Source organism: Ostrea edulis, chromosome 5, assembly GCF_947568905.1.
Source record: "Ostrea edulis chromosome 5, xbOstEdul1.1, whole genome shotgun sequence".
In the NCBI taxonomy this organism is placed as follows: domain Eukaryota; kingdom Metazoa; phylum Mollusca; class Bivalvia; order Ostreida; family Ostreidae; genus Ostrea; species Ostrea edulis.
In genome coordinates, this window is record NC_079168.1 from 58,057,019 (window position 1) to 58,198,156 (window position 141,138).

Sequence of the window (141,138 nt, forward strand, 5' to 3'; positions counted from 1 at the left end):
TTTAATTGAATAGTTGCTCTCTTTAAAATAATTCATGCGCGCATTGATTCCTAATACAAACCATTGCAAATAATTAAAGATATCTTCAATTGAATTGAAAAGATTATCAAATCATTTATGCCAAGCTCCAAATCATATTTTGCGACGACTCCAACACATCGATGCGCGCATCAATCGAATTGATGAGAGCAATAACTGAATTGATGCACGTATCAAATCAAGTATTGCTCTCATCAAATGGATTTCATCAATTGAATTGATGCGCGCATTAATTCAGTTGATGAAAGCAATAATTGAATTGATGCGCGCATCAATTCGATTATATGAAAATTTGAAATTGTCCGAAAATTATGAAATTGAGTAGGGGAATATGAAAAACGAGCTTAATGAATGCCACTGAATGTTCTCTGAACCCTTGCAAACTTTTTTCGAACCTTCTGATGACTAGTACCTATAATTATCAATTTGCCGAATTTTCTAAGAATGCTTACGAATGCTCTTGCAAATGGTTACAGACATGTAAGTTTTCACTTCATCATTCATCATACTGAAAGCTCTTTTCTCTTGACAACCAATCCCTTACCAAATATCTCTACTCGTGACAGCCCGTCCCTTACCAAATATCTCTACTCGTGACAGCCCGTCCCTCACCCAATATCTCTACTCGTGACAGCCCGTCCCTCACCCAATATCTCTACTCGTGACAGCCCATCTTTCACTCAATATCTCTACTCGTGACAGCCTATCTTTCACTCAATATCTCTACTCGTGACAACCCATCTCTCACCCAATATCTCTACTCGTGACAGCCCGTCCCTCACCCAATATCTCTACTCGTGACAGCAAGTCCCTTACCTAATATCTCTACTCGGGTCAGCCCATCTCTCACCTAATATCTCCACTCGTGACAACCCATCTTTCACCCAATATCTCTACTCGTGAGAAACCATCCTTTACCAAATATATCTACTCGTGACAACCCGTACCCGCGTCCCTTACCTATTATCTCTACTCGGGTCAGCCCATCTCTCACCTAATATCTCTACTCGTGACAACCTATCTCTCACCCAATATCTCTACTCGTGACAACCTATCTCTCACCCAATATCTCTACTTGTGACAACCTGTACCTCACCCAATAACTCTACTCGTGACAGCCCTTCTCTTACCAAATATCTCTCCTCGTGACAGACAGTCTCTCACCTAACTTCTCTCCACGTAACAGTCTTTCACCCAACATGACGTTTGCCTTATTTTCCCTCGTTCTTGCTGCTAATCAACTACAGCATGGTGTGTGACAACAACATGCTGAAAAACTAGCACGGTCAGTGTTGCCACTCACTGCTTCGGGTACAGCTGAACTAGAAAAACGTATATAGAACAGGAGGGGGTGTTTTATATCTCTTTAGCTATCTTTGCCTCAGCAACTGGAGCAGATGTTTAACATTTTCATTGAAATCGCTAGGAATTGTCTTATATATCATTCTTAAGCATTTACAAGTATTCACAAAACTGTTCGAATAAATGTAAACCAAAAAGGTCAATCGTATTAACCCATTTGTTATATTTGTAATGGATTCGCAACGTTTTGTTTGCATTCGCATGGTGTTCTTTTAAGAAGAGGGTGAAGACAAATGCCAGCAAATCCCCCCCCCCCCCCCCTCCAAATGTCTTACAATCGCTTCATCTGTCTTGTCACCAATAAGAATGTCTTATCATCCTTATGAAAATGTTGCAAACACGATAAGAATATGTTTTCCTTGTGAATTTTAGGGGCATGTTCCTAAAATTCGCAACACCCCATGAACGACAGCCAATCATTACGAATACCAAATATACGAATCTTATAATCATTGTAACGTGGTTGCGAATTGTGCGAATTGCATTCTTAAGCCCATTTGCCACTGTGTGAAAGTAGCACTACTAAGTCATCTATATATTCCCAGAGACATAATTGCATTAAGAATTATATCTCTGCTACCCCCCAAAAAAAACGACCAGACAATTTTGCCCCACTAATGAAGACTTATCAAAATAGCTCTTCCTCGAAATTAATGTATATTCAATCACATAACCTCAGGTATAACATCTAAAGATGGAAAGATGGAACGACGAACAAGGCAAACATTTGCTACATTAGTCATGCATATAGCGAGGCTAAATTTTAAAAATAAAATACGTTTTAATTATAAGAATTCCGGATTATAACTAAATCCTGTTATTATGATTCGGGATCGACATACCACACAATCTACATTGTCATAGCGCTCACACTCTTCCTTGTCTTCCGATACCGGGTCCTCGGAGCACTCCATTCCCCTACATTCCATCGGCTGGACAAATCTTGTACGTGTTCTACTGGACAATCCGCATGTAGTGTTACATTCTGACCACATGCTCCACTCCCCGAGTTGACAATCCACGGGACAACAACCGGCGATACACTCCTCTTCTTCTTCACGAGCAGGACACGGATCTGCCCCGCAGCTTGGTGTTTGTTTGATTAACTTTGTTCTTTTTTGGACTCCTTTCTGTTCACATGGTCCTTCACACACACTCCAAAATGACCACATGCCTAGCACACATTCTCTGTGACATTTCAAATGACCACATTTAATGTCATCTAGACTGTCCATTCTACAGGATTCCCCTCCACAAGCGCTTTCCACCACTATGGCTCTGCTTCTTCGGAAAACATACCTTTCACCTCCTTCGGAGCAGTTAAAAGAAAAGTAAAGAAACTTCCACTTAGTCCAGTCGCTGTATATACAGTCTTGTGGACAGCATTTTCTGTTGCACTCCTTTGTTTCCGTGGTGTTGAGGTCACATTTGCCTCCGCAATAGGCCTGTTGCAATGTTAACCTTTGTCTTGACTTAATCCCTGAGTCGCCACAGGTTTTCGAGCAATCTGACCAAACAGACCACTCATTTACTATACAGTCTTGAGGCTCACATAGCTGACCATGTGTTGATATAATGACATCCATTACAACGAGGACGAAAGCAGTATTACGTAACATGATGACACTCGTATATTTATAATTTGACCATTCTTATCTATAAAACAATAGATTGCGTACCAAAAAGATGAAAATGTTAAACTATCAAAACCAGTATGATTATGATTTGCAAAGAAAAGTGTTATCTGTGAAATTAAGTTTACGAGTCATATGTCGTATCATAGTCCCATTGATTTACTATGTAAACGAAGGGGAACGTCCAATCCCTACGAACTGCAGGGAACAGATGTCATTTTTATGTTTATACAAATCATAATCAGCTTAACTCATCTCGTTTTGAAGTATTACCATTACAGAACATCTTTTATCATTCCAGTGTTTTCTATACTGATATTTATGGGCAATGTTACGAGAAAGGGGATTACAATGTCTTTTCAAGTCTTAAAAGTGGCCGCATCCCTTGAAAACCTTGTGCATCGTTTCATCTGAAGTTTTATAAAATAATGATATATATATTCTTGCGCTATGACAGCGCACTGTGTATGTAGTAAAAACTATCTGCAAAAGAATATATATATATATATATATATATATATATATATATATATATATATATATATATATATACTTTTATATAATATATATATATATATCAATCATATTATAGTTATATATTATATGTATATTATATATATATATTATATATAATATATATATATATATATATATATATATATATATATATATATATATATATATATATATATATATATAAGCATTTATACAGTAGATTTATAGATGTATATGTACACATTTATACAGTATACTTATATATGTATATGTACACATTTATACAGTAGACTTATATATGTATATATGTACACATTTATACAGTATACTTTTATATGTATATGTACACATTTATACAGTATACTTATATATGTATATGTACACATTTATACAGTAGACTTATATATGTATATGTACACATTTATACAGTAGACTTATATATGTACACATTTATACAGTACACTTATATATGTATATATGTACACATTTATACAGTAGACTTATATATGTATATGTACACATTTATACAGTACACTTTTATATGTATATATGTACACATTTATACAGTACACTTTTATATGTACACATTTATACAGTAGACTTATATATGTATATGTACACATTTATACAGTAGACTTTTATATGTATATGTACACATTTATACAGTATACTTATATATGTACACATTTATACAGTATAGTTATATATGTATATGTACACATTTATACAGTAGACTTATATAAAAGGTATGTACACATTTATACAGTAGACTTATATATGCATGTATATATTAATTTCTTTACGTTTTACATTTCGTCATTTTCCGTAAATACATTTCGCAGGTTTCTGAGGTCATGCACGAGTGCTTTTAGCGAGGTAGTATAAGTTCCCTCTTATACTGTCCGCTACAATGCAACGAAATACACGCCACGTTTCCCTCTCTCTACGTGACTGGTTCAACAACAAGCAACGTCTGGAAGTACGTCTTTATCCAGGGTGTTGGATAAAGCTGTAAATTCTCTGTATGGTGATATTGCTAATGCGTATGAGATTCTATATCCTTTGTTGTTTTGTCATGTTAAGAGTCTTTAAAACAGTGCAAATAAAAATCTAGATAAATGAATTGAATTACATTTTTAGTTTGGTCTGATAGAAATATCTTTTATATGAAAAGGTACATATCTGATTTATTTAATGGACTTCATAATGATGGATTTTCAAAGTGACTGTTATAGTCTTAAATTTGGCTCAATTGTCAATAATGTCATTAGGAGTTAAAATACTTCACAAATAAGAGTTTAAAAAGACAAAGGGGAATGGCCTAAGTTGCCGTTCATAAAATTTCATAGAGAAAAGTACAGGTCACTGTGTGTTTTGTATACGAATGTTTCTCATGTTTAAATACGGGATATAACTCTTACAAGAACGTTCAATAACACTGAGATGGATGTAACGTTTCTATACACAATATCCACGATTTACAAGATAGTGAAACTAAATTATGTACGGTAGTTTGGTCTCATTGTATTCTCTTTAAAAATTGCTGATTTTAATGGTAGCATGGGTTGAATACCTAAAAATCAATGTTATGAAAATAAGACCTTTTGTGTAATCTGCAATATGTAGCTTACATGTAGATGATGAGCGGATCAAGGAATACCTCTCTCTCTCTCTCTCTCTCTCTCTCTCTCTCTCTCTCTCTCTCTCTCTCTCTCTCTCTCTCTCTCTCTCTCTCTCTCTCTCTCAAATCTGTCTGTCTACATAGTACATAATATAAAGTGAAATCAATAAAAGTCACTGTAAAAATATCTTTACATTTGTTACACAGTAAAACGAAACCACACCAGAGTATGTATACCATCATTACTACTAGGTCTATCTTGCTTTATAGACTAGACACTTATATCTGCGTATCTCATGATGCAACCGTTTTGATTTATTCCACTTTCTGCTTTTAGAGGTTATCCGAAGTATAAAACTAAAGTATGCGTAGAAGCTATCCGAAGTATAAAACTAAAGTATACTTAAAGGCTATCCGAAGTATAAAACTAAAGTATACTTAAAGGCTATCCGAAGTATAAAACTAAAGTATACTTAGAGGCTATCCGAAGTATAAAACTAAAGTATACTTAGAGGCTATCCGAAGTATAAAACTATAGTATACTTAGAGGCTATCCGAAGTATAAAACTATAGTGTGCTTAGAGGCTTTTCGAAGTATAAAACTATAGTATACATGGTACGTACTGCATGGACATTTTATTACGGCCCAACCAGACAAAGGTAATGTTTTATATGTATGTAATTTAAATGAAAGAAATAAGTGTCACGTTATTAAGTTTTAGTTTACGAAGTGGCATAAATTATGATGCTTTACATAACAGAGGATTTATCAAATTACTGAATTTAAAAAACAAATTTCATTTGTGTTTGAAAATGATCCCTTTTCTTTCTATCTCATGTGTACTATAGTATTCCAACAAATATGATGATTTATGAATATATGTCGTTAACTAAACAACACTGATCGTACGAAACTCGTACGACCCGCACTCTAATTTCTTATGTTGATTGCTACAATGATGATAGATCTATATGAAGTTCTAATTTCAGTCTTGGTTGCCATTAATGGTCTGTGTTGCAAAAAGATACGAAACCGTGAAGATTCCATCCAACTGGTGTGCAAAAACATTATCCCATTGTCTGCAATGTCTAAGGATAGATTTCATTCATAACTTCATTCACAAGTAATTAAATGTACAACAAACGACTTCAATTTGCTTTAGCAATTAAGTAAGCCATTACTAAGAGATTGCATCACCGACCATTCAAATCTTACACGCAAGACATTTCATTAGTGTTCTCATAAATCCATGATGTTTCCGAGATTTACAATTCCGTTTGCTCAACTATTGACAACGATTTCCGGCATCTTGCTAAAGTGCAGTTCACCCATTATACATGTAAATTAAACAGAATAAACGATATCAAACTAACACTTATCTTATTAAGCATTCATTTTCAAAATTCAAATCTCCCATAAGCTATACAAATTATCACGTAAAAATAACTTACTTTGCAAATACTTCCATTGATAGGAGTGTGTATTTCGTAGTACGCAGAATTTGAAAACAATATCATTTCACCTTTCTGCTATGTTAAGGACAATATATACTTGTATACGGATAAATGGCCTCTTTTACATTCAAAATCAGCTGTATCAACAGAAGCGCACTTCAGAATTCTGTTAAGATTAATTATTTTCCTTGATATTTGATTAATTCTTTCATATAAAATGACGCAAGTTGTTTTCGTTTCCTTAAGTTAATACTGGTAGATATCAATAGCAAACGAAATTGCTTCTCTCTAAACATGGTAACTGTAATAATGAAAAGGCGAAGATAACAAACAGTGATCAATCTCATAACTCCTATAAAGAATACAAAATTAAGAATAGGACAAACACGAATCCCTGGAGGTGGGATCAGGTGCCTAGGAGGAGTAGGCATCCCCTGTCGACCAGTCACACCCACCGTGAGCCCTATATCTTGATCAGAGTGATATGTAGTCAAAATCAGTATGTCAAAAAAATAGCCGGCCTCAATTAGTATGAAACACGTCAAACAGCATTTTACCCAATGCCAGGTTGTATTGATGAACTAGATCGTTATTAGCGACCATGAAATTGCGAAGGCTAACTGTAAAGGAGACTGTTGGAACCCCTGTAACATCAACTTATTTGTCGGTAACCTGTCTCGACTTAAAAACTGAGCATACTCAGAACAAGCTCTTGTGTATCGAACCAGCAGAGATACTAAAACATCATATGTAGGGGATAACGAAGTATTGCTACATAAATATGAGAAGTTGACGATGGAGAAGCTGAAATCATCTTATTTGTCATATAGTTGAGTTGTTGGTTTGCCGTTAACATCTATGTTCAATAAAATATCTAAGTATGAAGCACATGTGGAAGGCTCTGTGGTGTCTTTTATTTGAGTTCACTGGGATATATCGAAGCGACATATGAATGAAAAGGATTATTGATAATAGATAGAATTTCGTTGATATTATCTAAATGTCCAGTTTAAGGTCACAGCAAAAGATTTTTCTTCTCTTACTACATTTAGATTTAAAAAGGTTTCTCAGAGCATCTTCCTGTACTTAACCAAAGGAGAGTGGTATTTTGTATGCCTTTGTTTTTCTCAAGAATACCTAGATTGAAGGATTTTTGTTAAGAACTAATTGGCAATTTGTTTTATGTTCGAAGAGGACTTCACAATAATTATTTTTTTCTTATTTGTATTAGGAAGACATTCGGCGATAAAGAGTCCCCTTGTCTGCATCCTCTTTGAATATCAAAAACTTTAGATAAGTTGCCACCTTGGTTAACTGTAAATGTAATGTTTGTATTAAAAAGCCTTACCAATTTCTTAATTGAAGGACCAAAATTAAAGAAATTCAATATTTTTGTATGAAATTCCATGATACAGTATCAAAGGCCTTCTCAAAATCAATAAGTACATGTAATAGAAGACCAGGGATCTTTTCAAAATCAATAAGTACATGTAATATAAGACCAGGGATATTTTCTTCTTCAGTATAATGCATAATGTCGTAAATTAACCTAGCGTTTTCTCCAATATATCTCTTGGATAAGAATCCTGTTTGGTCGGGATCAATAATCTTATCTACCCGGTAAATACCCGGGGTACTGTAGTAGGTCCAGATGCAATTTTACACACCGTATTTAGGTAGTCAGTTTTTAAGATAGTGTTTTGGTTAATCTCCTTTGGGTAACAATGTACATGTAGTTACATCATGTCTTTGTGTAATGGACATGTACAGCCTGTTGTTCCTGTATCCATGATTAATTGACCTTACTACAAAATATCCAATATATTTCCAGAAAACTTTAAGGACCTCTGTACAAAAACCGTCAGATCCTGGAGATTTATTTGATTTCATGTTACGAAGCGTTCTTGAAGCTTCACTTATGGTGATTTCTACTTCTAAATTTTCCGATTCAGTCTTAGAAAGTTTAGGAATATCATCATATGCTAAATCTTTATTAGATCCACATTAATATTTTCTAAATTATTCTTATATAATTTTCTATAAAATTTGCTTTAAAAAGAATCAGAAAAAAAGTAATTATTAATGAATATGAAGATAGGGGTTTCAAATCTCCAATCCCTCATGATTTCTTTAAAACGTTTTTGGGGGATAGGTCGTTTTCTGTTCACAAACAAATCATATATTAGAAGGAGCAGATATCCTTTTACCAAAATGTATATCATAATCCCAGGGGTAGGAGATGTTAATTACAAGATTTGGTATATAAATCACAAGATACCGTATATATATCACAAGATATAGATTGGGATCCGGGTTAGAATAGGTCCTCAGTACCCCTTGCTTGTCGAAGAGGGCGACTAAATGGGGCGGTCTATAGGATGAGATCGCAAAAACCGAGGTCCCGTGTCACAGCAGGTGTGGCACAATAAAGATCCCTCGCTGCTCAAAGGCCATAAGCGCCGAGCATAGACCTAAATTTTGCAGCCCTTCATCGGAGGTGGTGACGTCTCCACATGAGTGAAATATTCTCGAGAGGGACGTTAAACAATATTTAATCAATCAATCAGACAAATTGATCAGAATATAACACACGATATATGATATAAATTACAAGATATAGAAAAGAATAACAAGATATATATTTATAGGATGTTAATTACAAGTGTCGTATGGGTGAGAAAAATGGAATGATATAGATATCATAGGTACATGCTACAAAAACTTACATTATAATATGATTATTTGCGCAGAAGCTCAATGACACCACTTTTTAAATGGGGGAATGTTTGGGGAACATCTGTTACGGTCCCCGTTACAATTAGAACTAGTTTGTTATGAAATATCACATGAGGATATACATGTATGTTTCTGAAATGCTGGATTGTTCATGAAAAATGTGGAGGTTAATATGTACAAAAAGTATGTATATATTATATATATATATATCCTGCTGGTATGTATATGTACTTTATGTAATACCCGAGGGGAAATAAATCGTGTCAACCAGCGACACTAGTTAAGACTGGGAAATCCGATAGTTGATAGTATCTTTCAATTAATTGATAATCACGAATGTCATGCAACATACAATTCAATGCTGATAACATAAAAGGGGAATTCTGTGTAGCCCCCGGAGGACGTGTATTTCCGCCTCTCAGAGAGAAACATCAACGTAGGTCTGAAATTTCCACTCCTCCGTTTTCTTTGTCAAGATCAGCAAAATAAGCTGAATCTAATGATGACGGAACTTATTCGATCACCTTCAATTAATTATAGATGCACTGTACATGCTTTTTAGAAATCGATTATTATGATCTAGATCCTGGCTCTGATAAGATACTGCAAATATAAAACCATTGGTGGCCGCTCATCGGATGTCCAATACCGGAAGTGCAGATCTCTAGTGGTTGAAATCGGTATCAAGTTTGAATAAAGTCAAGTGAGACTGTTTACAGAGTATGCAAAACTTCCCGAAGTATAAAGGTACAAAACATTTGCAATTCACCAAAGCTTTGTAATCAGTGATAAAGAAATATGTCAAAATAGTCAAAAACTACAGAGATCGAGTTTGTTTGGATGTGAATTATGAATTTTCAACAATTGATGCCAATATCATTGTTGTTCACTGTTCGGAATCTTCACCTTTCATTAACAAATATAAGTCTAGAAAAAAGTATCAGTTGACACGACAAGGTTCCCAGCCATCAGATTACTTCATAGTCCAACACGTAGTGTAACAGAGGTACTGTGTGGATAACAGCCAACGGTTACACAGAAATGGAAATATTATTGTTGACAATTTAAAGATATTAGTTTTAGTGATAAGACCTTTTGGTCACGGCATTCTAGTGACACATTAACATTTGATTAGGTTTGAGGGAAAATATCGTGAAAATGCCACTAAATCTTTGCATCTAATAACAATAGAAAAACTTTCTTGATTGAAGTTTAAACATTTGGGTGAATATATGTGAAATAATTGAATATTTATAATTGCTAGTGCAGTAAAATGTCAAATTCACAAATATTATTAAACTTAACAGGAAATATCAAATCAAATTGCATCTTGTTTTTGCTCCAAGATATTGTTTTCGGTTTCCTATTATTTCCATTGTTTATAACATATTTTGCAGATGACATCCACATATACATCTGAAAATACCGGAAGCTACAAAGAAAGAACTGAATAAATCAAAACAAAAATGCTGCTGTAAAGGCATGAAATCGGTCTATCAAACGAAGTAAAGAAAATTTCATCGATGAAGAGCTCGGGCATGGTCACGTGACCGACAGCTAGGAAACATGAAACAGCGAATGATGACGGATGATCGACGAAAATGTCGTAAAATTTTCGTGCAGGGCTCCCAACTCTTTGTTAATGATGCATGTGACAAAAATGATCTAGTTCCTATCCCGTTATCCAATGATCATTGAACACACCGTACTTCCGGTTGTTCTGTATCGATCATGATAAAACAGACGTATATCACAAGTCTGCCCCATGATGTTATACAACTGAAACATCAACCACTTTACAGATGCATGTAAAAGTTATCAAAACAATTAAATGATATCGGACATTCATATTGGTATAATGAAACAAAATTTGACCTTTGAAATGACCTTCACAGTTAGTGGTGAGACATTAAGTTTGTTTAGGATAACTCATTCATTTATAGTATTTGTAAGATCCGAACTAAATAGAGAGCCAATATTACTTACACCGATGTTACAATAAAGACTAAGGATTCATGCACGGTCTATGACACCTGAGCAGATTCGAGTAGGATTTTTAATTGATATTTTATTAAGAGTTTTCACATATTTCGTATACAAGACACCCCAATGTCACAAACAAGACTGCAACATACAAATGATTTGCATGATAAACATAGGTTGTGCTACCATTAAGTGATTTTTTCCGGCAGTCAATAGCCAAGAAACCCATATAAGCTAGCAGCTACTAACCAGAACCAACAAGTCAAAAATACAAGCTAGATATTAACCAGAACCAACAAGTCAACACAAGCTAGCTATTAACCAGAACCAACAAGTCAATATTAGCTAGCTACTGACTAGAACCAACAAGTCAATACAAGCTAGCTATTAACCAGAACCAATAACTCAATATAAGCTAGCAGCCGCTAACCAAAACCAACAAGTCAATACAAGCTAGCAGCTACTAATCAGAACCAACAAGTCAATACAAGTGAGCCGCTAACCAGAACTAACAAGTCAATACAAGTTAGCAGCTACCAACCAGAACCAACAAGTCAATACAAGCTAGCTATTAACCAGAACCATCAAGTCAATACAAGCTAGCCGCTAACCAGAACCAACAAGTCAATACAAGCTAGCAGCTACCAACCAGAACCAACAGGTTAATACAAGCTAGCTATTAACCAGAACCAACAAGTCAACATAAGCTAGCTATTAACTAGAACCAACAAGTCAATACAAGCTAGCTATTAACCAGAACCAACAAGTCAACATAAGCTAGCTATTAACCAGAACCAACAAGTCAACATAAGCTAGCTATTAACTAGAACCAACAAGTCAATACAAGCTAGCTATTAACCAGAACCAACAAGTCAATACAAGCTAGCTATTAACTAGAACCAACAAGTCAATACAAGCTAGCAGCTACTAATCAGAACCAACAAGTCAATACAAGTTAACCGCTAATCAGAAGCAACAAGTCAATATAAGGTAGCTATTAACCAGAACCAAAAGTCAATATAAGCTAGCTACTAACCAGAACCAACAAACTCGTAAAAGTTAATAATCACAAACCATGAGCTCGTTAGTGCCTGCCGCAATGTATGCTTGTAGAAACTAGCTTCTACTATCCATTAGCCAATAAGCTAGTAGAAGCTAGCAGCCACTAGCCAGCCGCTAATAATTCCATAGTGTAAGCTTAAAGCCAATAATAACTAATTAGCAGCTTATTTACCCATAGAAGCAAGCAGCCGATTATCAATAATTAACAAGCCTCAACATGCTAACATTAACTAACCAGCAAATGACAAGCTTGTAGAATCTAGCAGTGCTAATCAACAATTAACAAGCCTGTAGAATCTAGCAGCATTAATCAACAATTAACAAGCTTGTAGAATCTAGCAGCAGTAATCAACAATTAACAAGCTTGTAGAATCTAGCAACAGTAATCAACAATTAACAAGCTTGTATAATCTTGTAGCATTAATCAACAATTACAATGTAACAAGCTTGTAGAATCTATCAGCAGTAATCAACAATTAACAAGCTTGTAGAATCTAGCAGCAGTAATCAACAATTAACAAGCTTGTAGAATCTAGCAGCAGTAATCAACAATTAACAAGCCTGGAGAATCTAGCAGCATTAATCAACAATTAACAAGCTTGTAGAATTTAACAGCATTAATCAACAATTAACAAGCTTGTACAAGCTAACAACAACTAATCAGCGGGTAACAAGCTTGTAGAATCTTGCAGCACTAATCAATAGTGAACAAACCTAGGAACCACCAATAAGCCCGTGGCGTAATCTAGCAGTCATTAACGACTAACCTTCAGCTAATGTGAAGTTGGAGATGCTAACCTCAACTAACCTGCAGCCATTAAGCTCGTAGAAGCTAGCATCACCAAACTAGCAGACAATAACCCTGTAGAGGCTAGCACCACCAAACTTGCAGACAACAAGCTTGCAGAAGCTAGCACCACCAAACTAGCAGTCATTAAGCTCGTAGAAGCTAGCACCACCAAACTAGCAGTCATTAAGCTCGTAGAAGCTAGCACCACCAAACTAGCAGACAACAAGCCTGTAAAAGCTAGCACCGCCAAACTAGCAGACAACAAGCCTGCAGAAGCTAGCACCACCAAACTAGCAGACAACAAGCCTGTAGAAGCTAGCAACCCATTAAGGAAAATCATCAAAGTACTGAGAGTACTCTGTAGCACATCCTCGGAAACTCATGGTTGATTACGCTTCGTTCCTCTCTCCATCGGAGAGAGGAACGAAGCGTAATCAACCGTGGGTTTCTGGCGATGTCTGTAGCATAATAATTGATTTTGGAGTACTTTTTATACTTCTACTGGCTTGTTGGTTGCTAATCAGTTGCTGCTAACTTCTGCTTGATATTGAAGCTATATAAATAACGGTGGAATCATCATTTCAGACAGTGGCCCAATTTTCAAAAAATTATAAGGTCACCAGATTACCAAACCACAATGAAATGTATTGTGACCATAACAATACTTAATTACGTAATTGGATGATGTATAACTTCAAAGTCCCCATGAAACGCAGAAAATGACTTCATTCCAAAGTTACAAACATACCGATCAATTACTCGAAACGAACTTAAATGTCAGTGACTGTAAAAATTGTTTTCAGAGCAAAATCAAAACCTATAACTGAAATTGAGAGCGTTGATGGATTTCTTTAAACAAATCTGGCCTTTGGACCATGATTGGAATCTACGGTACTTCCTAAAATGTTTTAATGCAATAAACAAAACTAATAATACTGATTTTCTTATTATTATATAAAACCATTTATTTGCTCTGCATAGTCAGATAGATAAGAGAGAGAGAGAGAGAGAGAGAGAGAGAGAGAGAGAGAGAGAGAGAGAGTATGCACGATTCAAGTTTTATATTAGGAAATACTGTATGATTGTACATGAGTATTCTATCAATTAAGAGCTTATTCCCGTATTTGTCATGGAGTTCAAATACATTTTAGTTGTAAACCTTATTGAACGTAGATATAAACTTTTTGATAATGGTCGCTGGAAGATTTTACATTTACAAATATTTTCCTCGGGGTAGCTGTTTAAACAGTGCTTTGTTAGCGAAGTAGCTGTGTGAACAGTACTTTGATTCCATGTATAGTCCAACGACAACGGATGTTGGTATTTCAGACTATGGTTTAAAAAATATCTGAAAATACACTTTGTAAAGGTCTGTCGACATCCAGCTGTAGCCTTGAAAGAGGACGTGGTCCTTCATTCAAATGGACATAGAAGTATTTGCCAACGGATGTATATATTTGTATAATGGTTGGAATTCACCAGATGATCCGAGGCAAGACAGTAGATTAATACCAAAAGCGTCTGTAGCAGGTGCGTATGTCTCAGAAAAATAAAACAACTTAATATGAACAACAATGTAGCTTTGTTATAGCTTTAACCGCAATGATCGTGCGGGGGAAAATACCCCATGAAACCCATCATTTTTTGAAACTTAAAATATCTAGACTGACGACATAATATAAACACACCGAATAACACCTTTCTTTAGCCTTGATCTTAATGATTGCATGTGTACCTGGTATTTTTTGCTAATAATGTTTTCAACCAATCACTTTATCGATCTGTAATTTCTCCTGTATATCTTTCATAGATAACTTTAGTCATGAAGAGGACAATATCTCATCAAAGGCACTGGCCGAAGTTGTGAAATTGTTCCATGTGTCCATCAAATTGTTACAGAGTAAGAAATTCCAGTAAGGGAATACCATACAATCTATTTTGTTAGTCTAATATTTTAGGGTTTCAGAATTAATTTTTTCTTTTTCTTTATTGTGTGATACACTTCGCGGAGGAGTTGAATACACCCCTCCCCTAATTTTTTTTTTATTTAACAGCTACATGTATTCTTTGATTGCCCAGGGTTTTTAGCTTTGAATTTTATCAATGTCTTGTTTTGAAGATTTTAGGTTGTCATGGCGGTTTGTAATACGTGTATTTATATCAAACACTTTTGCGTGCCAGAGAGGTTGTGATCGTTGAGATGGGGCACCATTTTACGTCCCATTAATTGTGTCAGGTTTTACACTAATAAATACATTGCCTATATATGTTCTGAACTTTAATGATATATTCTCTATGATTATTGTATCATATACATACATGCCACACGAGAGAGAGAGAGAGAGAGAGAGAGAGAGAGAGAGAGAGAGAGAGAGAGAGAGAGAGAGATTATAATATGATAGCCATGTAATTCCCAATTATGAAACCATAAGCTGTTACATATACCGATGATGGTTGCTTGAAGCTTTTACATGTGTTCATAGTTCGAAGAGAATACATTTCAAAAGAACATCGAAGAGAATGAATTGCAAAAGAAGATATTTTGGAAAATTATGCATGTAGCCCTTTCCGACCATAAGAATTGGACGCTTTGTCCGCACGTATGTGTAGCCTTGAAAGCGGACGAATGAACTTGAAATTCTTTGTTAGGTGTAGACAGCATGCTCTATATGGCGCGGGCATTCTGGTGTAGATATTATATTTTCGTGTCAGACAGAACTGGGTTCATGTCTTTTATCCCTGTATTGTTACATTGCCGCCTAAAAGTCTTAGCATTAATAAAAAAAAATCTAAATATTTTCTCCACTACACCTGCAAGAAATACCTTCATTCAAAAACTCACGTCTTCAATAAAGTTCACTTGTGTACATAACCATGTTAGTGGCTGCTAATTTCAACATACTTGTTAGACTGCCGATTAATTCGAGGAAGAGTGTCGTTTTTCTTCGAAAAATACTTGCTATTTCGATATTGCCGCCTGTCATAAAATGTAGGTAAGTAGGACCAGAATAGTACATCGTAATTAAATTATGAGGCAATAATAATAGTACCCCCCCCCACCCCCCAGTCTTCCAGTGCATTCTTTTGAATCTAGAAAAGTTCTCATATTCTAAATTTATACATACATGCATTCATGTGCATTGTTCTGTATCATCCGTTTTCAATTATAGCTATATCAGATGCATTTGTTTTTATCTGTATTCACTGCTATGATAATTTACATATCTCTTTTAAACATAACGACCGTGACGTCATTGCCTAACAACCATAGAATAGTGTGCCTCGGTTCTGCAAGATAAAGGGGAAAATGGCTCAACAAGATAAACAGTAAACAGGGCGCAATGCGAAAATAGATCACTTCTAATAAAAATAAAAAGAGAAGAAAAATTTACAAAATCAATTGCGGTTGATATCCGGTTGCCATGGAAAATAACCATAATTCATCAGAATAAATGAGATCGTATTTATCCCATGTCCCATTATCTATATAAGTAAATGGTACCTGACAAAATACGAGATGCTTCATTATGAAATAAAAGTATAAAATGGCGATTAAAGAAATATCATTGATTCCTTCGGGCTCAGTTTATTATGTAAATTACTGCGGTTTTCCGGATGTTATCGTCCGTGTCGTCATGGTGTGCGGATCAATCCATGGGAATACTAGTTCTCCAGAATTATTCTAACAACTTTTGATTACATTATGATGTAAGGTTTTTAAAAAACCTTTTTTTCCCTCCAAATTAAATGTGTTGATAAAAAGGCAAAGAGTAATGTGAGTACGTTGCACTTAAGGTTTAACACATCATGGACCAATATTTTGAACCAATTCACTTCTGAATGACGCTATAAAATAAGCCATATTTTTCTTAGAAGTTATGCAGTGCAGATAAAATAATACAAAAACACAATAAGCAGTCATCTAAAATTCGATACGAAAACTAATAACAGGTTTATCTTCAACAAAGGCGCATATGCAATTTATAAATAAAACGGATGGAAATTATTTTGGGTATGACAAATCACAAGTAAACTGAAGATAACCGACCTAATTTCATTCATCATTCTCAATCTCAAGAAACATATTCATTGGTTAGTTGCAAAATGCGATGGTTTATCAAATATTACGTACATGCTCCTAACAGCAAATGTTTCGAAACTATCAAAGAATTCAATCCTTGAATGTCCAGTTTTTATCGGATAGAAATGTTTAGCGCCAATTACAAAGTTGAGTATTCTTAAAAGATTACAAACAACAATCATTTTCCGTTCGGAGGTCTTCCTAGACAGTGTTTCTAAACTAACGTCTATTCAGCGAGATCTGAGAAGTCGTTAGTACATACAATTCTTTTATTCCGGAATATTCACATTCTCTAATGTTTTAGCTGTTTCAATGTATTATATTTCTCAATAAAACCTGTCAACTTGACATAAAAACTTACAAATATAAGGAAGAAACGTCCCATTTATTTGTCTTGCCGGTGATACAAATTACATGATGTTTCCATTGTTTCGGGTAACTTCTATGTTGTATATGTACATGTTTGTAGAAATAGCCTATACTAGACATATCATCTTCAAATAAGTCACTATTACCAACAAGAAATACGCGCATAATCTTATCACATAATGTTGAAGATAATTTAAATTCATGCATTTTTTTCTGTGCATTTGTTTTAATAGTCTCTTTATAACGAAAGAACATACTAACGATGTTCTCGTCTGGCATTTAAGACCAGACTAATAAATGTAGGGAATGTTTGAATAACCGCCTGGCATTTATAACTATGTCATAAAGTTCCTATCAATGATAATAACTATTTTCTAGCATAGTGTAAATATACAATTTTCCATTTCCTATATTAGTTACAAAACAATAATTCCATATCGGTGTGCTATTTTAAAACTTTTATTAGCCATGATCAGCGATCACCAGCTTCTTGATAATCGGAGAAATATCACTGGGATGCATCTATTTATTGGCACAAATAACTCACTGCGGTCTCAGAGCATACATGTACAACATTTTTCTATAATTCTTTCAAAAGGGGGATTGATATTTTTTTTTTTTAAAAATCACCTTCATGTTTGGTCATTTTTCTTTTCAGAATTTTGAATTCAAAGATGAAACACTAAGCTAAGCGTAGAAGTGCTTCGTAAGACAAAATGATACAAACATCACTATCTTTTCATTCAGAACTGACATTTTGGATATCATTTCAAATAATGCAATGAAATCTAATAGTAGAAAATACATTCAATAGTCGTTTCGACAACATTTGAAATATCAAAATATACAAGATCTGTTATTCCAAATTGACCCCAAGATGCCATTCTCGTAACAATCGGCTTTACAACTCCCTTAAATATCACATTGAAGGCAGATAGTAAATCAATTGTTATCTTTTATTAAATAAAACCAAATATTAAATATCTGACAATATTGTCCTCTGGCAAATGTCAATATTTGTTACATACACAATTCCTCTATGATGACGTGCTTTCATTTAATTTTACAGTTTTTAAATACATCTAATTGGTTTAAAATGCTTTTATTTGCGCGAATGCAAAACATTTTTCTCTAATGAGACTAAAAGTCTAAGGCTTCAGACGATGTATTGTGTTAAGAAGGACATGTCAATAAAAAATACACGTTAGAGTTAGCCGATGTAGCACCTGTCCTCTCACTGAAGAAGAAGCTAAGTGGTGTCAGGAAGTAAAAAAAACCCTCATCGCTTCGTATCCTGCTTAATTAATAACTGTCTGATGTTGCATATGGGATGTTGGATAAGAAAAATATCTGCTCCAGCAGTTCACCTAAGTGTAGTAAACACCAAATTCCAACTGCTTCCATGGGGGTACTCACGTACATGTGGATCTACACATGAAACATGATTAATCGTAGAAGTGATACTTCTAACAGACAAACCTTGAATAAGTAACCATGATGTGCTCACATTATTCCGCAGGCGACACAAAAGGAACCTAGCAGGACCTTAAAGGGACTGATTCATGGTTTTCCCCAAATTTTTTTTTATACTTCTAAAGATCAAAATCTAGTCTAATGTGTTTAAAAGGTTTCTCAATCAAAGGCCTGAAGAGCCTGATAGTCGACTCGCACTTCATTGTCAACTGGAATAGGTAATCTTCAAGGAGCAAGATAGTAGTAATCAAGGATGAAGAACAGCGTGTGTATGTGTTTATGTTTGTGTGTGTGTGCACGCTTCTTTAGCAGGATTTATACTTTAATGCATCATGCCTTTGTAACGTGACTAACGCTGACGAAGTCATGGCCACTGCCAAAATTTGAATTACATATCCAACATGGATGAAAAAAGTCATTGCTTATTCATGATTGTGCTAAACAATCCATGATGTACAAATGCTAAGAATTGGAGGAAAATCATTATGTAGTCATATAGTACTTTATATCACAATAGAACAATCTCAAATAAGCACCACAGTGATTGTAAGAAGACACTATCCAACAAAAAAGTATAACAAATCAATACATTGAGCTTAAACTTTAGTCAATGTTACAATGACTATGCAGTTGACATCAGTAAAAACATCGCCTTTTTTTTTACTGTACTGACTCTTAATATATATTTTTAGAATTTATTCCGCAACTAGTCGTAAAATGCTACTTTCAAAACAAGGAAGAAATGTATGTCAAACATATATCCCCACGTGGTGCAAAATTTAAAAGGTTTATACACATGCATTATTTAATTCACCCCTTTCTTTGAGGAGGTTGTACGGGATCCATGTTGACATATGCCTCAAATGGGCCAGGTTTGGGCGGTTAAAACCGCCCCCGGTTTTAACCAGCGGTTTTAACCGTCCCGGTCAATACTCCCTAAGTGGTCAATACTGGTCAATTGAGATTTAAACTGTCTTCAGAACTATAAAAGAGGGTCACATATAGCATAACTAGACAATAGGAGACAGACCTGCTTATACATGTATCTGGACAGATTAAGAATAACAGGTAGCTGGACATTAAATAAACACAGTGATTTAATATGAATTGGGTGACAGGTACTCTAGATAAACAATGTGTTGCAATGTACAGAGCAGGAGGATGTACCTGAGTACAGGAAACAGAGTTGACAGGTGTTAATTAGCATACTCTGGGACCAGAGAGGACCAGTGTACATGCTATTGTTATGAAAACATCACCAACACATACCCTCAAATGTTTATTTAACAGTTAAATGAAGATTTGAAACAATAGGTAGTTCTTGATAAACTAAAGAATTTGAACAGAAATAGAAAACACTTCCCCCATCATACTATCTATGGCTTCAACAAAAGATAGTTTAGGAAATACCACAATTTTCCTCTCACATTCACTTCTTGACCTGCTAAGAGACACAATCATGAAGCCTAGAGATCCTATTTGGCATTTCTATGATATTGTTGAGGACAACAACAAGACCACAGCAAGATGTAAAGACTGCAATGCTGTTGTCAGTGCCAAAGTAATATGGCTACGTAATCACTGAGAGAAATGCCCAGGCCCACCAAATAGACCAGCCGAGAAGAGACCAGAGATGCAAGAGACCCAGCCCAAGCCTACCATTCAAGCCACAACAGAACCACCCCTTGAGCCTGTAGAAAAGTCCCCTGCGTCTGCAGCAAAGCGACCAAGGCTACATCAACCTAGCATGAACCATTACAGCTTTTCAACTGATCAGACCATGAGCAAACGGTTAGATGAGCAACTGGCCAAACTGTTTTATGCCTCCAACCTTCCTTTCAACATTGCTGACCACCCTGTCTGGAAAGAAACAATACAAGTGTTACGTCCCGGTTATCAATCACTCAGCCGTAAGGGTATTGGAGGGCGTCTCTTAGACCAGGTCTATGACAATATAACTGATAAGTGAAGTCCGAGTTAAAAGGGAAAGAGGCAGTACTGATTCAAGATGGCTGGAGTGATATCCACAACACACCCGTAATTGCATCAAGTCTACAGTGTGAGCGTAAAGCCTACTTCATGTCTGCTATAGATGCTGGGACCAACAAAAAGACAGCTGCCTTCTGCACCTCTGTTGCCCTGGATGCCACCAAAGAAGCCTCCGAGCAGTACCAATGTACAGTTACTGGTGTTGTGACTGACAATGAGAAGAAGATGGTTGCCATGAAGCATAACCTAAAAGAATCAACCCCTGATCTAACAGTCTACGGCTGCTCTGCCCACTGGTTGAAACTTCTGGGACAAGACATAACTCCATCACAGATCATCAGCCAAGTAGTAGAAATTAATAAGTACTTACGAAATCATCATGTACCAGGTGCCCTTTTGTCTGAGATTCCTGAGTCGGTTAAACCACAATTACCAGCAGAGACGAGATGGAATAGTCAGTTCACCTGTATTGAGACATACTCCAGAAATAGAGCATTCATGTTAATGATCATCGCCAAAAATGAAGACCTCATTGATTCCAGAATTCGAAACTTAATCCACAATGTTGGCCTGTATAATGAAGTAAGGAATCTACAGAAGCAGCTTGAGCCCATTTCCAAAACCCTCAACAAATTACAGTCAGACTCATCAACTATTGCTGATGCCTGTGAAGTGTGGTTAGATCTACTTCAACAACGATCTCCAGCAATACAATGACAAAGTCCTCACCAGATTTAGCCAGGCAATGACTCCAGTACACTATCTAGCCAACTCACTTCATCCAGTGTACAGAGGGAAGAAACTTCAACCTTACCACATAACAAGTACCCAGGATTTACTTCTGAGTACCAATCCAGACTTGTTACCCGACCTCCTGAATTTCACATCTGATTCTCCTCCACTGCCACAGACACTTCTACATGACACAGTCATCACAAGAACCAGTCCAACAGTGTGGTGGTCATGTGTTAATAGATCCAATACCATAAATCCAGACTTGTGTACTCTTGCCAAGAAAATACTGAAGATGCCATCAAGTTCAGCCTCAATTAAAAGAGTGTTCTCCAATTTCGGTTTAATTCAGAGCAAGTTCCGTAATAGGCTGGGATTACAGAAAGCATCAAAGTTGGTATTTTGTTACCGCTGTCTGAGAGGGAAAGAAGAAGTTGATTGGTGAACTTGAAGATTCTTTTTTTAACTGAACTCTGTGTTGTGAGGAACTTTACTTTACTTTGCACATCATGTATATATTGTATTTAATTTAGATGTTTATGTTCTATATATATTTAAAAAAAAATACAAACAGAAAAAACAAACAAACAAAAATAACAACAAACAAACCAAAAAAAAAAAAAAAAAAAAAAAAAAACAACAACAAAAACAAACAAACAAAAAACTGTAGTGGTAGCCATTTAGCCACCTGATGAGTACCCTTGACAGGGACGAAACAGTTTTTAATTTTTTACAATAAACTTTTACATCTTCCCCAATTTAACAGAGTCATTTACATTATTTATTTAATATTATGACTTGCAAGTATATTATAAACTGATAGTACATGTTATGAATTACAGCATTTACCATAATGGCCACTGAAACATTTAAAATAACCAACAACACAGACTATAATGACCAAACAATTTTCAATCAACCAGTATTGACCACTATTGACCGGTTTTAACCAGTATTGACCACCGGCCCGGTCAATACTTTTTTGCCAACCCTGTTATATCTCGTAAAGTGTGGACTGAACACATCGTCAAACACTCGTACAATTGCGGTAAATATGGTATGAAAGCCTTCAGGTAGGCTCCCATCTGGGCCGATCGAGACAGACGTGGAAAATGGTGTCACGGTATTAGGAGACTGCGAGTACTGTTTGACAGAATGGTTATCCTCATTAGATTCCCCTTCCTCTGTTAGAGTGAATACTGTGCACACTTGGCAGAAGTGATCATTTTTCTTAACAAAGGTGGCATCACTAGTGAGATTCGGAACACAAATAGATTTTGACATGCTGTGTAGTAATGTAGGTTGTGGCCAATGTTGGCGTAAATGTGGATTTTGGTTGCCAATATGTGGCTCAACTGCTATAGTAGTGTCTTGGAAATTTGAATCTTCAGGAAGCTGCAACTCGATGAATTCACCTGGCCATATGGTGGTGGACACTGAAGCACGAAGGACATGTACACCATGCATGGAGAGTTTTCTAACAGATGACGGAGAGGCATATTAATACACGGCGCTTAGATAGTCTGATGGAGATGTCATTAATTTCATAAACGGTATACCAGCGAGCACCTCTACATCCAGGTTTTCAACATATAGTCCCTCAAAGTGAAAGGAGAGATTGTCCCTGGTGAATTGAAAGCGAGTTTCACCGATAACAAGAGACGAGGTGTGCAGACTGGGAAGAAGTATATATTATGTCATTGATCCTTTTAGCTGTAGAAGCCCGAATCATGATACCTGTGGCTCCTGAATCAATGGTAAACTAATATGGTGGTGATTATAGAATGTGTCTAAGCATGGAGACTGACGGACAGATACTCGATTGGTATGAATATCCAGATATATTGGGGTCTCATCTACCTACCGTCATCCAATATGCGGGCGATCTGTCTAGCTTTGATCACATACTTTCTATCTTGTTCTGGGAGGAAGGTGCACTTACTTAGTTAGTGTGTGTCCTTTCGGCCAGCCTGTTTGCATAAAGGACATAACTGTTGACGTGGCTGACGTTGGGTAAGGTTTACGGACCTGGACTGTCGGGAAGGTGTGAATGCTGTAGCTGTGGACCTCATAGCGTTCACTTCCTCACTGGAATATATTTCATCTAAGAGCGAGGGTAATGTTTGGGATACTTAAGGTTGGATGGAATCCAGGGTACGATTGCGTTCCATAGCGTTGACGAACTCGCCGGGGTAACTCACTATGCACCAGACGTAGCCATGTCAATATTATGAAATTCTCCAAGGATAATCTACTGCTTCACCGTGATGTATGATGCTGGCATTTCTCTTGAAGAGGTTGTCCTCCATGAATGCTTGGAGTCTTTGGAAGAGGTCCGCTGGTTTTTCATTGGGCTTAAGTGAAATGTTGTCAAAGTCAATAAAATGAGATCCTGTAAATTGAAAGTCGTAATGCAGACGAATTGTTTGTCATATATCTTCTATTGAAGTGGAGTTCTCTACTATGGTGTTACGCGATATGATAGGGCAGAAATTAGCAAATTAGCAAATTGTCCTAGTATGAGGTTTAACATGTGGTTTTTCTAGGCCTTGATGCGTCGTTGGGCTTCAGGTACCTCATCTCCGTCATCCATGAAACTCTGGTATTGGTTACTCTGACATTTTAACCCACTGAAAATCACTTACAAGGAAGAGCGCAAAGATTGTACCATTTTTATATTGTACAGAACTATTGTACATAGCACAGTTTATTGAGGAACTCAAAAACCACGAGATACAAACAGAATATATCGGAGGTCGAACCCGACCCATTCTGAACCCGATCATTCTTATAACACGCAAATACAATACAATGGCGCCGCCCCTAAGGTCCCAGGTGCCATGACATTTAATCATTTATGTCCCCCTTGTCCCAAAGATGCTTCATACCAAATCTGAAAACAAATGGAAATGATATTTATCAAGAAAAAGTTAAAAATGTTAAATTGTTAATGCACGACGACGGACACAGAGTATACTTAGGTGACCTAATGATTGAATATATCTTCAATCATTTGAAGATATCATCAATTCAATTACTACGCTTAATAATCGAATTGATGCGCGCATCAAATAATTTATTGCTCTCATCAATTCAATTCATTCGCACATCAATTCAATTATTGCATGCAATACCTCTTAACTAGCATTTATTATTACCATTACGCTTTTACAAAAAAAAAAAAAAAAAAAAAAAGGAGACACCCCCCACAACAAAACATGAATCAGGGTCAGATAACTCAACCTGCTGAACTCAACTTATTTTATATCCTGTGTTCAGTCCGTATCGGATAGAAAAATGTGGAGACAATACTCAGAAATAACGAAATTTGGCACATTTTTGAAAAATAAAATTCTCTGATTATTGAATAATGCGTAATCCATTTCTAAGTCACAAATTGCTATACCATTTAGATCATTGCATGGCATTAACTATTGCGGGTTTCATTTTCCATTGGACTGGTAGTGTCTTTGTTTTTCATTCTTTAATTTAACCCTGTTATGGGTTAGAATAAGTTCAACAGAAATTAAAGACAATTATTTACAGATAAATATAGCAATGAAAAAAGATCAACTTACGGTAGGTTTAACTAAATATCACAAGAACAGTGTCCGATGTTGGCTCCAAGCTGAATCGCACGCGCGAATATTCCGTGGGGATTCCGGCTAGAATAAGTCCTCAGTACCCCTTGCTTGTTATAAGAGGCGACTAAATGGGGGCGGTCCTTTGGATGAAACCGCAAAAACCGAGGCCCCGTGTCACAACAGGTGTGGTACGATAGAGATTCATCCCTGCATGCTCAAAGGCCGTAAGCGCCGAGCATAGGCCTAAATTTTGCAGCCCTTCACCAACAATGGTAACATCTCCATATGGGTGAAAAGTTCTCGAACGTGACCTTAAACAATATACAAAAAACTGTGAGACTGGGTACTTGATGAAAGGGAGGACTGAATTACTCTTGATCAACAGTACTACTAGTTTGAGATTTTGCCAAAAAGTTCATATGAGATAAAGTGTAAGAATATGAAATAACTGCCGCTTCCTCACGAGTTCTCACGTTCTAATCTAAATGTGTTCTTAGATCTCCATGAACAATCTACTAGGAGGAGTTGACGAAGGTTTTTGAAATGTTCGTGAATTCTATTATTCCCAACCTTGATCAAATAAATCTTTTTCTCTTGCAAATTCAACGGATGTTTTAATTATTTTTGTACTCTCTGAACTTTTGTCTACGCTTCGGGTACTAATTCATAAGTTTTTAAGCTCGCGGCCTTGACCTTATCATAGTCTGAACTCAGCGCCGAGTATGCATCAGCCACTTTGCCAATCAATACACTTTGTAACATGTCGTGGCAATTCCATATTTTCACAAATCAGTGTCCGATGTCCGTTTACCGCCGAACTGAATTCACACACGAGCGTATAAACTGTCACAAATCGGCCGTGAAGTCCAACCAATCCCCAGTCCAAATGTAATTACGCAGAGTGCGTATAGAATGCTTAATGAATGTCTATTGCCACAAAATTTACAGTATATTTATACTAACATAAAGATTCCAGACATTTCCTTTGTACGACTCAAATAAACAGAGTTACATCATTTTTATATTGAAATGAAAAATATAATTCTAAAATTAGAGCGTCTAGAATCTTGTCTAGGTCACAGGTGTCAATCAAGTACAAATGTACTTCACATCAATCCAAATTTTTGCAAGATAATTGAGATTTGAAAATGTGATTTTACCATGTTTGTGGAAAGAAAATTACTTGGTTGAGATAATAAAATGTGTTGTAATTAGGTATTTCATCTCGTTAAATCTAATTCATGCAATATAATTCCCTTAATGGACTACTTCTCAATCGATGTATAAACTGAATGATAGATACCACAATTCTGAATTAGTAGATAACAATATATATATGACGTGTATGACATTCTATGGATAAAGACGGAGACACCCGTCCATTCAAACCCACGTTAACATTTGGCATAATATGCTGTTGTTTCTTGTACATGTAAATATAGATACTCGCTCAACAAAACCAGGGCACACAAAAGCAACCCATCGCCATAAAATTTGTTCTACGAATTTTTTGAGTGTCTTGTAGAGGAGGTACACAGACTATTATAAACCGAGCGAGGATTTTCTTCCGTTACATTGGTTGAAATGTAAATTCTTTTCTGATCAACGAAAGGAGAAAGGAATGTCAAATGATTATAAAAACGAAGAAACACGCATAGTATATCTTTAATTCACAAGACTGTCATATTCTTTCGAGAGTATCTTTAATATTCATTTATTGCGTAATTGGTACATATATGAAATTTCTTCAACAAAACCTTAAATAGATGCAACATTAGTATTGAAATCCCTTCGACAACAAACTCCATCAGTGCGATGTGCGGAATGTCTATCGATGCACACATTTTGTGAGTCTGTTGGGCTTCTATTTTATAGCGGATTTACTGATTGTGAATCGTCTTCCTTTCTCCTTTTGTATGACACATTCTTTAACAATTATGTAACAAATAATTGAATTCCTCCGGTGATTATAATTAGATTTTGCACAAATTTCCTCGCCCAATAGAAAGGTTGTAAAACATTCTCTATCAAATAATGATTAAGTGCTGAAAAGTTAAATACCTTATTCTAGGCACAAAATTGGTACGATAAACGGTATCACCAACTTTAATCAAGGTTTCATCTTGTACTTTTATATTTTGTCAACACACTTCGGTTACTTTAAGATTGAAATCTTAATCATGTCACGTTTCGAAAAAAGCTCAATAGAGTTAATTATTCTGTACTAATGGAGGAAAAAATCGAAGAGTACTATGTCCTTAGGTGCCAAGCACGGACTTCCTTGATGACATTGCTTACATGTTCGGTATTTTGTTGGGTTTTTTCTTGTTTGTATGTTGTTTTGAATTCCATTTGAGAAACTTTTTCTCGTGTAAAGACGTCACTAGTGTTAGCTTTTAGAGATTGATTGTTTTTAGCTCACATGAGCTTTCGGCTCAAGTGAGCTTTTCTGATCACCAGTTGTCCGTCGTCCGTCTATCTGTGTGTCTGTCCGTCTGTCTGTAAACTTTTTACATTTTCGAATTCTTCTTCAGAACCACTGAGCCAATTCCAACCAAACTTGGCAAAGAGCATCCTTGGGTGAAGGGCTTTCCAGTATTTTATATGAAGGGTCATGCACTCTTGAAAGCGGATATAGCAACAACAAAAAATTGCAAAAACAGGGTAAGGTAATTTAAAAATCTCTCAAGAATCACTGGACCAAAAGAACTGAAATTTACTTGAAATCTTCTTGACAAAGTGCAGATTCAAGTTTGAAAAAACATGACCCCAGGGGGAAGGTTAGGGCCACAATATGGGATCAAAGTTTTACATGCAAATATATAGGGGAAATCTTTAAAAATCTTTTTCTCAAGAACCACTGAACTAGAAAAGTTTACACTTACATGAAAGCTTCCTGACGTAGTACAGATTCAAGTTTTTCAAATCATATCCCCCGGGGGTAGGGTGGGACCACAATAGGGGATCAAAGTTTCACATGCGAAAATAAAGGGGGGAATCTTTAAAAATCTTCCTCTCAAGAACCACTTGGCCAGAAAAGTTTACATTTACATGAAAGCTTCCTGACATAGTGCCGATTCAAATTTGTTAAATTATGGCCCCGGGGGTAGGTTGGGGCCAGAATAGGGATCAAAGTTTTATATGCGAATATATATAGGGAAAATATTTAAATATGTGCCAAGGTGACTCAGGTAAGCGATGTGGCCCATGGGCCTCTTGTTGCTTTATATCATACAAAACATCGTCTTGCAGTTCAAATATATTTTTTCACATCCCACAGAAGAGGTAGAGAATCTTAGTTTTGAAATATACACGGCAACACCCGTGTTATTCATTGAATGTTGTGTCAGATTAATTTACTAATTAACCTCATTTAAACAGAAGCAAACGATACAGGACTACAGACCAAACACAAGGAGAACCGAACGATGTGTTGATCAATGAGTCTGGGTATTCACGGTGTGGAATCAGACAGCTGTTATTCAAAGTTTATCCATTAAACAAGGGTTGACTTGAGTTTAAAATATCTATCCTCCGGGGTTCAAAACGACGTTATGTGTTGGTACATTTCAAATTCATGACCTTGGTTTATATTATTCTACCAATTCATCGTCCTTCGACTTGTCGTTCGGGACATTAGTTATCCATGCCAAACAAGATTCTTACCATTATTAAGTGAATCAATAAGTTTACGTTTCAATTTGATAATTTGATCTGAAAGTCACTTCCTTTCTGACCATAAATGGCAGATAACTATTCTTCATTTTTTTATTAAGTCAAATACGAGTCGTTATCAGGGTGGAATTTGGTTTCTAGACTAACACCTTGAGACGGACGTCCATAATCTATTGCTTGTTTATGGAGTTCGTGACACTGGTTTATTAGTCAGACGAGGTTTCCAATAAGTCGAGGACTGAGTGACAGTTCCATCCTTTTCAAGGCGAGTTGGTTTACAGATTTCCAGGTAGACGACCTCAACCGTTTTCATTTAAAGTGGTCCATAAATTTCTATACTATTTCAAACGATAAAACTTCTATGAAATTCAATGAAATATATTATATTATACCACCTACATCAAAGTATCATACACCATATATATCGTATACATTTTGAATATATTAAAACTGCAGAGCCCGTCTCATACATAAGACAACTGTTCAAACATGTATTACGTGCTTTAGGTGGCAATCATTTTGTTCAAGAACGACGTTTAGTCTCTTGCTAACGTTTGTCATCACATTTGTACATATTCCTTGAGTAATTCTCCGGTAAACTTGAAATCCCCAAGTGGATTTGGGTCATACATGTACATATCGTCTTTGAAATACCCAGCTGAAAAAAGTCAAATGGGCATCAAGGAAGGGAGTATGGTAGCCAGATACAGTCCGCTCTAAAAGAAACCAAGTTGTCTCCAAACGTTTCATGAAGCCAATTGTGGCGAGGAACGCCATTTCATTGTATTGTATAGAATCATAACCTTGAATCATTGGCTAATTATGTAAAATGTATATACAATGTAGCTTATTTCCTAATTAATATTTCAGTGATTTCTACTCGCAAGATCTATTATTGTAAATTTCGTAAATTTAGATGATTTGTGAAAGTCAAGTAAAGTAAAGTGGCATTTTCTTATAAACTATGGATGTGTAAAAACCCTTTCATTAAGTACAAAAAAATCTAAGTTATATAGTGAAGTTTAAGGCCGAGCATAGATTGATGACGGTTCGTGTGATTGCTATGTTGTTGACCTCTGAGAAGTCTATAATATGACAATATTGCAACTGTGTGAGAGGGATTTCTCTATACATACTGGACTTGTGAAGCAGTGATATTAAGGCTGAAGAAGGGTCAGTGACATTGATTAAGAGCTAGGAGTGTTGGTATCTCCTTGGTACAGTTGCAGTACGAGTGTGAAGGGGTGTTGGTATTGTACCTAGTGTCTGCGAGAGGTGTTGGTATCCTCTGCATAGATAAAGGCTCTTTAAACCTGGTGAACCTTAGATCTCAGTAAGATCATAATTGATGCGAAACCCAAGGATCTGCAACAAAGTTTAATGAAAGAAGAGTTTGACCATTTGACCATTCCACTCCTATGCGCCAGACTACTACAAAGCAGTCGTCCCTATATGATTCAGGAATGGAGACCAGACGCTCATCCATGTTTCCAAGACAAAGTCTTTCCATCACAAGTCCCAAGTTCATATCCAATGTCCCAAGGCTGTATGCTTAGTAGCAGAGGTGTCACACTTAAAGAAAATATGTTTAAAAGACACAGTTCAACGTATATTGATGATGACGGCGATTTGATGTCAGGAGTTACGACACGGAAACCATCAAGAGTGAAGTTCTCTTCTCCCAAATGAGGAAATCTTGACAGACAGAGAAATGATGGGCTGCCCAAAGCAAATGTTGTACAGATAAGACCAGCCACTTATGATGGAACCATTGCTTGGCATGACTATCACAGTCACTTTGAAGTGTGTACCGATTTGAATGGTAGAGAAAAGTAAAAGCACATATCTAGCAGTGTCATTGGTAATTTGCCAAGAGGAAAGACACTTAAATATTAGGAACTTGTAAAATTACTAGAGGAGAGGTTTGCACCCCCCGGTCAGACAGAACTCTATAGGGTACATATGAAAGAGCGACGGCAGAAACTAGGGGAGACGCTCCCAGAGCTTGGACAGGCCATCCGGAGGCTTGCAAAACTGGCATACCCTACAGCCAGCTCAGATATTGGCGAGACACTGTCAAAAGACCAGTTTGTGGATCCCTTTATTGATTCCAAGTTGCGAATCCATATAAAGCAATCAAGACCTATCAATCTCAACGATGCGATCAAGTTGGCCGTTGAGTTAGAGGCTTACAATAGAGATGAGCGTAAGAGTCATCTTAGAGCTACTCTAGCTGAACCAGTTGACAATAGAAACAGAAACAGCTTAGTAAAGCTGACAGAGAAGTTTGACAAAGTAAAAAAAAAAAATACTTCGTCATCATCTCTCATGTTCAACAGCGATTCATATGTCAGTGAGCACAACAAAAAGAAAGGAAATGTTTCTACTGCCATAAGGCTGGTCATGTACGCAGAGACTGTCTGCTATTCAAGAAAGCCAATAGCAGTAAAACAGACAAACCAAACGAAAAGCATCGAGTCAAAGAGTCCTTAGAGAAACAAGAACCTACACCTGGTTCTGTGGGTACCAATAGTATAGGGATAGAAGCTGGAATATTTCTGAGAGCTACTTTCCAAAGCATTGATATTCGATTACTTGTAGGTAATGGGGCAACTCTAACTCTTGTATCAACTACAATGGTTGAGAGAATAGCGGAAAAGTATATGCCTATCCTCGATCCAATGCTAGAGAATGTTTATGGTGCAGGCGGAACTCAATGTGTCTGGTAAAGGGTATTCGTACTTAAGGTTGGTAGCTTCGCTTGCGCAGTAAAAGCAGCTGTGGCAGATCTAACGGTAGACGGTGTCATAGGTGTGAACTTTTTGACAAAGTACAACTGTGTTGTAGACATGTAAAAGCAAGAAATTATTATTGGGGGCCATAACAAATTCCAGATGGTAAAGAAAGGTTCATTTTGGATGTTTCAGAGTAGTGACCCTGAACACTCCCGATATCTGCGAACCAAGAAGCCATAGTTCCAGGAAAAGGCTGAAGGTGAATAGCTCTATTGCTGTGAGAGCATCATAGAGCCTGTAGAGAGGAGCACCAATGACGTATCTGCTGTGGCTGGTAGATCGTTAGTTTCTAGTACTGGTGTGGTACCAGTACGCATGCTAAAATCACAGATGATCCATGCATAATTCGAAAGGGGATTCACTTAGCTCAGATTTCGTCTGTATGTTCTGTGAACAGTGTGCAGAGTGAAAGCTTATCTAAGGCAAAACATTTGAATGAACAATTAGAGGATCTTCTTACTTACAGCAGTGACGAGTTGTCGGACAACAGCGAGACGTTGTGCAAACTCTACTGAAAAGCTATAACAATCTGTTTGCAAAGGATAACTCTGACATTCGGTCTATTAACGTAGTTGAGCATGAATTAAATGTTGGAAATGCCATACCAATTAAGGAGCCATTGCGCTGTCTGCCATTTCATGCGACGGAGACCGTCGACAAACACGTTGAAGATATGCTCAGAGATGGAATGATCGAACCATCTACACGCCCATGGGGAGCAGAAATAGTGCTTGTGCGTAAGAAGGATGGGTCAACACGCTTTTGTGTTGATTGTAGGAAACTAAATATGTTGACCATCCAGGATGATTATCCACTACCTTGCACTGACGAGTCGTTGGGTAACTTGTTTGGCAATAAAAGGTTCTCAACCCTAGATCTTTTCTCTGGGTACTGGCAGGTATCGGTTAAACCAGAGGAACGATCGAAAACGGCACTTGTTACCAGAAAAGGGTTCTATCAATTCAAGAATATGCACTTTGTTCTGAGTTGTGCAATCCAACGTTCCAACGACTTAGGGAAAAGTCATGACAGGTCTCCAAAGGGACATATGCCTCATTTACTTAGACGATGTAATAATTGTCGGCAAAACGTTCAAGGATATGATAAGAAACCATAGAGCGGTATTCAACCGATTTTTTAAGGCAGGTCTAAAGCTTAAGGCAAAGAAATGTACTCTCTTTGTAAAGAAAGTGTTGTATTTAGGTCATGTCATATCATATAAAGGGATTTCAACAGATCCTGCAAAGGTGAAAGTGGCCTTGAACCATGCAATGTCAGTGAAGTCCGATCGTTCCTTGGTCTCAGTGGTTATTACAGGCACTTCATTCCTGGTTTTCCTGAAAGAGCAAGATGGACACCTTGATCTCAAGAAGAGGTTATGTAAAGCTCCAGTGCTAGCTATGCCAGATTTTAAGGAGTTTATTCTGGACACGGATGCCAGCAATTTGTCGATTGGCGCTGTTTTATCTCAGAAGATAAACGACGAGGAACGACCAGTAGCATATACCAGTCAAACCTTGACCAAAGCAGAGCGCCAGTATTGTGTGACCAGAAAAGAACTTTTAGTGGTGGTGTATTTTGCCAAGTACTCCAAACACTACCTGTATGGCAAACAGTTCACTGTCCGTACTAATCACAGTTCCTCATGCTGATTGCTCAGTTTCAAGAACCCAGAGGGACAACTTGCCCGTTGGCTTTAGACACTTAGCATATATGAAATGAGAATAAAGCACCGCCCAGGCAAGCATCATACAAACGCTGATGCATTCAGCAAAAAGTCATGTAAGGAATGTAACTGTAAGAAAGACTTCGTCAGTAGTTTCACAGATCAAAGATGTAGAACCTGGAGAAATTTCCTTGAAAAGTCTTCAAGAGAAGAACAGACCATTACAGCTAGTTAAAACATGGGTAACAGAAGGAAAGAAACCTATTTATTCAGCTATCAGCATCGAATGGCGAGTTTTCAAGTCCTTATGGTCCCAGTTTGAGTTATTAAAAGTGAACAGGGGCATCTTGTACCGAAAATGGGTTAACGATAGAGAAACAAAGCTTCAGGCAGTGGTACCATCTAAGGAGAGGCGTACGGTCTTAGCCCAGTACCATGACAATCGATCATCTGCACACCTCGGTGTGACTAAAACTGTGTCTAAGATCCACCAAGGTTATTTCTGATCAGGGCTTCAGGCAGATGTCCGCACATACATATCTGGATGTGAGAAATGTAGCAGGAAAAATGGGTTCCAACGAAGTAAATGCGCCCCTATGCAGTTAGTTTAATATGGTGCTCCGATGTAACGCATATCCATGAATATACTTGGAGAACTGCCCATGGGAGATGCTACCGGGTAGTAAAGGGAACAGATACATCTTAGTTGTATCAGACTACTACCCCAAGTGGACTGCAAGCTTTCCCATAAAAACATGGAAGCAGAGACAATGGCAAAGATCATTATTGAAGACGTCCTGACTAGATTAGGCGTGACCAAAGCACACAATTTGAGAGTCGCCTGTTTAGTGAAATTTGTAAGCTCTTTGGAATCAAGAAAACCCACACAACGCCGTACCATCGTAAGTCAGAAGACATGGTAGAACGTTTTGATAAAACATTAGCAACAATGCTCAGCGCTTACGTCATCAAAGAGCATGTGATGTTCACTTGCCGTACGTTATGATGGCCTACCGGTCAGCAGAACACGAAACTACAAGCTGTCGAACTAGATGTTATGCACGAAATGCCGCCTAGCCTAATGTAAACGATATTCCTCAGCATAAGTGGGTACGGGAGCTGAAAATACTCTTGGAAGAAGCTCACATTGCAGTAAGATATCATACAGGCCAAGACATGCGCAGGCAAAAACAATACCATGATGCCAAGATAAACTAGCAGATATTCATGAAAGATGACAAGGTGTATGTTTTCTTTCCGCAGAGGAAAGCAGGTCATTCTCCTAAATTTACAAGCTACGGGAGGGGTCCAAACACTATAGTCCTTCCAAATCATGCCGCCAGTTTCCTAAGCTCAAATTTACAAACAAAGGAATAGATGCCGTCAACACAAGCAACATTCTTCGTCGTGAAATAGTTCAGTCGTGTATTCCAACTTATTTCTAGTTTAAGTCTACACCCAGTATTTCCTACAAATATACTTCTACTATTGCATCCAAACTTTTTAATTATAAACAAACTTTGCAGTGCTTAGATACAGACCATCTTATACTTAACCCACTTACGTATTCTTGTTCTTCATCTTCTTCCACATGTCATTACTGGTTATGTTGATATAGTTGAAAATTAGGACCTCAAATCACTTATTCTAAAAGGTCCTAAATACAGAGAACCTCGATCTTTAAATTGGCGACAGAAATTCATCTCTATCATAAATTCTGTCGAAGATTATGCCAGACGATGGGCTAAATATGAAAAAGAAGAACTTGATACGTTGTCAGAATGGATTAAAAGTATAAGAAGAATATCAAAATCCCGCATTAGACATATTAAAACAAAAGTATGTACCATCTATCCTTCTGTGTTTAGTAAACAAGAAGTGATAAAAGAATTAGATAGGTTACATCAAGAATATGTTTTGGTTCCCACTGACAAAGCTTGTAACAACATTGTCTTTGTTTGTAAGGCTCATTATTACAACAGTATTTTAAACGAACTTAGCATTAATTCCACTTTTGGTAATCGTACTTATACTTTATCTGCCCTTTCAAAAGATGAAATTCTTCAAAACCATGCTTCATTTTTAGACACATTTAATATCCCAGTCAATGGGTCGAATCAATATGAGTTACCGTACCTATACTGGATTCTTAAACTACATAAAAACCTTTACAAACAAAGATACATTGCGGGATCCAGTAAGTTATCTACCAAGCCCCTATCTTTGCTCCTCACGAAAATATTAACAGCTGTGAAGGAGAAACTTTAAACTTACTGTGCGACTACATATGCCAGAAGTGGTGTAAATCAAATGTGGATTCTACAAAATTCTAAACAAAACTTTAAGTAAACTTGAAATCACAAAACTTTTCTCAAATCAACAACATACACGACCATTCCTCACGATCAATTAAAGACTAGACTTTCTGACATCATAGACAGTTGCTTCTTCAACAAAAATGGAAAACGGAAACATTCATATCTATTGATCAGTCATCCAAAAAATTATTTTGTTAAACACCACTCTGATTCCACGCACAAGTACTTTGAAGTTGAAATAAAAAATATGCTAGAGTTCCTCATTGACAATATCTTCGTGGTTTTTGGTGATCAGGTCTTCCAACAGTCTGTTGGAATTCCCGTGGGCACAAATTGTGCTCTTTGTTAGCTGACATGTTTTTATATTCATATGAAGCAGAATTTATTCAAAAACTTCTACGTGAGAAGAAAAAATATCTTGCTGTGGCCTTCAATTCGACATTTAGATATCTCGACGACGTTTTGTCTATTAACAATGATAACTTTCATTAATATGTCGATTCGATATTTCCCTGTGAAGTTGATGGTACAGGGGATTCAACGGTCTCGTTTAAAGTCAGCATTTTGCAAATTCTATGGACGTTATAACGATCTAGTTTGCCAATACAACCTCTCATTGGGTCAAATACTGCCTGACGTGTTTCATACCGATTGTTAGACCGTTCTTGACACACTGATTTTGACTACAGATAACTCCGTTTACCTGATCAAGATATAGGGCTCACGGCGGGTGTGACCGGTCGACAGAGGATGCTAACTCCTCTTAGGCACCTGACCCCACCTCTGACGTGTCCAGGAATCCCTTTTTGCCCAATAATCTATTTTGTATTACTTATAGGAGTTATGAGATTGATCACTGTTCGTTATCTTCACCTTTCAGTAAGAAGTCAGATCTTCTATACGAAATAGACTGTGAGCCTCGTGGTAAGACCCAAGTAATCCACGCGGATCGCATACGACTCAAAAAACCTCAACTTTTGCAGACGAAGTTGACGATTGTGGAGTTAACGACAGGGACAATGATATTACACTCCAGTCTAATGTCAGTGACTCAGATCAAGAAGAGTGTGAACACGAGAGTCTGCTAAGAACCAAGCGAACACGTCAACCCCCAGTCTGGCTGCCGGATTGTGTAAAGTGCTAAGTAGCATACACCAGGAGAAGAAAACTGGATAGGTAGATTTTATGCGAGGGCGCATAAACTTAGGGAGGGAGTACTGTGGCGAGGAATGCCATTTCATTGTATTGGATAGAATATCCCCTTGAATCATTGGCTAATTATGTAAAATGTATATAGCTTATATCCTAATTAATATTTCATTGATTTCACCTCGCAATATTTATTATTGTAAATTTAAGTGATTCGTGAAAGTAAAGCGAAGGGTGGTATTTTTTTAATATTAACTATGGATGTGTAAAAACCTTTTCATTAAGTACAAAAAAATCTAAGTTATATAGTGAAGCATAGAATGATGACGGCTGGTGTGATCGCTATATTGTGGACCTCTGAGAAGTCGATAATATGACAATATCGCTATATTGTGGACCTCTGAGAAGTCGATGATATGACAATATCGCTATATTGTGGACCTCTGAGAAGTCAATAATATGACAATATCGCTATATTGTGGACCTCTGAGAAGTCGATAATATGACAATATCGCTATATTGTGGACCTCTGAGAAGTCGATAATATGACAATATCGCTATATTGTGGACCTCTGAGAAGTCGATAATATGACAATATTGCACTGTGTGAGAGGGATTCCTCTCTACATACGACTAAAGCTGGATAAGTGTTAAGTGTGTACCAGTGTCATTGAGACTGAAGTTAAACCTGGTGAGCCTTAGGTCTCAGTAAGATCTAATGACAAGAAAGAAGGCAAGTAAACAGTTACATCCAAAGTGAAAGTCAGGTAGACCATTTGCATATTTTAAAGCGCGCCAAGTTTTCCCGAAGGTCAGTCAACTATTGTAAATACGTTGCGCACATCTGTATATTTTTAAGTGCACCAAGCTCTGTGAGGTCTACTACTACACAGACGCGGTCCCATGATATAAGACAGACAGATAGTCTGACACCCTACACGTTAAACCAATAAAAAAGAAATAACCCCAAGGTGTTTGGGAGTACCCTGTCTTGTTGAAACCATACAACAACAGTACTAATATCTCGTGCATGCAATGTAAGGATAATAATGCTTCAGCCAACTCATACACCAAGTACTTTTGAGGCCATTTTGAAATTATTTTTTGGATATCAATAATGTATTCAGTGCTTTAGCTTGTCAGGGGCAGTTCGGTGTTTTAACTGCAATTGCCCTTTACTGAAGCAGTCCGTTGAAACCGCTTAACTAATCTACTGTATAGCAAGTGTAGCTTGGTTAGCGTCCGACAGGTATCTTTTTGCATTGGAATAACTATTATTAATGGTTAACAAGTCCCAAAATACATTTCTGCAACCCCCGATATGGTGTATTCATATACTATATAAAGGTTATGTGACGTCATAACATCAGAACGAGGCCAATGTTGTTCTGTATTTCCTTGTATATTATGAATGGTAAGTAAAACAGATTAATGATGTACCAAAACTGCGTCATGTTCCATGAAAATATCAAGTTTTAAATGGCATAAGATACACTGGATCACCCTGTATGTGGCATAAACACCGAATTCCGTCAAGATGTGGCGTCGTCTGCGTAACCTGTATGATATCTGATGAAGATCTGCAACAGTCAGAAGACATCGTATAGTACACGATTAGTGCATTGTTTGGGAAAGATGACGATCCTTACAAAATCACTGACAGTTACGGCCAGTATGTCTTATCTGGTTTTTCAAGTCCACGTATCCAGAAAACTGCTGCACCCGGGGGGGGGGGGTGTCGTTGGTGACCGGTATTGATGGAGACAAATCTCGATCTATTCCCTTTCCTCATTGCGGGTCATTAGAGGTTAACAGAGACGCTTTGCTTCAGTTTTAAATGGCGCAGTTTTCATTATCCCAATGTCTCTTTCACAACCCGATCTGGTCCATTCGATTTTGAGTCTTAAGGTCGGCCCTCTGGTAGATTTTGAATCTAGATTCAGCACTAAATTAACCATTCAGGGAGCTTGGGCCGGAGGAGGGCGGCACAGGGGAGGATTACATTTGGTTGTAGGTCTGGTGGTTTAATTCGCTCTCGATGTAGAATCCTTTGAATTGAGCTCGGTGGGATGTTCGGGTTCGGAATATCTTATTTTCGTGACAATTATATTCCATCATGTACATATACATACACACATACATACAACATATATATATATATATATATATATATATATATATAAGAATGCCATATATATATATATATAAGAATGCCATATATATTCAGTTTCATGATACCGTGTTGTGTTTTGTTCAGTTTCATGATACCGTGATGTTTTGTTCAGTTTCTCATAATTCCAAATCATCTCTTAAACTATGCCTTTCCTTTAAAATAAAATCAACCATCTTCTGTATCAAAGAACTTGAAATAATGATACGCCATGTGAGCTGGAAAGCCTATCCTTCTTAAAACAACACGCCGCTGATAAAATGGAATTATTGCTTTCCTTGGTTTTATAGATTCTTCATTCATGAACACGTTATATCTTTGATTTTAATTAAATTTTCTTATTACCTGTGTTACAAGGAGCGATCGTTCTACGACAAAAACAGAACAAGGCACCATTGTAACCGGCAGCAGTTTTAATAAAATTTATTCAGACTTACGAATGCACACCCATGATTACAGATTTACATCGGTTACGAACAGATATCACAGTTTTCCAAGAATTTCCACCAGAATCACATTCCTTTAAATATTCAAAAGGTGAGCAATAATATAAAAAATATTAGACATTTGACATGTGCATAGAATCAAATCTATACATGCAGTCTGTTCTTAAAAGGTTCATGTCAACTGAATTTAAAAAACACGTTTAAAAAACACTTCTCCAAGGGCTATATCAAAATAAATTATTGTCGACTCCAGATTTTGTTTACTCTTGTATATCCCAACTTTTTGGATACAGCCCATTTAGAGTAAAAGTTAAATATGAATAGGAAATTCTAAAAGAAAACAAAATGTTGCTACCTCAAATCCCAGACTTCTAATAATCGGCAAGGACATACATGTATGGATATTTTTAAAGGCAGTATTATCAAATTAACTAATACTGCTGATGCATTGATTGTCCAATAGGAATAAACGCAGTGTTTTGGGGATTACTTTCAACAGAATATTCAATCATAACGATGGAGAATTGAAAATAATATCTGTTTACTACGGAAACGGCATGATGTTTAGTCAGAAACTTCAATATTTCAAAATAAATCTGATAGGTCCAGGCCTGTATGCCTCGCGACAAAACATTTATCGTCATTAATTCTGTTTATTTCTCTTCAAGTACAGCCTTCTTCCGACCGGAACAGCTTACTGGAATCGCGATCAGTTCATTCTAGGAGTGTTTCAAATGAGCAAAGAAACATACATCACACTAGTGATATCACTAATAATTATGAAACATCGATCGCTCAAAGGAAATCGGAGATTTGAAAAATATTTTACAAAGAACACACAATTTATATTGACTTGTTTATTGCCAGATTCATGCTCTTCATTTATTCTTCCAATACTTGTCTTTTGTCAATGGTAAATTCCCATCGGGTTGACAGCTCAGTGGCATACATAGAACTTCTGATCTCTCTCAACTTTTTTTTTTGTCAACCTTACTTTTATGAAATCGGAGAAATCGGTATTTTTCTTGAAAACAAAAGCTCTCACCACTTGAAAAATGCAAGTCTTGTAAGGTTTCACTTTTTAAAGAGACGACTGAGATCATCTAAGCGTGTTTGTGATCAATCTCGCAAAGGCTCTACAACCTTAATTTCTGGCAATATTGGAGTTTCCAATGCATTACAAAAAAGCAGAGGCAATTAGTAGATAGGTATAACTTTACGAACTGCTAAATCACCTTCTCGACCAGATTCTGCCATATTAATAGTTCGAAATTTGAGTTTAGCCTTTCAACCTTGAGGTGTGTATCTGTCCTTTTAATCTTGACTTTCATCTAAGTCGAACAATCGGACAGCGGATTTGATTAACGTTAATTACGTATTGTCAAAACGCTTAATGACGGGGCATAATACCTTGATGTCGCAAAGAGAAAGTCCTCAGTTGACGGTAGTCGCTACCCGCTGATGGCAATTATTTTCCGATAACCGTCAGAGTGTGGGAGGGAAACGAACCCTACTCTGATAAATTCATTGACTGTCTTGTTGAACAAACTTTCTTGTAATCAAGAAGCATGTGAATTTGGATATACTGTTTGTATTGTGTGGAATATATTCTTTTTCACGGGAGGTAAGGTGATATTGGAATGTTATGATTAATCAGTAAGAACGTATGTGACGCATGTACAGTGTACCTAATATAATTAATCGAAACTAATTATCTGGAATCGAAGTAAAATAAATAAATGTTCAGATTATTTGCCCTTTCCCGATTCGACATGAAATGCTTAGGGTAGGCAGGTAGATAGGTAGGTAGGTAAGCATTTTCCACTAGAACTTCCAGTTTATAGCTAACCTTTGTTCGAAATGGAATCCAATGAGTTAAAATGAAATCATGATAAAAAAAAAAAAAAAAGAAAGAAAGAAAAGAAAGCGTCATAAAATATTTTGCACTTGAATTTCTTTCAGTCTATCGGTTGAGAGCAAACAAATTTCGGAATTAGGTATACATTTTACACGTTATTCTAGCTTCTCCATTTTTTATTCCCATTCTTGTTATATAAATTAAAATTTTGAACTTGATGAATTCTATTGCAAAGCAATCAGTTAATGTAATGGATAAACTCCGTAGGTACAAACATGCACAGAGAGATAGACAAAATACAGAAATCAGTTGTCCCTAGGGTTTAGAATATTTTTAATGGTAACCAGCGAATACCATTTAATCCATTGCTTTTTTTCCCCCTGGCTTAGGAGTCCATCTGATACAAAGGTGTCAGTGGTGTTGTTTGTTGAATCCACCCGATGCAGAAACATGTGTCAGAGTTAGACTTAAATATCTTTTTAATCAAATACAGTAATTAGTTGCTTTGATCATGATATCACTGGAATGCGTTTAGCAACAGTATAATTCACCCTCCATATTGATTGCTATGGAATCAAGTATCCTGCAGTTAAGCAATCATTAAATACTACCTACAAATGATGTTGATGTACTAAGACTTGTTATTAATTAGACCTCCATGATTTGAGCTCATACAATGTTGAAATTGGATTCTGTAGAAAAGCCTACGATATTGAAGCTTATAGATAATTCATGCACATCATGAAAGCAATTCTTTAACAAGCAATTATAGAGCTGAACATTTCAATACTGGCATATTCAAACATATAACCACTTTGTAATTTACATGAAAAAGTCATATATTTACCCATAACATTCTATTTCCTCTGGCTTATAATCATTTATCATGGCATTGCCCATTATACATCAATATAATTAATAAACTATTTATTTTACTGTGTTCGCGTTAACACAAATATTGTTATTTTCAAAACTTACTATATGTCAGAAGTTGTTAAAAGAAATGAAAATTAGCAATCAGCTTTATTTTTTTTTAATATAGTTGTACGTATGACTGATAAGGTTATATCACGGAAAATATGACTGCGATCTCTAAACAAAATTATGATCGATGATCATAACAAAATTCTAGCAATACGTATCCCGAGAGAGCGGAAATTTGCAAGGCTCCTTATCGCCAAAGTTAGCTCGTTTTGGATGACGTGATTCCTGTCCTCGTTTTGCTACAGATTTACTGAAAAACTGTATTCTTTTATTGAAGTGGTTAGGCTGACATTTTTCACGCGTAACCTAATTAGGTGGATGCAGTTTCACGCATAACTTGGTCTGTAATCGCTGCCATAAATATGTCATCAAATTAAGTCAACAGTCCTCTACGCTTTTCTAGGTTGCTTGAATCCTCAGTAAAAATGTAGGGCAATCTAATCTTTAAAAAAAATCCCCAAAGGTAATCTTAATTGACCACAATGATGACGTCATCGCGATCTGACTGGAGATGAATTCACTCCACTGTCGTCGTTTGTGTTTTTCCCTGTGAATCGTACAATTGATACAATATAGTGTGATAAAATGTACACACATATTTATCTTTTTTGTAAACAACATTTTATTGTACTAATGGTTGTTTATTTTACGTCCCGTCGAGAATTTTTCACTCATATTGAGACCTCACCAGCTGAAGGTAAAGTACCACACATTTAGACCTATGCTTAGCGCTCAGGGCCGAAGCATTGAGGTTTCACATGTCGACGCCTGCCGCGATACGGGACCTCCGTTTTTAAGGTCATATCCGAAAGACCCATGATTCTCACTTCTTACCTGATCCCACCTCTGGTATGTCCAGGGGTCCGTGTTTGCCCAACTCTTAATTTTGTATTACTTGTGGGAGATTGGTCACTGTTCTTTATCTTCAACTTTTCTAAATGCTAAACATTTGTCAAAATCACTACCTATATTTACTTACGTCTTAGGTGTGATGCGGTCATGCCACGAGCACTCACGACCTCCCGGTTACGAAGCGAACGCTCTACCGCTGATCTACCGCGACCGGTTATTGTACTCAAACTGGAAAAAAAATTATATAGATATTCCGCTCGGTACAGGTGATCCTCAATAAACTTCATTCCATCTCAATCATATCAGCAATTACAAGTACAAATGTACTTATGTAGTCTATTTTCTGGTCTTTCAATTCTTTTCGTTATTTCCCCATTCTATGTATACCAGACTATACAATGTATACCAGACTATACAGGGATCAGAATTGGTATGAAGATGCTGTCTGTGGAAAATCACTCAGAGGTTGGCACATCGATGATCTCAGATCGGCAATTTTGTAAATTATATTAGAATTATAAACTTAAAAAATCTGTTAACACTAGTAAGTTGGCTGTGACATCCCATGAGATTCACAATATATTGTAAAGAGCAAGTAACTCTTAGTATTGTAATGAAATTTGTAAGAATATCTAGGGGAAATTCTGCTCTGTTTTACATTCAGAGTGATGTTGATTAGCACGGTAAATAAGCAAACATCGGGAAACAAATGTACCACTTACAGAACAGGCAGTACATGATTTTCAACGGGCAGTCTCTTAACGTTCCGCCAAAGGTCACCTTATCTAGTCGTTCTCAATCTATGTTCCAGCCCTGTTTCCAACCCTCTGTAATATCTGGGTTGTTTGTTTCAAATGTTATACATGAAACTCTTTGTCTTCATTTCATGAACACAACAACAGCAATTAATTGCAACTAACTCGACTCCAATGCTTTGGCTTCTAATCAATGAAAATAATCTGACACAATGTTCAAATTTCCTAAGAAACGAAAGGATTTAAGGCACAAATGATACTTAATATATTTTCTTTAGACTTTAAGACTGTTGTTTTTGTGCTCAAAAAATGAAAACATACATCTTTATCTATAACATATGATACTCCTGATATTTCAGACAGTTGGAATCTGTGCTAGAACATATTAAAGAAAGCAAGGCAGTTTGAGTTAGACAGACCAAACTAAGAATAAGACGCTTTTGCCATAACAATGTGAAATCGCTAGGAATACATAGTATCTTTTAAATCAAAATCGTTCACCAAGATTTGTGTGTGAAAACCTTTACATTAAGATAAAGGATGCAGTGATCTATTCTTTAAAAAATGATGCAACATGATCTCTATTACCCCTTCCCCACCCGTCACATACCGTCACAGAATGTTTAACACGCATACCGTCACAGAATGTTTAACACGCATACCGTCACAGAATGTTTAACACGCATACCGTCACAGAATGTTTTTAACACGCATACCGTCACAGAATGTTTAACACGCATACCGTCACAGAATGTTTAACACGCATACCGTCACAGAATGTTTTTAACACGCATACCGTCACAGAATGTTTAACACGCATATCATCACCGAATGTTTAACACGCATATCGTCACAGAATGTTTAACACGAATACCATCACAGAATGTTTAACATGCATACCGTTACAGAATGTTTTTAACACGCATACTGTCACAGAATGTTTAACACTCATACCATCACAGAATCTTTAACACGCATACCGTCACAGAATGTTTAACACACATACCGTCACAGAATGTTTAACACGCATACCGTCACAGAATGTTTAATACGCATACCGTCACATAATGTTTAACACGCATACCGTCACAGAATGTTTAACACGCATACCGTCACAGAATGTTTAATACGCAAACCATCACAGAATGTTTTATACGCATACCGTCACAGAATGTTTAACACGCATACCGTTACAGAATGTTTTAATACGCATACCGTCACAGAATGTTTAACACGCATACCGTCACAGAATGTTTAACACGCATATCGTCACAGAATGTTTTAATACGCATACCGTCACAGAATGTTTAACACGCATACCGTCACAGAATGTTTAACACCCATATCGTCACAGAATGTTTTAATACGCATACCGTCACAGAATGTTTAACACTCATACCGTCACAGAATGTTTAACACTCATACCATCACAGACTGTTTAACACTCATACCATCACAGAATGTTTTAATACGCATACCGTCACAGAATGTTTAACACGCATACCGTCACAGAATGTTTAACACGCATATCGTCACAGAATGTTTTAATACGCATACCGTCACAGAATGTTTAACACGCATACCGTCACAGAATGTTTAACACCCATATCGTCACAGAATGTTTTAATATGCATACCGTCACAGAATGTTTAACACTCATACCGTCACAGAATGTTTAACACTCATACCATCACAGAATGTTTAACACTCATACCATCACAGAATGTTTTAATACGCATACCGTCACAGAATGTTTTATACGCATATCGTCACAGAATGTTTAACACGCATACCGTCACAGAATGTTTAACACGCATACCGTCACAGAATGTTTAACACGCATATCGTCACAGAATGTTTTAATACGCATACCGTCACAGAATGTTTAACACTCATACCGTCACAGAATATTTTATACGCATACTGTCACAGAATGTTTAACACGCATACCATCACAGAATGTTTAACACTCATATCGTCACAGAATGTTTTAATACGCATACCGTCACAGAATGTTTTATACGCATATCGTCACAGAATGTTTAACACGCATACCGTCACAGAATGTTTAACACGCATATTGTTTAACACTCATACCATCACAGAATCTTTAACACGCATACCATCACAGAATGTTTAACACGCATACCGTCACAGAATCTTTAACACGCTGGTGGCCTTGACTGCTGCAAAAGGCCAACATTGCCACCAACGTTTTATCAATTGACATTTTACCTAAATCAGGATCCATATTATTACATGTACCAACTGGTAACACCTTTATTTGAGAAGATTATTTATACATTGTTCTTGAGCAACTCAGGGTTTTCTTTTCCATTACAGTTTTTAACTAAAACGAGGCAATTTATAGCACCTTTGAAGGAATACGATGATTGAAAGCTTTTAAACCGTTAAATTCCCAGTTTTGTTTAGAGTAAAATCCAGCGCCATGTCTTAGATATGTTGTTAAATTGAAATTCAGCCATTTCTCTTTTGTATTGAAATGCATTCAAAATAGAATTTAAAAAAAAAAAAACACCACGTGAATACATGCTAGGAGTAGTCACTCCGTGGCGGATCCAGCACAGGCGTACCCCTCCCACTTCTTTCACAAATATATTTTTAAAAAAAGAAAAAGATAAATTCTAGTATGTATAAAAATTCTAAAATATATACGTCTTATTTGTCAGAACTTAGTAGTTTCAGGGAGCTTCGTGCTCTGGACCGAATCAGGGATTTTTCCTGGACCCGCTGGGGCTTCTAGACAGGCCCCAAAAACCCCAGCCTGTCACTGCGCCCCCTCAGAAAATTGTGGATTACCGCTGCATATCAATAAACTCCAGAAATTCACATCTTTATTTTGCATGTCAACTCATGGTATTATTACAACAATGTGTTTCTTTTATATTACATTGACCACGTGTTCAATATTATCGGCAAGTATTGGGTGATCAAATCAACTGATTTTAAGCAGACACGCCCAGAGGTAAATGGATCTGCTGTTATTGCTTTTTTACACCAACTTTTCGAAATAGAATATGATCGTCACTGACAAAACTTTTAGAAAGGTCACATATGATATTATACAAATTACTGTGTGCTTCTTACAGAAACTTAATGTTGAAATAAAAATGAGTTTTAAAACAGATTTTTTTTAAAAAAAATCTTGAAACATGCAAAAATTTCATATTACTAGAGCTGTACTGATCGGAAAAGGTAAAAACTTGGATCGTAACCCCTCTCCCCTTTCGAAATTATCTGGACCCGCCATTCAATGATATAATATTGATGCTCACATACATTTTCATTTCAAAAGCTCAGTGCAACTTCACAAATGATGTCCCGTGGGGATCCGGGTTAGAATAGGTCCTCAGTACCCCTTGCTTGTCGTAGAAGGCGACTAAATGAGGCGGTCCTTCGGATGAGACCGAAAAAACCGAGGTCCCGTGTCACAGCAGGTGTGGCACGATAAAGATCCCTCCCTGCTTAAAGGCCATAGGCGTCGAGCATAGGCCTAAATTTTGCAGCCCTTCACCGGCAGGGGTGACGTAATATGAGTGAAATATTCTCGAGAGAGACGTTAAGCAATATTTAATCAATCAATCAATCACAAATGATGTCCATTTTAAGATACGAACAACAAAATATTGCTTCCTTTGTTGTGCGTTGCTGAGGTGAATATGTCGTCATGTAACCAAGCAAAATTGAATACATTAGACTCTATAACATCTATAGTTTTTATAAAAAAGAACACTAAAAACTGTTTTTCACAAAACATACAGAACATTTTTTATAAGAAAATATTGATGTAACATGCGCAAGATGACCCCCCCCCCTCCCTCCATGTGTACGGTCATGTGCTACACTGTTAGATCGTATTTATGAATAAAGGTCGCGACATCAAGCTCCGATGCAATCGGAACATCGTTCGGCTTTTTCGTCAAGTCTAAAGTTTTTTCTCGACTTGACGGGAAAGGTCGAGCGATGTTCCAATTGGCTCCGGTGAAAACGTACACTTGTGCATGCGCAAGCCGACTTTTCCACATAACATCCGGTTTAACCTTGCTTATTTATTTTCTGTGTGGAGCAAGTAAGGTGTCCGTATAGAAGTTGAGCTTCTCCGTTAAAATTAACAGTGTAAGAGAATAAGTGTATTTATTGTCTGTACTCAGCACCACTAACATAGTTGAAGATGGTTGATTCAAAGCAATTTGAACCAAACACGCTACTTTTTAGAGTAACCCTAGCTTACATCGTCGGAGTAGATCGTACAAAGTTGCATTCACATGCGATATTAGCGCCCTTTATGGGGTTTGGTATTGCTACTTAAAGAGAACACCTTCTAGTTCTTCTAGCTTTTTGATCAACTAAACGCACGAGTTGTTGAAGGTCGTCTTTTTTCTTAGATATCCAATGCTTAACTGAATTCGGAAGACAGCATACATGTAAAATGATATAATTATGCTACCCATTTTTCTCCTTACACATACATGTAAACTCAAATACTGGTTCCGCCAAAATCATGATTGTGTTATTCACATGATATATTATGATTGAATATAATTCCGAGCTTTCTGATTGGCTGAGATTCAACCAACCAGAGAACGTTATGATCACCTCCATGTACCTTCAAGGTGAATATAACATTTGATTTGCCAACATTGAACCAAAATGAATTGAGAATTTACAAATTTATACGATTGCTTCTTACGTTTTAGTCATCCAATTAAACTCGCGTCTTTTGGCACTCTTGCACTTTAGCCGTAAACAAAGATGGCCGATCAGGTGTCGTTTGGTAAGCTTTAGTAACCGATTTTGAATTCCTCATGCCTCAGGGAATATCGAACTTTTCAGGTACATGTAGCTAAAGAATTATACTGACTTAGAAAATGTCATTAATGGTATATTATTATGCATGTGTATGGAAGTCAGCACTTTTAATTGTTCACTTAAAGGAGAAGCTTGAAATAAATCCTTCTTTAACAAAAGAAAAAGTTATCCAATATCGTCCTATCGTAGACAGTTACTCGAATTAAGAAGAAAGTACAGAATTTCAGAGATCCTAATGTACCGACTTGTCAAATACACCGTGTTCTAAAAATCTTAACTGCATTACATCTCCCATTGAGACGAATATGGAAGCAAATATCTAAAACGATTCCTTAATGTTTCTCTATTCTCCATTAACTTCACAATTTCAATTTTGAAACTGAAATTGACGATACTACCGAGGTAATATATCTGAGTTTATCGAAGCGAATAGAGAATTCTGATCGTGTCTGTCGCCAATAAATTGGAGCGACTATTGGAAGATTGGCGAACTATAAGCCAATCCCGTGGTTGTAATCTCTGCTGATCAATCTATTCTTTGTGTTAATTGGACAGGCAGAATCAGAGCTAATTGCGACAAAATTCCTACAATGCCTTAAAATTGAATGATGTGTTTTGCCTAAAAGTAATCACGTTGACTATAATCGGAGAATATAGTTCTCCTAGGCTGTGGCAATGTCTCTCCTCCTATTTACGCATTTGTGGTTTTCTTCGGGGAATGTCTGGTTACACAAAATGAACAACCTGCGTCAAGACGAACTATAGAATATTTTTCAAAGACCGTGTAAAGAGTAGACATGTGGTATTTTGTATTAATACACGCGTATTTACCGTTTTGTTACTTTATTGGCGTGATTTCTTATTTTACTTTTCTCTATAGAACTAGAAAATACCATACGGAGATAGAATAACTTTCAGTGATCAGGTTTCCTTTAAGGCGGATCCGTGTAACACTTCACTATTCACCAAGATACAACTTTTAGTTTGAAGTATTGCGATTTTGAGATATTGTGTTAAAATATTTTGAATTCCCAAAGCTGTTTGAAACCACGAGGATTTGATATTTTGAATGAAAAAATCTTGAATCAAACGTTGACTTTTAAACATCTTTTATGATATAATCTATTTCAATCAAATATCTAAAACCTTGTTTAAACAAAATATAATACTTACCAATAAAACATCCTGAACACAGTTTCGTTTTTAATACTTTAGATTTTACGTTAACTTCAAAGTATTGAAACATCAAATCATTTTAGACTTATAGAGATGTAGAATACATGGAATTACTTTTACATATTGTTGGTGTTTTTTTTACTTTTACTTCAAATATCCAAAATATCAAACTTCCAAAAATGGTTAAAAGTTTTCGCTTTTATCTGTAACTGAGTACAATTAAAGATGTCAATGAGGGAGGTAACAGAATTTAAGTTTCCCGAAGGAAATAGTCCTGGTTAAGGGGATCTGAAGTACTGCTATCTCTTCAAAAGACATTGCATTCCAGACATTAATGTGTATATCGTGTCCATCCTCTCACATTTAACGCTGAGTCATTTATGATCACATATACTTTGAATCACCAGATCTGTGAATAAAGTTGCAACAAATTGAACCTTGGACATAATTTGGTAAAAAAAAACATTTAATCTGGAATTCGAATGGTTTTGCAAAATGAGGCTGAACTGTGATTTGATTATATATATATATATATATATATATATATATATATATATATATATATATATATATATACTCGGTCACAACGACTTCCCTGTGGACTTACGCACTGGTTTGACAATCTTGCTAGGCGGTGGGTGCCGTACGTCGCTGGTTCGACCCCGGGCTGGGGCGAAAATTTTCAGTACCTAGTTGTGATTATTTAGTGCTTTATATATTAATCAATTGATTTTCACATGTATCGTTTAGATCCTAGGGGTAAACGTAAGGTTGGGTGTTATAATTGTTTGTCTGTGCTTTAATATATATATATATATATATATATATATATATATGAACACACAAAACATTCTCTTTTATCGGAGTAAATTTAGATAAATAAACCAAAAACAACAACGTTCTAAACACTTTCTTGAAATATTTCGGCTGTGTTACCGGTCTCCTTCAAATCAAAACTTGTTTATTTAAACAAATTTAATATTAAAAATAAATTACTGATTAATTGATAAATCATTTATATAACTTGTTCATTAGAACTTGTTAGTCCCCTACCGACGAAGTCGAAGGGGACTTTAGGTTTGCGCTCCGTCCGTCTGTCCGTCAGTCCAGTTTTCCACACTTTTTTCTCTGTTCTTGCAGATATTTGTTTTATATTTGATATGTTGCTTTGCCATAACAAGTTACAGATCAAGTTTGAATGTGGTCCCGGTCCGTTGATTTTTCACTTAGTTATGGCTCTTGGACTTTGAAAAATAGCACGAATTATCAGTTTTCTAGACTTTTTTGGCGGTTGTGCTTGCAGATATTCACTTGATATTTGGTACATTGCGTTGCCATAACAAGTTACAGATGAAGTTTGAATTTGGTCCCGGTCCGTTGATTTTTCACTTAGTTATGTCCCTTGGACTTAGAAAAATAACATGAATAATCAGTTTTCCGGACTTTTTTGGTTGTGTTTGCAGATATTCATTTATATATATTCAAGTTATCATGTTTGTACACATCATCAGATCTATCTTCAAATGAACATAAGTAGTAATACGTATTTACTCTATTTTCATAATGTAACAAATTGGCTGGATTTACCGTGTCCTACACATTTAATATCATTATATGTATATATGTTTCGGAAAGACATTTATGATTTCCCCAGAGCGTTGGGGGATACCGGTATATTGAAAAAATGAATCGCGGAAGAAGAAAATTCCGCTGGTTTCCATTTTTAGTCAACGCCCACTAATCCCAGAGGGGTGCTCCACTAGGTGATGATATCAGACCATTTACTACATTCTGGTTATTGGTGATATCATGATATAATTCTAGAACAAACAAAATAAAGGGTTCCACAAAGCGGGGTATTCCCTCACATCGTGGGCATTTAGGAATGTGCACTCCAGAGACTTTTGCCTTTAGATTGAAAATTGATAGGAACCAAAATCATTATTTGTACAAGTTTATTGATAACTGAATAAGAAAAAAAAGCTTAACCAAATCTTCAACACACAAGGGTATAATTATATTTTAATATCCTAGAAGTGATGTCCTTTGACGATGGGCCATTGTATCGCTTGGGTTAGAATTTACTATTAAAGAATTCTTTAATTGTATTTGAACCAAGCGATACAATTGCCTGTGCCTTTGACCTGCAAGTTTGAAAATCATTGGAATGTATATCTGAGCGTAAATACCTGTAGCTTCCCCGTAATTTTCATTGAAATCGGATAATTAAAATCTTTCCTTTGGAACTTAAAATAACATTGCTGCTTTGATCAGTTACGGATACTATTGCTTGATTGTATTTTGCTTAACGTCTCTCTCGAGAATTTTTCACTCATATGGAGACTCACCAAGACCGATCAAGTGCCTTTGCTCGACGCTTACAGCCATTGATTAAGCAGTGAGGGTTCTTTAGCGTGCCATACCTACTGTGACACGGGACATCCGTGATATTCACACCTGATGCCGAGCGTTTGGCGATGTAATATAACGATTAAGGTGTGTCGCGGCCGGGATTCCAACCTCGGCCTTCCGCATGCGGGTCGAACGCTCTAACCTCTAGGCCACCGCGGCGATGTTACAGATACGAGTTAATTTGCTAATCTTACCACAGGCACTCGACGTTTTAAATATCTAATTGTCTTCCTTTAAACATAATATTTATGTTTATTTAAAATGTCGAGTGCCTGTGAATCCTACCACCTCATAAAAGCATTGCCATAATTGTGGGCATCCTATACGATATCCTATATAGTGATAATTAATTGTTGACATCCTATATGATATCCTATATAGTGATAATTAATTGTGGGCATCCTATATGATATCCTATATAGTGATAATTAATTGTGGGCATCCTATATGATATCCTATATAGTGATAATTAATTGTTGACATCCTATATGATATCCTATATAGTGATAATTAATTGTTGACATCCTATATGATATCCTATATAGTGATAATTAATTGTGGGCATCCTATATGATATCCTATATAGTGATAATTAATTGTGGGCATCCTATATGATATCCTATATAGTGATAATTAATTGTTGACATCCTATATGATATCCTATATAGTGATAATTAATTGTTGACATCCTATATGATATCCTATATAGTGATAATTAATTGTGGGCATCCTATATGATATCCTATATAGTGATAATTAATTGTTGACATCCTATATGATATCCTATATAGTGATAATTAATTGTTGACATCCTATATGATATCCTATATAGTGATAATTAATTGTGGGCATCCTATATGATATCCTATATAGTGATAATTAATTGTGGGCATCCTATATGATATCCTATATAGTGATAATTAATTGTTGACATCCTATATGATATCCTATATAGTGATAATTAATTGTTGACATCCTATATGATATCCTATATAGTGATAATTAATTGTGGGCATCCTATATGATATCCTATATAGTGATAATTAATTGTTGACCTCCTATATGATATCCTATATAGCGATAATTAATTGTGGGCATCCTATATGATATCCTATATAGTGATAATTAATTGTTGACCTCCTATATGATATCCTATATAGTGATAATTAATTGTGGGCATCCTATATGATATCCTATATAGTGATAATTAATTGTGGGCATCCTATATGATATCCTATATAGTGATAATTAATTGTGGACATCCTATACGATATCCTATATAGTGATAATTAGTTGTGGACATCCTATACGATATCCTATATAGTGATGATTAGTTGTTGACATCCTATACGATATCCTATGTAGTGATAATTAATTGTGGGCATCATATATAACCTATATAGTGGTAATTAATTATCTTGAATACCAATAATTCCTTTCGGTAACTGTTTTACATTTGTTTTAAGGTAGGTAAATAGTATTAGAAATTTCTGTCAATCAAATTTTTTTCTTCATTTAAATAACTTTAACAACTCAAAAACTAACTAAAAAAACCATATTAGACATACCTTTGTGGGCTTATTTTTATACTATGTGCTACAGAGCACATATATCCCCAAATGCAAAAGCCAAATTTTAACACAAGGATGCATGATCTCATGTTTTATTAATTTATGCACCAAAGCACATCATATTAAGTTATAATTTATAAAAACCAATAGATATTCATTTACTGAGAGAATTTTTAAAGATATTCAATTGAAAACATACACAATTGCAATTTTATCTGCTCACATCCTTCAGAAAAAAATCACAAAATATCGCAATTTGAAAAATTCTCAAAATTTAAATTGTTTACATGCCAGTTTTTCTTTAAAAATATTTAGAATTATCATATGATTGAATAATTCCTAGCTCTCTAATTGGCTGAGATCCAACAATGTAGAAATCATACTACGTTATGTTTACCTGCACGTGACCTTCCAGGTGAACATAAGCAATTATTTTTTCCACATAGGACCAAAAATAGGTCGGGGACTTCCAATTTGACGCGATCGATTATACTTATTTTTGCCGTCCAATGAAATTCCGCGTTTCTCACTTGGTTCGGCTAAGATTTCAGCAGACGTATATAAACACTAGAAAAATGGCGAGGTTTGTTTTTCAATCATTTAATCATATAATAAAACAATTATTGCTGTTTTTGAGGTCAATACGATGATTTAGCCACCTTCGAATATTATACTCCTCAGGTGTCTAAATCATCGTATTGACCTCAAAAACAGCAATTATATCTAAGGTTTTAAAAAAAAACCACATTTTACCATAGTTGACCAGAGATATTTTGCACAATGGTCTCTTAAATACGTAAACCCCCATTTTGGTAATTTCAAGTTTTACAATTATTCTTTGCTCACTTTGAAAATAGTAAAATGTAACAGCAAATACAGTCTTATAATGAAGATTAACAGAATATAACTATATATATATATATATATAACATACTGAAAATTTTGTCCTACTAGACAATTAGAACACAAGGAGTGGGGTGGGGGGGATGTCACCTCCACCCCGTCCTTTTTCTCACATTTTATCCAGGAGTACGTATGACGGAGGTAGAATCGTTCTCCAGACATGGATCATCATTTTCAACATTTAAAATTTACACATTAAATGATTGATTTTTTTTGTTACATACGCCAACACAGCGCAGGAACCTCACACAATAATTGTTTTATTTTTCATGACATGAAATTACACTTACCGTGTTTACTTTTCGAATCTCTGGCTTTCCTTGCTTTCTCTAGTCCCTCGAGTCTGCGGAGGGTCGACGCTTTCACAAAGGTGCCTTATTTGAACGGGGCATTCCTGTATTGTTAATATAAATAGAGGGCGAAACCCTCCTTCTAAACCTATTAGAGCGGAGCTCTCCCTATAGGTAACACGCATATACATGTTTAAAAGGAAAATATAGAAAACTAATGAAAAATTAAACCATACCTATGGAACTTGAAAAGTTCGGTCCCAATGGCGTCGATTCGAATACTATCGTGTAGACATGTATTTCTCCATTTTGAATCTCGTGTACCCAAGTTTACGTCGTTCTGAGATGTTACATAAAAAGCATGTAACTCTTATTTTCTTAATCATAATCACTACTCGATTAACGCGAATTGTACGTTTTCTATGTTTGTGAATTTGCTAAACACTGACGCTGAATATGACGTCACAATGCACTGTTTACATCAGTTGCATAGCGTTTCCCGCGTTCAATAAATAGGCGGATCAAATATGTCTAACGTTAGAATATTTTGATTGAGCTCTGTCCTCACACGTTAGGTGCCAATATTTCGGGATGTGTTTTGTCCTGTTATGGATCTAGATACTATGCCAATATTTTTTGCTTCGCCCTCAAACACGGTCACACTCCGTAAGACATATTACGTATATATATACATGTTTAAAAGGAAAATATAGAAAACTAATGAAAAATTAAACCATACCTATGGAACTTGAAAATTTCGGTCCCAAATGGCGTCGATTCGAATATTAGCGCGTGGACATGTATTTCTCCATTTTGAATTTCGTCTACTCTAGTTCACGTCGCTCTGAGATGTTACATAAAATCCGTAAAAGCATGTAAATCTTATTTTCTTAATCATATATAATCATTCCTCGATTAACACGATTGTGCCATGTCTCCTATGTTTGTTTATACCGACGCCGAATATGACGTCACAATGCACTGTTTGCATCAATTGCGTTATATTTCCCGCGTTCAAGATATAAGCGGATCAAATGTCCAAAATTAGGATGCTATGATAAAGCTCTGTCCTCGTGTTGTTGTTTTTTGTCCTGTCTAATGCCAATACTTTTTCCTTTGCCTTCAAACACGGTCACGCTGTAAGACATATTAACTATATGATACGTTACAGAATGTTTCGAAAGTCGAAGTTATAACCGGAACTTCTTAGTCGATGTTTAAAATTTAAAACCGGATACGTAAATTACGGCTTTTCCTTCATATCAACGATCATTTAGCTTAGCTTGTTCGATATTGTGGAATGGTAAAAAATACCAACGAGAGATCAATGCTGTTGATTGTATTTGTCTATTAATTGTACGGATTATATCAGTCTTAATGTGCAAAGCTGAACCCCCACTCTTGTCTTGAACTGTTTGAATTTTATATTAACGATACTGCTGAGACGACACATCAAATACAGAGGAAACGGAGAGAGAGTATATGAAAACTCGTCATGCAAGGTATGAGATCTGCAGCAGACTAGAGAGTTAATGGATCACTTACAGTTACTGGACTGTCATTTATGTCAGAATATCTATCATGGACAATAATCAAATAAACAATACCGAGTCTTCTGTTGAACAGAGATGAAAATCCCGGGTTTTCACTAGGCGACACCGGTGTCACTCCGCGACATCTATTGATTGGCTATATCAGTTGTTGGGTCCAGGATAATTGTTGATAAAAATCCGCGGGGACTGTGCAGGGTGTGCATGTTCCATTAAGATAATCATATAATGCCATATATCCCCAAGGAGAGCTTATGTATAATGCCGACTGTGTTTGGGATTTTTAAAAGGCTTTTGTATAAAGGGAAAGTACTAACAACCTCTGTGACATGGTTATAACAAAGGTTTATCATATGATAGTAAAATCGATACACTTCATTCAATATTTCTTCTGCTGGTCCCTATAAAACAATGTGATAGGTCAGACCATATTTCAAAATTTCAAATGATTTCTGTTGTGAATCAAATATTTTATGAACCCACTATTAAATTCTAAAAGTCATAATTATTCATATGGAGATTAATTATTTTCACTTCACGAGAGAGTGGTTCAGGTACCTATCGTATCAGGTACTCAACATTTTCTTCCTTGTTATCTGATGTTTGTTTAACGAAGTACGGTTTCTTGATAAATAGAAATTGAGTCTCAGAGAGAGTAGAATAATTCATTTATTAGTATCCTACCGACGGAGTCGAAGGGGACTTTAGGTTTGCACTCCGTCTGTCTGTCTGTCTGTTCGTCAGTCTTCCGAACATTTTTTCTCGGTTCTTGCAAATATTTATTTAATATTTTGTACATTGCTTTACCATAAGAAGTTACACATGAAGTTCGAATTTAGTTTTGGTCCGTTGATTTTTCACTTAGTTAATTATGGCATTTGGACTTAGAAAAATAACGTGAATTATCAGTTTTCATGACTTTTTTTGTGCTTGCAGATATTCATTTGATATTTGAAACATTGCTTTGCCATGACAAGTTACAGATCCAGTTCCAATTTGGTTTCGGTCCGTTGATTTTTCACTAAGTTATGGTCCTTGAACTTAGAAAAATAGCATATGAATTGTCAGTTTTCCTAACTTTTTTGGTTGTGCTTACAGATATTCATTTGATATTTAGTACATGTACATCATGATGATTGCTTTGCCATAACAAGTTACAAATCAATTTTGAAATTTTACTGGTCTAGTCATTGTACCTGAATAGCAGTTTCCAAATTTCCCCCTTTACACTGTACCATAACCTTAGTCTCATAATGAACTTCGAATATTGTTGCGGTTCAATAATTTTTGCCTCCGGTAGGGGGACTATGTATTGTTATGTAATCCTCTCAGAATGCTTGTTTTTCGTGGATTGAGAATAAAATAGCCTGTTTGGGGGTATTTGATCCTTTGTCTGTTCCCTTCTGTATGGTGGGTTTGAAATGGTAAGTGCATGTGAAAACAACAACACTTTCTACTACGAAAAACAGTTATTCTTTGATATCCTTTAATTTCTGTGGTTGCAGAAAAAAATTGTCTGCGGTCATGATGTCGTTTTTGAGAAGTTGTCATTCTTTCTCGGCTGGAAACATGGTGTTTTTTGTTGTTGTTTTTTTTGTTTTTTTTATACTTCATATTGACCTTGACTTAAGCAGCAATTGGTGGTTATTGAACGGGCCTTCACCTAACGGGAAATCTCTGTTCGCTGCAAAGCTGCATACTTCAGTTTGAGATGCATTTTATGAAATACCTACGCTTTCATTTACATCTGTATAAACGTTCTGTTTTAGAATTCATGAAAAATATTACCATCATATTCTGGTACGATCTTCTGTTTTTGACTATTCTGAAATTGAAAGTTGAAGAGATATTTATATTGGCTACGACAAAGATACACTTTTAGATTCCTGGTATCATTTTAAGTGGTGTACGTTTGAATTGGTAAATATATTTTTTTTTAATTTTCAACAACATTGAAGACGTACTTCTTTTAAGCTCTGTATCATAGGAGGCTTTGATAGTATTGGATTTAGAATTAACGGGTGTGCTCCGGAACGCTTGAACTTAGAAATTCCTTAAAGAGTGAAACGTTCTGAAGATATTGATATTCGGCTTGCTACGTTCAATATGGTCCTTTGTATTCTGACCGTATTCATGTGCAAGCATGACTCCTAGAACGAGAGTATTGAAAACAAAATCTTTGAAAAATCATATAAAGGAGAAATGTAACAGCCTAAATATAATTGTGTTTGTTATACCTAATATTGTCACTTTGAAAGCTTTTTGCGAGTTGACGTTTTAAAGCTGTTCATCTCTAAATAAGCGTAGGTATTGGGTTTGTTTGAAAGAACTATCTGTTATTTGCGACGTCAATGGATCAACATTTCTGTATGAATGACCCGCTATTTAAAATATAATCATTTATTCGAACGACTTTCTCTTTTGATATGAAGTTCTGGTTGAACAAAGTTACGTACATGTGTCGTGTTCTGATCTGACACAGTGTCATATTTCCTATTATACAGCTCTTCATGGTTGTGCTATACATCCATTACCGGCACGTTTGTTATCCTGTTTTTTTTTTAATTCAAATTAAGTAGTACAACCCTGTAAGTGTTAATAAAGTGAAATATTCCTGCTCTGAGATACGTCATCTCAGACAGACATACAACAACATCGTATTACATCAATCAATCATAATTCTAATATTTATATGATTTATGCATATTTCTTGAAAGCCTTTTATATCTTTTATTGGAAGATAATATTATCAGACTTTGAGTTGCTTTTTGGCTATAAAATGGTCATGATTCACGCAATGTGATATTGATAGATCAGCACCACTTCTTGTGTTAATATCAGACCATCTGTGCTGTCCATTAGGGGATGAACTCAAATGAGAGAAACAAAGTTTCGCATTTGCTAAAATTTGTTTATCTATACTTATAAATGAATAAATTTTACCATTAAATTCTGAAATGCTTGCTCCAGAGTTACTGCTTGCACCTTTAATATTGTTTCATGATATTCATTCAAATCTAATATAGTAGTAAATGTAATTCAACATACGACTTATCTTATCGGGCTCGATCACGATGGGTGTGACCGGTCGGAAGGGGATGCTTACTCCTCCTAGGTACCTGATCCCACCTCTGGTGTTTCCAGTGGTCCTTGTTTGCCCAACTCTCTATTTTGTATTGGATCGCTGTTCGTTGTCTTTGCCTTTCATGAGATGAAGTCCGTAAGATATATAATTGATTTTTACTTGATTAACAATTATCTATATCATAATTCATATTGAAAATTAGATAATATAGATTTTTTTTCATGGGACTTGCATTTCTTTCTTTATAACATAGAATTCCTAACATGTGAGTTTCGTATTAGCTAGTTTTATTGTAAACTTCAATAATTACTCACTTGAATTACAGACATCATAAATTCCAATAAATATTTTAAAATCGTGAAGGAAATTATTGAATGGGCGTTGTAATTGAAAATAACTACTTTTTCAAATAAAAGACATATTATGAATTGTTTAAGAATATTTTAGTCATAATTCAATTAATAATTTTTCTTAGAAAGTCCCCGTGGGGATCCGGGTTAGAATAGGTCCTTAGTACCCCTTGCTTGTCGTAAGAGGCGACTAAATGGGGTGGTCCTTCGGATGAGACCGTACAAACCGAGGTCCCGTGTCACAGCAGGTGTGGCACGATAGAGATCCCTCCTTGCTCAAAGGCCATAAGCGCCGAGCATAAGCCTAAATTTTGTAGCCTTTCACCGGCAATGGTGACGACTCTATATGAGTGAAAAATTCTTGAGAGGGACGTTAAACAATATACAATCAATCGATCAATCTTAGAAATAAGGGGAGGGGGTAAATGAATTAGTTAAAGAAAGCAACAACCAAAATTATACACAGTAGTTGAAACTAAAATATGTACATTCGGGGAAAGTAATGTTCTCTTGAAAATAAATGTGCAATAATATTTTTGTTTAAAAATATCGCACTGGCTTGGATACCCTGAAGCGTGTCCAACACTTAGTTTATCGAAAACAAAAGTAGGTGTTTAATTAATTTCACGATGATTCATGTTATAAGGAACAAAATTAGGAGGTCCAGGTGACTTCCTAATAATAAAATTTATTTACTGTTTGATATCAATAACATAATGATTTATATGATAGTCAGCGCAATCTTCCAAATGAAGAGCCAAATAAAAATCTGTTTACAGACATAAAGATACAAGAACATGAAATTACAAATATTATTTCAACAACTCCTGTCAATAAAGCAGCAGTTCCTGACTGCATTAGTCATAAAATGTTAAAGTTTTGTAAAGATACCATTTCAAAACCACTTTAGATATTATTCAATAAATCGCAATCATTGTAAGCATTTCCTCAGATTATTGGAAATTTAGCAAATGATCTTCCATTATTTAACAAGAGATGTTTGTAAAACACATATGTCCCCCATGGTGCAAAATTGAAAAGGGTTATACACACACATCATTTAATTGTTTAATTGAGAGTAGTATCATCAATTCAAAATATTGAACTGACAATATCTTCCTATGTCAAGAGTGGATTGACCATGTGACCTAAAATCAATAGGGGTCATCAACTCCTGAAGATGTAACAGTGTACTAAGTTTGATGTCTGTCAAGCAAAGGGTTCTCAAGATATTGAACGGACAGTATATTCCTATGTCCAGTTTGACCCTCTTCTTTGAAGGGGGGCATAAAAAGGAGGACTCATCTGTCACCTCAAACTACTGACCAGTGTCACTATTGAGTTTGTATGTGTAAAATATAAGAATTATTTTTAAACATACCTACAACCACCTATATTCACACATTTCATAAATACCAAGCAGGATTTTACCAGGACATTGTACAGTGTATCAACATATCACTCTATTGTGAAAAGTATTCACAACGGCAAATACTGTTGTATGGTTTTCTGTGACTTCTCTACGGCCCTCGACAGGTTCTGACATAAAACTCTAATATATAAACTTAAAATGTATGGAATGAATGGACCTATGTTAGAATGGTTTGAGAGTTATTTTCAAAAACTACCAGATCACAGCAAGTTATGTACAGGAAGCAGGTACAGTTTCTACATTCATCTGGCCCAGAAAATGGAGGATTTCAGTAGGAGTCCCAAAATCTGGCATTCAAATAAAGAATGTATAAGCAAACCCAAAACACGTTTAATTTGATTCAAAATTTCTTTGTGTTATACGACAGGAAGTGTGAAATTGGCATAAAATTGCAAAAATGCAAAAATCAATGAAAAAATTCATAAATTCAGGGGATTTTCCTTTCAGAAAATATACAGTCCATGCGTCGAGCAAATTCATATTCAAATACATTTTTCATCATTTATTAATACACAATTTATATATTAATTTCATTTTGCCCGACAGATGGGCACACCTTTTCCTATGCAATAATCTGGATGAAATTTAACAGTCATCAAGCTCTTTTTGAAAAGAAAAAAAAGGCAGAAAAAATCTTATTCATAACATAATAATGTTATAAATTAAGCCATAACTTTAATTTAAGTCGATATAGTATACTTGGCATATATTTAACTAACTTAAAACAACAGTTCAAGACATATTTAAAACAGAGAATTTTTGGGGACTTTTTTATGTACACAATCATATCTTGTTTTTTTCTGTGGGATTGGTTAGAGCTGGCATACCTCAAGGATCAGTTCTTAGACTACTTTTGTTTTTGCTGTTTGTGAATGATGTTGCTGAAAACATGATATCAGATTGTAGATTATATGCAGACGATAACTCGTTACAACAAGGTTCATATGATATCAGCTTTATTGATCACAAACTAAAAAATATTAGATGAATGGTTAAAGAAATGGTTACTAAAATTTAACTCATAAAAAACCAAAGCTGTTTTATTTCATCTAAACAAAAACTTACAACAACTTCCTAATTTATTTTTCATAATCGTCAATTAGACTATGTCTCATAACACAAAAATTCAGGGATCCTGTTGTCTTCAAAACTAGGGTGGTATAACTACATTGATAACATTGTGAAGAAAGCACACACAAAAACTGGATTACTTAAAAAATTCAAATTTTCTGTCTCAATGGATATTCTATCCCAAATGTATATATCTTTTATTAGACCACAACTCAATACGCTGTTGAAGCATGGTCTGGATGTAAAAAAGTAGATACAGAAAGTTTAGGAAAACGAATAACGCTGCAAGAATATTTACAGGTCTTACAACAATTACCTTTAGAAATTGACTATGTTTAGAATTTGGAAGTTAGAAGAAATAGGGCTAAGCTCATAACAATGTCCAAAATACATAACAATACAGCACCTTTTTACCTCCAAAATACAGTACCTGAGATAAGAAGTAATGTTTCAGGATATTCTTCTCGAAATTCTTCAAATCATTTATTACCAAAATCATCACAACAGTGATCAATTCATAACTCTTACAAGGATTACAAAATAAAGAGTTGGGCAAACACAGACCGGATCAGGTGTCTAGAAGGAGTAAACATCCCCTGTCCACCGGTCACACCCGCCGTAAGGCCTATGTCTTGATCACAGGTAAACGGAGTAATCCGTAGTCTAAATCAGTGTGCCAAGAATCTAATATAATACAACTTCCTTGTATATAAGACAGACTTTCAATTATCAATTATTATTCAATCATTACTTGATATATTGTATGGCATGCAATATCACATATTGTTGAATTGGTAGAGGGCAATCTAAGTTTTTGAACTTGTGCCTAATCCTTTTGATGCTTCATGTTCAACTCAAAACAACAACATAACTACATTTGAATTATACAATTCATGTGCAATTTTTCAAATATTGTTCATTTGAATTTAATATGTCGTTTATTCAGCTTATGTGTGCAACAATTCAAACCTGCATTGCTTTTTTTTTTCAAAAGTCTTTCCTCTATGCAATATTATTTCCGTTATTTGTATATTATGATTTCCCACGCTTGTGTTCATCTACAGTCAGTTAAAATGTTTTCGAAGTACAAACTACATGATAGATAAGAGTACATAAACTTTTTTTTAAATTTTCAATTCAATGCATCAATACTATAGTGAACAAAAGCATTAAAACTAAATTCATTGTGAATTTAAAATCGCACCTGTGTAATTACATGTATATGAATTCTCGATTTTAAGCTATGTGTCTTGGCAATGGAAACGGTGATTTGAAAACATCCATTTTTGTTTAAGTTTCTCACCTCAAAATTAGAATTGTAAACTACATTCAAGAACAATTAACCATAATTTAGAATCGTAAACTATAGCTTAAAAGCCCTAAAGTATGCGAACCGTATTCCATAATAATGTGTCAAAGATAGTTTTGTATCTAATAAAGTTTGAACAAGATACCCAGCAGATAGCGAGCTAGACTTCTAACAATTCTAACCTCCAATTAGGTCTGAGTCATTATTTTCAGTTATAAACTATACTTAGCAATGAAAATCGTAGGCTTATAAAACGCAGATTAAAAATCATTTCTGATGAATACATTTTCGAGATTTACAAACTGTATTTACACAAAAATATCGAATATCTGTTTGTCAGGAAAACTGTAATTTGCATTTGTAAAGCAAAATTACACTACATACTATGTGTATATTGCTTCCAAAGAATCAGAGAGTGGATGTTTCTATTAATAACCATACGATAAATTTCGGAACGCACGGAAGACATTCTCTTATATTTGATTCGTCAAAGCCGAAACTTTAAAACTAATCAAAATTGTTCATCCTCACGGGTGTGCAATCAAGCTTCTATGTGACAACAAGCGAGGAAGGTTTATTACACAAAACAGAAATAAATTCAAAGAACTAATGGATACTTTCGATGCCAAGGCTTGATCTGTATTAGTAAGGTGTTAGGTTGCTTTTTTATTATATGTCTCTGGTATATGCATATTTGGAAAATTAGGAAGCGAAAAATAAAAATAAAAAATAAAGCAAATGCTGCTTTTGCTTTGGTACAAAGCATAGAGATCTACCCTGCATTTCCTGCTCGGTCGACATGCCTTTATCCAAGGTCGATACATGTACGTGTATATCTATGATTCAACCTCATTGGAAGGTACATACATGTTAACATATTTATCAAATGCCATAAACTGTTGTTATGTTTCTTCATGCTGCACAATCTCACCGCAGCTCGGTTTTTGCTGAGTAAGGATCAATTACATCAACACTAATGTAGAGATGAAAAATGTCATTTGTTGAAAATGATGAAAATATAAACCATAATAGGGGGTCAGACTAACAGCTAATCACACAATGCAAAAGTGAAAGAAATAATTCTAGAGGATATATACATGTATGCTAGAAGATATACACATGTATGCTAGAGGATATACACATGTATGCTACAGGATATACACATGTATGCTAGAGCATATACACATTTATGCTAGAGGATATATATATGTATGCTACAGGATATACACATGTATGCTACAGGATATACACATGTATTGTAGAGGATATACACATGTATGCTAGAGGATATACATGTATGCTAGAGGATATACACATGTATGCTACAGGATATACACATGTATGCTAGAGGATATACACATGTATGCTAGAGGATATACACATGTATGCTAGAGCATATACACATTTATGCTAGAGGATATATATATATGTATGCTACAGGATATACACATGTATGCTACAGGATATACACATGTATTGTAGAGGATATACACATGTATGCTACAGGATATACACATGTATGCTACAGGATATATACATATATGCTACAGGATATATACATGAATGCTAGAGGATATATACATGTATGCTACAGGATATACACATGTATGCTAGAGGATATACACATGTATGCTATAGGATATATACATGTATGCTACAGGATATACACATGTATGCTACAGGATATACACATGTATGCTACAGGATATACACATGTATGCTAGAGGATATATATATATGTATGCTACAGGATATACATATGTATGCTACAGGATATACACATGTATTCTAGAGGATATACACATGTATGCTACAGGATATACACATGTATGCTACAGGATATATACATATATGCTACAGGATATATACATGAATGCTACAGGATATATACATGTATGCTACAGGATATATACATGTATACTACAGGATATATACATGAATGCTAGAGGATATATACATGTATGCTACAGGATATACACATGTATGCTACAGGATATACACATGTATGCTACAGGATATACATATGTATGCTACAGGATATACACATGTATTCTAGAGGATATACACATGTATGCTACAGGATATACACATGTATGCTACAGGATATATACATATATGCTACAGGATATATACATGAATGCTACAGGATATATACATGTATGCTACAGGATATACACATGTATGCTAGAGGATATACACATGTATGCTACAGGATATATACATGTATGCTACAGGATATACACATGTATGCTACAGGATATATACATATATGCTACAGGATATATACATGTATACTACAGGATATACACATGTATGCTACAGGATATATACATGAATGCTACAGGATATATACATGTATGCTACAGGATATACACATGTATGCTAGAGGATATACACATGTATGCTACAGGATATATACATGTATGCTACAGGATATACACATGTATGCTACAGGATATATACATATATGCTACAGGATATACACATGTATGCTACAGAATATACACATGTATGCTACAGAATATACACATGTATGCTACAGGATATACACATGTATGCTACAGGATATACACATGAATGCTAGAGGATATATACATGTATGCTACAGGATATACACATGTATGCTACAGGATATACACATGAATGCTAGAGGATATATACATGTATGCTACAGGATATACACATGTATGCTACAGGATATACACATGAATGCTAGAGGATATATACATGTATGCTACAGGATATACACATGAATGCTAGAGGATATACACATGTATGCTAGAGGATATATACATGTATGCTACAGGATATATACATGTATGCTAGAGGATATACACATGTATGTTAGAGGATATACACATGTATGCTAGAGGATATATACATGTATGCTACAGGATATACACATGTATGCTAGAGGATATATACATGTATGTTAGAGGATATATACATGTATGCTACAGGATATAATATATGTATGCTAGAGGATATACACATGTATGCTAGAGGATATACACATGTATGTTAGAGGATATACACATGTATGCTAGAGGATATACACATGTATGCTAGAGGATATACACATGTATGTTAGAGGATATACACATGTATGCTAGAGGATATACACATGTATGTTAGAGGATATACACATGTATGCTAGAGGATATACACATGTATGCTAGAGGATATACACATGTATGCTAGAGGATATACACATGTATGCTAGAGGATATACACATGTATGCTACAGGATATAATATATGTATGCTAGAGGATATACACATGTATGCTAGAGGATATACACATGTATGCTAGAGGATATATACATGTATGCTACAGGATATACACATGTATGCTAGAGGATATACACATGTATGCTAGAGGATATATACATGTATGCTACAGGATATACACATGTATGCTAGAGGATATATACATGTATGCTACAGGATATACACATGTATGCTAGAGGATATACACATGAATGCTAGAGGATATAATATATGTATGTTAGAGGATATATACATGTATGTTAGAGCATATATACATGTATGCTAGATGGTATATACATGTATGCTACAGGATATACATATGTATGCTAGAGGATATATACATGTATGCTACAGGATATACACATGTATGCTAGAGGATATACACATGAATGCTAGAGGATATAATATATGAATGCTAGAGGATATATACATGTATGCTAGAGGATATATACATATATGCTAGAGGATATATACATGAATGCTAGAGGATATATACATGAATGCTAGAGGATATACACATGTATGCTACAGGATATACACATGTATGCTAGAGGATATACACATGTATGCTACAGGATATATACATGTATGCTAGAGGATATACACATGTATGCTAGAGCATATATACATGTATGCTACAGGATATACACATGTATGCTAGAGGATATACACATGTATGCTAGAGGATATACACATGTATGCTAGAGGATATATACATGTATGCTACAGGATATACACATGTATGCTAGAGGATATATACATGTATGCTACAGGATATACACATGTATGCTAGAGGATATACACATGAATGCTAGAGGATATAATATATGTATGTTAGAGGATATATACATGTATGTTAGAGCATATATACATGTATGCTAGATGGTATATACATGTATGCTACAGGATATACATATGTATGCTAGAGGATATATATATGTATGCTAGAGGATATACACATGTATGCTAGAGGATATACACATGAATGCTAGAGGATATAATATATGTATGCTAGAGGATATATACATGTATGTTAGAGGATATATACATGTATGCTAGAGCATATATACATGTATGCTAGATGGTATATACATGTATGCTACAGGATATACACATGTATGCTATAGGATATACACATGTATGCTAGAGGATATACACATGAATGCTAGAGGATATAATATATGTATGCTAGAGGATATAATATATGTATGCTAGAGGATATAATATATGTATGCTACAGGATATACACATGTATGCTACAGGATATACACATGTATGCTATAGGATATACACATGTATGCTATAGGATATACACATGTATGCTAGAGGATATACACATGAATGCTAGAGGATATAATATATGTATGCTAGAGGATATAATATATGTATGCTAGAGGATATAATATATGTATGCTACAGGATATACATATGTATGCTAGAGGATATATATATGTATGCTAGAGGATATACATGTATGCTAGAGGATATACACATGTATGCTAGAGGATATACACATGTATGCTACAGGATATACACATGAATGCTAGAGGATATAATTTATGTATGCTAGAGGATATATACATGTATGTTAGAGGGTATATACATGTATGCTAAAGGATATACACATGTATGCTAGAGCATATATACATGTATGCTAGAGGGTATATACATGTATGCTAAAGGATATACACATGTATGCTATAGGATATACACATGTATGCTACAGGATATACACATGTATGCTATAGGATATATACATGTATGCTACAGGATATACACATGTATGCTACAGGATATATACATGTACGCAATAGACCATACAAGCAGTACCAGCAACACCTGGCATGAACAAACCTGGATACACTGAAAACGCTATGATTGAGATACATGTACATATAGGATATATCCATATAAACAACATGAACGCAATAAGATTCCTCTGTAGATGGAGCCAGCAGGCAGCTGTTATCATTAAACAACTTAATATCTTCCTCTGTAGATGGAGCCAGCAGGCAGCTGTTATCATTAAACAACTTCATATCTTCTTTTAAAAAAAACACACAACTAGATATAAAGCAAATTTACAGCCGGCCTGCATTGCAAAAACCTGTTAACTACCTTAATGTAAGATCAACAGAGATACCATTCTAAAGTAAAGGGTTCTAAAACACACTGAAACTAAGCAGCAATTCCAGTGTACACTGACCTACTAATGAAACTAATAGCAGCAATTCCAATGTACACTGACCTACTAATGAAACTAATAGCAGCAATTCCAATGTACACTGACCTACTAATGAAACTAATAGCAGCAATTCCAATGTACACTGACCTACTAATGAAACTAATAGCAGCAATTCCAATGTACACTGACCTACTAATGAAACTAATAGCAGCAATTCCAATGTACACTGACCTACTAATGAAACTAATAGCTGCAATTCCAATGTACACTGACCTACTAATGAAACTAATAGCAGCAATTCCAGTATACACTGACCTACTAATGAAACTAATAGCAGCAATTCCAATGTACACTGACCTACTAATGAAACTAATAGCAGCAATTCCAGTGTACACTGACCTACTAATGAAACTAATAGCAGCAATTCCAATGTACACTGACCTACTAATGAAACTAATAGCAGCAATTCCAATGTACACTGACCTACTAATGAAACTAATAGCTGCAATTCCAGTGTACACTGACCTACTAATGAAACTAATAGCAGCAGAAACAACACAATAGTAGGATCGTTCTCGCTTGTAGATTTGAGAAAAATCTGCGCACGATTGAGCTGTATAGCTGTATTCTTGCATCGCCGACTCAAAAATTTGATATAAAAAATTTCCAACATATATTCCCACTACACTTTTGTTTAATCGCACCTTCAAACATATGTTATGATTTTTTTTTAATTAAATGTTTGAGGCGGCGATGCAAAAAAATACAGGCCCGACTGTGCGCAGATTTTTCTGCGCCGTAAATCGAAGGTTTTTATGAGGGGTGGACCCGTAGCTCTCTGGTCTGCCCCAATATTTTCCAAAGAGCAACAGATCCACAGTTAGTATATTTCCTGTAAAACTTTTATAAATTCATATACTAAATGATAATCAGTATATGTCTAAAGAGCCGACAGAAAAGAAAACATGTAATTCAGTACCGACGAATATAGAATACATGTTGTTTTTCAATCGATGTACCGCTAAAGAGCGGATCTCTTCACTGTCACATTCCACAGTTCTTCTCCGACTCCTAGAGATCTTTTCAGAGGTTGTTACACTTTCCTTTTATAATCCCGTTGATCTCGCAAACCGCAATTTCACTTCATGGGACTTTAGCATGTTATTCTTAGGACGTCTGATTAGAGTAGTTTTCACAATATAAGAATCACTGCCTTATTATTGGCACCAGAAAGGAACGTCGGTCACGCGAGATCTTCCTCGTCATTCAAGTGCTGGGTGAAGAATGCACGTGGTAATGTAAATTACCCTCGAGCCCCTTGAATATCCTCGTTTTCATAGATAGGAGGACACAGCAATGTACAGTTTATAATATGGAATGTAACTGCAAGATTAAATCATAGTATAGGCATATTTGTTAGTTAAATGTGAACTTAGCAGAAAACTTAATATGATGATATTTTACCTCTTTCGGATTTTGAGATTTGTAAATTTTATATTTCATGCATTTATCGAGTTTCTTTCTAAAATATTTCAATGAATACGATAGGGGGGGGGGGAATGAAATTACGTGTTATTTCTGCTAAATTGAATACCAGTGCCCACTCTAGGCAATGAATTGATTCTCAAATTTAGATCATGGATCAATTCATATAAATACGACTGTAATGGTCTTTTTCTGTTTTCAAAGAATTAATTTCCTTTTTTAATTGAAATATAGGTGATTTATCACCGATTTGTAGCTGTAACAAGGCAGTTCATCAGACAAGGCTTATGCTAAAATAAACCCTATAACATGATTTGATTCTTTTGACATTATAACACGCAACTATTGTACGGTTTCATAAAACGATTACATGACATTAGTTTGAAACCCCGCCTCTTACTTACCCTCTTTGTAAGTGTGAGCTAATGGGTTTCTGAATGGTTTCTTTAAGAAAGGTGATCATACTCTGTGTGGGCGTTTGTGTGCTTAATGAGGTCGTTAATGCTTGGGCACAAGCTTTCTCAGAGATTAATGTGTTTATCTTATCTAATGTCTTTGTTCTCTAATAACTGGCAAAAATGAACATGATAAGCCAATAACCTGATAAAGTAATGATCATATATCGATTATCAATAAGTCTAATGAGTCTATAAACTGTTTTCACCTAAACCTATGAACATTCAAACGATGTTGACCACGGGGAAAGGGAATCAGGATTAATAGCGTTCGATTAATAGACATTAAGTTTCTCTGTGTTCGACATATTTTTCTTTTGTAATATCGGAAAGAAAGAAATTTATGGCTGGACAGGGAATCCAACCTGTAATCCTTGTACAACTAGTCAGGTGCTTTAACCACTAACCTAGCCACCCAGGTCGATATATAGCCCTAGCTACTACTGTACATTATCATATTCAAAATGCTCGAAAAGAAAACTGGAAAACTGAACATGGCACACAAAAATTGTTTGGAATATAACATTGTAAGCTTATTATAACAATGACGTGCTAGCTTGTGGACAAGCTCCCATTGTATCAGTGCAACATCAATAAGACTGCATTGATGATCGAAACAGCGTTGGTGTACACCCCACTGCTATAAATCACACCCAGCATTTGAATGACATAAATCACTGTTCCCAATGGATTTGTCAAATTCGACGCCTACAAAATGATAAGTCTACTACTGATCCAAGGCAACATTAGCTTGTCATCTATTTTAAATGACGAAAAAATGTAAGTCATAAAAATAAACACAGGAAAAATGGCTGCGAGACATACCTTCATCAAGGGATTCTGGCCTTGATGTAAGGAGGTGGCTAAAATAGACTGTGCCTGCTGCCCAATCCCATTCATTTTGAATAAAATATTGTTTAAATTGAATTAAATCAAAGGAAGTTTGTTGGCATGTATATAACCGTTTCTTGACTAGAGATGCAAAATCAAGATATTTTGATAAAATATTACACAACAGCGGTCCCCCTGCCATAATACAAATGCGATAAAATCTGTATTGGAAACAAAAGTGGTGCTTTAATAACCTGTTTTATACGGACATTGCTAAAATTTTGGTACATAGACACATGTCATGGTCAAACCGATACGAGATTTGTATAGATTTTATATCACATTGCATTGAAAATGTAAAGTATTCATAGTTGAGTGCTGATGTGTACATATAACAAGAGTACATTGTACCAATCAAAATCCATGGTGACAAGTAAAGCGATGCGCATTGATACAATGAAGAATAACCATCCAAACTAAAGAAGTAGATAAAGACTAGGAAATGACCCTAATACCCAGAAGAGTACACTCAAACGAGTTCTTATAAAAAAAAAAGTGAAGATAACGAACAGTGATCAATCTCATAGCTCCTATAAGTAATACAAAATTAAGAGTTAAAAGATATGTACCCCTGGAAACAGAGGTGGGATCAGGTACCTAGGAGGAGTAAGTATCCCCTGTTGATTGGCCACACCCGCCATGAACACTATATCTTTATCGAGTAAACGGAGTATCTATCACATTCAAAATCACTTTGACCTTGGAAAAATGACCTTTACTGACGATCAAGACAAATCTCCCTGTCATAAGCTTATTTGGTGACTAGTATGATGTTTATTTTATATACCTGTATGTTTGTTACAAGTGACCTTGGCCGTGGCCAATTGCAAATAACCTTTTTTCAAGTCATGACACACCATTTCGTCGTAAGCATATTTTGTGCTGGGAATGAACTTTTAAGACTCCCCTTTACAACATTATGACCTTGACAAAAATGGGACGGAAGGAGAGACAAATGAAATAGTGATGATTAGACTTCTATGTTCCACCATACTTTATCGTTGGTATAAGAATTGGACGAGAAATTACCAATTTAATTATAAAAAGTATTCTGATGGTATCTAATTCAGCGAAGTGGAACACTGAAAACCCTTATGCCAAAAATACTTTGGGTAAATTTGATTTTAAAAAATGGCCAACGAGTTTCCATAACAGTGTCCATTTCATGAACTTACGCACACCATGATCAGTCATCCAATAACCATAGCACTTCGTGTACCGGGCACCTGGTGAACTTATGCGCACCATGACTAGTCATCCAATAACCATATCACTTCATGTACCGAACACCTAGTGAATTTACGCACACCATGACCAGTCATCCAATAACCATAGCACTTCATGTATCGGACACCTGGTGAATTTACACACACCATGACCAGTCATCCAATAACCATAGCACTTCATGTACCGGACACCTGGTGAACTTACGCACACCATGACCAGTCATCCAATAATCATGGCACTTCATGTACCGGGCACCTGGTTATTTAGAAAATGAAACAAATTTGTGAAAGTATACCGACAAACTTTATGAAGCATGTTAGCGCTTGATGAAAAATACGCCGGCGTGAAGCGTTGCAGTCCCTACCCTTATGTATTTTCAATCATGAAATATATTTCTTATATTTACATTCCTTATTGATTTCTGTCGAAATTCCCAGACGATAATTTTTATCAATATTCGTACGCGCATTGTTGACAACTGAAGCACGTTCATGAGAAAATGGTTATCATTACAATTTGTAAAGATATCAAAGGCCTAAATATTGAAAATAGAAGTATAAAAACATGTCCCCTTCATTAGCTGATTGTAGCTATAGAGTTGGTCAATGAAATATCTTAAATCAGTTGTAGTATTCTTAATGTGAGTTTTGCCTTTCGTAGACATTTTCCACCTTTGATTACCATGTTCTTTTCTGTTATAGTACACTAGTTCTTTTAAGGAATAACTCTTGTTGAGTTAAGGTAAGAGCGAATGGTACACACGTGTCTACAAAAGTTTCAATCGATTGACCATCCCTGTTTAACCCCCACCATCTAAACTAGATAGCTGCATTGTATTACACATACTTACATTTTAACTGTTTTCTACGCTTTCCAGGGATGGAAATAAACATTACATAATTCATCCAATTCAATTTTCAAAAATGTCACAGGTAAATTCTAGGATGTGCAGATAATGTTACGAAAAGAGTTAACCATCATACAGGTACTTGAAGCTTATTTGGGATTTCGAGGTAATATGCTGTTAATATTTAATCGCTTGTGGAAACGATGATTTCCAAGATGACATTGTGGTATAAATTCACAACTCTTAAAACAGAAATTGATGGATGTTATGGACTGTGTGACTTTGTCCATTGTGACATTGCTTGTCAATGTACCCTACTTACGGCAAATCCCCAATATCCTTAATCGCTGAGGGCTTCCGCCGCACCAGCGACAAGTTTGCTTTTCTAATGAAATCTTCCTTTATAGGTGCGTGTCCTTGGGTTCATATCATGCAGTAATAACCGTTGCTCAGTAATTTGAACCAGTTTTGCATCTCATTTCATCATAGATGAATCAGTTATGTCAATGAAGAGCACGCGCTACAAGTGCTTGTTTAAATAATGGCGAATTTCTATTCAGCTGTATGCAACTAATATACTATCTTGATAAGAATGATGAATTTAGATGTAATCAAGGAATTATAAAATAATTTCCGACAAACGTTCTTGTGCGTTGCATGTAAAATCAATGCTATCATCCCGCTATCAGTATGAAATCTATCATCACTATCGGTCTCTATAGTGTAGCTGAAAATAATTTTGGAAAGATACAAGAAGGATGAAAATGATATTTTCATAGAATTGAATTTTGAAAAAACAAAAATTTTAAACTCATCAAAATTCGAAAAAAAAAAAATATGACCTTACATGAATAGTGTATTGTACTGTAAAATTCAAAGCCCCCCCCCCCCCCCCCGAATCCTATCACACATTCTTTATGATAGGTACAACCACACAGTCTGTATTCCTAAATGTATAATCAAACCGTCTATTTTTTCCTATAGGTACAATGACACAGCCGTTATTTCTATAGGTACAATGACACAGCCGTTATTCCTATAGGTACAATGGTACAATCACACAGCCGTTATTTCTGTAGGTACAATGACACAACCGTTATTCTTATAGGTACAATGACACAGCCGTTATTTCTATAGGTACAATGACACGGCCGTTATTCCTATAGGTACAATGACACAATCTTTATTCCTATAGGTACAATGACACAGCCGTTATTCCTATAGGTACAATGGTACAATCACACAGCCGTTATTTCTGTAGGTACAATGACACAACCGTTATTCTTATAGGTACAATGACACAGCCGTTATTTCTATAGGTACAATGACACAGCCGTTATTTCTATAGGTACAATGACACAGCCGTTATTTCTATAGGTACAATGACACAGCCGTTATTCCTATAGGTACAATGACACAGCCGTTATTTCTATAGGTACAATGACACAGCCGTTATTCCTATAGGTACAATGGTACAATCACACAGCCGTTATTTCTGTAGGTACAATGACACAACCGTTATTCTTATAGGTACAATGACACAGCTGTTATTTCTATAGGTACAATGACACGGCCGTTATTCCTATAGGTACAATGACACAGCCGTTATTTCTATAGGTACAATGACACAGCCGTTATTCCTATAGGTACAATGGTACAATCACACAGCCGTTATTTCTGTAGGTACAATGACACAACCGTTATTCTTATAGGTACAATCACACAGCCGTTATTTCTATAGGTACAATGACACAGCCGTTATTCCTATAGGTACAATGACACAGCCTTTATTTCTATAGGTACAATGACACAGCCGTTATTTCTATAGGTACAATGACACAGCTGTTATTTCTATAGGTACAATGACACAGCCGTTATTCCTATAGGTACAATGACACAATCTTTATTCCTATAGGTACAATGACACAGCCGTTATTCCTATAGGTACAATGGTACAATCACACAGCCGTTATTTCTGTAGGTACAATGACACAACCGTTATTCTTATAGGTACAATGACACAGCCGTTATTTCTATAGGTACAATGACACAGCCGTTATTTCTATAGGTACAATGACACAGCCGTTATTTCTATAGGTACAATGACACAGCCGTTATTCCTATAGGTACAATGACACAGCCGTTATTTCTATAGGTACAATGACACAGCCGTTATTCCTATAGGTACAATGGTACAATCACACAGCCGTTATTTCTGTAGGTACAATGACACAACCGTTATTCTTATAGGTACAATGACACAGCCGTTATTTCTATAGGTACAATGACACGGCCGTTATTCCTATAGGTACAATGACACAGCCGTTATTTCTATAGGTACAATGACACAGCCGTTATTCCTATAGGTACAATGGTACAATGACACAGCCGTTATTTCTATAGGTACAATGACACAGCCGTTATTTCTGTAGGTACAATGACACAGCCTTTATTCCTATAGGTAAAATCACACAGCCTTTATTTCTATAGGTACAATGACACAGCCGTTATTTCTATAGGTACAATGACACAGCCGTTATTCCTATAGGTACAATGGTACAATCACACAGCCGTTATTTCTGTAGGTACAATGACACAACCGTTATTCTTATAGGTACAATGACACAGCCGTTATTTCTATAGGTACAATGACACGGCCGTTATTCCTATAGGTACAATGACACAATCTTTATTCCTATAGGTACAATGACACAGCCGTTATTCCTATAGGTACAATGGTACAATCACACAGCCGTTATTTCTGTAGGTACAATGACACAACCGTTATTCTTATAGGTACAATGACACAGCCGTTATTTCTATAGGTACAATGACACGGCCGTTATTCCTATAGGTACAATGACACAGCCGTTATTTCTATAGGTACAATGACACAGCCGTTATTCCTATAGGTACAATGGTACAATGACACAGCCGTTATTCTTATAGGTACAATGACACAGCCGTTATTTCTATAGGTACAATGACACAGCCGTTATTCCTATAGGTACAATGACACAGCCGTTATTTCTATAGGTACAATGACACAACCGTTATTCCTATAGGTACAATGACACAGCTGTTATTTCTATAGGTACAATGACACAGCCGTTATTTCTATAGGTACAATGACACAGCCGTTATTTCTGTAGGTACAATCACACAGCCTTTATTCCTATAGGTAAAATCACACAGCCTTTATTTCTATAGGTACAATGACACAGCCGTTATTCCTATAGGTACAATGACACAGCCGTTATTTCTATAGGTACAATGACACAACCGTTATTCCTATAGGTACAATGACACAGCTGTTATTTCTATAGGTACAATGACACAGCCTTTATTCCTATAGGTAAAATCACACAGCCGTTATTCTTATAGGTACAATGACACATTTTTATCGTCATAAAATATCATTTATTCCTATTTCGTTTGTTTGTTTGTTCGTATTTTATTTTACGTCCCAATCGAGAATTATCTACATATTTTAAGACGTCACCAGCTGTAGTTTCGTAACCTGGATATAGATATAATGATTCTGAATCCAAACACGTATTAACGGTCATGAGTTTCCATATATAAATTAAGTTACCAAAGTTATTCTTGTACTAAAATCATTTACTATTAAAATGAATGATCTCTGGGATTTGCGTGGCACGATATTCAGTAAGAGTGGCTAAATATATTTTGTTTACTGTCAATATTTGCACTCCTTACAGCTGCCCATCAAGAGTGTCAAGTGAGAAATGCTCTTCGTTATTTGATATAAAATGAATGATACAATAATCCCGATCAATTTGTGTTGGAACGACAACAAAAATGAGTTGGTATTAGGCCTATACACATATTATCTAGAAAGACGTCTGTGTTCCTATCAGTTCTGACGGTGAGTACGCTGAGTTTGTTAAGACATCGGACAAGACGAATGAGATATTGTCAAAACGTGTGTCCAAAAGTCATGTTGTAGCTAAAAAGAGGGATCAACAGACGCTCAACTGAAAATTGTAAAAAGTATAACACGGAAGGATTGCGTCCTCGATTGTTATAGACTGTATGAACCAAAACTGAAATTATAGTTACTTAAAATAGTATCACTGCAAGTAATAAGGTTTTTTTTATATTATTATTATGAAAGCGAGGTCTAAGGGGAAAACGTAGTGTAGGCCTATAATATATTTTTACAGCACCATTATGATAATTTTAGGTCTTAATATGAGTTAGATGCCTGTCATATAGAAGCTAATTGATACAAAATCGCTTGAAATAAATATTGTTTTATGCCCCATTCGAGAACGTTTTACTCATTTAGAGACATCACCAACTTTCAGAAATACGAAACATAACTTACTTATGGCAAAGGAATAAATGCCATTACAAAAATATACCCAAAGAGGCACATTAAATTATAAGTTCTTTTTTTAAAAAGTGTATATATAGGTGGGGAAATATATTAGACTTCCAAGGACTTCCCCAGTGATTGCGTCGAATGGTGAAGATATCGGAATCAATATTTTGATGATCATCGAAAATTGATCCTAAGAGACGCATCGACTTAATATCATGTAAAACGTTATGTTTGGTAAATTTCCCCCACGACTCCAAAGACCTATATCTAGAGTACAAATTTTCACTGATGCCTCGAGTGAAGTAAGAACAAATTCGGAATTATTTTCTTTACAAATTCTGCAACGCACGTACAAGTAAGTACAAGTACTTCAATCATTACAACGTTTTGTATGAAGCCTAAGTTTAGCGGCAAGTGTAGAGCCTTGTAATGAATGCGATACTTTATAATCCCGGCTCTATACATTTCTATTTACTGAAAAACATTTATGATGAAAATTTTGTGGAATCATGCACTATCAATGCGCGTTATCAGTATCTGCTGGGACTTTATACGCTTTCTCGGCTTATTGTGTTTTTTGTTATTTTAGAAGACTGCAGCAATCAGTAGATCACTATTGCTGCGAATCAATCAATTTAAAAATCAATTTTATTACATTTGAATATTCTTTACAAAAAAGCATACGACCTGCGATATTATTCAGGTTTAGCTTTAAATCAAAATCGATCTTGAATTATACATGTAGCATCGATTATTTCTTAGAAAAAAGAATGACAACTCTTATAAGTTCATTTTATTTTCAGGTGAGATATTGAAGAAAAAAATTAAAACAAAGTAAGTATGTTTACCTTAAGCATGATTTTGAATGACAAATCAAAAAATTCATTTGAAGCAAAATATGGCCACTTCACAATCACCTTGGACTTTGTGTTGTATGTAGCTATCATCCAGTGGTTACCAATATTGAATAATTTCCACAGTGCATTAAACGGAGAGTTTCTTAGTGACTTATCAAATCACAAGACATTGATCAGTTACCTTGCCGATAAGGATGATCCTCAGAAGGTACTACCTCACCAAAGGTGAATGTGAAATGATCCTATCAAACACAAAAATTAAATATTAGGTAATGCAGTCACTCTATAATTCTTTAAAATTATGCACTCATCTAAGGCAGGAAACGGCGTACCGGTAGATATCCAGGTGGAAAATCGTCGAAATTACCAAACCAAAAAATATTAACAAACTATCTTATGATTTATAGCTTTTTTACACTTTCTTTTGTCGGCGTGAATACATTCATTGATAGACTGACTTTTGAATAATTTACAGTGGAGTCGTTAGAGCTTGCCGCCATGTTGACTGCCATTGTAAGTCTTCTGCTGTTTAGCGCGGGATTGGTCGGTTTCTGTTGCTGGAAGTACCCCTCCATCAGAACCAGAACATACTGGGATAAACAGACAAAGAAAATAATTAGATCACTCTACAGTAAGTTTATTAATGTTGTTTGGTTAGTATCCCACCATATCCCCCCCTCCCCCCAAATAAATAGCAAAGATGAGGACATTATAGATATATCCACAATGTGTCAACGAAATATCACGACAGAACCACTATGAATTGATCCCGACAGAACCACTATGAATTGATTGCAGCTACAATATATGATGACTGTCAGTTTGTATTTTAATCTGGCTACATTACTACAAAAATACGTGGTTTGGAAATGAACATTTCTTTTCTCTATCACTAAATGTCACAGATACATGTATATATATATATATATATATATATATATATATATAGTGTGTGTGTGTGTCGTACCTGCTTAAGAGATATGATACTGTGCCTTTGCAAGTAAAGTTTTAAATATAGAGCCTAAACTATCATTGATTTGATAAAGTGATACAGGATGAGAATATTGTGATGCAAACTTACAATGTTGTCAGCTTGCAATTCTGTCTTGGTACTAGGATGACGATTGTCCAGGAGGCCATATTAAATAGTGATTGTGAGACAAGCATTGTGGATTTGTTTTGTGTGATGGGAAGAACATTGACTATATTGACGTACAACATAACTGATTGTGACGCGACCTTGTCATGAAAGAGCTTGTTTTAGCTCACCTGATCCTAAGCTGAAGTGACACTCTCTAATCCGTTTGTTTAAACTTCCGCCAGAGGTCGTTTTATACACAAACTAACCTCTTCCAGTTAGGCACTATGGGATAGGGGTTTACCAGGAACTACAACGCGCGTCCATAGCGACGACAGCGATTGTCGGCTGATTCTAGTGAAAGTAGCAAACTTCCACCAGAGTTCGTTCGCTCACAACCCAAACTCTTCCAGTTAGACATTATGGGATAGCGATTTCTTAGGCCGCGTATACTGTGACGTCACTTTAGAATGACGAAAAAGCATAACGTCAAACGTAAAAAACTTTCAAAACAAGAACGTAAACCAAACGGTGGAAGTTTGGAACGTAAACATCAAGTTCATTACTTTACACAATAATTTGAACAGAGTCTCCCTACTTTTTAATGATCTTTTGATCATTTTATGTTTAAAATAAAATCCATACTTTTATATTAATGCTCTTAATATCAATACCTTCAAACTATTAACTGTGAACTACTTCTTTAGTGTTATTTGCCTGCGTGATAATCGCGGACTCATAATATACAAATCTGTATATTGTGTTGCGTCACATAGGAGAGGTCTATTCATAGGTGACGTAATGAGGCCTCGACGGGGAGTTTGTCCGTTTGTTGTCTGTCTTTTAACGTCACAATCTGACTTCTTTTCTAGAACTACTAGACCATTTACATCCAATTTACAACAATGTATTCTTGGTTTAAGGGAATTCAAAGTTGTTTCAAACGATGTGCCTTACTCCTTTCCAGGTGTATATACTTGACGAATACGGTGGGGATAAATATAAAAGAATCGCGTGACCAGGATAGCCGAACCTTGCATTAAAATGTTTTTTCTACCAAAAAATCATAAGGTTATACTTGTATTTAAATTTATAATTTACTGTTCGATAAATGTATCATTCCAAAGTGGGCACTGATAAAATTTGTTGCCGAACAATTTGATCGACGCCAATTAATCCAACCTGTTTACATTAATCATATAATGGTAATATTACTATATTAGCAGTATAACTAAGAATTCATGGAAAAGTAGAAATTTGAGAAGATGGGCAAGTTGGCAATTTCCGATTTTTTAATATGTTGGTAGTCAGTCATAGCATCAAATCACCAGTTTCGGAGACAATGTTAGAGGAAATTTTAATTCCAAGCTTAGTTGTTGACCGAGTTGTTGACCTATAGGTGAGCAAAAGCTTTGAAATAAGCAAAAAATGAGAGAGAAAATTCATTATTGATATTTGAAGCTTTTTTAAATATTCATATCCTTTAAAACATCTTGCACCCACTTTCTTATTTGGGCAAGACCATTTGCTGATAAGTTTAACATCAAACGTCATACATGTATGCTTCATATTAAAAGTGTTTCTATCTTTATTCCATCGTCATTAAAAAAGTTATATCTCATATATCCGTAATAATTCTTTTAATAGTATGTGATTACGCTCATTCATTACATCAATGAACGTGGGCTGTAGGGTAAGTCTGTTTGCAGGCATTTGATATTAGATTTCTCGCTTGAAACAAAGACACGTGGATGAAATAATGACCGGTCTGCGTACCCCTGAAGAAAGAAATTACTTTTGTGGGAATAAGAAATCCTTAAAATAACATCTGACATCTAGATAAAGGTAGATTTAATAAAGATTTCTTGGCCATGGTGGAAAGGGAAAGTCTATTTGGACATTCAAGACGTAGCAAAGCACTCATTAAGACCACATTCCCTTTCAAGGCCATTGTAATATAAACCACAATCAATCATTTTTGTCTTGAAATTTTCTGCAATTTCTCATTTTGAAATGACGTCTCCATTTTGGTGTGCGTTTGAAGTCATTTTTACAATCAATACTCCCACGTTTTTTTATTGTGTTCTTGAAAGTCAGTGTACTCAAATAAAACGTAGAAAAAAAACTAGCATGGAAATGATCAGCCATCGCAAATTAAGTGTCGTTTGTCAGTTATATGTAGCTCGCCATGATTAGTATCAACCCGTTATCTTTTCTCAATGACCTTCACCATTTTACGCCTATTATAAATCAATGATTCTTATCGAATGGAAGGAGATATTCCGTAATCGCCTGATGTTGGGCTTGACCCCTTCTGCTGCTGCTGAAAACACTGAGCACGTAAAGCTTTCTGTCACAACCACGTGTCCGTAGTTGACATTCGTAAACATCGTCATTTATGATGTGTGGGCTGTATTTCATTTCTTGATTGATAATTTTGTTGTTCGTGTATATGGTGGGAATACACGATAATTGTATTAAGAAGTATTTTACAATAACATAGATGAAAATACATTAAAATCCGAACCAAACTCTCTCACTTAAATCATGCACGGTTTATAGTCGTATGCTACGCATCTCCCTCGTTGTATTTAAATAATGATCGTCTTTTCTTTTCTTACAAAAGCGTAATCAGGTTCGTAATTATGAAAAAGTTCAAATATCTATTTGACATATATTTTGTATGAAAATTATCGTGAAGTTCATCAGAGGAAAATACGGACCATAGAGCTTTCAGAGTCTAATTAAAGCAAGCAGTATTCACCAGGAACAACAGACACACCACCTCGGGTGCAATAAACCGCAGTCGCCAAGCGGTCGGGGACAAGAGCGACATTTTCACGTTAAACATAGTGGTATCAATTATTCCAATTAAAAGCTGGCTTGACATGAACTCGGTACTTTGAACATTCCTGATACATTCTCAGCCCTTTGGCTGAAAGAAGCAAGAACTGTCATTTCCAGAAAAAAGCAACATTGATTCCATGACGTTAACACCATTTTTCAAACCATTTATGGTTGTGGTGATTGGTGATTTCGGCCTTCGAATTTGTCATGGCAACTGTCATTGAATCCGAGAGCAGAGATTCTCGGCTACTGACTCTCTCTTCTGAAGTTGACAGCAAACCCGACGTTTTACGCTATGTTTGCGATAACAGGATCTAAAAGATGGTATTCAGTTAAACACGTAATCTCGCGGGTCTCAGCAATTTATAAATCCCATATTACTGAGCGGAATGGAGGTTCCGACCTATCTTATCCAGCAAACAGAAAGAAAAACAATACGTACACATAATCAAAGTACTGAAAGTACTTAAACGAGGTGACGAACGATACAAAATGTCACAAACATGATAATGCTATATACTGTGTATCCATGCTACTGAGTTTGGTTTTATATTGTTTAACGTCCCTCTCAAGAATTTTCACTCATATGGAGACGTCACCACTGGCGGTGAAGGGTTGCAATATATAAGCCTATGTTCGGCGCTTACGGCCTTTGAGCAGGGAAGTATCTTTATCGTGCCACACCTGATGTGGCACGGAGCCTCGGCTTTTGCGATATCATCCAAAGGACCGCCCAATTTAGTCGCCTCTTACGACAAGCAAGGGATACTGAGGACTTATTTTAACCCGGATCCTCACGGGACCTATGCTACTGGGTAAGATTAGGTGCTTTGATGGTGAAAACAACAACAGGAAACAGATCAAAATCTAAGTTATGGAAATCCACATGCGGTCAATAAAACAATATTACAGTCTGGATCAGCATTTAACTTCACCGAGGATCAAATACATAGAATTTCAAATCCACGGGTAGATATAGAAACTAAACTGTGCTTGTATGTAAAGATTGCACAAAGTCTTTTTGAATGATTTGATTGATTGAATATTTGTTTGTTTTACGTCCCGTCGATAATTTTTTTCACTTATATTGGGACGTCACCAGCTGTAGATAAAGTACCACAAATTTAGGCCTTTGCTTAGCGCTTATGGCCGTAGCAGTGAGGGTTCTTTAACTTGCCAACGCCTGCCGCGACATCCGTGATTCTTGCTTTTAAATGCCGAACATTGGGGAAGGAGCAATTCAGAAAAAATGGATCCCAGATGAATGTTAACAGTTACACATTTCCCTAAAGAGATTTCAATGTTTCTGATTCTTTTCTTGGATTTTTGTTTTTCTTTGATCTGATTACTTTTAGTACAATCAAGTTTCATTTTCACACCATTCATTCTTCGTTCGGAGGTAATTAAATACTATCTGAACTGTCATTGCAAATAGAAAATTATGGCTCGAGTTATCGCCATATTCATTTTCGAAAAAAAGATTCTGAAACCAGGTTGCTTTTGTAATTGAGTTTGACTGTACTCATCAGGGCTCCTTGGTGGGATTTTAAAATTCCAAGTGATTTGTTTCCATGCATGGTCATTTTAAAAAAAGAGTGTAGTCAAAATAGATATTGCTCAAAATAATGTATCACCTCTTTAAAGTATTGCAATTTAGCAAAGCTAAGATTTGATTTAGGAATATTGCACTTTTTCCTTGCTTCTATATTTAAACTGATTAGCATATTTTCCTGACAGAAGTGCTAGAACAACGTTTCTTCACAGCATCCTCTACAAGATCAACAATGAACAAATACACGGGTAGTTACTGGTTGTCGGGTGAATACCTTCACTGCGTACATGATGTAAAATGTATAGAATGACTCATAAAACAATGCTGCCAAACTGAGTTTTTGATAATCTCGGTTGAGATTCGGCTGGGCTGAATATTTGGACTGACGCCTTTATCGAATCTCGGAGCAGTCCTTCATAATTCATGTCTGGAAATTTACTTTCAGCTTCGACCGGTTCTAGCAATTAATGTGCACTTAGGTGACACTGCTGTTCGCTTCAAATCAGTTAGTTGACTATCAAACCAAATCTGTATCACTATTAATGCTGTATTACTTACCGTCTAAGTATGTAAATTCCATAAAATAAACCATCACTAATTTTCCCGTTCAAATCACAGGGGCTAAGCCCGTTTTGGGTCTGAACTCTTTGATACCATAAATATATATATTTATGGTATCAGAGTTTGGGTCCAAAACGGGTTTAACCCCTGTGGTGTAAATGAAGACTTCTATGGCGCAATTTTTATCTCCAAAAATTGAAGAGTTCCTATAGTTTTTTTTTTTAATTAGCGAAATGCAAGTAGGTATGTAGAGATACAATGTATCAGTAACTAGATAAAGCAGACTATAGGAACTCTTCAATTTCAGGAGATAACATATTGTGCCATGGAAGTCTTCATTTGAACAGAAAATTGAGTGCCTATTTTCATTTTGGGATTTTTATACCTAGACGGTAAGCAATGCAAAATTAATAGTGATAGAGAGTTAGTTTGATAGTCAAATCATTTATTTGAAGCGAACAGCAATGTCACCTAAGTGCACATTAATTGCTAGAACTGACCGAAGCTGAAAGTAAATTTCCAGACATGAATTATAAAGGACTGCTCCGAGATTCGGTGAAGGCGTCAGTCCAAATATTCAGCCGAGCTGAATCTCAACCGAGATTGAGTTTTTGAGTGAAGGTATAAAATGACTCATAAAACAAGTCTTAGTTAGAAAACATATATTTTTGGAAGAAATCATTATACCCCCTCCTTTGAACGCTATTTTCAGTTATAACTCGTGGATAAAAGTAAACAAATCGAAAATCTTCGAGCCCATTTTAAATATTTACAGGTGCAAATTTCTTTCATTATCTGATAGGAGATGAGTTGTAAAGTTCGCAATGTTCAAGAAAATTGGAAAAATGAAAATCGTGGTAAATAGGCGAACAACCATTTTGAATTGGACGCTGACTAAACGAGGTTTTAAAACTATATGTATTCTATACTACACGTATCTATTGGTATGAGACAAGTTTATGAAAAATGTTTATTCATATGAATTTATTGTTTTATATCATATGCAGGGTTATCCATTCATATTCCATATATGAAAATCTTGGCGTGCACGTTGAAACAAATGCTAGGAACTTTGGTCATCGACGAGAAAACAAACAACGTCATGTGCAATTTCGTTAAAAGCGTGCTTCACCACCCCCGGTGTTTATCTGATTGATGTGATTTGTTAATTCTCCTTTAATCAAATAACAACAAATTTATGTTTGGTTATGTTTGAGTAGTGAATTACTCGTAAAGATCAACAAATCATCAAAATTATAAACCGATATTACATCCTTTTCTTCACGTCCATTTATGGATAGCGTCTGCGTGCAGTGTACAAGTCTTCGTGATCATAGGAAACGCGCAATGGTGTATCTAGTGAGTCTATATAATACTAGGTTCTCTTGGTTTACATGGTATTTAATTAAGACGAGTTATCATGGGCATCCAATATAGCAAACACCTACATATATATTGACGTCCTCATCTGATTTTGCAAAGTCTTCGAACGTTCTTGGGTTAAGTCCTGATTCATACCACGGGAAAATAATTAAACATAATGAAAAACATTATGTTATCCTCCAAACGTTGAAGATCGGGATACTATTGTGATTAGTATATCCGTCCTCATCTTGAACCTTGGTTTTTATATTTTGAAATATACAAGACAGACCTAGAACATTCACATTTGGTGAACTGAAAAGTCAACGTTATGCATCTAGTAAAGGGAAAGGTCAATTCTCAATGTCAGGGTCAGATTTACCACAATAAGAATTGGTCGCTCCCGCAGTTAACAAACATATTATACTTCTCTTCGGTATTACTACACATTTAAAGTACATACACACAAACCTTCTCATAAATTCTGATAAGCACTTGATTTATTGTAATCGTTGCAGACATTTCGTGATATCAAATTCCATAATTCCAGAGTTAGCAGCTAAATAAATTACACGTTACTTTTAAGAATTACATTAGAACCCGTTTCTATGCAACGAAATTGATTCATATAGATCAAACGAGGTAACGAGTATTTCTATGTTAATTAAAAAGTGAAAAGTCGACAATATATCAACGATAGACTAGGTTAATGCTTTTTAGATGTTTACATCTTCATATTAATAAGTCATTCGAATATATTTATTTCAAGCATTAAGATCAGACAAAATACATAACGCTCAGAGTCTCGCGTTTCATAGACATGAAAATATGTATTGCATTCTATTTCATCCAAAAGTATATGAACAAGATGCAAATTCTAGCAGCCCTGTAATGTATGTGACTATGTGCATATTCAGCCCAATTTGTCAAATATCTGCGTGATTTCTATGAAAGTCTCCGAGAATAAGAAAAAAATAGAAAGTGTAGTAGACATAGGGCTACGACCTCTATAGCAATTTTACACGGCGCTGGTATAAGTGCTATAATTTCACTTGAGTCATAATGTACGACAAAAACCAAATCAATAAATCGTATCTGGCAGTCTGCAGCAGGTAAATGAAAATGACGAAGTCCTGAGAATCAAAGTCAACATCAAATTGGAATCCTTGGCTGCAAGTTATCTCTGTTGAAAAACAATATCTACGACCACATGGTATTACGCCTAGAGTGTATCTTAAGGCGAACCGTCCCCACACTACATTTGCTTGTCAACATGTTAATTATATTTATTGCGATAAAGCTTCATTAGGAATTATTCGCCATTTCAACTTTTAAAGACAAAAGACCTTTGAGCGCCTAGCTTGCTGATTGCGCCTCTTTGCGGAAGTTAATCCAGTAGATAGGCACTTGTCGTGCAGTGAAGTCGTGATAAAAATTATTGTCGTTCTATGGTTTCGGATAATGCCGAAGATTAAGATGTTTTATCGCACGGATGCTATGAAATGATCGAGTACAATAGTTCACACAAACCAGCAGATCAGCTATGACTGTGTTTGATTTGTAGAAAATAGTGTTTCTTTTGAAAGACGACCGCCAGGAAGCGTTACCGTCGATCAGTGCCGTTGTAATTGTGTCTGTCTTACACGGCCGACTTTTCAATGATTTAGTGCTGACTGTATGTAGATATGAAAGGCGTCACGACAGTATGATCTCCCAAGATCCGTAAAATATTTCAATACAATATGCTTGTGCATGAAAGATGTCAATAACAGCGTTATAAGATAATAGATCAGGTGCTTTCTCCCTCTCTCTTCGTCTTCGTATAGAATTAAACGGGTATTAGCATAGCTAACTCAAAATGGGTGAGACGGTTTCTAAGATCTCAACGTATTTTCCATTCAGGGATAATTTCCCTCTTAATTTCAATTCAAATAACCCTCAACAAACTGTTTCTTCTCACACAGACAAAATTCAACGTGAAAAGGAAAAACCAGGTGACAATAGGACACTGGTGATGCCTGCAATGCGCAGGCGCCAATCGGAACAGACAAAATTTGTTGTGCCACGGATTTATGTGGATTATGGAAGTCGACGAACTTCTTATGCTTCGGATTATTTTCGGAGATCATCAGGTGAAAGTGGAAGTAGCAGAAGGACTTCTTGTGCCTCATCCCTAGCGTCAATGGACGATCGAAGGGGATCCGGAAGTAGTTTGAGTAGCAGACGAACCTCTGCAGCCTCCGACGTTGATAGGAGGGGTTCCGGAAGCAGCATTTGTAGCAGACGTACGTCCATGTTATCTTCTGAGTGTCCGTCCCGACGAGGATCTGGAAGTAGCAAAAGCAGCAGGAAGAGTTCAGATGCGAGCAGAATCGGTGACATTACAGATGACATTCTCGCTGGTAGGTTGGTTTCACCATCAATTCAGTTACCGTTTTTAATTGTAAAGATATTTCCCGCAAATTGAGGTTTATGAGGTTTACTGTTCTAATAAATGCACCTTTGAATGATAATCGCGAAATTGGTGCGTTTTCGAGAGAGATTTACTAAATAGAAAGACAATAGAAGATAGAAATTTATTTTTGTCATATTTAGAAGTAACGGAAAGTCCTGAGATTTAAATCATTCCCCAAAAAGAAAGATGGAAAGATCGTTCATGTACTTTTTAGTACTTAGCTTCTTTCAAAGTAATACTACATTGCTAAACAAAATTGCTGTTTTTGATAGTCATATAATTTTCTGGTTTATAGAAGTATTACGCACTTTTTCGATTTAGTAATGGGATATTCTAGGAATTCTATTGGAACAAGAAGGCTTGAACCTTATGATGAAAATGCTATGAGTGATTACTGTAGTCATAACTTAAAAATTTGCGTCAATCTGGTTGTAGAGGATCCTTCATTCAAAATCCTATTCAAATGGATCAACTATTACATGTACATTGTGTATAACTAAAAAATAGCTGATAATACATTGTGCCATGAATTCTGGGTAGATTTTTCAGATTCTGAAATCATTGATGAAGAGTATCAACCGGAAATGCAGAAACAGGAACCTCGGAGATCTAGTTTGGAAGAAAATATCGGCAAAACGGTTGCTCCAGCTGAAAAGAAGATGTACCGACGAAGTCATTCTCTAGCCGAGATTCGACCCACACACGTGTTTCTGCCTGAAGGTATGTAACAACTACCGGGATATTCATTTTGGATTCATTAAAGATTAATCAATGTCCTAAAAGTATCACGTTTTTTTGTAAAATCATATCCGGAATCGGAATCATAATCAGGTGAATAAGCAAGAAATGTAAATGCCACACGGTTTAGAAAGAATTAAATAGCTAATCATTGTTACTGATACGATTTTATTAATAGCTCTTCTAACTACTGTAATACCAAAAATAAACGTTTATTCGTATTAGTGACTTTATGGTGCTTTTTAGATTGTTGCTATTCTGATATCGCGCATCGATTTCATTCCGACTGTGCAATACAATATCTTAATTACATATTAACAATCATTACTAGTACATGTATATGTAAAGAAAAAACGTCATTATTCCTTTGGCCTGCACAGTTTGAAATTAAATTGGTTTTGTTTGATATCGAGGAGGAAAGTAAAATCAATTTCTCACACTATCCATGCAAAAGCGCACATCTTGCATATATCGTAGACTCATTGTAATCTACACTTATGGCCTCAAACTTTCAGCAGCCCGTGCACCGGATACCATTTCTGTCACGAAGGCGACTGCTGCACCTTCTCACAACTCATTGATTGTAAACCTGCGCGTCCTGTATCCGGAACTATTTTATGCGTTTGTCGATGGTTTTTGTTTTTGTTCTTTAGCTAATCAATCTAGGAACCATTACAATGAAATTAATCCTTTTCCCTATTTTAGGACGAGGTCGCACAGATGGCAGGCGAATAACTCTATCATCGTTAGCTTTAGACAACGGTATGGGTACAGTTGGACCCCATTATCAACGAAAAAAGCCGAAACTCAATGTATGTATATGTAGCAGACATACATGTACAATAGCAACTCCAATGTATACAATCATACATGTACAATAGTAACTCCAATGTATACAATCATACATGTACAATAGCAACTCCAATGTATACAATCATACATGTACAATAGCAACTCCAATGTATACAATCATACATGTACAATAGCAACTCCAATGTATACAATCATACATGTACAATAACAACTCCAATGTATACAATCATACATGTACAATAGCAACTCCAATGTATACAATCATACATGTACAATAGCAACTCCAATGTATACAATCATACATGTACAATAACAACTCCAATGTATACAATCATACATGTACAATAACAACTCCAATGTATACAATCATACATGTACAATAACAACTCCAATGTATACAATCATACATGTACAATAGCAACTCCAATGTATACAATCATACATGTACGAGGAACGAAATAACGGGATATAATGACCATGCGTTAGGTTCCTTTCTACATGAATGCTGATTACTTACAAGTTACATGGTCTGTGTATCAACCAGAGTCACGTGACTAGTTATGTAACACCGATCCCGCATGTATTGTGACGTCGCATCAAATCGTGTTTACCTTATTGTAGAGTTTGTGGACAATGCAAGAGACCACCGAAGGAGAGGAATATGGTGGGAAAAATTGGTGTTTGAGGGGAATATAGTGTTTTATTCTCCCATGTACTTGACTGTTTAGACAATTAGATAACGCGTCGTATAGAATTATCGTAATGAGGTAGAGTTATTGTATCTGGAAAAAAAAAAGATTCATTAATGAATATTTTTTATCCCCAAAAAAATCTTATCCAGAACATGTGTTTAATTTCCAGGTATTTTGCATTCAATTTGATACTACTTGTGAGCATGGAAAAGACGAAATTGATTCATGTTTGTCAATGACCTTGATAATAAAGGTCTTTTTATCATAGACTATTGACTGAATATCGAGTACGTGCGGACTTTCAAATGATACTCACTTCTAATTTTAAAAGCGCACTTTCGTTTACGTTTTGGTAGCAGACGAAAAGTTTACGGCCATTATTATTTGTAAACGTATGTTACGTCACAGTCATGAAGTTTCTCAGATTGGTTTCAAAGATTAATTCAGTTTATTACCGATAGTTTCAACTGTAGAGATACATGTACTAAGTACATGTATAAACATGAATATAGCTTAGTTAATTAGGCATCCTCTCATTTCAATCATCGGACTTACATCAAAATGCTCCACTTTCTAATAAGCTGGTTTCATTTAGTGGAGGAATCGTTAATGAGGTTATTGAAAGGGAAATAGTTGAGGAGTTCAGACGTGCACCAACAAGTAAAGTTCACTTTTAATTTATATAATGTGAAGCTTGGTTTTTCCCTTCTAAGTACTCAAGGGAAAACTTATTAAAACCCAGACACTTTTTAACCTCAAGGATTTGAAGATAACGTGGACGGAATAAACTAAAGTACATTACACGGTGTGGAGAAATACGGTTGGAAACCGCAAATCTGAATATCCTTTCTCTTTTCAAAGATGAATATCGATTGAAGCCTTTCTGTCATACCAAGGAATTGCAGTCGGAAGTCAACATTTGTAGATTTTCATACGCTATTTGATGACTCTTGAATTAATATACTGATCTATGCAAGCTCAATGCATTGGAAGATATTTTTTTGTATCATGATGATATTATTCACGTTGCGCTTCAGTGTAAAACTTAAATATGTTAGACTTAAATGCATTGTTTTATAGGTACATACATTTACTCACCTTCACACCAGCACCATAATTACAATGTACAAGTAAAATATAAATGCCCTTTATCAACATACACTCGGTGAATTGTAAGTTGTTCATTTCAATAATATTGTTGATATTTCAAAATTTGAAGTCCACAATTTGATTGAGTGAAGAATTTACTTCTTGATACTTCTTGATAATTTCATACCCTAAAAAGACCATAGAGACACTGAAGAAGTTATCGAGTATTTCTAACCACATTTAATAAATACTCACAAAACTGTTCTGTTTTCATAGAAATTATAACGAGTCTCTGATTTAACTCTGTCTCTTGCTAAGTCATTTTCGTACGTTTTGCTCCGAGACATCCTTAGAAATGGTATACAATGCAATTCTGAAATAATATTAGTCAGACAATGTTCTATGTTGCCTTTCTGCTCACAGAGGCCAGGTGGAATCGGCCTACCAGACAAGCCTGTTGTCATGCATGACTTGAACTTGGAGGAGATGGTGGTGCCCAGACTGGCCATCCCACTGCAGTCAACAGGGAAACTAAAAGTCCAGTTCCAGTATTCAGAAGACAGGACATCCTTGACAGTTATTATCATCGAGGTCAGCATACTAGTACAGTATTTAGTAACATTCAAAGAGGGGTAATCTTAATTTTTTTTTCTAATCTACGTGTTCCAGGAAAGTAAAATAAATTCCTGCGAAACTCCTTTGAAACGAAATAATTATATTCTTTTTCATCCCGGTTCTTAGAGTTATCGACCTTAGATTATGAGGTAAACCGTCCTCCGTGTAGCGATTCCCTGTATAGTGATATCTTTTACAAAAGTATGTTGATGTGACCAAGTTTTTCATATCTGAACCAAATGGATTACCTCAAATGTTGATGGCAATTAATACCAGAACTTTAACTACTGGATGCGTTTTTCACCACACTAATAAAACCCAATAGTATTATCGCATTGCGTTACTTCGGCGTCCATGATACATACAAATGTATATGACAGTGGGATATAGATAGGGAGCTACACATGTATGTTAAAGATATGGAACATTTTGTATTTTCCAGGCAAGGCGACTAAGAATAGAGGGTTTACCAAACGACGTAGAGTTAAATCCTTATGTGAAGGCGTTCCTTGTTCCAGGAAAATCATTTAAGTACAGAACAAAGACCATTCCAAAAACAAAGGTATTGTAAATTGTCATTTCGTCTGTAGCAGAAATATATACTTTTCATAAATGCATAAGCGAAGTTGTGCGTGTATCATCACCAAGAAGCGCGACCGAACGTGGGTTTCCGACGATGGGTGTGTATATGTAAGTTACAATTGGCAAGTTTTTTCATTTCAGAATCCCGCTTTTTTGGAGAAGTTCATAATAAATGACGTTGTGCCAAGCGATATTAACGACGAAACTGTTTTGGAATTCCAAGTTTATTCCTCACATCACGTGACCAGGCGTCATTTAGTGGGCGTGACATCTATATCTCTAAGGGCAATAGAAACTTTAGAAAACGGACTTGTGGACCTTACTATCATGCCACAAACTGTCTACAGGGTGAGTAATGATAGACGAAAATGAACTAGTTTTGATTATTTGAAATCATGGGCATTGTTGCATTTGCTCATTAAACCTTCCATATTTGCTATTTGGATATTTTATCGAATGTAGATATTAATATAACAACAAACTAACAACTCACCTTTATGACAAACGAGATGACTTCAGCTTCTCCATCAGCAACTTCTCATATATACATATACATTGTACATGTATGTAGCAGTATTCCATTACAACTGCAGGCAGCAGTCAGTGCATATGATGTTTATGTATCTCAATTGATTCGATAATTGTTAAACCAAGTCAGGCTTTGACAATTAAGTTGATGATACAGGGGCTGAACAGCAGTTTTGTTTACAGTCAGTATTTCGCAAATTCTATGGAAATTTGCAAATACAACCTACATTAGTTTGATTGCTGTCTGACGTGTTTCATACCAATCGTTAGACCCTTCTTTGCATACTGGTTTTGACTACGGATTACATCGTTTACCTGCCCAAGACATGGGGCTTACGGTGGATGTGGCCGGTCAACAGCGGTTCGTTACTCCTCTTAGGCACCTGATCACACTTCTTATGTGTCCAGGGTTTCGTGTTTGTCCTATTTCAGTTTTGTATTCTCCATATGATTTATAAGATTGACCACTTTTCGATATCTTCACGTTTTCATACAAAAATGCATTTGTTTTGAGATTTTCATTTTTAATTATCCTTGTGGAATATTATTATACATTAGTTACATACTTTGCGTGTTTCTCTTCATGATTCTACTCATGGTTGATACATGTCTATGTTTCAGTTACACCAAGGCGATATAAGGATATCAGGATGTTATCAACCAGTGGCCGGTAAAATGGTTTTCAACATCTTGGAAGCTAGGAACGTTCCACGTGTCTCAATACTTGGTGCTGTCAGTAAGTTAATGTTTCTTTAGCTTATGTACACTGTAAATATGATTTGAAAGTATGGCACAAATAGACAGCAAACCAGTTGCGATGGTTCAGTGGTTAGAAAGTTCACTTTGTGACTAAGAGGTCGTGTGTTTGAGTCTTACTTCAACTTTGGCCACGCCAAAACCAACTGAAAAATAGGTAATAACTGCTCCTTCGCCAAATGTTTGGCATCTAGAAGCCATATGTCTTTCGGACGAGACCTTAAAAACCGAAGTCTTGAGTCGCGGCAGGCGTTGGCATCATAAAGAACACTTCCTGTTTCGGCCCTGAGCGCCATGCATAGGTCTAAAGTTTTGACACTTCAGCTATAACTGGTGACGTTTCAAAATGAGTGAAAAATTCTTAAAGGGACATAAAACAACAACAAAATTTATATCAAAGGCCTGAAGGGCCTGAGAGTCGACTCTCTCTTCATCTGCTCGTCAATGTTTTGGAGAATTACAAAGTTTCTGTAACTTAAGAATTTTCATTTGTAAAGTCTTGGATATATATTTTAACATATGTATATACTTAAAGATAATTTACACTCTAGGCCTAGAGAGGAATTTTGAGAGTCATAATTCAAACAAAACATTGACTTGTCATGACATTGTTTCCCTGAACAATTCTTGAGAAAAAAATATTTTCCTATATACTGTTTCCAAACACAACATCGGAAAATGTATTCATTGCACTCTCTTTGATCCCCTTTACAAGAAAAGGTAATCAGTATGAATCTGTGGTCCATCTGTAAGTTTCAACAATGCACATATTCGATATTGAAATGAAAATTATTATCACTTTGAAGGTGACCACTGAAGCAAAGTGAAAATCTTGAAGTAAAGTTAAATAAATTGGAAAACAACTTTGTAGAAAAACAAATTTTATTCAAAAAGACAAATTTCGACTAAAGATGCCTAAAAATGGAGACAACGCCACAACTTTGGAGAAGCACATGTTGTAGAAGAATGAAAATAGCACATATAGATACATGTATATGAAAAAGAGAATTTGTTTTCATCAATACGAATCGTGAGCTCGGATTTTGTGCACAAACCTGTTATAATCATGCGCGTGCAAATTGTTCTTATTCTTTAGTTGTTGAAATTTCAAGACCGTTTGGTAAATATCATTCCTTTCTTATCCATACTCAGGGCCGTAAATTAACCTTCAATTTGGAGGAGGCAGGAAATTAGGCGGGGGTCTGGGGGGCCGCCCAGGCCCCCAGACGCTGAGCACATTTTGTGCACACTGAACACGTTTCGTGCAAAATCCTTGATTCTAGGGCCTTCTAAGATGTTACTTGACTAACTCATTCTAAAAGAAAGATTTGGAATGCTTTTTAAGGGAGGTATCATGTTCTTAGTTATTGGAAACAACATAAATTCTAATGAACTTTAAATTTTAATTTTTTTTTGGCTCAAAAGTTGGAGGAGGCAGCTGCCTCCTCCGCCTCCATGTAATTTACGGCCCTGATACTCTTTAAAACGATTCCGATTATGATTCTGCGCGACATAACATGCAAATTCTCCAACACTAGGGTAAATCTATTCGATTTTTAGCCGAGTTGCAACGAAGTTGAACTCGGCTATTGGTTTGGTGAGGCGGGCGGGCGGTTGGGCGTCAACAATTGGTTTCCGGATGATAACTCGAAAAGTTTACAATCTAATCAAATGAAACTTTGATATAGTGTTGGGTACCAGGTAAGGAAGACCCCTATTGATTTTGGAGAACAAAGGTCAAGGTCACAGTGACCGAAAATAGAATGAAAATTTCAGAAAAATTTGGTTTCTGGATGATAACTCAGAAAGTTTAAATCCGAATCAAATGATACTTGAAAATATTGTTGGATACCAGTAAAGCAAGGCCCCTATTGATTTTGGAGAACAAAGGTCAAAGTCACAGTGACCGAATATAGATTGAAAACTTCAGACAAATATGGTTTCTGGACAGTAACTCGAAAACTTTAAAACTGAAATTAGTTCTTCACAATTATAAATATGCCACATCATTCCTGACTTTACAATGTATCCCATGCAACTCGGCTCATGCACCCCTGGGTGCATATACTGATTTTTTGGATTTAGAATTGACTGAACTATTTGTTGCAATATCTAATGGTTGTTCTTGAGTTGTATCATGCAAGATGTCATCGTGTACCTGACAAACTGCAATGACCTTGCTGTTATACCTGGATATTGATGCCATAGCTATTCCCCGAATGACCAAACCATGTAATTCAAATTGTTCATTTAATTGATTACCCTCTGAACATAAAGATTTGAAAAGGGATACAATTTCAACTCCACAGATATTTTTTTTTTATCTCATCTCCAAGATAATCTGATAATGACACAGTAAATTGTTTCAAACAATTTCCCCACTAAAAATGCAATCCGGAAATTTCATTTTTGATGGAATAGAATTTCATGACAAATTTCCAACTGATAATTCATTGTACAAAAAAAAAATTTCAAATTATACTTCAACAAGTTCAGTCTTTTAATTCCCTTGAAGTAATTTCTTGGGCTTATAAATTACGTAATTTATACTAGCCACAGCAGTTTAAACACTATGGGGTTCTTCTTTTTTTCGCGTTTCCCAAAATGTACCTTTTATGATTGATAAAATTATTGTAACATATGCAATCTGGGTTTAATGTGACGTTACCTTGAATAAAAACGCCCGATTGTTTACATTTTAGGTTCTGACAGTGAACATCGTTGTAGCCTTTGCAATGCCAATAAACAATACTTTTATCAACATACGCACAAATATAAGTGCATGTGCACTTACGATTTGTGCCTCCTTAAGTTGCTTAAGTCTTCGATGAAATGTACGTAGATATTTTCGCCCTATAACATAAATTTCGGTGAACACACACTATCAGTCTCTTCGCCAACTTCTGTAAACACATGCTATTTTTCCCGCTAAAACGTCACGCGACAATGTTGAAATTAGACAAATCGTTCTTGAAATAATATATTCATACGCGCTCACGTTGTCTAATAAACAGACCAGACAAAACAATTTTAAAGGAGAATTTGCAAGTTATGTCGCGCAGAATCATAATCGGAATAGTTTTAAAGAGTATGGATAAGAAAGGAATGATATTTACCAAACGGTCTTGAAATTTCAACAACTAAAGAATAAGAACTATGTATTTGCACGCGCATGATTATAACAGGTTTGTGCACAAAATCCGAGCTTGCAGGTAATAGCAAGGGTCTTCTCGCTACGCGAATCGACTCAATAAAAAAGCATAAAAAGACACAAATAATGATGATACCTGTATATTTCTGTAGATCCATATGTGAAGGTAGAAATGTACGTCAATGGAGTACGGGAAGCGAAGGACACCACAAAAACCCGCCAAAACACTCAGGACCCTATGTGGAACCACCAAGCTGTTTTCGAAATTAACAGGGAAAATCCTAAACTTTTGGGGCATGTTTTCGTATTTCGTATTTTCCACAAAGATATGATGATGGGTGTCCAAGAAATTGGACAGGTAATTTTTTTTTTCTTGAAGCTCATTTGTTTGTGCAAAGTTGTTAGCCTCTTTTGTTATATACCTTGCATAGCTTGTTTTGATTGGGGCACTTTCAGAGAATTAAGATGCCATACTCCTTTGATACTATTAAAAATTAAATGCAGTCGTTAAAAAAATATTTACTGCTTTTTTAGAAGTACATATGTACTTCGTACTTTTCATAATTGAATTTTTTCAGCTACAATTTCTATAGTCTGTATTTTTTTTTCTACTTAGAATTTTGATGTTTTCCTAGGTTGAATTTGGTTGGCACAGTCACGGGGAACAGCTAGATCATTGGTATGACATCATGGAACATCCGCATCGTCCTACTGACTACTGGCATCAAATCATCAAAACCAGCAAAATACAGACGTAGCACGAGAACATAGCAAAGACATGTTCATAAAAGATAACAGGTTCTCTCCTGGACAAAACAGAACACAGGACAGGAAATGTGGCAAGTTTGTGTGAAAATAAAACCAGCCAAAATCTATCTTCTGGAAATTCAAATAGACGTAGAAAGTGACAGTGACTTAAAGAGAGAATATTGTTTAATAAGTTCTTATGAAGAAAAGCCGGAACACTTCCAACAGACATATACGAATTATTAGATTTTCCTTTGTTTATTTCTTCACCCAAATGCGAAATATTTTTGTACAGAGAACTCATTCATATTGCAAAATACCAAGAAATTAATTGAGAAATTTGCCACCGCTTGTATTTCGAATTTTTATTTCTGTTATTTAGATGAAAAGTAAAGTTAAATATATTTTAAACAGTAACTCTAATGATATTAATATTTTGCTTTAGAAAAGTAATATGATTTAGACTTTTTGTATGTGAGTGAAAGGGATAGCATTGTATGGAGTTTCCCGTGATATCCTATTCAATATATATTTTGTTTGTAAGTAATTTAAGTGGTAATAAAAAACAATATCTGTGTAAATAAAACAGGTATTGCAGGTAAACATATCCAGTTATTATAAAAGTTATGGAAACATTTGATGAAATGTACTGGTACTTGAGAAGCCACTTAAATTTTGCACAGAAATCAAAGAAATAAGCAACCATTAAAAACAAAGTAAAGTTAACATGTAGTTTGTAATTTAGGCCAAGAAATCCGCCGAAAATTTAGGATATCGATAGAAACTAGTTCCAATTTCTTTGTACTTTTATATACATATATATTTACTGTAGTTCTTAAGAAGGAGAATCATTAATCTGTTCTTATTCATTATATTTTATCGAGAAATATTAACAGAAAACATGTGTTGTATAAATTATGACACAGATTAATTATTTATTGATATTCCAAGGCCAAAACAAATACATTGCTACACTACATATTTTTAAATGCTTCATTTCATATAAGTATTTTTTCTATTAAAATGATCTCATGCTTGTTAAGAATTTGAAAGACTATAAAGATATGCCGTTTGCATTTATAAAAAAAGGAATTATTCGTATCATTTTGTAAATAGTACATGTCAAATTTTTTGCACGTACGTGCATGTGGTTTTTCGTTTATGCATATTTTATTTGTTAGTATGAAAATATAATGATGTCATAGGTTTATATGATTTTTGGTCTGATTATTAATTATTTCTAAATTTAATGTTTTTCATACAAAATCCAATGACCATATTTTATTTTTCCTTTAGAAATTGATTTTAGAAGAAAACATTTAATTACTTGTCAGAATCTTTGGTCTGTTGTTATTTACATGTGATATTAGATTTAAGTACATGTTGATCTAGTCGTTGAATGTTAAAAGTGTATAAAGAAAATTGTTGACATAAATATCTTTCATAAATAAAGTTTTGTTTTACGTTATATTTGTTTCTTGTGTATAGTTTGATTGATCCCCAACTACCGATATGCATGTACAAATGCAATCCATGTATACAAAATATGATTTCATGCTGAATGGCATTTAGTGGTTTAAAGCTTACAATGTATATGATATATAAGGTATATATGTAGACATGTATACACGCAAGTAAACAATTCTGTAGCATATCAAGAATCTGAAAAAGTCCGTAAGGGGGAGGGTTAGTTCAGCATCGGAAGTGTCAAATCAGGTACACGGTACCGGTAATAGGTGAAAGCTATGTTATAATAATGAAGCTGTGCTAAATATTCAGGCTACTGCTGCTACTGCTCTTGAGTGAAGGTCAGCAAAAAGTATCAAACTCCCTGGCTTGTAGTGTAAAAAAAAAAATTGGGTGGTGGTCAGAGAAAGTAAAACACATATAATTTGAAATCCTCATTGTCTGCGACAACTAGGGTTTGCTCGTTTACTTGATTACCGGTAAGAAGATCAGTAACAACGCTGTTGTCATAGAACCGTCGAAAACGCCTAATATCAAAGATCTAGGCAACAGACCACGGAAAACGTCATCATCAAAATTATAATATTATTATAATTGTGTGGGCTATAGTGTCAAATACAGGCTTTTCAGGTGTAGTTTTTATTTTTCAATATCTGAGAAACTTTTTTCCGTAAGATGTGCTGTTATTTAAAATTGTTTATTCGAAAAATACATTATAACCTCACTGTTTTTAAACATTATACTTTCATGAAAATTAGTTGACTCTGATTGGTTAAAGCTATAATTATATGCCGCAATCTTTGGATATTACCGTAGTATGAATATATCAAGTTATATGAATTATTCACTTTATGCTTATATTTAATTTAATCGGATTAAAAAGTAATCAAGCTAATTTCCTATGTAATCATGTATTCTCCGAGTCGGATAGTGAAATTTCGAAATATTTATGATCACATGGCATTGTACGCGGAATTTCGAAAGTCAATAGTTGCACATCGTCGGTTACCCACGGGTGCTTCTAATCGATTCTCTCTATCATCATTGAGGGAGCGTGTGTGGACTCAAAACCGTGGTTTGCTACGATGATAGTTACATGTGAAAACCTGGACGACCTGCAGGCTGTTGGCGGGACACATTCAGCGATAAAGACAGTCAGACGAGAATCGGGATAGAAAGAACCACTTTGAGCAATGGAGGGGGAGTTCAATTTCATGTTTAACATGAAATCACCATTCAGTACGACTACATACTGTAAACGAAATATCCCATAATATTTTCTCGCACTCTTGTGCATATCCACCATAAACGTAATTCCTTCCTAAATATGTAATAGAAAATCATCGTTTTCTCCTTACATTGAGTAGACCAGTACTACTTTAATACCCGTGTATAATTTGTCGAAATCGTCAGATCGTATTATTTTTCATAGTTTATCACACTGACAAAATATTGGTGTGGTTTTCAACATCGAACATTAATGAGGCGCATATACCTTTAAGAAGCATTTGATAAAGATACTAATACCCTCTGAATGATAAAAGCACGTCTTCCAGCCTAAAGAACGAAGCACCGGTCAACATTACTTGACAATGGGTGATATTACACACAAAAAATTGACTGCGCGGAATTTATGCATGTACGGTTTCTCATAAAAACATGCGACATTTCCTTTATAGTTTGCCAACTTTACTAGTTTATAACAGTTTATAACTATTGCATGAAAGCGAGGGTAACATTAAAATTGGTCGCCCCTTGAAAAGATCAGTGTAAACCTTGGCTTCGCCTTGGTCTAAATTATTGTTTTCTTGGGTTGACAATTTCAAATGATACCATCACTTGCATGCAATATCTAAATTGTACTCATAGCGTCATATTTGCAAAAGATGCATTCATATATATATATATATATATATATATATATATATATATTCTTTTTTCTTGGTATCTGGGTAGAATAAAGTCAAAAAATAAAATCCAATACTCAAACTTTTATCACGAGAATGACGTCATAATGGAACTTCTTTACATTGTTTAAAAATCTGCTGACGAGCCCGCAGGGCGAAAGCGCTATAGATAAAAGTTTGAGTATTGGATTTTATATTTTGACTTTATATATATATATATATATATATATATATATATATATATATATATATGAAACTGGAACTACTCTGCGAACTCGTATACGAGTTCATAAACAACACATTTCAGCACCCGAATACAGAAAAATTAAAGTTAGTGAACATATTGATGTGTGTGGCCACGGACAATTCTGTGTATTTCCGTTTTATAAACTGTATACAGAAAATACTATTTCCCGACGAGAAAAAGAAAGACACTTTAAAACCGGCTCTCAATTCACTCTTCCACGCCCCGCCCACCGATGACAACGAACGTCACATGTTTTCAGACTCCGTCAACTTATGTAAACAACATGGCGGGCGATTTCGATCTTCTACAGGATACCTTTTCAATCGCCTCGTTTACTCGTGAATTTTCACAGAACAGTCCGTCAAAGGGTTTGACATACTTCAGAGAAGGTTATGTTCACATAATTTCAGTGGGTAAAAACGCGGAAGAAACAGTAATTATAACTTATTTGTTAGCGCTAGATGCTTTCGCTGTATTTGAAGTAATGAAACACTACATCTTCTAACCATCGAATTGCAGGATTCGGCTGCCATCGATGCTTACTGTTCATGCACAGCTGGGTTAATATTACGAAACGTTTTCCTAGTTTTGAATAATTGTTTTGTTACGGAATTGACGATGTTTGTTGTTCGGTTGAAACTGAATAACTATATCACATAATGCTGCGTTGACCGGTTCAATAAAATGTTTCATCTGCTTGCTTACTTTTGCATCTTCTTTTATTTTACTATTATTTATGATTTACTTATGAAAAACAGTTAAATATTATCAAGAATTTACATTGCAGCTCAAATACCATCTGTGATCTCCATTAAATGTTCAACTTCAGTTATACTTGAATGGATATTGTAGATCTAGATATCTACATTGAGATATTTACATGCATAATTTTTTTTTAATGGTAATGGGTTAATTAGATCATTCCAAGTTTTTATTCCACGTCCACCCAAATATCTATTTCTATTAAAAAAAAAAACAACTTGCAAATCAACAGAAAGAATGTGTACAATGTTTGATAGACATCACCATTTTGACAGTACAGTCAAGAATATGTTAAATGACACACAATAGAAAACTTGGATTATAAACAAGAATATTATAAAGACTCGGACCAAAAAACAATTTCCTGTTCGTAAAACATCTGTTTTAATTAGTTACCCAACCTCTTGTACTATAGTACATATTGTAATTACATAGGATCAGCAACACAATATAATACTTAGTTAAAGGAGTAGTTTATCATAAATAGGACAATAAATTAAGTACCACATGGTTTTTTTATTTCCAACAAATAATTCAAAACTATGGAATAATCATTGTTCTTTAAGAATAAATGGTTTACAATATATGTCTATTTTAATTGTCAATGAATCAGTACAAATTCTTACATTTTCTTAGTTGTGAGCATTCACACATTTCGAAGGAAAATTTAGGTAATCTACTAGTTTATATTCATCATAATGTAAGTTTTCCCAAAGTTAGACATAAATTTACTCTCTTATAAAATGTTTATCATTTTAAATAAATTCCTCACATTGTATACAAGTAGTACACAATGAATTCACATGCTCTACAATTTTCTCTTCAACCCTGGGTTTTGCCCAAGGGTTAGTAGGGTGCAAACTATCCAACTTTATTGATGTCTCCATATATATACATATACTAACTGGTGGGAATACACTGACAGGGATACAGAGGTGCAGACATATTTCCCCAGGTTCTTTGGATATCGTGAAACCTTTGTCTGCCATAATGAATTCCCCTTCCAGAATAATTCAACCCACCATCAGTTAACAAAGGAGTTTGTAAAATCCACTATTCTCTGTAACAGCAACATCTGACATAGATCCAGTAAATAATTCACAAACAAATATGATAATAATAATAGCCTTTATTTATCCAAGATAACACAAATTAGCATACAGCTAGTTTCCATTGTGTCCCCTAAAAGATCACAATCCACAAGTCCCCTTTAGGTTGTAGCTGATTTGTAGTCAGAATGTATAATTTGTAACTGTAGTTTTAAAGAAGATTGTTTCTGTGATTTCCTTTCTGCACAATCAATGATAGCAATGGCTGTTGGGAATTGAGCTTTTATTCAGTTGTCATGTTGTCATGCACACAATTCCACCAATTTTATGAGAACTCGAAGTAATCAGGCTAAAACATCTGTACCTCAAAACCTCCGTCATCATAAGTTTTGACGGAGGTAATGGCGGACAATTCTTCCGCGATTCTGATTGGCTGTGCGGAGATGATAACCGCACCTCCCCTGACGACAGTGGAAGCGTGATATAATAAAATGAAAGCGCTTGCGTTAAATTTTTAACTTTGTGTACTGTTTATTCTATTTCTTTTAATATTTTATACCGGACACTGTGCTTTTTTTAAAAACACAATTTGGATATATATATATATATACAAATCAGTCCATATCATTATCTTCCCACCATTTTATTCCATAATCACATTGTTTTGTAAGTTTTCCCTCTAAATTTATCTGATTTCTGTAATTTTCAAGAATAATTCTATTTTCATCCCGACCCGACCATGGTACAAACTCCCTAAACCATAGTCAGTAAACACGCTTTACAACGAAACCACCACCATTTTTATCACTCAGTACAACAGTGTATCACTCTTGTCATCAATGTAGTTTATCGATACTTGTCGTTTTTGCGTGTTATTTGTTTATGTAATATATGTCTCTTGAAAATTCGAGTTTTAAATAACCAACAGTGTCGTGGCCTTTTCAGTGCTTTTATAAATTTCTTTACTGGCCTTGTATCTTCTCAGATCCGACACTTTAAGAAAGTAGGGTGTTGTTGGGTTTTTGTGCTTTTATATATACATACATATATATATATATATATATATATATATATATATATATATATATATATGAATGCGTCTTTTGCAAATATGACGCTATGAGTACAATTTAGATATTGCATGCATATATAATCCAAATAGAAAGAGTTGATATCACACAGTCAAAATAATTCAATACAAAAGCAGGAAAATATACAAATTAATAATAATAAATTAATTATTATTTTGTATTCACCTGAGGATGGATGTTAAAATCCAGAAAGCGCTAGTGATTTAAATATATTTTGGAACTGTATATTTTCCTGCTTTTTTATTGAATTATATATATATATATATATATATATATATAATTCGACATTTAGATATATCGACGACGTTTTGTCTATTAAAACTTTCATTCATATGTCTATTCAATATATCCCTGTAAGCTCGAATAAAAGACACCACAGAGTCGTCCACTTCTGCTTCATACTTAGATATTTTATTGAAATCTGCACTATGTCAGGAAACTTTTTTCCCAATCCAGTGGTTCTTGACAAGAAGATTTTTAAAGATTTTCCCCATATATTTGTATGTAAAACTTTGATACCCTATTGTGGCCTCACTCTACCCCCGGAGGTCATGATTTTAACAAACTTGATTCTCCACTATAACAGGAAGCTTTCATGTAAATTTCAGCTCTTCTGTCTCAGTGGTTCTTGAAAAAAATATTTTTAAAATGACACCACCCTCTTTTTGCATTTTTGTGATTATCTCCCCTTTGAAGGAAGCATGGCCCCTCATTTGAACAGACTTCAAAGCCCTTCACCCAAGGATGCTTTTTGCCAAGTTTGGTTGAAATTGGCCTAGTGGTTCTGAAGAAGTCGAAAATGTGAAAAATTTAAAGACAGACGGACAGACAACAGGCGATCTGAAAAGCTCACTTGAGCTTTCAAGATCGAAAACCATTTTTCCGGATTACGTTATCCAACTGCTAAAAATTTGGTACATTTGCGTCTTGAAATTGAAATTGCATTGAAAAGAAAAAGAAAATTAAAATTTGTTTGCATTTGATTATTTTACAAACCTTCAATTTTTAAAAATAGCATGTTGGTTATTAAAAATCATGATATTCAAAATCTTGAATTCATATTCTCAATTTATGATGGTCTTGAGCGACACCAGATACGAGAGGTTTTCCCGGCAAAGTAAGTATTTTGTAAGATGGGGACAACCTAGTAGGAGTAAAATAAGTATTCCCCCATACCTTAACACAAGGAAAAACAGAGCCAAATGGTTTAAGCGATGTCTGGATAAATTGGACGTTCACCAGATAATGGTTCCAGGTAATGATGTGTTCATGAGCTCACAACACACCCATGGCGGGTCATGTAGGTGTCAATAAGACTTATAACAGGATTTTCAATAATTTTCATCGACCCAAGTTGGGAAAGTATGTTTCTGAAGTTTGCCACATGATACGTAAACCACATTAGAACATTTCATCTGCCCCTCTTAAACCCATTCCAGCTTTTGAAGAATCTTTTAGTCGAGTTTTGGTAGATTGTGTGGGACATAGTTAAAGCCATTACCAAGATTTTAAGTTTTATAGGAGTACCTAAGACCATTCAGTCAGATTAAAGTTCAATTTTGTCAAAGTTACATGTATTTCAAAATGACATGCATGAGTGTGCTTGAATGTTTTCCTCACACCCAATGAACTACCCGGTAGTGTTTGGCGATCCTTTGAAATTGTTGAAGGAAAAGTGATTGACCGAACATCATACTCTTAACCTTCTAAAATACATACTCGTATTTAAAGAGAGGCTTTAAATGCTTGCAAATTGTCACCAGAACATCTGAAGTGTTCTCAAGCCAAAATGAAAGTTTGGTGTGATAAAGATGCTAGGAACGGGTGATGATGTTCTTTTTTTTTGCCTGGTCATCCTTTACAGGGCAGATATTATGGTCCTTATGAAATTGAAAGCAAGTTTAGTGCTGTGAACTATGTGGTTAAGACACCAAAACAGTGTAGAGAAAAACATCTTTGTCATATCAACATGTTGAAAACTTATTTTGATGGATCTGACCGAAATCTTGTAAAATCAGTTTCCACTTTACCCAACGTTAAGACATTTCAAGATTGTACTGAAAATGACATTAGTGTAGAGATTAATGACAAAGACTTTAATTAGAATGCTCGTTTGAAGAAACTCCAAATTTTTTGTCAATCTTGATGTCAAACTAATTACAAAAAAATTCAACATCTCATGACAAAGTCGGGAATGCAAACATTTTTAGTGAATTCGACCTGCTAAAGGGCACGGTACTGACAAGTACCACTAATTAAAAGAAATTTTGCATTTGTGACTCCTGATGGCCTCTTTCTACACAAAGTAATGCCTTTAAGTATGCCCCAAACGACCTTTCAGAGGATCTACATTACTTTCAAGGATGTGTATCCTACATTGATGATGCTATCATCTGAAACGACACATGGGATGAACATCTCCAAATCATGTGTGCAATCTTGGATATTCTAGCTAAAGCAAACTTAACTGTGAACCTTGAGAAAGAGACTTTTGTCATGCTACTGTAGAATATTCAGATCATAAAGTATGTCAAGGTCATTTTACATCTCTTAAGGCTTAAGTGGAAGATATCGCAGAGTTCTCGATTCCTAAAAACAAGAAGAGTTAATGAGGTTTTGGGACATAAGTTTTACAGATTTCGTTTTTTCCAAATTTTTCCTGTATAGTTGGTCCACTTACCAATTTAACCTACCGTATTACGAAAGAGAGTTACATTTGAATGGGCAAAAGACTCATCATTTTGCGAAAAATAGATTTGCCCTTTGAGTAGTCCAGTTCTTTCAGCCTCAGATGTTTCTAGGCATTTTAAGCTTATTGTTAATGCTAGTGGTGCAGGAGTCCGAGCTTTGTTTCAATGTGACGATGTAGATAAGAGTTGTTTCTTCTTTTTTGAGAAAGATTTACAAAATATCAACAAACTTATTAAACCATTGATAAAGAGTGCCGTCCTTTGTTGTTGGCATTTTGATGTTTATCTAAATGTTACTGCGATTTCAATTCCCCTCACTTTTTCCATAAAATGTCAAACAACAATCAAAAGCTCACAAAATGGACTTTATTGTTATGTGTACAGGACAATGTTATTACAGATACTTGTCAAGAATATCATGAATAAAGTGTATTTCAGTTTCATTTTTGCTGCTTTGATTTGACGTACAATGTATATGCATTCATGTCTTGAATTTTAAAAAAAATTAAGTTTTCATTGTCATTTAAACTTTTACCGCCACGGTGGCCGAGAGGTGTGAATGTCACGGGTCCTCGGAGATGACCTTAAAAACGGATGACCCATGTCACAGTAGAAGGTGTGGCACGCTAAAGGTCCCTCACTGCTCAATGGCCATAAGTGACGTCTCCATATGAGTGAAAAATTCTCGAGTGAGACGTTAAGCAAGAAACAATCAATCAATCATTCAAACTTTTTACGGGGGTGGTATTGTATAATACATTTGTACTTGATTGACAAAGTCTACAAAATCCTAGAAGATAACGAACAGTGATCAATCCCATAACTACTATAAAGAATACAAAATTAAGAGTAGGCCATGACACTCTATATCTATGTCAGGCGCGTTGCCAGAAAGAAAACGAAGTGTACGCGAAGCATAGCAAGGGATCTGAGGACCGCCATGCGGCCAGGGCAAAGTCCTAGTGGGGGTTCAGGGGGTAGCTCCTGGGATTTACCAATGAAATCACCTATTTGGTGCATAGAAACAGGGTTTCTTGTCAATTTCAAAACCCAAAAGAATTCTCAAAATTATTTTCTAAATTGTTCATCGTGTGTACGTGGGCTGACTTTACATTCGTTATATGATTTCCCCCCGTTGTTTTCGACAGCATGATATTGGTAGAAACATGTATGGTAAATGTTACTGATGAAAGGTGAAAATTACGAATACTGATCAATCTCATAACTCCTATAAGCAATACAAAACAGAGAGTTGGGCAAACATGGACCCCTGGATATACCAGAGGTGCGATCAGTTGCTTATGAGGAGTAAACATCCCCTGTCGACCGGTCACACCAGCCGTGAGCCCTATATCTTGACTAAGTCTGACGTACGTGTTTTGTACCGATTGTTAAGTCGTTCTTTGCACACTGATTTGACTATACGGATTACTTTATTTACCTGATCAAAATATAAGGCTCATGGCGCGGGTATGACCGGGTGGCAGGGAATGCTTACTCCTTTTAGGCCCCTGATCCATCTATGGTATATCCAGGTTGCCCAACTCTCTATTTTGTATTCCTTAAATGAGATATGAGATCAGGATATAGGGTGTGACCGGTCGACAAGGGATGCTTACTCCTCCTAGGTACCTGATCCCACCCCTGGTGTGTCCAGGGGCCCGTGTTTCTCCAACTATCTATTTTGTATTGCTTATAGGAGTTATGAGATTGATCACTATTTGTTATCTTCACCTTTCATTGATTCACATAGTACATTTAGCCATTTGGGGACAAGTACATTTTACAGGCGACCACTTCAATTCTATTAGCAATGGAGAACAATCAGTAGGCTTCGGACCAGAAAAATATTTTTAAAAATTGTCAAAAAAAATCAGAACTATTTTTCTTAAATTTCGTACCACAAATCACCGCCTTCCAGTAGAGACTGGCAGATGGATTGGTAGTCCATATAATGAAAGATTTTGTGTTTTGTGTAACGAACCGAAAATTGCAGACGAATTCCATTATATATTAGAATGCAGTGCTTTGTCAAATATTAGAAAAGAATACCTACACAGTAGGTATTACACAAGACCTAATGTTATTAAATTTCATGAAATTATGTCAACCAGTAAGGTTAAAACACTTTTAAAAAAAACTCTGTATGTTTATCTAAAAAATCTATGAGTTAGTCTGTCCTCCTTATAGTAATATATTTTGTAAATACTTTTTCAATACATGTATATTTGTACATACTCTGACCTTATTCTTACTCAAATGTATGTTTATTTAATGCACCTCATGTACCATGTATAATGTGATTTGAGTGAATAAAATGAACTTGAACTTGAACATCAACAAGTTGAAGAATTTCATGAAAATAATTAGTGAGCGTTATGGTCTCAAGATTAATTACACAACTCATAGTGGAAAACGAAGTTGCGCGACTCTATGACTAATGAAGAAGAACAAGAAACCATGACCAGAACGGAATATATCTAGAAAAATGTGCACAAGTATAAGCAGTTGTCAACAAATATCCAACAGAAGGTAGCGGCTATTCGAGATCCGCCTCCCAAAGGTTGTTCAGGGACAAAATCACAGATGCGTGATGAAGAATCAGATGATGTGGAAAATTGTGCTCATGCATGCGATTCCAAGAATACCTAATAAGAAACTTGAGTCTGGTGCACCAGTATATTGCGAGAAATCTTCTCAAATCGACATTATTTCTACAGCTGCAACATTTCACCCATAGAGTGGTGTTTATGTTACTTGTATCATTTTGTTTGTTTTTAACTATGGCTTGACAAGTGCCATTCTCTTATCTTTGTTTCTGTTGGATGTCCTTATTTTATTAAGCTTGCATTTCATTGAAAGAAATGTATGAAAACATTGCTTGACACTTGTTTTATGACATAAGCTGCCAGGCCTTCTGAGCACCAGACATACGTCTGTATTTGTGACATTTCACCTACAACTCCAGAGTCTTCATATGGGTAAAAAAGATTCTTAAAGGGATATAAAACAACAAAGAATTCAATCATCAGCCATACCCAGTCCGTGGTAAATAAGAATATCCAATGATTTAGTAATACATGGTTCCTTATCAATCTCCTACCGGTGAAACCGAAGGGAACTATATATTCCTCTACGTCTGTTTCGCCTGTCCGTCCATCTATCTGTCCTTCTGTCAGTCAGTCTGTTACACTTGGTTTCCCGCACTTTTCCTATCATACTTTGAGTTAGGAAGCTGACATTTAGCATGTAGTATACTATTGTATGTTTGCAGATAAAATTTGAATTTCGTCGCAGTGGACTGATTTTCACGACATATGTAGAACTTTGTGCTGTATATAGTTTTCCAGACTTTTTCAAAACTATGCTTCAACTTAATAGTTGTTATTGTGCGAGATGTATATAATTCTAAGCATATCAATTTGTAATAGAGGTCGTCTGATTCACTGCATTTATTTACAATAAATCAAATTTATGATATTCCTGGTATTAGAAAATAACATCCGCCTGCTCGTCTAAAATATCCGATTATAGATGTTTCTCCTCTTTATTCAAACACAACAGATCTAAACCTCACGTGGCGACCGAAACGAGGGTAGAAAGTTGTATAGGTTGAATCTAGCTTCAGATCTGTAGCTCTCTGGGAAAATATTGGGACAGACCAGAGAGCTAAAGATCCACCCTTTATAACAAACTTCAATTTACGGCGCAGAAAAAGCTGCGTGCGTTTTGTTGTATTCTTGTATTGCTGTCTCAAAATTTCAATATCAAAAAATTCCTAACTTATTCCTGCTATACTTTCAAGTCCAAAGTCCAAACATACCTTCAAACATTCATCAAAGCCCCATGCGACCCGAAAACTCACAACTTCAAATGATTTCGTTTGTTAACGTAGTCATGTTAAGGTAATTCCACCCCTCTAGAATTATAGGTTCGATCTTATATTTGATCTTATATTTGATTGCTGATTCTTCAAATAATATATCTTAGTAACAAATAAAAATGATAAAATAAGTATGTTACAGTATTAATATATTTTAATAAATCCTTGGCAGAATACATACTATGGTAAACAAAGCAATAATTCATATAAATCCCTTTGGAAATTGGAAAGAAAAATATCAGCGGATTCAGAGATGCAATATGCAACTAAGACAAAAAATTCATTAAAGAATTATAAAGAAAGAAAGTTGATATTTGGATTCATTCATATCTGGAAAAATAAGACATCACCTGTTTATTTTGAGAAGTAGGATACAAACTGATAACTCATCTAAACTTCGAAATTTATCGCAGTTTTCGTAAATTGAAAACATTCACATGTTGCATGTATACAGTATCAAAAATTCATAACCAGAAGACCTTAGATTAGGAATAATAGATCTGTGTGGCCATGGGTAGTTATAACCAATCAATCAGCACAACTTCAAAGACATGTAAAGGGAAATCATTTCCTATAACATGGCCATATTCAATGATCTGTGTAGACTTTCAATTAACAAGCATGTCCCCATCGACTACCCGGACGTCCGACTTAAAGATCAATCGTAATGAACTTTAAACTTTGTCTACAGTTATTCACTAGAAAGTTACATATAGTGAATTGCATATGAAGTATTCAGACCAAAAGACTATAATCTGGAAAAGTACTTCATTCGCGACGAAATTCAAAATCTATAATTGATATTTACAGAGTGCACAACAAGAGTAGTATATCGAAACTTAACGGAAAAATTGCCTCACAATTACCTATTAATCATCTTCCCAGTCCTTCATTTGTACAAAATGCACCCCTTTATCTTGGGATGTCTTGTGCCATGTTTGGTTGAAGCCAAACAAAGTTTGAGAGAAAAAAATGAAACCGTGAAGAGTCTATAGACAACAGACAGACGACGGAAAATGTATCAGAAAAGCTCACTCGAGTTTTCAGCTCAGCTGAGCAAAGTATCTGGAATTTGTAGTGGGGCAGTCTGGCTGACACACAGACAAACGGACAGTCAAAAAGATGGACAGACAGATGGAAAGTCTCCTCCAGATTATAAGATACTAATAATTGTGCATTGTATCATGGAATGAAATTATATAGACTAGTGATCTCCAAAGACATGTTATTTAATCATGGAAAATCTTACTACATATCCAATGTCATCTATAGTCGTAGTTTTTAAAACAAATTGTGACATTCATTTTTCACTGTACATGTTGTCTGAACTAACCAGTCAAAATCTATTAATACAACCACCTGTTGTATTGAGTATATTGATGTGTACAACAATATCTTTACATCTGAAACTGTTCCATTTTCTAACAAGATTGATTGATTGTATAGAATTGATTAATTCAAGAATGGAGACGTCCCCATTGCCGGTGAAGGGCTGCAAAATTTAGGCCTATGCTCGGCGCTTATGGCCTTTGAGCAGGAAGGGATCTTTATCGTGCCACACCTGCTGTGAAACGGGACCTCGGTTTTTGCGGTCTCATCCGAAGGACCACCCCATTCAGCCGCTTCTTACGACAAGGAAAGGGTACTGAGGAGCTATTCTAACCCGGATCCCCACTGGAAATTTCTGACAAGAAATGCAACAGAAAGCCAATGATATAAAGTGTACAAGATGATTCCTACAACCCCTATAATTCATTGGTAACAATACACTAGAAATATATACCGGTAATAGGTATTATGTGATTTTGCGCAATGCTTGAAGATATTACACACGTACTTATCTTTACACGAAAGAGTCATCAGCGTTAGTCCTGTAATCCCTGGTGGTAGATCACCGTGTGTTGCTGTATACGTAGAGAGAGAGAGCATAGACCTCTTGACGATTTGTACGCCATATCAACATGTCGAAAACCTTTAAAACCCCACTTTTCAATATATCGAATCCTTCATGTCTGTTTACAGGCGTACGCATCACTTCCCTGGTGCGTCTTGATCCTCACCTCGTACCGCCGCGGTAACCGAGAGGTTAGAGCGTTCGCCCCGCATGCGGAAGGCCGGGGTTCGAATCCCGGCCGCAACAGACCTAAGTCGTTAAAAACAGGTAGTGACAGTTCCATCGCCAAACGCTTGGCATTAGGTGTGAATGCCACGGGTCCTCGGAGATGACCATAAAAACGGATGTCCCGAGTCACAGTAGGTGTGGCACGCTAAAGAACCCTCACTGCTCAGTGGCCGTAAGCGCCGAGTATAAGCCTAAATTAAGCCCTTCACCGATCTTGGTGACGTCTATCGTAGATATCCTCAGCTGTGCGAGGGTATGACAAACAAGGGTGTGGCAGGCGAGGGCAGTGAAAGGTCACGTATGAGACAGGCGAGGGATATGACAGACAATGAGTGTGACAGAATAGCGTTGTAGAGACGTGAGGTGTGATAGTTGAGGGATGCGACAGGTGATGACATCACTGTTGAACAATGTGACAGGCGAAGAATGTGACAGGCGAGGGGTGTGAGAGACGTGATAGGCAATGGGTGTGACAGGCGAGAGGTGTGATAGACTATGAGTGTGACCGACGAGAGGCGTGATAGGCAATGGGCGTGACAGGCGAGAGGTGTGATAGACTATGAGTGTGACAGGCAATGGGCGTGACAGGTGAGAGGCAGTGGGCGTGACAGGCGAGAGGTGTGATAGGCAGTGGGCGTGACAGGCGAGAGGTGTGATAGGCGGTGGGCGTGACAGGCGAGAGGTGTGATAGGCAGTGGGTGTGACATGTGATGGATATGACATGTGAGAGTCAGACGATGGATGTAACAGGCGAGGGATTTAATTCTTTTTTAAAGTTCGTTTATTTTACGTCCCTTCGAGAATATTTCACTCATATTGCAGGAGATAAACACAGTAGCAGAAACATCAGCACAAGTACGTCTGAAAATTAAAAGAACAAAGACAAAGATACCTAGAGCAAACAACACATCGAATGCTCCTACAAACACAGAAGAAGTGTTTACAGGAGTTGAAAATTTTACCTACCTCGGAAGTATGGTTGAGAGAAAAGGAAGCACGGTTGCAGACGTTGAAGGCCAGTGCAGCAGTTTTACAACGGAAAAGCATCTTGATATTAGAAGAACCGGCAACAGAAACCAAGGTTAGATTTAGAACAGCAATATTAAGGCTGTGTTACTCTGTGGATCAGAAACACAGACGGAAACTGTAACATCTGTAAATAAACAAACAAAATCCAGACATTTATAAACACCTGTAAATAAACAAACATTATCCAGACATTTATAAACACCTGTTAAATAAACAAACAAGATCCAGACATTTATAAACACCTGTTAAATAAACAAACAAGATCCAGACATTTATAAACACCTGTAAATAAACAAACAAGATCCAGACATTTATAAACACCTGTAAATAAACAAACAAGATCCAGACATTTATAAACACCTGTAAATAAACAAACAAGATCCAGACATTTATAAACACCTGTAAATAAACAAACAAGATCCAGACATTTATAAACACCTGTAAATAAACAAACAAGATCCAGACATTTATAAACACCTGTAAATAAACAAACAAGATCCAGACATTTATAAACACCTGTTTGAAAAGAACCTTCCAGAGTCGATAACCTATATTGATTTCGATGTCACAAGGTCAATGGTCAGTATGTTGGTTTGTAGACCAATTATTGTCCGCTCAATATCTAAAGAAACCTTGCTTTACAGTTACATCTTGTTGAGCATCCAGAACATTTCGTTCGTTTACAACAAGATACAGACTAAAACTTGACAAATGAAATCCTTCATAACAAAACACAATTTTTAAAAAAACCTCTGGGATACAATTTACAATACAAATGAAAAATTACAGAATAGAAATGGAAAACATCAAATATTGCAACGTTCGATATGCCACAAGGAAACATGTATATATTTCTACTAATGTTGTTGGATGAAGGTGCGATTTATTTTGATTCCGTTGTAATCAAGCATTCTGTCAGTGTTAAAATATCCTCAAATGTAACTATGTTTAACATTTTGCATCAAATATTAACGATGCTAGTGATTTTTGACCATGCTTTACATTTTAATGTTATGACATCTGTTACAGGGTAGAAACATCGGGTCATGTGACTGGTACGATCGAGGGCCGGGGGGGGGGGGGGGGGTCCTCTATGGTATATTAAATATTCCTACTTTCGTCTAACTAATGAACATCTGCTAAGCGACATAGATTTTGGCGACATGTGAAATTTTACTAACGTTACATAATATTCGGCTGCGGCCGCCGGATGCTCGACCACACGGTAAATTAATCTCTAAAGTCTACACTAAATGAAAATACTTACATAACAATTCTACGTATTGAACCCTTGTGATTCTTCAGAAAACGACCTTAGGTGAGCTAAAATCTAAAACAATGACAATGCTCTGCAATTCATACTGTGTCAAAAAACGTCCTCACAATTAAGAAAATATTCCATCGCGTTTAATATAATGATGTCAACACGTTTTGGTACGTAATATATCGTTTAAATAACACGACCTGCAAGTAGTATCATATCAATATTATGCACATGCATTAATTTAATTGAGAAGACACGAAAAATTTGGATAAGATTCATTTTCAAAATTTACGCAAAATTGAATTTTTAATTTTATGTATTTATCCGAAAGACAAGTCCCTGTGGTATCTGTGTTTCCAAATATATCTCGAGTAATATGTTGTTCAGTTCACTACTGGGAAAGCGGCATCAACGTCTTTTCACGAGAAAAATGCTATCTAACTTTAGAATATATTAATTTTGTCATCTTTTGAAAATTAACCAGAAATTATGAACCCCCCCCCCCCTCTCTCTCTCATTTTGTGGATAGAAATGTTTTACATTGCTTTAACAATTTATTCAGATATGTGAGGTATACTATGTGCTTGTTTTATTTTGTTGGTGGTTTTTTTTTAAAGTACTGTAGGCCTTGGCCTATATATGTTGCTTTTGGTGGAAGTGGATACTAGCCAAGTATTTCACTACTGAAATAATTTTGTCTATAATCAACACATGACACCCCACATGAATTCATGATGAACATTATAAGTCATGTGTTGTAGTTGTGATTTGAATCATATATGTTGACTGTTATACCCGTTTGGGCCCTAATTAGGAATAAATCATATCATATTCCGGATTCTCTAGTCGTCTAGTTTCAATTACTACAGTGCTGAATTGACTTCCGCTGTTTGTCTCGCCAGGACCTCATTCAATAATTTACTTCCATTTGGCAAATGCTAGTGAACTAAGAAGAATCAAGGTATTGTGTTGTATTTTGAACTAGGTTGTGGTTAATTTCAAGATAATGCAGTTTCAAATTAAATGAAGATAAGAGGTCAAATTATGACCTATTGAATGTGCTGCATGCTAAGTAGGCCCTAGGGGGCATTCCAATACCAGCAAAATGATGTTCATGTATACATGTATATGGCTTTAGATTAAACAGCGGATATATAAAGTACGATTAAAAACTATTTTTGAAAACCCCCAAAAAGTCCCTGAAATTAATTTATTGTAGAGAAAGGATTGGGAAGGGGGGGGGGTTGAGATAATAAATGAATATCAAAACCATTTAATAATATTCAACAGGTTGGGAACACTTCCCCTACAGCAAGATATTCTCGCAAAAACGCGATTATCCCTCTCTAGTGAGAGTAAATATATCCCGTACAATAGAGAAAAACACATATGGAGTGTATCTCATGTTTCACGTGAAAGAAATAAAAAGTGCTAAAATGTCTGATACTTCTGCAAATATATTAATGAAAACAAAAACACTCACGATGTGCATTGGTTTTCAGCCTCCTTCCTTCTTACGCACCAACATTTGATATGAAATTTCTTGACTGTGTTGTAAATTCTGTAGACAATTTGCGTCATGCTGAGTGTGTGTCACACATATTCAGCATTCAACAGAATTTGCCATTATTTTCAATAAAGACACCAAAACACCAGTCCTGTTTATGGTAATGTTTACTTTCTCGCTAAAGAGGGATAATCGTGTTTTAGCGAGAAGATCTCGTCATAGGGGAAGTGTTCCCAACCTGTTCAAGTCACATTTTCTGGTACAAGCAAAGAGCAATGCAATTAATATACTTGTTTTTCTGATAGGTCAAATGTACTTTATTCATGACTGTTGTACACATCTCGCACCCCCTTCCCCCTTTTCATATGTTAAACATAAACAACCATTGAACTTTTGCATCAGCATGGGTGCAATTTTACTATCTGTTGCTTTACAATAAATATTACTTATAACAAGAATTCTAATTATTGGTAAAAAGTGTTCTTTGTATTTATTGATTATTGATACCAATAAATTGCATTCTTAATATGATAATTCAGCAAATCAAGAATTTGAATATATATATATATAGCAATGAACTCTTAAATGAACATGACTGCCCAAAGTGAAGAAATGTTTAATATAAAGCACAGAAAATTTCACTTTATTTGGATACCCACTTCCGCCCTAACTGTATCCCATTTCCATTCTCAATGACCGTGTAACGTGTGACAGCGTGGCGAGAATTCCATCGTCATCGAAAGCAAGTTTTTTTACGTCTAGATGATCATGCGGTCTAGTGCGCTGGTTACATGCTGCTAGGAGATTTGGTTCCGCAGGTTGTGAGTTCAACCCCGGGTAGGGGCGAAAGTGGGTATCCAAATAAAGTGAAATTTTCTGTGCTTTATATATATATATATATAATATATATATATAAAAGCACTAAAGTTCCAACAACACCCGATACCTCAAAGTATATTATATATATATATATATATATACAGGGTTTGACATTTACTTTTTTAAGCACTAGACCAGTCGGGCTACTTCAAATGATTTTTGCTAGACCTGACCTTAAATCCACTAGCCCCGACCAACTTTCCAGAAAATGATAGTTTCTCCATATTTAAATGTACTTAATTCAAATGACAAACATAAAGTTTGCATGAACTAAAACGTACTTAATTGTCTCAAAAATAAAAAGAGCTTTAGTCTCGTCATTCAATTTAATGCTTTCATTTTCAAACACATTTTCTGTTTCTTTAAATTCTACCCGGCACGGAAATTCTCTAGTTCATTTAAAATAAAATGACCTCAACCGTTTTTTTAAATCTCCATTTCATAAGCCCTGCTTTGTTTCTTCCTAACCTTTTACTTCTTTTCTCTTGGGCCATCTTTTCTTGAGGATGAGAAGTCATATTTGAATGTAGAGACATTCCTGCACATATGTCAACACCGAAAATGGCTGTTTACGACGAAATTTATTAATTTAATAAAAACTTTTTTATATTTTGATTCAAATAAACTGGGTTTTTTTTTTTATGAAAATAAATTCATCTACTTCATAACTTTACACACATTAACATCGAGTAGATGTAGTAAAACATCATTTATTACAACTAAAATAGAGATTGTGACATCATGCGGTTCAAAATTGCTCGCAAACTCTACAGTTATTCTTTTTTAGTTAAGAATAAAATATCTTATGGTTTAAAGTAAAGTTTCTTGTTTATTTTTTCAACATGACCAGTTGGACTAGTAAATCGACATTTTACCATTCATTAGACTCAGCATTTTTTATTGTAGGATCTCTGATGTGTTGTTTATGTACACGAACACAGTCAGACAATTTGGTTCCTGTTTGTCATATATAATTTTCTTCACATGCAGGGCACGTCACACAATAAAGTAGATTTTTAGATTAACACATCATAGTTGAATTTACATTGAAGTTCATTCCATTTTTGAAAGTTATGGAGTGGCCGGTTTGTATGAATTGGCAAGTACCAGATCGTGGATCCTCGCATCTGAAGACTGCTGGTTTTTCGGGGTTTGATGTAAATTTGGCTTTAATGCGATGAATAAATTCCCAAGACACTGTATCAAAAGCTTTTTCAAAATTGATAAGTAATAATAAACCAGGTATATTTTCTTCCTCAGTGTAATATCATAGATAAGCCTTGTATTTTCTCTAATATATATATTGGAGATATGTGTGATAAATTTCATTTTAACATTAACTTGTTACAGAGATCAGTAATATACAGATCACACAATAATGATCTTGTTCAAATACAAAGCTTTTCTTTGCATTAAAGTTTGATGATATGTAATCCTGATCTTGATAAAGTTATAGCAGTGATGTTATTTTATACACACTTTTAGAAATATCAGAAACATGATGTGTGACTTATCCATGTCACTGAAACATTTAACAAATAAAGCTGATGCAGATTTTTTTGTCCAAACAATCTTTTAAAATATCTTTTAATGAAAACTGTACTTTGAAGTATATATTTTACTGAAACCATTTTGTTTACAGTTTAAACACAGATTTGATCCCTATGGAGAAAAATGAGGACAAAATGGAGGAGAATAGAGGGAGTGAAGATCAGAACAATGTCAGTGTCGAGGAGCAACAAGAAGATGAAATGGCTGAAATGAAATTTCCAAAGCTACCAAGTACGTTAAATGAAGTTCAGTGTTTAAAATCTAATAATGATGGCGTAATTGTATTTTACATATCTGTATATGAAATATGTAGATTTGAAAGGCATTAAATTTTCTTTCAAATATGAAATTATATTTAAATGCATTGTTTAAATTTTGTTACTAAAAGTAAGATAAATTTCCACCCAGGAAAGAGAAAGCCTCAGTCTTATATGTGTGAAGAGTGTGGGAAGATCTTCAACAGAGCTGATTTGTTGCGTAACCACAAACGCGTGCACTCTGGGGACAAGCCCTTTACATGTGAAGTGTGTGGAGATAAGTTCCGCGAGCAGGGGCACCTGAGACGTCACATGACCAGACACACAGGTTTAGATTTGATATTTTTAGTGTAGTGCATGTATGGTGATACAATATTAGTCTAGGTATGATTGCATAGTTGTACAGTTAAACATGGTTTTAAACATAAATATGCTTATGATGAATTTACAATTACAGCACGGTGATTTTCAGTCACTATAGTTTTAAATTTTATTATGAACTTATTGGATATAATGAATTTCGTTTATAACAAATCAAAATTCTTCATCTCCAGTACTTGGTTATAAGTGTGTTTTACTGTATTAATTAAAAGAGTCAAATCTGGAGACCAAAACCATACATATACAAACCTTCCCCATCTACAGGTGACTCTCGATGGCTCGAACTTCGATCTCTCAAAGTTCTTGATCTCTCGAAGTGAAATCATGGTCCCAAATTTTTTCTCTATATAACCACAGGAGTCGGCAATTTTATCAATAAAGTAGAAATATATGAGAAATGGGCATAAATACTACCACTGAGCTTTGCAAGCGTTGCGAAGCGCAGTGGCAGTATTTATGCCCATTTCTCATATATTTCTACTTTATTGATAAAATTGCCGACTCCTGTGATATAACTTAGCAAATTTAGTATCGATCTCGAGAAATGAAGTTGGGTCCTGTAAAACTATTTCATTATTTTTCCACTCTCGACCTCTCGAAGTGGTGGTAGGTATAGACACCATTACCCAAACATATAATTATTTCAGCTTGGACTTTCCCTGCTGGAGGGTAGTGTGGCTGTGGTAATTAGGTGTTTACAGAGGTGAAACATCTCCCATGCTTTGTGGAGGTGGACACCTGAGTATATAATTGGTTAATTGGTCAGTTTTCACCATACACTCAGGTCTTGTGATGATTAAAATTTGTATATAATCTGACTATGAATAAAATCTATTGTTTGTTTTGACTTAACAACAAGAGAGTAAGTTTGAGACATTAATTTAGAGACAATAATTTAGAGATCTACATCAGACTGTTAAATTTCTGGAGATTGTTCTTTGTGTAAAGTTACTCTAGAACATCGTTTTACTCATTTGTTAGAATTTTTGCTTTGTGTAAAGTGACATAAAATTTACCAATAGTAAAGCTTTATCAGGAATTAGTTTTGTACGCCTATCTTAGCACGATAGAAGAACAAATAAATACATACTGTAAACTTTGTAATTTTTTTATTAATGCAAAATAAGGTTCATTTTGAAATCAAATTAACTACCTGACAAATATTAAGGAAAACGTGTCAAAAGAATCCCATGATCTTGCCGGTATGGTTCAGATTTTACAGTAACCGGAAATGTATACCAACAAAGATCATATGATATCGTTTTGACATGTTTTCCTTCATATGCGTCAGGTACTTTGATATCAAAACAAAAAACCTTATTTTGCATTAATAAAAACATTTCAAAGTTTATGTATTTATTTGTTCTTTAATCATACTTAGATAGGCATACAAAACCAAGTTCCGATGACGCTTTACTATCGCAAACTAAACAGAACACTAGGGGTGGATCAATATATCGATATATCGAAATGTACCGGTATACGCCTGTCCAGCGATATACGATACAGTGTTTCGACGATATGATGTTGGGGTTAAAAATAGCCCTTTTAATAGTCGGGATCGAAGTGCATAATTTAAAAATGGCTTCTAACAGGAACACGATTCCTCAGACTTTAATCCCCGCTTTTTCATTGTGACATTGGAGATTCCTCAGACTTCAATCCCCGCTTTTTCATTGTGACATTGGAGATTCCTCAGACTTCAATCCCCGCTTTTTCATTGTGACATTGGAGATTCCTCAGACTTCAATCCCCGCTTTTTCATTGTGACATTGGAGATTCCTCAGACTTCAATCCCCACTTTTTCATTGTGACATTGGAGTTTCCTCAGACTTTAATTGTCATTGTTTGGTTTGTTATGAAATAAAAGATATTAAACCACTTCATTTTTAGCTCACCTGAGCTGAAAGCTCAAGTGAGCTTTTCTGATCACCCGTATTCCGGCGTCCGTCTGTCCGTCCGTCTGTAAACTTTTCACATTTTCAACTTCTTCTCAACAACCACTGGGCCAATTTCAACCAAAGTTGGCACAACACATCCTTAGGTAAAGGGAATTCTAAATTTTTAAAATAAAGGGCCAGGCCAACTTCCAAGGGGAGATAATCAAGAAAAGGTAAAAATAGGTTAGGGTCATTAAAAAATCTTCTTCTCAAGAACCACTGGGCCAGAAAAGATGAAATTTATATGAAAGCTTCCTTATATAATGCAGATTCTAAATTGTTAAAATCATGGCCCCCGGGGGTTGGATGGGGCCACAATAGGGGATCAAAGTTTTACATACAAATATATAGGAAAAATCTTTAAAAATCTTCTTCTCAAGAACCACTGAGCCAAAAGCTGAAATTTATATGAAAGCTTCCTTATATAATGCAGATTATAAATTGTTAAAATCATGGCCCCCGGGTGTCGGATGGGGCCACAATATTGAATCAAAGTTTTACATACAAATATATAGGGAAAATCTTTAAAAATCTTCTTTTCAAGAACCACTGAGCCAGAAAAGCTGAAATTTATATGAAAGCTTCCTTATATAATGCAGATTCTAAATTGTTAAAATCATGGCCCTCGGGGGTCGGATGGGGCCACAATAGGGGATCAAAGTTTTTTTTTGTTGTTTGTTTTTGTTTTTTGTTTTTTTTGTTTTTTTATATAGTGCAGATTCAAGTTTGTTAAAATCATGGACCCTGGGGATTGGATGGGGCCTCAAGGGGGGCATCAAAGTTTTACATACAAATTTATAGGAAAAGCCTTTTAAAATCTTCTTCTCAAGAACCACTGAGCCAGAAAAGCTGAGGTTTATATGATAGCTTCCTGATATAGTGCAGATTATAAATTGTTAAGATCATGGCCCCCTGGGGTCGGATGGGGCCACAATAGGGGGTCAAAGTTTTACATACAAATATATAGGAAAAATCTTTAAAAATCTTCTTCCCAGAACCACTAAGCCAGAAAAGCTGAGATTTATATGAAAGCTTTCTGATATAGTGCAGATTCAGGTTTGTTAAAATCATGCCCCCCTGGGGTAGGATGGGGCCACAATAGGGGATCAAAGTCTTACATACAAATATTTAGGGAAAATCTTTAAAAATCTTCTTCTCAAGAACCATTGGGCCAAAGAAGTTCACATTTACATGAAAGCTTTCTGACATAGTGTAGATTCCAGTTTGCAAAAACCATGGCCTCCAGGGGAAGGTTTGGGCCATAATAGGGACTACGGTTTTACATGCAAATAGATATGGAAAATCTTCTGATATGGACCAAGGTGACTCAGGTGAGCGATGTGGCCCATGGGCCTCTTGTTTTTTAAATTTTTGATATTTTACTTCAGAAAATGCTTAACTACGTTATATATCCAATATATCGGATATCGCATCAGAAAATATTGTATCGTATTGTATCGGAAAATCTTGAGCAATACACACTCCCCTACAGAGCACAACGTTATGTCGCTTTACCCAAAGCAAAAATTCTAACGAATGAATAAAACAATGTTTTAGAGTAACTTTACACAAAGAACAAACTCGAGAAATTTAACAGTCTGTAGATCTCTAGATTATGTATAAAACTTACTCTCTCATTGTCAAATCAAAACAAATTATAGATTTTATTCATAGTCAGATTATATATAATTTTAATCATCAGGACACAAAACCCCAGTGCAAGTTGTAAAATGACCATTTAGCCAATTATATACTCAAGTGTGTCACCTCCACAAAGAAGCACAGGGGATGTTTCAACTATGTAAACAATTCAACAAAATCCAGGTAAGGCCCAAGCGGAAATTATTACACGCTTGGGTAACGGTGGGTATACACTACCACCACTTCGAGAGATTTGAGAGTGAAAAACAATTAAATGTGTTTTAAGGGACCCATCTTCACTTCGAGAGATTGAGAACTTCGAGAGATCGAACCTTCGAGAGATCGATAGTAAATTTGCTTTGTTATATAGAGAGAAAAAATCGGGACCATGATTTCACTTCGAGAGTCACCTGTACTTTATTGACTAATTTTACATGTATAGACTGTATTGAATCTACCATTCTAGACCTAATTAATCTTGATTGATTGTCGTTACAAATTGCAGGAAAGAAGCCATATCAATGTTACATTTGTGGGAAGGAGCTAAATAGTAGCCTTGCCAAACATCTTAGACGACATCTCAATGATCGTCAGTTCTCATGTGTCATGTGCGACAAGAAGTTTGTGTCAGGCTTTGAACTCAAACAACATATCCTGACACATAAGAAGGGCACATTCCAAGAGAATTCAGTAAGTGCGAACAGAGGAACTTATTTAGAATATCTTCTCTTGATGAAGATTTTCTATTGGTGCATCAGATGTCATCTGAAATGCAGAGCCAAAAGTCATTAATTATTGAACCCTCCTTATTCTTTGTTTTCCTTTATATACCATTTAGTGAAGAGAGTTCAAGTTCTGAAATTCTGCACAATCATTAGGACGTATGTGAAGCCGTTAGCTGCTTACATTCCACAGTGGATAAACATAATCAATAATCATGAATTGTCTCCTAAGTTTAAGTGTGGATATTTTCTGCGTATCCATAAAATAAAAAGGTAGAAAAATGATGAGTAGTAGAAATGATGAGACAGATTTAATTTTGATGTGCAAAGATATATAAATAGGTGTGTGGTAATTTTCTCAGGATATTATGACATTTATATGTAGGTGCCGAGTGATACACTGATTAAAGTTCCAGTTTCTTTCTCTGACCCTTGAGCACTTTAGTTAATGAATAATGGCAATTTTGAATTGTTAACAATTAATGGTAATTTCAAATCTTCCTCAGGCTATGCTTTTAAAAAGAGACTTTGTATTGTAAAAGTGATTTTGTTATTTACAGATTAGACCACATTTACTAGAATGAAATCATCTGTAAACACCTTGGAATAATTTATCAAAGTATCATCAATATATCATGCCAGTGGCTTAATTTTGTGTTTGTAATTGTTTTATTTAGAACAGAGGAACCCCCAGCTTAGATAAGAGAGAACCAAAGCTACCCAAGCAAGTCACTAGTGTACCATCCATACCTTGTGGATCAACAGGGCTGACTCATACAGCACAGTTAGAGTCAACTGAATCAGAAATTGTCTCATATCAGAAATTTGCAGAGGAAACTCAGATGGCTCTATACAGAAGGTTAGCTGTAAGTCAGGGAGAGCAGGGGAACCAGCTTAGGGATCCAGCAGATCCGTCCCTCATGAATTGGGATTACTTATCATATGCTGCTGGAATGGGGCTGACACCAACAGTTCCAGGTCAAAAGCAGTTCAAAAGCAAATCCTCTGGTAGAAAAAGGCTCTCTGATTTACCCTGGGATATCTCTCAAAGCAGCCAGCAACTCCAACAGCAGACTGTGTCTCACCCAGAGATCATGCAACCTGCACAGTCATCCATGATAGGAATGAAAGACTCGGATTCCATGGCTGATCAGACCACACAGAATCTGCAGTGTGAATCATCTAATGAATCTAGTCAAAACATTGAAGGAGAGACAAATACCGAGAGAAAATCAGAGAAACAAAGTACGGTAGTTATGCATCAGGAGCTGGAAGAAAAGGAAGAGCAAGAGAAAGAGCATACAGAGAGCCTTGATATTCCTCCCACTAGTCAGACTGTAGATCAAAGTCCACCTAAAGCTATTTTAGAAACGGAGGGGCTAGAGTCCGATTCCTTTACAAAGATACAGCATTTAACAATTAGTGTTAAGGAAGAACCCCCTGATGTAGATTTACCAGACACTGTGCACACAGATAAACTGTCAGACGATGATCCCATGGAAGACTTTTCCCACCAGGATGACTCTGGATCTACTACTGATGAATATGAAGCAGAGGCTTATTTTCAGAAACTTGAAGACTCGAGTACAACTGAAAAGGACAAGAGCGATGCCGACTGGACTCCAGATGAGCCAAAGAAATCACTGAAAGTGGTTATAAAAACTCCCAAACGAGCACCAAAGAGGAAGGCTCCAAGGAAAGGCGGTGAGAAGGAAGGTCCTAAAAAGAAAGTCAGGAAGAAGAAGGCAGAAGATGCAACGCTGCCAACCACGGTGTGCACAGATGCTGACACATTGTATGTGATACCTCCAGAGAAGGATGGATCCCATGACAACAAGAAGAAAAGAGCAGGTAAGTGAAGCAACAGCTTTTGTCTTGTGATGCAGGGTTAATGAATTTTAAATTTTTTTTTATATAAACATACTCTCTTGAAGAAAAAAATGCTGCAATACCAACATAAAGAATTATTTTTGCACCTTTGGTGAAAATTGTAAACATTTCATCTGACTCTATCATGAAATGTGTTATATTCTGTATAAATGTACATGTATCTCTTGTGTACTGGCATATTTATATGTATTACTTCCATCAATAACGGTACCGTATATAACTCTACAGATTCTGTGTGTGTGACCAGTGCAGAATTGCACTGTAAATACATGTGTATTAGTTTGGCCTTATGACTGGCAACAAATGATAAGATTTTGTCAAAGACATGGATCTTGGGTAGCTTTGTTGGGGAATGTGATTTTCAGATGTTTTTTTTGAAAATGTTTCTCTTAAAAATTGATTAAGAATTACAATTCTTACAGCTAAGAAGGACAGTGTGTTTGTGTGTGATGAATGTGGCAAGATATTCTTCCGGAATGATCTCCTGAGGAACCATATGAGAGTCCACACTGGAGACAAGCCATTCACGTGTGAAGTTTGTGGGGAGAGTTTCAGGGAGTCAGGCCATCTCCGTCGTCACATGACCAGACATACAGGTGCATGTAGTGACCAATATCTTGGTCACAGTATGCTTAAATAATGCACTATTCTATCACTAACTTAAGTCCCTTTGGTTAATGAACATGCGAGAAGCTTTCTAGAGTAGTTTTGTGTATGAATGCTTTTACATGTATATTTGGTAGCTGCTGAATTTCTTGATACATAATTTTATATAGAAAGGGAGGTAATAAAGAAAAGCCTGAGAAATTTTAATAGAAAATACTTGTTTATTTCTTTGTCTAAAACATATGTCATTGCTATTACAGGAAAGAAGCCATATAAATGTGAACTCTGCGGCAAAGAACTGAACAGTAGTCTGGCCAAGCATATGCGACGACACATGAATGATAGGCAGTTTCCCTGCACCATGTGTGACAAAAAATTTGTCTCGGGATTTGAACTGAAGCATCACATGATCATACACAACACCTCTGACCACATTCCATGTCACATTTGTGGCCGAAAATTCAGTCATAATAACATTCTACAGAGACACATGCTGACTCACAGTGATGATCGTCCATTTCCCTGTCCTGATTGTGACAAGAGTTACAAGTGTAAACAAGATCTGGATAGACACAGGTCAATTCACAAAGAAGTGTTCACAGCCACTTGTCATATTTGTGGGAAGCAGTTTTGTCAGGACCGCTATCTACACAGACACCTTAAACGGCATGAACAGTTAAAAGAAGAGGGCATAGACGAAACTGAACGTTCCACAAGGATGAAACCTTTCTCTTGTGAAGTTTGTCATCAAAGATTTACCACTGCCCCTAATCTGAAACAACACATGCATCTTCACTTTTCGACTGAGAAGTTTGCCTGTTATTTGTGTAGTAAAATGTTTACTCAGAAGCGATATCTTCAGCGTCACATACGCAGGCATAAACGGGGTTGCTTTTCCAAGGGATCCATTGGTGGTATCGATGATACTGATCTCCTTATGGGACATATGGTAGCCACTTTTAATGAGGAAAATGGGAAAAGAAGCAAAGATAGGTTAACTGCTTCTTCTGTTTTCCAACAACCAGACTCACCCAGCAGCTTAGAGGAGGGTGAAGTTTTGAACCATAATAGTCAAAGTGATGAGAGCAGTTATCCTGAACAGACTTTACGTCAAAGTGAGACCATTTCTTCAAAGCCTGTCTTTCCATCAGCAGAATCCAAATTCACTGCCTATAATAATAGTGATGAAGAGTTGGAAGGTTACGATGAAGATGATAATGATGAAGATGATAATGATGAAGATGATGAAGAAGGCTACATTCCTCCTACCTATCTAAATGTGATGGCACAGCCTATAGCTAAGCCTCAGAGCTGATTAAGACATAGTCTTTTGAAAAATACATTTAGTGTATCTTTATGTTGGTCTGTAACCGTTTTTGCTTTGTGTGAAACAAATTGTAAGTATAAATTTCTTATTCATACTGTAGAAATATCAGACACTGAGAAATATTTAGAAGTAGAAAATATTTGTTTTGTTGTACATTATTGATTTTGTATTAATATATGAATTGATGTATGCTAATTCTTGTATAGTATACTGTAAATGTACATTTTGTAAGAATTAGATTCATTTAATGCCATTTACTGCAGGCTAGGCTGTATTCATCTTCACTTACATTTGATATATAAAAGATAACCTGGTACACAAAGTAATATTTAAATGAACCATCAAATATATTATGATTGTATGGTGCGTTTCTTACAAATTTGGCAATATTTCATACATATTTCAGTAACCAAATTTATTATGATCAAAGATTAGGAGCATTTTGTTTCTGGCCTATATGCGTGTTTGCAACTTTAACCTTGGTCGTATTTTAGATAGAAACTTCATTTTAAGTAAACCAAACGGTCAAAGTTAAAGCTGTTTGACTAATGAAGTAATTTGTATATGGTCGATGCCACAATTAAACTTGTGATGATTAAACTCCAATTGCTTGGAGTCATAAGTGATTGATAAGTACATTTTGTTTTAACTTATATTTTTAAAAAGCCCCCCCCCCCCCCTTCATAAAATGGCAGGAACATATTGTTATGTATTGCCCTTAGTCATCCATCCATCATTCTGTCATAGTTGTAGTTTTACAGACAATATTTCACTATGCTGACAAATATTTTGATGATTTTCAGTGCTTAATTGTATAATGGAGATTTACAGATCAAAAGTTAGTGAGCTTTTCTGATAGAAATTTGTATGTTTTCCTCTGTCAGTCATCTGTAAACTATGCACATTTTTTTTTACTTCTTCTTAAGAACCACAGGGTCAATTTCAACCAAACTGGGTGCAAAGAATTCTTTGGTGAAGGAGGATTGAAGTTTGTTAAAATGAAAGACCATTTCCCCTTTCAAGAGAAAATACTTAAGAAACAGGGTGTTATGTTTTAAAATCTTTTTAAGATTGAATGGACCAGAAAAGCCATAACTTACATAGTATCTTCTTTGCATAATGACATAATCATATGATGGGGCCACAATATGGTTTTAAAAGTGTATGAGAAATTTTTTTTTAAAATGTAGATTCAAATTTGTTCACACGTAGTTTATATTTAAATCTTTTCAAGAACCACAAGGGTACTATAGGTCAATATACAAGCATCCTAATGTAATGTAAATTCAAGCTTATTCACACCATGCTGTTGGTAACAAGATTGGGACCATACTTAGGATTCAATATTTTTACATGGCAAACTGCAACTGCTCAGATGAGCAATGTGATCCATGAGCCTTTTGTTCGTTTAGGTTGCAGATTTTGTGATGTACAGTACATGTATGTTGTATATTGATGAGTTATAGATCAAGTTCAAATTACACCCTATTAAATTGACTTATTTTCAATGGAGCTGTGGCTGTAAACATTCCCTAGACTATATATTTTAGGATATATTTTCAGCAGGCTTGGAAATATTCAGCTAATTTTTGGTGTGGGTGGTTATACTGAAAAGGCAATTGAATATTTTCAAGACTTTAAAATACTCTAACCCTTTTCACTCACATATAATTGCATAAACATATTTATTTTCAACTGATTTTTAAGTGTCTAGCCCTGCCTGTATATTGAAGAGTTTTACAGATCTAATTACATTTACATGTAGGCGACATTACAGCAGTTTACAGTCTGTGACTGGATTTTTCAAGTGTAAATTTTTTTTATCAGAGATCAAATTTGACTTATGTTCCAATTGACATGGTACATAATGTAATTTGCTGGCTATATATACCTATTGATTTACAGGGGCATTTGTGTCTTCATCAATCATAATTCCGTTCATTTGCTCTTTGGAACTGAACATTACTTGACGAAGTCACTATAATTTCATTTGTTATTAAGTCTTGTAATACATTTAATCATAAAGTTGCTTTTACTCGTGTTCATATTAACTATGGTTTACCTAACTTGTGATCACTTTCTTGGTAACCATAAGGTAGCCATTACTAAACATGCTTAAGAATTTTCATGAATCATGTTTTTTAATTTAAATCATGTATTACTATATTCATTCACATCAGATTTTGAAATAAATCAGTAATCAAAATATCTCTTGAAACTGTACGTTGTCTCTTTTTGGATATGGAAAACACAATTTAATTTTGATCTGTCGATGCATCACTTATGAAAAAATAAGTCAGAACTTATCTGTATACCCGAGTTGAGCCCCTTTTTCTTCTGGTAAGCTTAAATATCGCCCACAAATATAGAGTTCAAGAAAACCTTTATAAAATAACTTCAAAGCCACATCTTTTTTCTTAGTAACCATCCTTGACACCTAGTTGGTTTCTGTGGAATAAGACATCACATTAAATCTTTACAGATGTGATAAAATAAATGCAATCAAAGAATAATGGTAGATAAAGCATCCAAATTGCTGTTAGGTCACCTGAGTCATTCAGGGTGATCTCTAGATTCATGTATTGATCTGCATCCGTCGTCGTTTGTCATCCTTTAAGAATTAAACATTTTTAATTTCTTAAAGTAATTTCACCCTCCTGTGATGTCATCAGATTTTGTAAAATCAATGATTTATTTAGATTTGTGCATCATAGGAATATGAGTTTTGTTGGAGTCTTTTCCGATAGTTATTGTAAAAAATCTTGTTAAAAATAAACTACTTTAAGTTATAGGTGAATAATCAACGATAAGTTTCAAAATATTGAACCCAAGGGCAATAACTCTGTTTTTATTGATTTCTTTATGAAGTTTATTACGCAATATATTTCCTTTATTTCTTACTGACATTTTGTATATTGTTGTGAAGAAACAGTTTCATGAAATTGTTCTGTATGCTATTATCGTCATAACCAGTTGATTTGAAATTTTGATAACACTGTTTAAGGAAAATTGCAATTTTCTGACGGTGATATATGATTCTGTATATGGGGACATAAATTGTAATTTTCAGGACTTTTACAGTTTAGGGGCGAGGTAAAAACTTCTCAAAATTGACCATTTGTCAAAAATATTCTCTACAATCCCACATCTGTAAGAAAAACTAATGCATAGTCATTGTAGAGTAGGAAGGCTTAAATGGATATTTAGAAGGCACAGGTAGCCCTTTATCAAAAGAGTAAATTTCATGATCCCAGGGGTAAGGATTTTTGTGCCAGGGTTGGGTCAAAATAGTCATAGTGATTAAATGTGTGTTAACAATTGAACATTAAACTTTTTCTTGATAACTATTAACCTTCCAGTTCCTTCGGGGCAGGACAAAAACTGACCAATTTTCTAAAAAAAAAAAATTCTCTACAACCACACATGTAAGACATACTAAATGGATAGTCATGTCTAGCAGGAAGGCTGCTATCAAAATTGATCCCCTTAGTAGAGGTTCTGACTCCAGGGCAGGCCAAGTTTGCATATACATGTAGTGTTTATTTGTAAAGCATTTGGATAACATATTGATACTAAATGGTTGATTACAAGGAGCAGATAGTCATTTACCAAAATTGTTAATTTCATGATCACAGGGGTAAAGGTTTGGTTTCAGGGTGGGCCCAAAACTATTATTGTAAATATTGTCTTTATCGTTTGAAAGACTTTTTTTTTTTTATATTTGTTGATATGGTGTAAAAGCTAAATGCGTATTTTAAAGAAAACAGAAATGGATGTACCAAAATTGTGATTTCGGCAACTCCAAGGTTCCGACCCTAGGACGGGTATAAAATAGCCATAGTGATTGTGTTAATATTCATGTAACATATTATTATGTAAAGTCTTTCAAAAGTATGGACACTTTTGAGGCTATGTATGTCTTATAAAGAACACATCTTGTTTTATACTGCAGCCAAATACAAGCTTAAATATGCAGAACAGGAAAACTATTATATATTTCAGAGCCCTTGGGGCTAGTGGTACTTTAAACTAATACTCGGGTGACCGATGAGTCTCTTGTCTCGTTTAATTTCACAATGTGCTCTGAAAGAAATGAAAATGAACTTCATTTACTGCATACATGCGTATATTAACAGAGAAAGAGTTATTCTCAAGGTCAAGATTATTTCTGGTCAGTATTTTCTTTGAAATAAGATAATGTAGACTTAAAAACAAATTACGCCAATGGATTTCCAGGAGATAATCCTACCTGATTGAAGACATACAAGAAATTGAAGACCCACAAGAAGTCAGACTATATACACTTATCCTATTCCACTTCATTATTTTCAGACTCGTGGTCGGACTTCAATGTATCAGAGACTAACAATTTTCCCAATTCTCGTACATGTATTAGATCTCGCGGTTCGGGGTACTGTACTTCTGAGTCGGTAAAAATGCACACTCTGACTTAAACAGTTAAATCAGAAACATGCACTCGCTAACGAACGTCCAACGGATAACAAAAATTGTCAATCCGTTCGTCTCTATTCCTTTGCGTTTCTTGTCCGTTTCTCTTTCCGCCACTGCCTTCCTTGTCCGGCGAAGTCTGGTCTATCTGGCGGAAAGTTTTGAGCATGTTCAAAACTTGAAACGGATACCACCGGATTATGGAGTCCACTTAGTGTACCGTACCTATGCGTTGTTGTGCGTTTTAGTCGGAACTCATGCGTTTCTTTTCCTGTACTTGTCCAGTTCACATCCGTTAATATCTGTTGGACATGAGTCGTGGCCGGAGTACTACATGCAGCAGGTCAATCGAAGATGTAATGGACACCAACTGCATGTATACAGACAAGAAACGCATGAAGCTGGCGAGTAGCGGTTGTCAAACGGAGGTCCACAGGACCGGTACAAGTCCGTTCGTCTAACGTTGAAAGAACGTTATATCAGTTTCTCATGCGTTCCCCAGTAATTGTCCGTTATTCAGACGGTAATGCCTTCGGTAATCTCTCCAGATTCAGACAGGATTTCTACCTATGGATCTTGGACGGTTTGCTTTTCCCCAGCATTGTCAAAGGGAGCAGATCGGGGCCGTGTAACCTTTCCCCGTGCCGTGCTTTTACGCTTCCCAACATTTGTAGACCTGCCTTCTGGAGGCGTCATGGAAATATGTCCGCGAAGGTGATAAGTCTGAAAAGATATATCCACTTTCGATTATATCCGTTTTGTCAGCCACGTGACCGTTACAAGTCCGTTTGTCTAACGTTGAAAGAACGTTATACCAGTTTCTCATGCGTCCCATGTTCGTTTAATCCGTACTTGTCCGTTATTCGACCGTTAATTGCCAGGTACGTGTCCAATAATCGTGCGGTTTTTACGCGTTTTATACGCTTCATACACTGATCGCAGGAGCCCTGAGCAGCGGCGGGAACGACTCCCTTCAATGGATACCGATGGGCAGCATTATGTCACAATTATTTTTATGTGTGCGACGTCCGTTTATGCTATCCGGTAAGGTGTGACTGCTCCTTAAGGAGGTACTCTACATCGTCATAATGGCTGACTTCCTTTAAAAATATGGAGGAAAAAATCAATATTAGCTATATTTGACTTTTCCTTTTCAATTTAAATACCTAGCCGAGTAGCTCAGTAGCTAGGTTAGCATACCGACTGCCGGACTGTAGGTAGCAGGTTCGAGTCTGGCAGGGGTTTTAAAAAAAATTCCAGATTATCTTTTACTAAAACTGTAGTTTTTGACAAAATAAAGTAAATTTGAAAAATTTCAACTTCAAAATATTGTTGTACATATCCTCCATTTTTCATCTACATCAAATTTCTCTGGTGTAGCATACATCCTTAAATCGCCTATACCCTTTTGATAATCAAAAATGTCAAGTTCAACCTTTATGTCTCTGAACAAACTCGAATATGATCTACACTATATGCAGATGCTATTGAATATTCAGTTACCGTATATAACAGTATAAATTTGTACAATATCATTTTTAAGAAATCTATCAATTCTACATAAGAATTCTTTCATTAAATTTCGGGAAATCACCACATTGCTATTGAATACATAGAGTTTTGAAGATGTGTTTCTAGATCTTCATTTTATTACAGACATTTTCAGGTGTGTTTTCCCCAATTCTATGTAAAAATCAAAGAAACTAGATAGGGTCTGGCCACTCAATGTCACAGATTTCTTTGATTTTCACAGTATTAACTTTACTTGCACTACCTTGAATGATTTTTACCCCATCACCAAATTTCTACTATCCGTTGCCATGGAAACCGACAGCAGTCTATGAAGAATATTGAACTAAAGAATTCAGCCCGTTTTATCCATGTTTTGTCCTTGTTTTATATTGAGAGCATTTTTTTTTTTCATAAATCTTGATTTTCCATAAAACTGCCTTCTTATTTATGATATCTATATCCATCCATGGTAAAGAGTGTGTTACTGACATCTATACCAATGTATTACAAATTGGCACTTTGCCAAAAAATGATTTTTTTTTTGCTGCATTTCATTGATGCATTTAAATAATTTGGCAAATACATACAGCATAACCAACTGTCATCAAAAGATGTCCATATCAATGAACCTTAATATGTATAAAAAGACTGATGGTGAAGTAGATTTGGGCATTTTGCCAAAATGCATACTAATGACAAATATACGTAATACAAACCTACATCATTTTCAGTCAAAATGAATGATATAAGCAATTGATATTTCAAAATAAGTTTGACATATTAATAAATATTAGTAAAAATAAAAAACTGTAGTCCAGTATGATGTGCTGCCCCCCCCCCCCCCCCCCCCCCCCCCCCCCCCCCCCCCCCCCCCCCGCCAAACACCAAGTAGCTTTGCAATCATTTTTATAAACGAGCTATATACATGTACTGTAATGCCATGTAAACTATTATTAATGTCTACATAAAGAATTAAGTACATAGCATAACATGAATTGTTTGCAAAACATATACGCCCTCAGCTATGCCATCTGTATACTTGTGAAAATGTTTATACTACCTCAATCAAAGCAAGAAAGCGCCAGGGACATGCATTAAAGGCACGAGTAAGTTGTCAATGTGTTGCTTTTTTATCATATTTCATCATTTGATGAATGGTTAAAGGTGAAAAATTCTCTTCTTCTCTGAAGGTTGAACATACATCAATTGCATAGTGTGCCATTCTAGCTGACATCAAATGCATGGAGTATATCATTGCACTTTTGAACTGAAAATCACCAAAGGTCTCTTTGTGACCAGTGACCAAACCATTTATGAAATACCATCACTATAAAAAAAACTTCTCAAGATATTGGGCAGATACCAATAAATTATTTACTGTATTGTATTGCACCTGGTGACCTTCTGACCCCGAAATCATTAGGGGCCATCTACTACTTATAACTAACCAACGAATGAAATGTTATAACAACTGAGCAACAGGCTCAATATATTGGGAGGACATAGAGTACTAGCTACATTGTACCTTGTGACTTTTAATCTTTTGACATGAAAATCAAAGGAGGTCATCTTAAATTCCTTTGAGAGAAGATGCGGTAATCACCCTAGCGCAAGTAGAACCCAGATACAACAATTACCTAGGACCCAGATACAACAATTACCTAGGACTCAGACACAACAATTACCTAGGACTCAGATACAACAATTACCTAGGACTCAGATACAACAATTACCTAGGACGCAGGTACAACAATTACCTAGGACTCAGATACAACAATTACCTAGGACTCAGATACAACAATTACCTAGGACTCAGATACAACAATTACCTAGGACTCAGATACAACAATAAGATAGGATCCAGATACAACAATTACCTAGGACCCAGATACAACAATTATCTAGGACTCAGATACAACAATTACCTAGGACCCAGATACAACAATTACCTAGGACCCAGATACAACAATTATCTAGGACTCAGATACAACAATTATCTAGGACTTAGATACAACAATTATCTAGGACTCAGATACAACAATTACCTAGGACTCAGATACAACAATTACCTAGGACTCAGATACAACAATTACCTAGGACTCAGATACAACAATTACCTAGGACTCAGATACAACAATTACCTAGGACTCAGATACAACAATTACCTAGGACTCAGATACAATAATTACCTAGGACTCAGATACAACAATTACCTAGGACTCAGACACAACAATTACCTAGGACTCAGGTACAATAATTACCTAGGACTCAGATACAACAATTACCTAGGACTCAGACACAACAATTACCTAGGACCCAGATACAACAATTACCTAGGACCCAGATACAACAATTATCTAGGACTCAGATACAACAATTACCTAGGACTCAGATACAATAATTACCTAGGACTCAGACACAACAATTACCTAGGACTCAAATACAACAATTACCTAGGACTCAGATACAACAATTACCTAGGACTCAGACACAACAATTACCTAGGACTCAGATACAACAATTACCTAGGACTCAGATACAACAATTACCTAGGACTCAGATACAACAATTACCTAGGACCCAGATACAACAATTATCTAGGACTCAGATACAACAATTACCTAGGACTCAGATACAACAATTACCTAGGACTCAGATACAACAATTACCTAGGACTCAGATACAACAATTACCTAGGACCCAGATACAACAATTATCTAGGACTCAGATACAACAATTACCTAGGACTCAGATACAACAATTACCTAGGACTCAGACACAACAATTATCTAGGACTCAGATACAACAATTACCTAGGACTCAGATACAACAATTACCTAGGACTCAGATACAACAATTACCTAGGACTCAGATACAACAATTACCTAGGACTCAGATACAACAATTACCTAGGACTCAGATACAACAATTACCTAGGACTCAGATACAACAATTACCTAGGACTCAGATACAACAATTACCTAGGACTCAGACACAACAATTACCTAGGACCCAGATACAACAATTATCTAGGACGCAGGTACAATTACCTAGGACCCAGATACAACAATTATCTAGGACGCAGGTACAATACAATTACACGTACGTATATACATGCTGATTCTTGGATAGCTTTTCTGCATGTTTATTCACTATTAGATTGACTGAATAAAAAAACCCACACAAATCCATTAACAGCAGCAATGCTTGTATCAATTTCACCAAACAGACAAGACAACGTTACCGGTAAACTCCGAGATTACGACAATTCGTGGCTAACATGAACTGTAACCTTAGAATTCATGCTTGTTCATCATCCCTGTAGAACTAGCATTGTTTGTATAGATATCATTTCACTTTATCTAAGCCAAAGCTAGATATAGTGTTATATTGAACACGCCTAATGTCTCCGTTCACTCTATAGCTAAGTCATTATGGCACGCCGTTTTTACATTTATTCCTCTTTAAAAATATCTCATAAATTATAAAATATATCTTATGAAAGTTATAAGATATCCTCTAAAGTTTATGAGATGTCTTATATTCCTTATATAAGATATCTTATAAAATATATGAGATATCTTATTTTCTTTTCTTTATAAGATATCTCATTAAATATCTGAGGCATCTTATATAGTATATAAGGTATCTCAAATTTTATAAGATATCTCATAAACTTTATAAGATATCTTATTAACGTTTTTGATATAAGATATCGCACAAACTTTATAAGATATCTTATAAAAGAAACTTTATCCATATATTATAACTCATCGGGGAACACCCATATGTTTTGGATGAAAAAACAAACAAACAAACAACGTTCGGAGATCGTCGCGTGATTCGTAGCGGACTAATCCGACAATAGGGGGAAAACTGACACAATAGGAATACGCTTATTAACACAGAATTTTGCAAACATAGCCTCTGTTGTTAAGGCGTGTTTCATTAATATACATATGTATAGCAATATGAAGGGGAAATAATGAAGATAACGAACAGTGATCAATCTCATAACTCTTATAAGGAATATAAAATTAAGAGTTGGGCAAACACGGATCCTGGACACATCAGAGGTGGGGTCAGGTGCCTAGGAGGAGTAAGCATCCCCTGCTGACCAGTCACACCTGCTGTGAACCCTTATCTTGATCGAGTCAGATAAATGGAGTAATCCGTAGTCATTCTCAGAGTGCCAAGAACGGCCTAACAATCGGTATGAAACACGTCGGACATCATTTGACCCATCTATCTATTTTGTATTGATTTTAGGAGTTATGAGATTGATCACTGTTCGTTATCTTCGCCTTTCACCCAATGACAGGTTTTATTGGCAAACTAGATCATTATATCGACAATAGAAATAGTAAAATGATGAATTTAAACGAGACTGTTGAAACCCCTGTAATATAAACTTGTTTGTCAGTAGCCTGCCTCGATTAAAAACCTGATCATACACAGAACAAGCTCTTGCGTATACTTGACTTGCTTCTCAAAGAGTGGTCTGTCAGCTGAAAATATTTAACATTGTTTGTTACCTGAGGAAGATTGGAGAAGTGACTGGCTGATAGAATTCAATGCAATGAGATTTTTTTTAGAACCCGTGGCCACCGACAAGTCCAGCAGTTGAGTCCAACGATGGTCCCGGACAGCCCTCCACGGCCAATTCCATTAGCGCCTCCGAGATCATCGTCCCTCGCGAGGCCACCAGCAACCATGATACAATGTCACAAGATAAAAAAAAAACCATAGTATGATTCAAGGTCTCGCCATGAGGAATCCATATACAAAATATGAAAGCCCTACCTTAAACAATTCAAAGTTAACATTTCTTGAAATTTAGTCAAAATTCAAGGTTACGAGTTCAAAATCTTTGGTACCAAAAGAAAGGTCTTGTCATAAGGAATGCATACATGGAATATGTATCACTCACCATTCAAAAGTTATGAGCAAGGTTAAAGTTTAAATTTTGGGTCAAACTCCAAGGCTAAGTCACGTGGTCAAATATCATAACATCAAATGAAATTTCTCGCCATAAGGAATCTATATATTAGATCTGAAAGCACTACTTTAAATACATGTTGTTCATGAAATATTGCCTAGGTTTGGTTTTCTTAAAAGTGGGTCAAATTCCAAGGTCAAGGTGTCATCGTCAAACACTTTGATACCAAAAAAAAACAAAAAACAACAAATCGTCACAAGGAATACAAATATGATATATGAGAGCTATATCAGTCACCATTCAAAAGTTATGAGCAGGGTTCAAGTTTCAAACAGACAGGACAAAAACATGTTCCCTGGCTTTAGTCATGGAGGCATTAAAAATGAATTAACACAACTTTTGCATATTGATATGATTTAGTGTGGTCCTGCTAATTTTGAAAAGAATTTTTGTTTTAATTTCCTGAATATTCCCATACCAGACTTTGATCTCCTATTACGGCCCACCCTACCTCTGGGGTCCCTGAATTGAACAAACTTAAATTTACACTACCTGAAGATAATTGACTAATCAATGGCCTGCTGTTCTTGAGGATTTTAAGATGTTGCCCTATAGAAATAATAATGGCAAACCCAGTTATAGAGCGCCTTATAACAATTACCCTAAGGCGCTTAGCAATAGGGTATGATATGAACGTGTATTATAAAGCAAAACATATTAAAATGCGCATATATATATATATATATATATATATGCATGGAAACCAATGGAAGACATTTGGAAGTTATAGAGAACTATGCAAAGTAAGTATTATACATCAACGAAATAAAACATTAAGATGATC

The 141,138-nt window shown here is 35.6% G+C and overlaps 3 protein-coding genes across 3 annotated transcripts; 2 read left to right on the forward strand and 1 right to left on the reverse strand.

Moving 5' to 3' along the window:
• Positions 1 to 2,186: 2,186 nt before the first annotated feature.
• LOC125651111 (spondin-1-like) lies at positions 2,187 to 2,987 on the reverse strand. The gene has a single exon (XM_048879702.2). The coding sequence runs from the start codon at positions 2,985 to 2,987 to the stop codon at positions 2,187 to 2,189; it is 801 nt and encodes a 266-aa protein (XP_048735659.2).
• A 37,683-nt stretch (positions 2,988 to 40,670) lies between these two features.
• Positions 40,671 to 100,650, forward strand: LOC125652411 (synaptotagmin 2-like). The gene is made up of 12 exons (XM_048881605.2): positions 40,671 to 41,248; positions 79,563 to 79,593; positions 80,092 to 80,247; positions 88,981 to 89,418; positions 90,012 to 90,191; positions 90,915 to 91,021; positions 93,227 to 93,394; positions 93,861 to 93,980; positions 94,142 to 94,348; positions 95,150 to 95,264; positions 98,588 to 98,793; positions 99,071 to 100,650. Coding segments are annotated over exons 2-12 (1,821 nt in total). The 5' UTR covers positions 40,671 to 41,248; positions 79,563 to 79,592; the 3' UTR covers positions 99,194 to 100,650.
• Positions 100,651 to 117,303: 16,653 nt separating this feature from the next.
• Positions 117,304 to 131,605, forward strand: LOC125652406 (zinc finger protein 135-like). Its single transcript, XM_048881596.2, has 7 exons — positions 117,304 to 117,654; positions 120,722 to 120,861; positions 121,039 to 121,215; positions 125,355 to 125,539; positions 126,249 to 127,422; positions 127,884 to 128,057; positions 128,328 to 131,605. The coding sequence occupies exons 2-7, from the start codon at positions 120,744 to 120,746 to the stop codon at positions 129,380 to 129,382; spliced, it is 2,883 nt and encodes a 960-aa protein (XP_048737553.2). The 5' UTR covers positions 117,304 to 117,654; positions 120,722 to 120,743; the 3' UTR covers positions 129,383 to 131,605.
• Positions 131,606 to 141,138: the final 9,533 nt, after the last annotated feature.

What these genes read in the sequence shown, in the direction of transcription:
- LOC125652406 (XM_048881596.2), top strand. Translation starts at nt 120,744, where the DNA reads ATGGAGAAAAATGAGGACAAAATGGAGGAGAATAGAGGGAGTGAAGAT. An exon ending in TCACATGACCAGACACACAG is followed by an intron (nt 121,216 to 125,354) that starts GTTTAGATTTGA and finishes TACAAATTGCAG; the next exon opens with GAAAGAAGCCATATCAATGT. An exon ending in GCACATTCCAAGAGAATTCA is followed by an intron (nt 125,540 to 126,248) that starts GTAAGTGCGAAC and finishes TGTTTTATTTAG; the next exon opens with AACAGAGGAACCCCCAGCTT.
- LOC125652411 (XM_048881605.2), top strand. An exon ending in TACAGATGACATTCTCGCTG is followed by an intron (nt 89,419 to 90,011) that starts GTAGGTTGGTTT and finishes AATTCTGGGTAG; the next exon opens with ATTTTTCAGATTCTGAAATC. An exon ending in TGCCACAAACTGTCTACAGG is followed by an intron (nt 94,349 to 95,149) that starts GTGAGTAATGAT and finishes TCTATGTTTCAG; the next exon opens with TTACACCAAGGCGATATAAG.
- LOC125651111 (XM_048879702.2), bottom strand. Translation starts at nt 2,987, where the DNA reads ATGGATGTCATTATATCAACACATGGTCAGCTATGTGAGCCTCAAGAC.